General features: G+C 55.1%; 8 protein-coding genes across 13 annotated transcripts; 3 read left to right on the forward strand and 5 right to left on the reverse strand.

Annotated features, from left to right (window-relative positions):
• Positions 1–9,611: 9,611 nt before the first annotated feature.
• Positions 9,612–15,993, reverse strand: EIF4EBP1 (eukaryotic translation initiation factor 4E binding protein 1). 2 transcript variants are annotated; one of them, XM_059490820.1, is made up of 3 exons: positions 15,757–15,993; positions 11,666–11,836; positions 9,612–9,945 (listed from the first exon to the last, which is right to left on the reverse strand). In XM_059490820.1, exons 1-3 carry the CDS (start codon positions 15,902–15,904, stop codon positions 9,914–9,916), a joined length of 351 nt encoding a protein of 116 aa, XP_059346803.1. In that variant the 5' UTR covers positions 15,905–15,993; the 3' UTR covers positions 9,612–9,913. The 2 variants fall into 2 exon arrangements, with proteins under 2 accessions (XP_059346803.1, XP_059346802.1); XM_059490819.1 differs by having other exon boundaries at positions 9,612–9,948.
• Positions 15,994–27,423: 11,430 nt separating this feature from the next.
• On the forward strand, positions 27,424–30,972 carry ADRB3 (adrenoceptor beta 3). 4 transcript variants are annotated; one of them, XR_009420192.1, is made up of 4 exons: positions 27,424–28,706; positions 29,915–30,000; positions 30,043–30,162; positions 30,326–30,529. XR_009420192.1 is itself a non-coding variant. In XM_059490652.1 (3 exons), the coding sequence occupies exons 1-2, from the start codon at positions 27,487–27,489 to the stop codon at positions 29,952–29,954; spliced, it is 1,260 nt and encodes a 419-aa protein (XP_059346635.1). In that variant the 5' UTR covers positions 27,424–27,486; the 3' UTR covers positions 29,955–30,000; positions 30,043–30,303. The 4 variants fall into 4 exon arrangements, 3 of the variants coding, with proteins under 3 accessions (XP_059346635.1, XP_059346634.1, XP_059346636.1); XM_059490652.1 differs by lacking the exon at positions 30,326–30,529 and having other exon boundaries at positions 30,043–30,303; XM_059490651.1 differs by lacking the exons at positions 29,915–30,000; positions 30,043–30,162 and having other exon boundaries at positions 30,326–30,972.
• A 1,463-nt stretch (positions 30,973–32,435) lies between these two features.
• RAB11FIP1 (RAB11 family interacting protein 1) lies at positions 32,436–47,414 on the forward strand. 2 transcript variants are annotated; one of them, XR_009420193.1, is made up of 7 exons: positions 32,436–32,758; positions 36,375–36,820; positions 37,207–37,999; positions 39,302–41,482; positions 42,703–42,808; positions 44,134–45,266; positions 46,060–47,414. XR_009420193.1 is itself a non-coding variant. In XM_059490654.1 (6 exons), the coding sequence occupies exons 1-6, from the start codon at positions 32,436–32,438 to the stop codon at positions 44,350–44,352; spliced, it is 4,068 nt and encodes a 1,355-aa protein (XP_059346637.1). In that variant the 3' UTR covers positions 44,353–46,027. The 2 variants fall into 2 exon arrangements, 1 of the variants encoding a protein (XP_059346637.1); XM_059490654.1 differs by lacking the exon at positions 46,060–47,414 and having other exon boundaries at positions 44,134–46,027.
• An 833-nt stretch (positions 47,415–48,247) lies between these two features.
• BRF2 (BRF2 RNA polymerase III transcription initiation factor subunit) lies at positions 48,248–53,621 on the forward strand. Its single transcript, XM_059490657.1, has 4 exons — positions 48,248–48,403; positions 48,928–48,987; positions 49,972–50,293; positions 51,885–53,621. The coding sequence occupies exons 1-4, from the start codon at positions 48,250–48,252 to the stop codon at positions 53,317–53,319; spliced, it is 1,971 nt and encodes a 656-aa protein (XP_059346640.1). The 5' UTR covers positions 48,248–48,249; the 3' UTR covers positions 53,320–53,621.
• ADGRA2 (adhesion G protein-coupled receptor A2) lies at positions 53,603–80,070 on the reverse strand. Its single transcript, XM_059490656.1, has 19 exons — positions 79,850–80,070; positions 69,971–70,042; positions 64,249–64,320; positions 64,093–64,164; positions 63,877–63,948; positions 62,687–62,850; positions 62,406–62,619; positions 61,411–61,575; positions 60,330–60,531; positions 60,102–60,251; positions 59,810–59,971; positions 59,499–59,714; positions 58,510–58,711; positions 58,070–58,278; positions 57,825–57,952; positions 57,332–57,455; positions 57,097–57,242; positions 56,682–56,771; positions 53,603–56,354 (listed from the first exon to the last, which is right to left on the reverse strand). The coding sequence occupies exons 1-19, from the start codon at positions 80,068–80,070 to the stop codon at positions 55,172–55,174; spliced, it is 3,864 nt and encodes a 1,287-aa protein (XP_059346639.1). The 3' UTR covers positions 53,603–55,171.
• A 4,756-nt stretch (positions 80,071–84,826) lies between these two features.
• PLPBP (pyridoxal phosphate binding protein) lies at positions 84,827–91,216 on the reverse strand. Its single transcript, XM_059490932.1, has 8 exons — positions 91,112–91,216; positions 89,717–89,824; positions 88,769–88,804; positions 88,173–88,248; positions 87,743–87,877; positions 87,500–87,642; positions 86,575–86,673; positions 84,827–86,325 (listed from the first exon to the last, which is right to left on the reverse strand). Exons 1-8 carry the CDS (start codon positions 91,205–91,207, stop codon positions 86,188–86,190), a joined length of 831 nt encoding a protein of 276 aa, XP_059346915.1. The 5' UTR covers positions 91,208–91,216; the 3' UTR covers positions 84,827–86,187.
• An 856-nt stretch (positions 91,217–92,072) lies between these two features.
• On the reverse strand, positions 92,073–105,453 carry ERLIN2 (ER lipid raft associated 2). Its single transcript, XM_059490720.1, has 11 exons — positions 105,310–105,453; positions 105,114–105,195; positions 104,921–104,967; positions 104,100–104,161; positions 101,510–101,635; positions 99,132–99,205; positions 98,716–98,774; positions 97,877–97,968; positions 97,447–97,536; positions 95,986–96,065; positions 92,073–94,475 (listed from the first exon to the last, which is right to left on the reverse strand). Exons 1-11 carry the CDS (start codon positions 105,414–105,416, stop codon positions 94,266–94,268), a joined length of 1,029 nt encoding a protein of 342 aa, XP_059346703.1. The 5' UTR covers positions 105,417–105,453; the 3' UTR covers positions 92,073–94,265.
• A 13,084-nt stretch (positions 105,454–118,537) lies between these two features.
• Positions 118,538–121,404, reverse strand: ZNF703 (zinc finger protein 703). Its single transcript, XM_059490867.1, is given in 3 exon segments — positions 118,538–120,357; positions 120,359–120,649; positions 121,160–121,404. Coding segments are annotated over 3 exon segments (1,590 nt in total). The 5' UTR covers positions 121,373–121,404; the 3' UTR covers positions 118,538–119,271.
• Positions 121,405–137,715: the final 16,311 nt, after the last annotated feature.

A 137,715-nucleotide genomic window follows, 5' to 3' on the forward strand; every position in this document is an offset into this window, starting at 1 on the left:
GGGTTTGGCAGCCCCAAGGACGGGGGATCAGTCCGGGTTTGGCTGAACTGATCAGTCCGGGTTTGGCCGAATGGATCAGTCCGTATTTGACCGAATTGATCAGTCCGGGTTTGGCCGGGTTTGGCTACCTGGGGGAGGGGGGATCAGTCCAGGTTTGGCCAAACGGATCTGTTCAGGTTTGGCCCGGTTTGGCAGCCCTGGACAGCAGGGATCAGTCCGGGTTTGGCCTTGTTTGGCAGCCCCGGGAGCAGGGATTAATCCGGGTTTGGCTGAATGGATCAGTCTGGGTTTGGCAACCCCAGGGAGGGGGAATTAGTCCGGGTTTGGCCGGGTTTGGCCAGGTTTGGCAGCCCCAGGGAGAGAGGATCAGTCCGTGTTTGGCCGGATTGATCAGTCTGGGTTTGGCCGAACTGATCAGTCCGGGTTTGGCCCGGTGTGGCAGCCCTGGACAGCAGGGATCAGTCCGGGTTTGGCCGAATGGATCTGTCCGGGTTTGGCCCAGTTTGGCAGCCCCGGGGAGAGGGGATCAATCTGGGTTTGGCCAAATTCATCAGTCCAGGTTTGGCCGGGTTTGGCAGCCCCGGGAGGGGGGATTAATCCGGGTTTGGTTGAATGGATCAGTCCGGGTTTGGAAGCTCTGGGGAGAGGGGATCAGTCTGGGTTTGGCCGAATTGATCAGTCTGGGTTTGGCCGGGTTTGGCAGCCCCGAGGAGGGGGGATCAGTCCGGGTTTGGCAGCGCCGGGACCCCCAGGCTCACAGCTGGACAGGGACACAAATCACGCCTGGGGACCCCCGGACAGCAGAGGGGACGGGCGGGACTCCAAACCCTGCTGGCCCTGGTGTCCCTGGTGTCCCTGGTGGCCCTGGTGTCCCTGCTGGCCCTGGTGTCCCTGGTGTCCCTGGTGGCCCTGGTGGCCCTGGTGTCCCTGGTGTCCCTGGTGTCCCTGCTGGCCCTGCTGGCCCTGCTGGCCCTGCTGGCCCTGGTGGCCCTGGTGTCCCTGGTGTCCTTGGTGGCCCTGCTGGCCCTGGTGTCCCTGCTGGCCCTGGTGGCCCTGGTGGCCCTGGTGGTCCTGGTGGCCCTGCTGGCCCTGGTGGCCCTGCTGGCCCTGGGCCATCCCCAGCCCGCCCCTCCTGTGAGCAGCAGCCCCCATTCCACATCCCAGCCCGGGCTGATTATCCCCAATCCACATCCCGGGCGGCGGATAAACAAAGCGTGTCTGCAGCTCCCCCAGCTCAGCGAGCCCTCCCCGGGGCCGCTTCCATATTCCGGGAGCTTTCACACCGCCACCAGCCCGTCATTAGAGGGTCATTTGCAGGAGCTGTCAAAGGGTGGGCCGGGGGCGCGGGGCTGACCCCCGGCAGGAGGCAAAGCACAGCCTGGGGGATGCAAAATTGCGGCGTTTTGCCTTTTTCTTTCTGCGCGGTTTTGCTGCTCACAGAGGGTTCCAAAGCAGGAGGATTTACACCCTCAATGCCCCCCCGGGACCCCTGCCCTGTCAGGTTCTGTATCTCTGCCATCTCTGCCCCTCCGTCACGCCTGCCTGGAATCCAGCAGAGGGTTCAAAAAGTTGTGCCGGGCCAAGGGGGAGGCAGCAGCCGTTCCCTTGGGTGGAAAAATAAAGGCCGGGATTCCAGGGCTGTAAGGAAAACATCAAAGTGCGCGGCAATGACAATAAAGTCGGGTTCAGGCGAGGTTCTGCCTAAAGATGGGAGGGGGGATCTGATCTGAGCAGGGAGAGCTCTGGCCCTGCCCCTGCCCCAATCTACATCGGCTGGGGGACACAGGAACCCAGACATGAGGACAATAAACGGGGACACAGCCCCAGTCCTGCCCAGGAGCCTTCAATTATATTTTGGAATGGAAGGTAAAGTGTAATGCAGCTGGAGGAGGAGGGAATGCGATGGGCACAGGCACCTTGTGGTTATCATCCCTGCCAGAGGACAGCGAGGGAAAAATGCTCCGATTGTCTGCCTGGCCTTTCAGTCAGCACCCAGCAATGGAATTTCAGCCATGACACCTTCATCTGTCTGTGAAATACAAAGTTGTGTTCCGTGTCATGTACAAACAGGCGATGTGTGTAGTTGTGATTGCGAAATGTGTGGGCACCGACAATGGGAGAGCTGTGAATTCTAATAATAACCGAGGAGAATAAAGCATGGAAAAAGGCCTTTGAACCTATCTGTTGTTTGCAAATTAACCCTAGTTGATTTAGGAGCATTGGAATTAAAGTGTTAAGGATGTTGCTTTTTGCCTGCATTTAATCCATAAAGAGCTCTGCAATAATAACCTTTTGAAGTATAATTTTAGAATATTCCTTGCGTCCTTGAAACTATAGCTTTGGAATATATATAAAGGAAATATGCTTATCTCACGCCTTATTAAAGCAGAGAAAAACAGCTTGAGAAAGGAAGATGAACATCACCTCAAGGGTTTATGGTTTCAACCAAAGGGAAACTGGACATCGCTGTTATGAGATTTAGAGTCTCTGTAATTAAAAGGTGGACACACATCTGGGGAGCTGGACCCCACCAGATGGCATTCATCTTTCTTCTTTTGGAAACTGGACCATCACCATCTGGGGATACTCCTTTTGAGATACATCCTGAGAAATTAAAATCACAATAGTGTATAGAATCGTGATGCCATAATTTGGAATAAAAATTGCTGATGAGTAAAAAAAAATTGGAAATAGAAACTGCTGAAAAAGCTGATAAATACACTTATAAATACCTGTAACCCTCAACTATGGGTGTGCGGTTGGAGGGAAAACTTCCCCCACTGTACCCAGCGCTGTATTGCTCATACTTTTACCGTATTAAATAATAAATTGATTGCTGCTTGAATATTGGCCTAGTCAAGCTTCTTATTTATAACAATAATGTTATGAATTATTGAGATTTCAGGAACTGGCAGGTTCGTGCTCTGGGAAGGGCCGAGATGACTTTGGACACGTGAAAAGGAAAGAGTGAGAACAAACAGAGCCGGGGTGGTATTTGTACAAATGGTGCTTTAAAGCCTGGCCAGGCAGGTGGTGTTTGAGGGACACAGGACACAGGGACAGCGGGCTGAGACAAAAAGGGGCTGGGATGGGAAATGCAAGGACAAAGCCAACTTGTGCCTGGACCTCCCTGGAGCATCCCAGCTGTGCCTCAGCCACCCACGGCTGCCTCCATCCCTCCCACCGTGCTCAACGGGGCTCAGCCCGTGCCAAAAGCAGCTCCTGGAGCTGGGAGAGCAAGTGTGGGGTGAGGAACAGAGCCTGGGGAGCAGGGATGTGCCCTGGGATGCTGAGCTTGTTATGAATGAGAAGCTTGACTAGGCCAATATTCAAGCAGCGATCCATTTATTATTTAATGTGGTAAAGTGTGAGCAATACAGCGCTGGGTACAGTGGGGGAAGTTTTCCCTCCAACTGCACACCGATAATTGATGGTTACAGGTATTTATAGGGGCACTCATCAGTTTTTTTCAGCAGTTTCTATTTTCAATCTTTTACTCATCAGCAATTTTTATTCCAAATCATTACATCACAATTCTATACACTACTGTGATTTTAATTTCTCAGGATGTATCTCGAATGAGTATTCTCAGATGGTGACGGTCCAGTTTCCAAAAGAAGAAAGAGGAATCCCATCTGGTGGGGTCCAGCTCCCCAGATGTGTCCACCTTTTAATTGCAAAGCCTATAAATCTCATAACAGTGATGTCCAGTTTCCCTTTGGTCAAAACCATAAACCCTTGAGGTGATGTTCATCTTCCTTTCTCAAGCTGTTTTTCTCTGCTTTAATAAGGCGTGAGATAAGCATGTTTCCTTTATATATATTCCAAAGCTATAGTTTCAAGGACACAAGTAATATTCTAAAATTATCCTTCAAAAGGTTATTATTGCAGAGCTCTTTATGGATTAAATGCAAGCAAAAAGCAACATGTTTAACACCTTAATTCCAATGCTCCTAAATCAACTAGGGTTAATTTGCAAACAACAGATAGGTTCAAAGGCCTTTTTCCATGCTTTATTTTCCTCAGTTATTATTAGAATTCACAGCTCTCCCATTGTCGGGGTCTGCACATTTCGCAGTCACACTACCTGACACGAAACACAGCTTTGCATCTCACAAGCTGCTCCTGGAAGGGCTCTGAAGGTGAAAGCATGAGGGAGATGTGCCCAAAAACGTGTGGATGAAGGATGCAGCAGCTGGGGGTGTCAGGGGGAAGGGAGGGAGTGAAGGACCAGAGCAATGGGATGCTGACACCACTTGGTCCCACACCACGGGTGGAGAGGTTTAAGGGACGGGTTTGGGACAAATTGCAGCAGAGCAGATGTGCCCTGTGCAAAGTGGAACCGAATTGATGAGCTTTTTTGAGATCAGTAAGCAAAGATTTAATAAAAGAATCCCTAAAAATAAGGAAAAGTGTTGCTGTCGGGACAACTTCTAACAAAAAAATATCTCTGAGGGACATGACATATATTTATTTGAGTACTTTTTGGTTGCCATACTGTACACTTCCAGGCTTGAATAAATATGAATAAATATGAAGCATTTAATATCTCTTATTATCATGTCCTGATCTGAGTAATTTTTGGTTGCCATACTCTACAATTCCATGCTTGAATAAATACGAATAAACATGAATAAATATGAAGTATTTAACATCTCTTCTTATCATTTTGTGGTAACATCACCTCCTCACCTTGGGGTTTCGGTCAGGCTCTGTGTGCCCCCAAAACCATCCCAGAGCAGATGTGCTCATCCCTTCATGGCTTCAGGCTTTGGTCAGGCTCTGTGTGCCCCCAAAACCATCCCAGAGCAGATGTGCACATCCCTTCATGGCTTCAGGCTTTGGTCAGGCTCTGTGTGCCCCCACAACGATCCCAATGCACCCATGGCCCCAGGGCCTGCACCCAGCACCCAGCAGGGCCCCGGTGACACCTGGCCAGGTGTTTCACAGGGTTTCCTCCCTCCCTCTGGCACAGGCACCTGGTGCTTTGATGCTCCCCCATCTGCATAAGCTGCAGATACCGATGCAAAGCTGCCAAAGCTGCTGCCGGGACACAAAGCATTAACACCTCCAGCACGTGTTACCTCTCCTGCAGGTGGCAGGAATGGCATTTAAGGGCATTACCTGCAATACCTGACACCCCCAAACACCAGGCAGCCACTTCTGTACCAGCACGAAAGGCCAACTCCAACAGCCATGGCTGGCCGAGGCTGAAATCAGCTCATTTCTGCTCAAAATGCCTGGATGTGCAGGGATGGCATCTTGGGGGATCCCAAAACTGCCTGGATGTGCATCTTGGGGGATCCAAAACTGCCTGGATGTGGAGCTTGGGGGATCCAAAACTGCCTGGATGTGGAGCTTGGGGGATCCCAAAACTGCCTGGATGTGCATCTTGGGGGATCCCAAACTGCCTGGATGTGCATCTTGGGGGATCCCAACCTGCCTGGATGTGCATCTTGGGGGATCCCAAACTGCCTGGATGTGGAGCTTGGGGGATCCCAAAAGCTTAGGATGGCACTTCAGGGATCCCAAACCTGCCTAATGTGCAGCTTGGGATGGCACTTTGAGGGATTCCAAAATTGCCTGAATATGCAGCTTGGGACATCCCAAAACTGCCTGGATGTGCAGCCCTCAGCTTGGGGTGGTAGCTGAGGGGATCCCAAACCTGCCTGCATATGCAGCTTGGGGGATCCCAAACCTGTCTGAATGTGCAGCTTGGGGGATCTCAAAGCTGCCTGGATGTGCAGATTGGGATGACACCTCAGGGGATCCCAAAACTGTCTGGATGTGCAGCGATGGCACCTTGAGGGATCCCAAAAGTGCCTGGATGTGCAGCTTGGGGTGACATCTCAGGGGATCCCAAAATAGTCTGGATGTGCAGCTTGGGGGATCCCAAAACTGCCTGGATGTGCAGCTTGGGGGATCCCAAAATCTTAGGATGGCACTTCAGGGATCCCAAACCTGCCTAATGTGCAGCTTGGGATGGCGCTTTGAGGGATCCCAAAATGGCCTGGATGTGCGTCTTGGGGGACCCCAAAACTGCCTGGATGTGCAGCTTGAGGTGGAACCTTGAGGGATCCCAAAACTGCCTGGATGTGCAGTTTGGGGGACCCCAAACCTGCCTGGATGTGCAGCTTGGGAGACCCCAAAATTACCTGGAAGGGCAGCTTGGGATGGCACCTTGAGGGATCCCAAAATGGCCTGGATGTGTAGCCCTCAGTTTGGGGGATCCCAAAAGTGCCTGGATATGCAGGTTGGGATGACACCTCAGGGGATCCCAAGTCTGTCTGGATGTGCAGCTTGGGGGATCCCAAAACTGCCTGGATGTGCAGCTTGAGGTGGAACCTTGAGGGATCCCAAAAGTGCCTGGATGTGCAGCTTGGGGGACCCCAAAAGTGCCTGGATGTGCAGCTTGAGGTGGAACCTTGAGGGATCCCAAACCTGCCTGGATGTGCAGGTTGGGGGATCCCAAAACTGCCTGGATGTGCAGCTTGGGATGACACCTTGAGGGATCCCAAACCTGCCTGGATGTGCAGCTTGGGATGGCACCTTAAGGGATCCCAAAAGTGCCTGAACATGCACCTTAGGATGGCACCTTGGAACATCCTAAAAGTGCCTGGATGTGCAGCTTGGGGGATCCCAAAACTGCCTGGATGTGCAGCTTGAGGTGGCACCTTGAGGGATCCCAAACCTGCCTGGATATGCAGCTTGGGATGACACCTCAGGGGACCCCAAAACAGCACGGATGTGCAGCCCTCAGCACCTCGAGGAATCCCAAACCTTCCTGGCCATGCAGCCCTCAGCTTGGGATGGCACCTGGGGGATGCCAGGGTCACCAGAATTATGTGTGCCCCCCAAACCCACAGCCCTGGTGCCACAGGGACACTGCCCAGACACACAGCTCAGGGAGGTGACACCCAGACAAACCCACAGCAGAGTGGGAATTCCTCATTTTGGCTGGGCCAGCAGGAGAACCCCAGCACAAGCACAGGGATTTATCCCTGCAGAGCCTGCCCAGCCTGTCAGGGCTATTTCAGTCCTCCCTGCAGCGGGGGAACTTTGGGGAATTTACATCAACACGGGAATTTTCCTAAAACTAAAGCTGCAGCTGCACCGCAGCCCAGCAGTGCTATTTTAAACCAAAACCACCAATTTAAAATAGAAAAAAGTCAGTCCCAGCTGCAGCAGCTCCTCTCTAAACCATCCTCAGAACCCAGATAAAGTCACACCTGAGGGCAATAAAATTTGGATTTGTTCCCATTAAGGTTTCAGAGAAAGCCTTCAATCTTATCTTCGAGAAATGCAGGTTTATCTGCAGCAATTGCTTTGTTCTGTTACTCATTATGGAGGGTTTGCATATCATAATGTCACCACCGAGCATCATTAGCAGATATTTAAATGCTATCTGCCCAAGCTGGTGGGCACAGACACTCCCTGTGGTTTTTGGGAAGTCTGAAGTTCAGGATTCTCCTCCTCTGAGGTTCTTCCACCCCCCAGCAGCAACACAGCAACGTTTTACAGACTCTGTGAGGTTGATAAATGTCCTGACCACATTTATCAAACATTACAGAGGCTAAAAATGAAGATATTTGCTCTGGGGACCCAAACAGCACAATTAATTAAAATTATTTTAAATTTATTATTTTTTATTCATTACTTAAATTCATTGTTATTAATATAATAATATAATTATTTAATTATTAGAATTAAATTATATATTTAATTATATAATTCTAGAATTAATACTATATAAAAGTATAATTTTATATATTTAAAAAATTTATTATTATTTATAAATAATATAATTATTATTTAAATGTATTATTATTAATATAATATAATTATTATTTAATTATATTATTAGAAGTAAATTATATTTAATTATATACATTTATATATAATTATATATTTATTAATATATAAAATATATATTATTATAATTAATTATAACAAATATAATACTTATTTATCATTGTTAATAGAATATAATTATTATTTAATTATATTATTAGAATTAAATTATATATTTAATTATATACATTTATATGTAATTATATATTTAATAATATATTAAAATATATCATAATTAATTATAATGAATATAATTATTATTTAAATTTAATATTAATAATAGAATGTACTTATTATTTAATTATATTATAATTATAGTATATATTTAATTACATACATTTATATATCATTATATATATTTACTAATATAGAAATTATATTATTATAATTAATTATAACTAATATAATTATTATTTAAATTTATTATTATTAATAATAAAAATGTAATTATTTCTCTGATGAAAATTCCCCTCTCAAAACCAGACTGTTTTTGTTTCTAAACCTCTTCCCCAAAGCTCTTTTCCCTGCCCACCTCAGGATAAAAAAAGAGAAGCAAGGCTAAAGCAGCAGGGAAATTCCACCACGGAGCACAAACCCAGGCTGGCACATGTCAGAAAAATCAGAATTACAGGGGCAAAACTGGAGGGCAGCACAGCCAGGAGCCCTCCAAGAGCCTCCAGGTGAACTGTGCCCAAACATCCCCACCTGCAGCTCAGCCAGGCTGCAACACCAATTGTGGCAGAACCTTCTGGAAGCACTCAGGGTCTCGGGTTTTGGTTGATATTTGCTGCCCCAGGATGTGCAGGGTGTCTCTGCTTCAGCCCGTGCAACTGAAGAACGAGTCTGGACTCTTCACTTTTCGGTCTTGAGGTTGTTTATTAATTCTCATCTATAAAATTTTCTCTCTGCCCAGCCGAGATGTGCTCAGCAGGGCAGCCACAGGCACTCTGTGTTGTCCTTTTATACCACAAACTACGTGTAACATATTTACACTTAATTCCCAATACCCATCACCTGTGTTAGACAGTGCACTTCTACTCTAGACCAACCCCAAAGTGCCAACATCACTGCAGAAAATGGAGAACAACAAAAAGAAGAAGAAAGAAAGGCTGGACACACCCAGATTCCTCCATCTTGTCCCCATAAACCCCATACCAAAAATCCTAAAATCTACATTTTCACCCTGTGATCATTTTGTTATTCCATCATTCAAACCTGTGTGACTTTCACATCCTCATACAAAGCTGGCAACTTGCTCCAGGGGCCAAAATCAAATCCCCAGGTGCTCTGGGCTGTGTGCCAGGGTCTCTGAGCCTCCTGACGGGTCCTCAGCAACTCTGGACACCCAGAGGGATGCAATGAGTTCTGACATCAGGGCACAGTTTTTGTCTCTGTTCTGGGGCAGATTTGGCACAATAAAACACCCCCAGGGACCAGGGATGCTTGCAGCCCCAGGGAGCACCATTTAACCCCTCAGGTTGGCAGTTTCTTGCTGAAATAAGGCACAGAAATCACATTTATTGCATTCATCTCCACACCAGCACGTGATTTTTATTCCTCCCTTATATTGCATTTCTGTTACAGTATTTTGTGACAGAACCTTCTGGAAGGACTTGGGACAGTTTTTGTCTCTGTTCTGGGGCAGATTTGGCACAATAAAATTCCCCCAAAGACCAGGGATGCTTGCAGCCCCAGGGAGCACCATTTAACCCCTCAGGTTGGCAGTTTCTTGCTGAAATAAGGCACAGAAATCACATTCATTGCATTCATCTCCACACCAGGAGACTCCACGTGATTTTTATTTCTCCCTTCGATTGCATTTCCGTTACTGTTACAGTATTAAAATGATTAACAAAAAGCATAAAACTGGAACCAAAACCAAGGTGGGGCAGAGTTTCCCCTGCAGCACCCCTGGCCTGGCCCCTGGAACAGGACAAACCCTGCTCTCCTGAGGGAATAATCTGCCTTTCCCAGAGCAGGAAGGCACTCAAGGCATGGCTGCTGGTGAGAATCCTCCAGACAAGTCCTGCTGCTTCACTGGATCACTCCAGGGCAGGTGTGTTTAGATGTCCATGTCAAACTGCTCCTCCTCACCTGCTGGGAGGGACAAAAACCACAGGTGAGGCCCCGAAATTCCACATTAAACAGCAAAGATTGCGGTGGCTGGCAGCTGTGCTTCAGGAATGGGGTAGTCTGGGTTTAAAAGGTGCATTCAGGCAGCAGGGTTGGTGTGAAAATCAGCTTGTGAAGCTGTGCTAAAGGTGTCGCTGCCGGGGGGGGGATGGATCTTTAAATAATGCCCTTTAAATAATCAATTCTTCCCCCTGGATTTCCTTGTAACAACCACACTGAGGACAGAACCCAGCCAGGCACATTTCACAGCCCTTATCCCACAGCCTGACAGCCAGGAGCTGCTCCTGAGGACAGGGATTCTCTGGCCCAGCATTTCAGGGGTGTCCCTTGAGCCATTTCAGGTCACAGCACGGGGCAATCCTGACCCTGGAAAGGTTTTACTTGCAGCAATCACACAACGAGAGCTTTTAGATCTTTATTTTTAGAGAGAGGAGATAAATGCTTCCACTTGGTAGGTTCAGAAATAACCTCAAATAATTTTAAAAACAATTTTTCAAGGCAGCACTGGCTTGTGTTGCTGCAGCAGGGCCTCAGAGAAGTGTCCCTGTCACTAAATGGGGTCAGAAACAGGCAGGAGGAATTTCCCACTCAGGCTGATATTAAAAACCCAAGTAAATCCTGCTCTGAATTGTAACTTGAACCTCCAGCAGCTGCAGCACAGCCCAGCTCAGGGAGAGGCAGCAGCAGCTGCTCCTCTGCTCTGCACAGGGCTCCTGATCCAACAGCAGCTTCCCAAAGGCTGAATTAATGGGAATCCTATCAAATTACACCCCAAAACTGCAAAACTCACGTTGCTGGGGATCAAACAACTGCAAAACCCCGTGACACTGAGCCCACTGAGACTTTCCAAGAAGTTTCTGGAGAATTTCCTGGGAATCTCTTGGCTCCATTCCAGCAGAGCTTCCCAAATGCTGAATTAATGGGAATCCTATCAAATTACACCCCAAAACTGCAAAAGCCACATTGCTGAGGATCAAACAACTGCAAAACCCTGTGACACTGATCCATTGAGACTTTCCAAGAAGTTTCTGGAGAATTTCCTGGCTCCAATGCAGCTCTGGACCTTCTAGGAACCAGCAGAGCTTCCCAAATGCTGAATTAATGGGAATCATCTCAAATTGCACCCCAAAACTGCAAAACTCACGTTGCTGAGGATCAAACAACTGCAAAACCTTTGCTACCCTGTGACACTGAGCCTTTCCAAGAAGCTTCTGGAGAATTTCCTGGGAATCTCCTGGCTCCACTGCAGCTCTGGAACTTCTAGGAACCAGCAGAGCCTCCTAAAGGCGGAATTAATGGGAATCATATTAAATTACACCTAAAACTGCAAAAGCCACATTGCTGAGGATCAAACAACTCCAAAACCTTTGCTACCCTGTGACACTGAGCCTTTCCAAAAAGCTTCTGGAGAATTTCCTGGGAATCTCCTGGCTCCACTGCAGCTCTGGAACTTCTAGGAACCAGCAGAGCTTCCTAAAGGCTGAATTAATGGGAATCATATTAAATTACACCTAAAACTGCAAAAGCCACGTTGCTGAGGATCAAACAACTGCAAAACCCTGTGACACCGAGCCTTTCCAAGAAGTTTCTGGAGAATCTCCTGGCTCCAAAGCAGCTCTGGACCTTCTAGGAGCCAGCAGAGCCCCTCAGAGGCTGTCTGGGCCCTGCTGCCTGCACTCACCTGCACTCACTTTCTCCTCACAGCTCTGCACATGGTGATTTTCCACCTTCAGCTCCTCCACGCTGGGGCTGGTGACTCCTGGAATGTCGGGAAGGTCGGAGGGAGGGGTTTTGGCACCGGGGGAATTGCGGCATTCCATCAGAAACTTCCTGTCATAAATAATCCTGGTACCTGGGGGGACAGCGTTCCATCATTTTTAAATTCCCTTACAGCCCAAAACGCTCAGGGATTGGGTATTTAAGTGGTAAATGTGATGTAGCACTTCAGTTTCCAGAATTCTGGGTCCCTGGGCTCCAAAACCCCTAGAAGCAGCAGATCCAACCCTTCCCACCTTGCCCAAGGTCACAGCAGCCCACAGAGCAAATAGAAAACTGAATTTAATTCCCAGTCATGGCCAGAAATGGGGCTAAAAGCTGCAGGTGGACAGGTGGAATTCCTGCATGGGCACCTCTCTCAGCACAGCAGCACTTACACACACCTTGCTCAGGGTTTACACACGTGGTTAATGCTCCAAAGCTGAACCAGGAACCAGCCAGCTCCAGCCTGCAGGCATGGATTTCTAGGAACAGCACTGAACACCCTGTTCCTTATAAAGGAATTTATGGAAAGTGCTCAAAAACCACAGGCAGAGCAGGGATCCCTCCAAACAGCCCACACAGCCTTAAGCCAGTGTTTGCTTCCCCTTCTGGATCAGGTGTGTCCTGCTCTGCTCCCGTTCCAGCCACAGGGAAAGGGATTTGTCCTTGTGCCCTCCCCAAAAGTGTTAACTAAAGTACACAAGTGTGGGCAAACAGCTCCTGCCACCATCTGTCCTGGCACAAGCAACTCCCTTTGGTCTGAGCACTGTAAATATACAATAAATCCATAAAACAACACGTCCAGCAGCTGTGTTCCTGTGGAGCTCTGCCAGGGAGTTCTCAAAACACCAAAAAACTTCTCACTGGTGATTCTGAACTCCAGTTCTTTCAGGAGGAGGATCCATCCCTACATTTAGCTGGCTGGGAGAGGGGTGTGGAATTCCTGGGAGGAGAGGACAGGGATTGCTGGAAGTGCAGCTCTGTAGCAGCAATGGGAGCTTCCACCTTCCTCCAACAGAGCTCCTGAAAGGCAGGGGGATGTGGCCAGGAGGAGCAGGGCAGGACAGGACACTCAGATGGAGCAGGACAGGACACCAAGATGGAGCAGGACAGGACACCAAGATGGAGCAGGACAGGACACCAAGATGGAGCAGGACAGGACACTCTGATGGAGCAGGACAGGACACTCTGATGGAGAACAGGACACTCAGATGGAGCAGGAGAGGACACTCTGGGCAGGACAGGACACTCAGATGGAGAACAGGACACTCAGATAGAGCAGGACAGGATGCTCGGGGCAGGACAGGACACCCAGATGGAGCAGGAGAGGACACTCTGGGCAGGACAGGACACTCAGATGGAGAACAGGACACTCAGATGGAACATGACAGGAACACTCAGAGCAGGACACCCTGGGCAGGACAGGACACCCAGATGGAGCAGGACAGGACACCCAGGTGGGGCAGGACAGGACAGGACAGGACACTCAGAGCAGGACAGGACACCCAGATGGAGCAGGACAGGACAGGACAGGACACTCAGATGGAGCAGGATACAACACCCTGATAGAGCAGGACAGGACAGGACAGGACAGGACACCCAGATGGAGCAGGACAGGACACCCAGATGGAGCAGGACAGGACACCCAGCCCAGGCTGTCACCAAGAGGCTCCTGCACCCACCCAGACCCACATTCCCCACAGCTCTGGGTGCTGCCAGGGCATGTTTAGCAGCAAAACCCACACTCCACGGGATGCTGTGCCCCCTGAGAGCCCCACAGGACAGACACACAGCCCCGTGGCTCTGTCCCCCAGCAGCTCTGAGTCCCTTCTCCCTTCAGCACCACAGCAGGGCTGGGCAGCACGGTGTCCCCAACATGGTGTCCCCAACACGGTCAGCCCCGGGCACTGCCAGGTGGGCACACCCCGGCCAGCTTCTCCTCCTGCTCCAAACACGCAGGAGACAAAGGGCTGCCAGCCCTGGAGGGCTCATTACCGCACGCTGCTAATCGCCCATTTAATTTCTGCCGCGCTAATTGCTCATCTCATTTCTGCTGTGCTAATTGCTCATTTCATTTCATTTCATTTCATTTCATTTCATTTCATTTCATTTCATTTCATTTCTGCTGCATTACTCAGGGTTGGGGAAGGCTCCCACAGGTGCTGCTGGAGCCTTCAGCAATTCGCTGCTTCCAGAGGAGGGAAAACACGTCCAAAACAGCCCCAAACCCGGCCAAAACCACCCCAAACACGACCAGAACAACCCCAAACACGACCAGAACAACCCCAAACTCGACCAAAACCATCCCAAACCCGGCCAAAACCACCCCAAACCCGGCCAAAACAACCCCAAACACGACCAGAACAACCCCAAACCCGACCAGAACAACCCCAAACTCGACCAAAACCATCCCAAACCCGGCCAAAACCACCCCAAACCTGGCCAAAACAACCCCAAACACGACCAGAACAACCCCAAACCCGACCAGAACAACCCCAAACTCGGCCAAAACCACCCCAAACACGACCAACACCACCCCAAAAGCGACCAAAACCACCCCAAGCTCGGCCAAAACCACCCCAAACCCGGCCAACACCACCCCAAACCCGACCAGAACAACCCCAAACCCGACCAGAACAACCCCAAACCCGACCAGAACAACCCCAAACTCGACCAGAACAACCCCAAACTCGACCAAAACCATCCCAAACCCGGCCAAAACCACCCCAAACCCGGCCAACACCACCCCAAACACGACCAGAACAACCCCAAACCCGACCAAAACAACCCCAAACTCGGCCAAAACCACCCCAAACCCGGCCAACACCACCCCAAACGCGACCAGAACAACCCCAAACTCGGCCAAAACCACCCCAAACACGACCAACACCACCCCAAAAGCGACCAAAACCACCCCAAGCTCGGCCAAAACCACCCCAAACCCGGCCAACACCACCCCAAACACGACCAGAACAACCCCAAACCCGGCCAAACCCACCCCAAACCCGGCTGTTCTGCACACGTGAATCAGCAGTGTCACTTCCCCTTCTCCCCTTGCCATTTAACCCCTCAAATCCTGCGGGACAACAACCCCTCCATGCCCTCCCAAGGTTTGTTTTTCTGCCTTCACCATTCCTGGTGCTACACCCGCCTGGATAGGGAGGCAAAGGGGAGATTCTACAAGGTGTGGGGGAAAAAAAATCACCCCAAAATCACCCCAAAACCCGGCTTGGGGGCAGCAGAGACGGCTGGAATCCCCTACACTGACCTTGTGCCACCACCTGGAGCTGGGGCTGCTTCTCTGGGGGCCAAAATGGCAAAAATGGAGGGATGGGGACACAAAACTGGCAAGGAGGGATGGGGACACAAAACTGGCAAAAATGGAGGGATGGGGACGCAAAACTGGCAAAAATGGAGGGATGGGGACACAAAACTGGCAAGGAGGGATGGGGACACAAAACTGGCAAAAATGGAGGGATGGGGACACAAAACTGCCAAGGAAAGATGGGGACACACAAGTGCCAAGGAGAGATGGTGACACTGAACTTCTCTGATAGAGGAACCCTTGGCAAAATCAGTTTATTACTCTTGGGGACACAAAACCTCTCTGATAGAGGAACCCTTGGCATAATCAGTTTATTACTTTACTTAAGGACAAGTCCCTACAGGAGGTTCCTCTCCTGGCCGGCAAAAAGGGAAGGAGCCCATGGCGCGTTTGCAGCTCCAGAATTTGGAGCGGTGTGGGGTTAGAAATAAAGAAATAAAAAAATAAATAAAGAAAGAAAAAAAGCCCCCAGGCTTTGCTGGCTGCCAGGGAAAACAGCAAATATTGGAGATTACAATTAATCAGTAACCACGCGGAGGCCAAAGCTGCTCCCTGCGAGGTTCCCCCAAACCCGCACCGAGCCCCGGTACCGGGCGGGAGCTCCCGGTTCCTATCTCGGGACAGGACGGGAGCGCTCCCTGCCCCTTGCTGGAACCGAGCCCTCCCTCCCGCGCTGTCCCGGCGCTCACCGCCCGGCGTGGTCCCGAACACGGTGCCCCCCGGTGTGGTGCTGTAGTCGCCGGGCGGCAGCGGGGCCCCGTCGGGCAGGGCGAGGCATTTCCCGGGGCCCGGGATGTCACGGCTGGGCGTCTGCCCGTGGCAGCAGCGGCCCGACATGACCGGACCGGGACGGGACGGGACCGCGACAGGGACCGGGAGCGGCACCAGCGCCGCCGCCGCCCGCCCGCCGCTTCCGGCCCGGGCCACGCCCCTTCCGCCGCGGGAACGGGAACGGCACCGGGCGGGTCGCAGGGTGGGCGGGGCCTACACGGGAGTGGGCGCGGTTCAATGCAAAGGGGCGGAGTTATGCTAATGAAGTGTCCTGATACGGGGGCGGGGCTTAGCCCGGACAGGGGTGGGGCTTAGCGCTAAATGGGCGGGGTCTGGGCGGGACCCCCCTTTTCTCCCTTTTTCTCCCAATTTTTCCGTTTTTTTCCCTTTTTCTCCCCCTTTTTCCCCCCTCCCTCCCGTTTCTCCTCCTTTTCTCCCACTTTCTCCCTTTTCCTCCATTTTTTCCCTCCTTTTCCTACCTTTTCCTTCATTTTCCCCCCTTTTTCTCCCACTTTCTCCCCTTTTCTCCCGTTTCCTCCCGTTTCCTCCCATTTCCTCCCCTTTTCCTTGATTTATTATTTTATGATATTAATATTATATAATATTATATAATATTATATAATATTATATAATATTATATAATATTATATAATATTATATAATATTATATTATATTATATTATATTATATTATATTATATTATATTACGTTATATCACGTTATATCACATTATATCACATTATATCACATTATATTATATTATATTATATTATATTATATTATATTATATTATATTATATTATATTATAGTATATTATAGTACATTATAGTACATTATAGTACATTATATTTTATTTTATTGTACTATACTATACTATACTATACTATACTATACTATACTATACTATACTATACTATACTATACTATACTATACTATATTAATGGTAGACTAAAGCTATACTAAAGAATAGAGAAAGGATACATACAGAAGGCTACAAAAAATGACAATTAAATCTCATGCCTGCTTCCGGAGCCCCGACACAGCCTGACCGTGATTGCTCATTAAGCCAAAGCAATTCACATGAAACCAATCAGACCAGCGATCTCCAACCACATTCCAAAGCAGCAAAACACAGGAGAAGCAATCGGATAATGTTGTTTTCCTTTTTCTCCGAGGCTTCTCAGCTTCCCAGGAGGAGAAATCCCGGGGAAGGGATTTTTCAGGAATGATGCCTGTGACAGCACACAGCTCCAACAGATGGAGCTCGGCAGCCGCGCTCAGCTCCGGACCCAGCCTGGGGCCGAACTCCTCCCGCGGGGAGCTCTGAGCGTTTTTGGGGCAGCATTTGGGCGTGCAGGGCAGCGCTGCGCTGCCAGGGGATGGACAGGGCTGTTCCTGCCCCCCAACTCCCGTGGGACCCCCCGGCAGGCTGCGGTGACCCCAAGAACCCCCGGTGCCAGGCAGGCAGCCCTGTGCCAGCTGCTGGATGCATTAGCGGGCACTGGGGCAGGAAAACAACATTTCCTGCATGCAATGACATCAGCAGTGACCCCCAGCCCAGAGAGGCGGCCGCTGCCATTTCCTCCTCCTCCTCCTCCTCCAGAATGGACCCTGGTGGGGTCAGGGACTGGGGAAGGTCAGGGTGACACCCTGCCACTGTGTCACCCTCCCATGTCGGGATCTTTAGCTGCTCACAGCGACCCCGAGATATGTTACAGTCTCTTTTCCCAGCCCAGCAGTTGAAGATGGAATCAGAGCTCTTCATTTCTCTTCTCAAGGTTGTTTATTTTGTCTTATCTATAAAATTCTTTCTCCTGCCCTGCCCAGGTCCGTCCAGCAGGACAAGTTCCAGGCACTCTGCCTGCCCCAGGGCGGTGTTATTTTTTATACTAAAACCTACGTGTACAATATTTACAATTACTTCCCAATATTTACAATTTATTACTTTACAATATTTACAATTACTTTCCAATATTTACAATTTATTACTTCGCATTATTTACAATTACTTCCCAACACCTATCACCTGTGTTAGACAGTGAGCTTCTACTCTAAACCCATCTGTCAGTGCCACCATCACAGCAGAAGGTGGAGGCCAAGAAGAAGAAGGAGAAAGGCTGGACACGCTCAGATCTCTCCATCTTGCCTGAATCCCCATTCTAAAAACCCCAAAATCTACTTTTTCACCTTGTGATAAATTCACTATCATTCTCCTTAAATTGTCATGGCCTGCAGATCTTCATCTAAGGTTGGTAACTTGCTCCATGGGTCATAATCAAACCCACACGGGCATTCATTCTGGGCTCTGTGCCAGGGTCTCTGAGCCCCCTGGCAGGGGTCTTGGCAGTCCAGGACAGCCAGAGGGATTACAGGGGTTACAGGGTGTTCCTCTCCAGGGCATTTTATCTGCCCATTCTGCCGGGATTCCTTTGTCATCCTCATGTGATGCACAGTTATCACATTATTGCCTTCTAAATCGGGAGCAGAAGTGCTCTCCGAGGTGTCGGCTCTCCTCCAGCACTGCCTTTGCTCCTGACCTGGGCTGGATCCCTGTGAGCTGAGCAGGGCTGGGTTTGGGGCAGGGCTCGCTCCTCTGGCAGGTCCTGGGGGAGAAAATGTGTTTTATAAGCCATGAACTGCTCCTATCCCATGGTGTGGGAGCAATCCTGGGGGAGAAAATGTATTTTATAAATAATGAAATGCCCCTGCCTATGGCGTGAGAGTGGTTCTGGGGGAGAAAATGTTTTTTATAAGACACGAGATGCCCCTGTCCCTGGTGTGAGAGTGGTCCTGGGGGTTTATAAGCCATGAAATGCCCCTGTCAATGGTGTGAGAGCAATCCTGGGGAAGAAAATGTGTTTTATAAGGCATGAAATGCCCTTGTCCCTGGTGTGAGAGGGGTCCTGGGGTTGAAAATGTGTTTTATAAATCATGAAATGCCCCTGCCTATGGTGTGAGAGCAATCCTGGGGGAGAAAATGTGTTTTCTAAGCCATGAAATGCCCCTGCCTATGGTGTGAGAGTGGTTCTGGGGGAGAAAATGTGTTTTATAAGGCATGAAATGCCTCTGTCCCTGGTGTGAGAGTGATCCTGGGGGAGAAAATGTGTTTTCTAAGCCATGAACTGCTCCTATCCCATGGTCATGGGGGAGAAAATGTGTTTTATAACTCATGAAATGCCCCTGCCTATGGTGTGAGAGTGGTTCTGGGGGAGAAAAATGTGTTTTCTAAGCCATGAAATGCCTCTGTCCCTGGTGTGAGAGTGATCCTGGGGGAGAAAACGTTTTATAAGCCATGAAATGCCCCTGCCTATAGTATGAGAGTAGACTTGGGGGAGAAAATGTGTTTTCTAAGCCATGAAATGCCCCTGCCCCTGGTGTGAGAGCAATCCTGGCGGTTTCTAAGCCATGAAATGCCCCTGTCAATGGTGTGAGAGCAATCCTGGGGGTTTCTAAGCCATGAAATGCCCCTGTCAATGGTGTGAGAGCAATCCTGGGGCTTTCTAAGCCATGAAATGCCCCTGCCCCTGGTGCGAGAGCAATCCTGGGGCTTTCTAAGCCATGAAATGCCCCTGCCCCTGGTGCGAGAGCAATCCTGGCGGTTTCTAAGCCATGAAATGCCCCTGTCAATGGTGTGAGAGCAATCCTGGGGCTTTCTAAGCCATGAAATGCCCCAGCCCCTGGTGCGAGAGCAATCCTGGCGGTTTCTAAGCCATGAAATGCCCCTGCCCCTGGTGTGGAGCGGGAGGATGGTGGCACTGAGGATGTCCCGCTGTTTACATTCCCCTCCGATCGCGGCTGCCGATAAGGACAGTCATCCCCGAGGGCTGCTCGTCCAGATAAAGGCTGCCCCATAAACAAACCCATCCTGCCTTTGGGATGGGCATCTCCGCTGGCCCTGAGCAGGAAACCCTGCCTGGGATGGCTCTGGCGTTGCTGGGGGTGCTCAGCACCCCAAAACGCAGCACTGGGATGGAAACATCCTCTGTGGCACGGGATTCACCGTGGCACCCTGTAGGAGCAATGGGGGCAGGATGGTGGGGACGGAGGGAGATGAGAGATGTTTGAAGCCAGGTGGTGGAATTTGGGGTTTATTGCAAAGGGCCCTGCTGGGAGCTGCCAGGCACAGCTCAGAGCAGGGCTGAGAGAGAGAAAGAGAGGTAAAGAGAGGGGTAAAGAGGATGAGAGAGTGAGGTTCCCATTATAATACAAGAAATCTTCTTCTGGTCATGGAATTTGGGGTTTATTGCAAAGGGCCAAGTGCAGGGACCTGTTTGGAGCTGCAGCCACAGCTCAGAGCAGGCCCAAAGATGGAGAGAGAGGTAAAGAGAGAGAAGGAAAGAGCGTGGTAAAGGGGATGAGAGAGTAAAAGAGAGGATCAGAGGGCAAGGTTCCTGTTCCAATACAATAAATCTTCTGGTCATGGAATTTGGGGTTTATTGCAAAGGGCCAAGTGCAGGGCCCTGCTGGGAGCTGCCAGGCACAGCTCAGAGCAGGGCTGAGAGAGGAGAGGGGGAGAGAGGATGAGAGACTGAGGTTCCCATTCCAATACAATAAATCTTCTGTGCTGAATATTCTGATTCTCACTAACCAATCTAGTGCAAGATACAAATCCTACAGCATTTACATACAGCCCATAAGAACCATTACATTACCATCCTGTGTTACATTTTAAACCCTACAAACTCCTCTTTGGGCCCTTCTGCCAAGCTGTAGGGTCTGCTCTGAGCCTTGGAGCTGTCTGCAAGCAGAGGGTGTTGTTCCATCAAAAGGGGATCACCTTCAGCCAGCCACACCATTGTTTTCCAGTTGTTCAGTAACTGAGGGATCTCAAAGCTTGCTTTCATTTCCATCTCGCTTATAGTTTCCATATTCTCAAAATCTTTTGCCAGGCAATCATATTTATAAGGCTTTCCTGTTCCATCTTCCCCAACAGTACCCATGGCCAGAGCCACAAGGGGAGTATTTGACTCTTCCTCCTCCTCTTCCTCCTTCTCCTCCTTGTTTTTGCTGCTTTTCCTCCCTGCAGACATGGGGCTGGAAGCAAGCACAGCCTGGAGGGGGCAAGGGGAGATGTGCCACATGGATGCTCCTTTTTCCCTCAGAAAGCCTTCCCTGACAGCTCAGCTCTCTCTGAGGTCATTCCTTTTGTTGTTTTTTCTCGGTATTTCCCACACTTTTTGTGAAATCCGGGTCCATGTTATTGCAAACTTCTCCCTCCTTCCCTCCCCTCACCCCAGTTTGCTTTAGCAACAGCTGGAGGAAAACCAGAAACAAGGGGAAAAGGAGCTGTGCAAACATCTGTAAAGCCTTTGTGGTCCTCAAGGCAGCACGAGGACTCTCAGCAGCTGGAGGGACCTGTCAGAAATGGAACCTGCAAGCTTTGCTAAAAATGGCAGAAATTGGGAATAACAGCTACAGGCACTGCCCCGCTGCTTGTCACAGGAAAGCAATACAAGGAAAAAAACAGCTTTACTACGATTTATTTTTTTAATTTGGAACTTATTGCTCAGGGATCTGGGGGGCAGGAGCAGGAGCTGGGCTTGCCCTTGGCACTGGCTGGGTTTCAGGAGCTCGCTGCCCCTTTCCCTCATTCTCCCCGTGCTGCTGTGGCCCTGCTGGTGCCTCTTTCACCACCAGCAGGAGCTCCCAGGAGCTTCACTGGAAAACAGGATGTGCGTGCTGGAGACGTGGGAGCCCCTGGGGTGCCAGGCTGGGGTGGCACAGGGATCTTATGGAGGGGTTCGACAGCTGGTTTGCAAAGTTTCGTCCATGAAATAAATAATAATTGATGATTTTTGAGTGTATTTACAGCAAAGAAGCAAATAAAGTTGTTAGCATAGAAGCGGAGTAGAAAAGAAGTTGAATTCATAGAAGAAATAATAATTTTTTTGAGTGTATTTACAGCAAAGAAGAAAATATAGTTGTTAACACACAAACAGATTAGAAAAGAAGTCGAATTAATAGAAGAAATAATAATTAATGATTTTTGAGTATATTTACAGCAAAGAAGCAAATAAAGTTGTTAGCATAGAAGCAGAGCAGAAAAGAAGTTGAGTTAAAAGAAGAAATAATAATTATTTTTGAGTGTATTTACAGCAAAGAAGAAAATATAGTTGTTGACACATAAGCAGATTAGAAGTCGAATTAATAGAAGAAATAATAATTAATGATTTTTGAGTATATTTACAGCAAAGAAGCAAATAAAGTTGTTAGCATAGAAGCAGATTAGAAAAGAAGTTGAATTCATAGAAGAAATAATTTTTTGAGTGTATTTACAGCAAAGAAGAAAATAAACTTGTCAGCATAGAAGCAGATTAGAAAAGAAGTCAAATTAATAGAAGAAATAATTATTGACGATTTTTGAGTGTATTTACGGCAAAGAAGGAAATAAAGTTGTTAGCATAGAAGCAGATTAGAAAAGATACATGAAAACTTTTATAACCTGAATTACGGGCATAAGTAAATGTGTATAGATGCTTTATTAAATTTGTGTAAAATTTTTATTTATATTTTATTAACGCTAATCACTTTACACTAATAAATATAATATTATATATAATATTATAGAATTGATTATACATACTTGATTATTATATAATTGATAACTTAAGATTATGCTAGAATATAAGAATAATATAATTTGTTAAGAATATATAAGCTAAAAAACACAGAAAATAAAAACAGTTTTGATTCTTAAACCCTAATCATAATGACAGGATTGTCCCACTGGGTGATGGGGCAGGGGAGGTTCTGGATGTGCAGCAGGGTGTGAAGCACCCCAAAACCACAGCACAGCCCCTGCCTGAGCCCTGGAAATGTGGGATACAAACTGTCTGTGGGATATTTGCCTCGGGATATTGAGCATGCCTGTGAAACAGCACATTTTTATCATTTTTTTTTCTTCTGGCCCAGGGATTTTTTCCCTTCCGTGCCCGCCTTTGCCAGGGGAGGAGGGTTTGTGTGGGGCTCTGAGTTTATGTGGAGCTTCCTGCAGGGCTTCCTGGGACAGGCAGTACCCAGGGGTGAGAGCTCCATCACAGCCTGTTTATGTGCTGACAAGGAAATGTGGTGACAGAGAATCCCAAACAACTTCAAAGCGAGATTGGCGCAGCTGATACGGGAAGCATTCTGAAAATCCAGGGGAGTGTGCCGCTGCTGTGGGGACACGGCTGGGGCAGGGCCATTCCCAGAGCCCAGCCTGGCCCTGTGCCCACCCCAGCCAGCCCAGAGCTCCCTCCCCAGGCAGGGAATTTGGGTGAAGTCGTTCTCCTTTCTCCTTGGCATCTCCTCAGGCAGAGGAAGAGCATCCCACAGCCTTCATCCCTGTGCTGTGCTGTCCCCAGGTGTCCCCCCTTGGCATGGGCAGGTGAAACACCCTGAGGGTGACGCTTTGGTGCCATCACCTGCTGCGCTGGGCTGGCTGTGGAGCCTGTGCTGGGATGGGTATCACTGGCCAAGGGTCTCTGTACAAATCACAAACAGGACAGGACTGCTGGGAATGTGCCTTGAGCTGTTTGATTTTCCAGCATCACTCTCATTCCATGGTTATGACAATGGGAAGATGCCATCAGCTCACATCCCAGCCAGCAGACCAAGAACTTAATGTTACAACTCATTTTATAAGTTTTTTGACCAATCACACAAAGCAAAAGCACATTGACAGTAGTTCCATCCAACCACTATAAGCACAGGTACCTTTGGTTAAACAATGCTTGCTTATTTCAAATACAATCCCTGAGCTCCATTATTAAGCTTCAAACTTCCTAATATCTCACTAGATAAACTTTTCTGTAGCTTAGGGAGTTATTCTAGACAAACATTAATACTCAGATCATTGTTCTATTTGTCCTTGCTTTTCTACTTTTTAAATAATTTTTCTGCCAACAAATCCATGTACAAATCAAGGACAGGACAGGACTGCAGGGGAAGGTGTATTGAGGTGCTTTATTTTCCAGCATCACTCCCATTCCATGGTTATGACAGTGGGAAGATGCCAGCAGCTCACATCTCAGCCAGCAGACCAAGATTTTAATGTTACAACTCACTTTATAAGTTTTTTGACCAATCACACAAAGCAAAAGCACATTGACAGTATTTATATCTGTATAGTATATATTCTATATTGACAGTAGTTCCATCCAACCACTATAAGCACAGGTACCTTTGGTTAAACAATGCTTGCTTATTTCAAATATAATCCCTGCTTGTGAGCCTTAAAACACAATGCACAGAGCTCCATTATTAAGCTTAGAACTGCCTAATATCTCACTAGATAAACTTTTCTGCAGCTTAGAGAGTTATTCTAGACAAGCATTAATACACAGACCATTGTTCTATTTGTACTTGCTTTTCTACAGTTTAAATAATTTTTCTGCTGACCAATCTCATGGCTGCTGCTCAGCTCTGCTCACAGTTCTGCTGCCTCTGAGGCCTTTTGCAGCTTTCCCAAAACCCTCTGATTTATGGATTCCCACAATGGGAGGCTGAGGAAGATGAGGCAGAGGGGGCTCTGGTGGTGTCCCCACAGCTGGTGTGGCCAGGAGCAGTGGCAGCACAGTGACTCCAGCGTGTGATGGGTTTATCTCGTGCCCTGTACCAGCCACATGCCAGGGAGGCAGCGAGTTCTCAGCTATAAAAAGCTTTTGTTTTATCCATAGCTCTCACCCCTCACTCTGTGTGACCAAGCAGAGCCCGTGTGCCCTCAGATGTGTCTGGGATCAGCTCAGGCATCTGTTTCCTCTCTCCAAACACATCCCTGGGCACCAGGAACTCCATGTGCTGCCCAGCCAGGAGATGTTTGCTCCCTGCTCTCCCCAGGCAGGGATCTCCCCTAATTAATTCCAATTCTCTGTGTGTAAAACTTATTTTTAAATACCCATTGTTCATCCTCCAGCAACAGCCAAAGGAGCTGCTCTGATCCGTGGCGTAAACAGATTTTCCCAGAGTTTTCTAAACAACCCTTGACCCCTTGGCTTCCTGTGGCCTTTTGCCAGGCTGGCTCTGCCTCCCCCAGGTAGAGCCAGGCCAGAGGTCCTGGCAGGGATGGGAGAGGGGAGAGGATCCTTCTCCTGGATGGGAGAGGGGAGAGAATGCTTCTCCTGGATGGGAAAGGGGAGAGGATCCTTCTCCTGGATGGGAAAGGGGAGAGGATCCTTCTTCTGGATGGGAAAGGGGAGAGGATCCTTCTCCTGGATGGGAAAGGGGAGAGGATTCTTCTCCTGGATGGGAAAGGGGAGAGGATCCTTCTCCTGGATGGGAGAGGGAAGAAAGAGAATCCTTCTCCTGGTGTCTCCATTCCTTGGAGCAAAGCTCTGGAGCAGCAGGGATGGGGGTGAGGGCTGGGTGAGCTCTGTGCTTCAGCTTTTCCAGCTGGAAAAGTGGGACAAAGATCCAGAACCACGTTAATTCCCCAGGGCTGAGGAAACCCTGAGAATGTCCCTTCCCCTCCCCAGCCCTGCCTGATCCTCTGAGATGCAGAGAGAAGCGTCAGAATGAGGGGCTGGATGTCTGTCTGTCTGTCCTGGGCTGGGAAAGGGAAGAGGATGCTTCTCCTGGTGTCTCCATTCCTTGAATCAAAGCTCTGGAGCAGCAGGGATGGGGGTGAGAGCTGGTGAGACCCAGCACCTTTGTGCTTCAGCTTTTCCAGCTGGAAAAGTGGGACAAAGATCCAGAACCAAAGCCTGGGAATGCAGGGGGAGGAAGGTGCAATGCCAGAGGGGCTGTGTGCAGGAAAACAGGCTGGAAAATCAGGCTGGAAAATCCCTGGGGATGGGTCTGGCAGCTCCTTGGGGGTCTGGGGGCCAGCACAGAGCCTGGGACAGCTGGGGATGCCAGGGAAGGGGAGGCAGGGATGGAAAAGGAGGCGAGGATGGGAAGCCAGCAGCCCCTTTGGTGACTCCTCAGAGCCCTCATCACCCAAGGACATTCAAAAAAGGGACATTCAAAGCAGGACAGGCGCTCCTGCTTTGCTCTCAGACCCAAAAATGTGAGTGTGACCCGGAGCTGCATGTGCAAGGATGACACACGACAGCGTCTCTGCCCCTGTGTGTGTGCCAGGGGCACAAATTCAGCAATTCCCAGCTCATTCCCAGGCAGCAGAGAGCTGGGAGCTGAGTGAGATTGAATCAACCCTTTGGCTGAAGGCTCTGAAAATCCAAAACAGCCTTGTAAAGATGAAGCTTGTAAAAGCAGGGCTCTGCTTTCGTAGCTCATGAATGGGAAGGAATGCCAGCCAGATCGTTTTTACACATGTTTTTTCCGTCTTTGTCAACATTCCCCCATTTGGCTGGAACTTCAAACCGCCCCGTTTGGAGACTGCCTGTCTTAGAAGTTGCAGGATTTGGATAAATAAATAACTGATAGGGAATGATCCACTCTGGAGCCTGCCCAGGGGCCCTGGGAACTGGGATGGGGCTGTGGAGCCTCCCTGAGCTTTGGTTGCTCTCCAAAGTAGGACAGGAAATGTGGATGTAGGGTGGATGTGGGTGGGGGTCTCCAAACACCACCACACCCCCCAAATTCAGGAAGGGGAGCAGGGAAGGTCTCCTCCATCCACTGGGCAGGAGGCTCAGGCAATAACTATGGAGGTGAAGTGGTGGCTGTGGCCCTGGGTGTCACCTGGGTGTCACTGGCTGTCACCTTGCCAGCCCTGTGCTGATGTCGGGGTGTCACTGTCCCCACCAGGGGCAGTGTGTCCTGCCCGGAGAGAGTCTGAGCACGGCGAGGGGGGCACGGAGACGGCAGCACAGGGGGCTGAGGGCTCAGGGAGGGGATGGAGGGCACAGAGAGGGGATGGAGGGCACAGGAAGGGGATGGAGGGCACAGAGAGGGGATGGAGGGCACAGAGAGGGGATGGAGAGTAGGGAGAAGGGCGGGAGAGCACAGCGAGGTGTGCACGGAGAGGGGCACGGTGAGGGCAGCACAGAGGGCTGAGGGTTTGGGGAGGGGATGGAGAGCACGGCAGAGTGCAGAACAGGGACAGAGGTGTGAGAATGGGGACTCAAAGAGGAGCTGGAGGGCACAGGGACGGGCTGGAGGGCACAGGGAGGGGATGGAGGGCACAGGGACGGGCTGGAGGGCACAGGGAGGGGATGGAGGGCACAGGGACGGGCTGGAGGGCACAGGGAGGGGATGGAGGGCACAGAGAGGGGATGGAGGGCACAGAGAGGGGATGGAGGGCACAGGGAGGAGATGGAGAGCACGGAGAAGGGTGGGAGAGCATGGCCAGGGGGGCACGGAGAGGGGCACGGTGAGGGCAGTACAGAGGGCTGAGGGCACAGGGAGGAGATGGTGCGCACGGCAGGGTGCAGAACGGGGATAGACGAGTGGGAACGGGGACTCAGAGAGGGGCTGGAGGGCACAGAGAGGGGATGGAGAGCACGGACAAGAGCGGGAGAGCACGGCCAGCGGCTGAAGCGTCCGGCGGGGATGCCGGGGGAGCGGGGCGGGCCGGGGGGAGGAGGTGCCGCTCGCTGTCCGCTGCCCTTCCCTCGCCCTCCGGAGCAGCCCGGGGCCGCCCCGCTCCTTTAAAGGCTCCTCCTCCGGCTCGGAGGGGACCCGGCCCCGCCGGTCCGGCCCGAGGGCTGCGCCGGGAGCGCGGCGGGGAGCGCACGGCGGGGCCGGTGCCCCCAGCCCAGCCCGGCCGACATGAGCCCCCTCCCCACGGGCAACGGCAGCGCCTGGGGGGGCTCCGGGAACTGCAGCGGGGCTGCGCTGGGCCGGCAGTGGGTGCTGGGCACCGCCATCACCCTCACCGTGCTGGTCACCGTGGCCGGGAACCTGCTGGTGATCGTGGCCATCGCCAAAACGCCGCGGCTGCAGAGCATGACCAACGTGTTCATCACCTCGCTGGCGTGCGCCGACCTCATCATGGGCCTGCTGGTGGTGCCGCCGGGGGCCACCATGCTGCTGAGCGGCCACTGGCCCTACGGCACCACGGCGTGCGAGCTGTGGACCTCGCTGGACGTGCTGTGCGTGACGGCCAGCATCGAGACGCTGTGCGCCATCGCCGTGGATCGCTACCTGGCCGTCACCGCCCCGCTGCAGTACGAGGCGCTGGTGACCAAGGGCCGTGCCCGGGCCGTGGTGTGCTTGGTGTGGGCCATCTCTGCCTTCATCTCCTTCCTCCCCATCATGAACCACTGGTGGAGGGACGGAGGGGACGAGCGGGCGGCGCGCTGCTACGAGGACCCGCGGTGCTGCGACTTTGTCACCAACGTCACCTACGCCATTGTGTCGTCCACCATCTCCTTCTACGTGCCGCTGCTCGTCATGGTCTTCGTGTACGCGCGGGTTTTCGCCGTGGCCTCGCGGCACGTCCGGCTCATCGGCAAGGACAAGGTGAGGTTCGTGCGGGAGCCGCCGAGCCCCACGGGCCGGAGCAGCCGGCGCAGGAGGCCCTCACGCCTGTTGGCCATCAAGGAGCACAAGGCTCTCAAGACCTTGGGCATCATCATGGGCGTCTTCACGCTCTGCTGGCTGCCCTTCTTCGTGGCCAACATCATCAAGGTCTTCTGCCGCTCGCTGGTGCCGGATCAGCTCTTCCTCTTCCTCAACTGGCTGGGCTACATCAACTCGGCCTTCAACCCCATCATCTACTGCCGCAGCCCCGACTTCAGGAGCGCCTTCCGCAAGCTGCTGTGCTGCCCCCGCCGCGCTGACCGCCGGCTCCACGCCGTCTCACGGGACCTGCAGCGCTGCCCCTCTGCCTTCAGCCCTCGGGGGGGACCCGCAGGGGACAGCAAGGCGGCCCTCAGGGAGGATGGCGAGGGCAGAACGGAGGAGGCTCCTCTGCCCCACCGGCAGCACCCCCCGGGCGAGTCCCGGCTGCAGGGAGCGCAGAGCTCGCTGTGTTCCCAGCTGCATGAGTAGGTATTTGCTCGGGAGGGGCTTGGGGGGTTCGGTGCAGCCCTTTGGGGTCGGTGCTGGGGGAGCAGGCAGACCCCGGGGTACACAGGAGAGGCTCTGGGGTGTGGGACTGGGCACCATTGCCCTGCTCCCTGATGTTCCCCTAAAACCCCAAAAACTCTGGCCCCTCCCATGGACTGCAGAAATAGGGTCCCAACCAGTCCCACTCCAGCCCTTTGGGGTGTGACTGGGGGGGTGTCAGTGCATGGGAGAGGCTCTGGGATGTGGTAATGGGCACCATTGCCCTGCTCCCTGATGTTCCCCTAAAACTCTGGCCCCTCCGCTGGGCTGCAAAATTGGGGTCCCAACCAGTTCCACTCCAGCCCTTTGGGGGTCGGTGCTGGGGGAGCAGGCAGACCCTGGGGTACGTGGGAAAGGCTCTGGGATGTGGGACTGGGCATCATTGCCCTGCTCCCTGATGTTCCCCTTGAACTCTGGCCCCTCTGCTGGGCTGCAAAATTGGGGTCCCAACCAGTCCCCCTCCAGCCCGCCAGGACCTGCTCTGCTGTTCTGGCTAAAGGAAACACGGGTGGTGAACGGCGAAGCAAACCAGCTGAGTGTCCCCAAACCCGGCATTTTCCCCTTTTCCCGATCCCACTTTTTGCTGCTAAAGAAGGAAAACTCAGTGACCCCCTCGGCAGCGAGGCGCTCCGGCTGCCCTGACCACTCTGGGTTCTGCAGGTTGCTTTGCCCTCCAGCGGTGTAAATCTGGGAAGGGAATTCATTTCATCCCGCTGTGTTCCATGACGGGAAATGTGCTCCCGGAGCCGGCAGCCCGCTCAGAGCAGGGGGCAGGGGCTGGCAGGGGCTGGCAGGGATGGCAGGGGCTACTGGGGACTGGCAGGGGCTGGCAAGGGTTGGCAGGAGTGATGGGGACACCCATGCTGTGGTTCTGCCCTGCCAGCACCCCGACACGGATTTCCACCTCCAATTTCAGGGTGGGGTTTTTCCACGCTGAGTTTTTTTATTAGTATGACAAAATTGGAGTTCTGCTGGTTACTGTGGATTGTAACCGCGTTTCTCCTGAGGGCAGGAGAGGTTTCCTGACAGAAACGTGCGGGTAGAGGTGCTGGAGGTGTTCCCTGGGCAGGATTCACCCATGCTGGGCACACGGGGCGCTGGATGGTGGGAGGGTCTGGGCTCTCACCCCTGCGCTCCCCCATTTCAGGTTTGCTGGCGGAGAGACGCCCTCGGGTCCATCCGACTGACTCGGAGCAGCCGAGAGCCGGGAGGAGAGCGCTTTCCCCGGCCGGGTCATCATCATCATCATCATCATCATCATCATCATCATCATCATCATCATCATCATCATCATCATCATCATCATCATCATCGCCCCGGCCTCTCCTCTGCCCGCCTTGGCCGCCCTCCCCGGGGAGCAGAGCCAGCCCCGGGCTGCTGCCCGGCTCCGGGCATGTGAGTCCGGATCAGCCTGGCCAGAGCCGCTTTAACCCTCCCTGTGCTGGTGCCTGGCGCTCCCAAATCCCTTCTGTGCCCGCCGGGGTGGTGGCCGCGGGTCCCTGTCCCCAGCCGAGCCTGCTGGGTGGGCACTGTGTCACCCCCCACCCTCTCCTTGCAGGGCCGGGGTGGCAGAAGCAGCGCCAGGGGTGACGGTGCTGGCAGGACCCGGAGAGGAGGAGGAGGAGGAGGAGGAGGAGGAGGATCTCCCTGGGACAGCACCAGCTCCTTCGTGCCGTCGGTGCTGGAGACCTGGAGCTGGGGAGAAGCTCTGGAGCTGCTCAAAAAGGGGCAGCACAGCCTCAGGGATGTGTGGACAGGACAAACTCCCATTTGGGTGCTCCTGGCACGGCTGGCAGAGGGATGTGGAGACTGCCAGCTCTGCGTTCTTGAAGGACAAAGGACGCTGTTGTCCCAGGCTTGGCCAGTTTCGGACAGTGTGCCGAGAAGGACAGAGGAGCCTCCTGCAGGCTCAAGCCCTTCCCAGGATTTCCATCCCTGCCCAGGGCTGAGTGCAATCCCTTCAGCAAAGGGAAAGCTCAGGGGAATGCGCGGAGCACTTCCAAACGCAGGAACCGGGATGGTGTCGGCTCTCTCGGCAGTTTCCCCCTCTCGTTTGGGACAGACTGGGGGACAGGAGGTGGATTCTCATTCTCATCTCACACCGTGCAGACGTGCCCTGCCCCGCAGCACCTCTGGGCAAAGCTGCTGTCACAGGATGTTCAGTGACTGCACAGTTTGTGTCCCCTCTACAAGTGTGAAATAAACCTCTGGATCTCTGTGGTGCCTCCACATCTGTCCTGAGCAGCGGGTGCTGCTCCATGTGCAGTTCCCTGCTCCAGGTGCGGTTCCAGGTGCTGTTCTCTGCTCCAGGTGTTGTTCCCATGTGCAGTTCCCTGCTCCAGGTGCGGTTCCAGGTGCTGTTCTCTGCTCCAGGTGTTGTTCCCATGTGCAGTTCCCTGCTCCATGTGCTGTTCCAGGTGCTGTTCTCTGCTCCAGGTGTTGTTCCCATGTGCTGTTCTCTGCTCCAGGTGTTGTTCCCATGTGCTGTTCCCTGTTCCATGTGCTGTTCCAGGTGCTGTTCTCTGCTCCAGGTGTTGTTCCCATGTGCAGTTCCCTGCTCCATGTGCTGTTCCCAGAGGTTTGGGGGCTCCATCCCCTCCCGGGGCCGTGGCTGGCGGGGAGAAGCCGGGCTGGAGCTGCCGAGCTGCCCGGTGCCACCTCCTGTGCCAGGGAAATGCCAGCGCCTGCACAGGGACCCGACCTGGGATGCTGCGGGGTGTCCCTGAAGGGACCTGTACACACCTGTACACATACACCTGTACACACCTTTACACACTCACCTGTACACACCTGTACACACTCACCTGTATGCACCTGTACACATACACCTGTACACACTTTTACACACTCATCTGTACACACCTGCACACATACACCTGTACATACCTGTACACACTCACCTGTACACACCTGCACACATACACCTGTACACACCTGCACACACCCATGCATGGACACCTGTATGCACCCACCTATATATACCTGTACTCACCTGTACACATTCATCTGGACTCACCTGTACACACTCTCCTGTACACACCTGTACTCATCTGTACACACCTGTACACATACACCTGTACACACACCTGTACTCAGCTGTACACACCCATGCATGGACACCTGTATGCACTCACCTGTATACACCTGTACTCACCTGTACACATTCATCTGCACTCTCCTGTACACCTGCATAGACACCTGTACACACCCGTACTCATCTGTACACACCTGTACACACCCATGGATAGACACCTGTATAACCTGTACTCACCTGTACACACCTGTACACACTCACCTGTACATATCTTTACACACCTGCACAGACCTGTACACATCTGTACACACTTGTACCCACCTGTACTCACCTGCACACACCTGTACACACCTGTACCCACCGGTATCCACCTGTACACGCCTGTACACACCTGAACACACCTGCATTCACCTGCACACACCTGTACACACCTGCGTACACACCTGCACACACCTGTACTCACCTGTCCGCCCAGGCCCCGCCCCTCAGGCCCCGCCCTTTCCGCGCTCTCGCGAGAGGGGCGGGGCGGGGCGGTGCTCACCGCCCGCCGCCGCCGCCGCTCCCGTCCCGTCCCGTCCCGCCGCATTCTCGGCCCGTCCCCATCCCCGGTGCCGCCGCTCGCTCTCCCGCAGCCATGGCGGCGCCGGGCTGGGCGCCCACCCACGTGCGGGTGACGGTGCTGCGGGCGCGGGGGCTGCGCGCCAAGGCGGCGGCGGGCGGCAGCGACGCGTACGCGGTGATGGCGCTGGGCCGCGACAAGTTCCGCACGTCGGTGGCCGAGCGCTGCCGGGGCGAGCCGCTGTGGCGGGAGGAGGCCACGTTCGAGCTGCCCGCCAAGGCCGCCGCGCTGCGCCTCACCGTGCTGCACCGCGCCCTCACCGGCGCCGACAAGTTCCTGGGCCGCGCCGAGGTGGAGCTGGGCCCGCTCAGGGAGGACGGCGGCCGGCGGCACACCAGGTGCGACCGGGGGGCTCCGGGGGGCTCCGGGAGGGATGGGCACCCGCAGGGAGAGGGGTGTGAGGGCTGCGGTGTCCTGCGGCGGCTGGGGAGGAGGATGGAGAGGCCCCTCTGGGTCATGCGGAGGATGGGGAGGAGGTTTTGGGGGGTCTCTCAGGCGCACGGGGGTCATGGAGGGGTTTGGAGGGGATTTGTGTGCCCCACAGGAGCTGCGGAGAATGATGGAGAGGCCCCTCTGGGTCCTGCGGAGGTTCGGGAGGAGGTTTTGGGGGGGTCATGGAGAGGTTTGGAGTAGACCTGTGTGCCCCACAGAGGTCTGGGAGAGCCGTGAGGGGATTTCTGTGTCCCACGGGGGCTGGGGAGGGGGATGGAGAGGCCCCGCTGGGTCATGGAGAGGAGGTTTTGGGGGGGTTTCTCAGGCGCACGGGGGTCATGGAGGGGTTTGGAGGGGATTTGTGTGCCCCACAGGAGCTGCGGAGAAGAATGGAGAGGTTTTGGGGGGGGTCTCTCAGGCCCACGGGGGTCATGGAGAGATTTGGGGCGTCCCACTGAGGTCTGGGAGAGCCATGAGGGGATTTGTGTGTCCCACGGGGGCTGGGGAGAAGGATGGAGAGGCCCCTCCGCGTCATGGGGAGGCGGTTTTGGGGGCCCACGGGGGTCATGGAGGGGTTTGGAGGGGATCTATGCGTCCCACGAGGGCCATGGAGAGGTTTGGGAGGGAGCTGTGCACCCCACGGAGGGCTGGGAGAGGGATGAGGGGATTTGTGTGTCCCACAGGACCTGAGGAGAAGGATGGAGAGGCGCCTCTGGGTCCTGCAGAGGATGGAGAGGAGGTTTTGGGGGGCTCTCAGGCCCACGAGGGCCATGGAGAGGTTTGGGGGGGACCCTTGTGTTCCATGAAGGTCTGTGGAGGATGGTGAGGGGATTTCTGTGCCCCACAGGAGCTGGGGGGAAGGATGGAGAGGCCCCTCTGGGTCCCGCAGAGGATGGAGAGGAGGTTTGGGGGGGCTCTCAGGCTCATGGAGAGGTTTAGAAGGGACCTGTGCATCCCACCCCTATGAGCCCCCACAGCTGGGGAATGCCTTCCCCTGGAGGAAGCTGGGGGTCCCCGAGACAACTTTCCCATCCAGTCCTGCCTGGTCCTTGGGTTTGATTTTCAAACACCGACAGAAAAAACAGCCAGCCTGACCCCGAAACCTGATGTCCTCAGAGTGCTGCCTCCTTCCAGCACGGCCTGAGCACTAATTTATTTTTGCTAACAAACACTTGAAGCGTGTCAGGGTGGATAATTCCACCTTCCACGGGCCGCTCCTGCCCAGCTCCAGCTCTGTGTGTCACACACTCGCTGCTTTGAACACAAACACGGGCACGGTGAAACCCAGGGGTGGTGCCCGGGAGGGTTTTACTGGGAGTCAGCAGCCTTGTAATGTGCTGGTGAGTCACCTTCCTCCTCCTCTGCCTCACCTGAGCACCGCCGAGCCGTCCCGTTCATCAAGGCTTAATTAGGTTCATTAAGGCTGTGTCAGACTGGGCTGTGTTTACACTGCAGAGCCTCTTGGTCAGCAGAGCTCAGGGCCGGTGCCTCGGGGCTCCCAGGCGTTCCTTTGTGTCTGGGCAAAGGAGAATTGAGAGGGAGAATAAAAAAAAAAACCAAACAAAACACAGCTTTGGTGCTCCCGGGGAAATTTCTGGTGTTTTCAGTTGTTTGTAGGCCTCGGTTTCCTGTTTGAAGCCTGTTTTGTTCTTGCTGCCATGGTGATGTGTAGCCATAAAGGAGTAGTTTTATTTGGAAAATAGATAATGTTGATTGACAGGTGCTTGCTAACACCATAGATGCCACTAATGAGATTTTTTTTTTTTTTTTTTGTGGTTTGGGGGCTGTCAGTGGGTGATTTCCTTCCAGCCACCCCTAGGGGTGCTGCTTTCAGGCAGGGCTGAGCTGCCTTTGCTGAACACACGGGATCGATTGTGGCACGGGATGCTCCTAGAAATCACTTTGGAACAACAGTGCCCAGAGCTGGCTCGTGTTAAAGGCACAGGGGTTGTGATTCTGGGGCTGCTGCAGCTCCAGGGACTGGGCAAAGCCTTGGTCTCCTGATAAAAACCCTTCCGTGGGTGTCTTCTAAGCCCAGTTCGTTTAGAATCACAGAATCCCAGAATGGACCTCAAAGCCCATCTTGTTCCACCCCCTGCCCTGCCTAGGGACAGCTTCCACTAGAACATTGCTCCAAAACTGGCTTTGAACACTTTGAGGGACAGCCACAGTTTCTCCAGGACCACGCCCTCACCACCCTCAGAGGGAAAAATTTCTTCCACATTTCCCTCTGAAATGTCTGTAGCAGATTCCTGAATCCATCTCCTTCAGTTATCCCCATTAGTTTTGCATTTTCTCTGGAGCAAGTCACCTTTTCCTGTTCTCTTTTATTGCTTCCAGTGTACCTTTGGAGGTTGAAGTGCAAATTTGACGGCAGGGCACATTTGCATGCTCTGTTTGCTGCCTTTATTTGGAGGAAGAAACCCATCAGTTTCCAGGCAGCCTTTCCTATGGCTTCTGTGGGGTGGGAACGCTACTACAAACATAACCACACTGGCGTGCAGTGCTGCTCATCCTCTGTGCTGCCTCAGATGTGGTTTGAGTGTCACCCAGGGGTGCTTGAGGGCGTGTGGGTGGTGGGATCGTGGTTTGGGATGCCCTGGGCACTGTTGGGGAGCTGTGTGTGGGGAGGGAGAGGGCTCTGCCTGAGCAATGCCCTGACACGAGCCTGCAGAGGGGAGTGGAAGTGCCCGAGCTCTGGGAGCCTGGGGTTGGCTCTCTGCTCTTGATTAGGGGTTCCTTGGCTTAGCAGGCATTAAGGAGCTGGAATGAAAGGTATGAGGGTGTGGGACAGCGTGTGCAGCTCTGAGGCTGCTGCTCTGCTCCACTTCAAAGCTGTGGCCCCTGCCCGTGTCAGGAGGAGAGATGAAAGGGCAGAGGAGAGTGGCTGAGCTGAAATGCAGGAATTCCATGTTGTGCCTCTGTTTTTTCTCCCTTTTTTTTAACCCTTCCTTATCTGGTTTAAAACCAAATCTTATTAATCACTTTGGTATGATAAGGAATGTTTTCTTTGGCACCTGGGGCTGTGAAGGTGACGTCACCATAAGATTAAAGTCTTTCTTTTCCTGCACTGTGGGCTGATTTGATTTTTCAGCCATAAAGCACCTTCTGTGTTCTCAATTACTGGTGTGTGACTGTTCACAGGGGTCTGAGGATGAGGGAAGAGACGAGGATCTGACTCCATGTTTCAGAAGGCTTGATTGATTATTTTATGATATATATTATATTAAAATTATGCTAAAAGAATAGAAGAAAGGATTTCATCAGAAGGCTGGCTAAGAATAGAATAGGAAAGAATGATAACAAAGGTTTGTGGCTTGCTGTGATTGGCCATTAATTAGAAACAACCACATGAGACCAATCACAGATGCACCTGTTGCATTCCACAGCAGCAGATAACCATTGTTTACATTCTGTTCCTGAGGCCTCCCAGCTTCTCAAGAGGAAAAATCCTAAGGAAAGGATTTTTCATACAAGATGTCTGTGACACTGGTGGTTAAAGAAACCTCCTTGTTGCTGCAGGTGGTACAAGCTTCGCTCCAAACCTGGGAAGAAGGAAAAGGAGAGAGGGGAGATCGAGGTGGACATCCAGTTCATGAGGAGCAACATGACAGCCAGCATGTTTGATCTGTCCATGAAGGACAAGCCCCGCTCTCCCTTTGGGAAGCTCAAAGACAAACTCAAGGGCAAGAGGAGCAGTGGTCTCTCAGACACAGCGTCAGCCATCGTCCCCAGCACCTCCCACTCCCCTGCTGACAGCGAGGATGAGGCAGTGGAGAAGGAGAAGAAGAAATCCAAGTTCAAAGCGCTGTTCTCCAAGCCTGGCCTGCAGAAGACGTCGCTGTCCCAGTCCATGTCAGTGCTGCCCACCCAGCAGCCCCTCACCCCGAGGGTTCGGCTGCGGCCCGGCGACTTCCAGGCACAGTGGGATGAGGAGGAGGAGTCCCAGACCTCTCCTGCCTCAGAACGTGAGTGTTGGCACAAAACCTTCCCCCAGTGGGTTCTTTGCACTCTTCACAGCACTGGTTAAATTCTCCTTTCTGAACAAATCCACAGAAAGTCCCTGCTGGCACTGAGGCTGGCAGTAGTGTTGTAGAAAAGGGGATGAGGATGAGGAGGATGAGGGGAGTGGGATGAGGAGGAGTCCCAGACCTCTCCTGCCTGAGAACTGAGTGTTGGCACAAAACCTTCCCCCAAAGGGTTCTGTGCACTTCTCACAGCCCTGGTTAAATTCTCCTTTCTGACCAAATCCTCCCTGCTAGCACTGAGGCTGGCAGTAGTGTCAGAGAAAGGATTGTTCTTGCATCTTCAATTTCTCCCTGTTTTGTTTTTTTTTTTTTTTTTTTTTCCCCAGGATCCTTTGAAAGTGTGCCAGAACAGAAGCCAGCTCCTTCTCCTCTGTTCAAATCTCGTAAACCAGCCTTTTTGGACAGTAGGCAGCTAACCCAGGGAACCACCAACCACACCAAAAAGGATGGGCTCTCTTTGTTCAGTGGCCTTAAATCCAAAAACGATCCCGTGTCCAAGTCCAGTCTGTGCATCAATGGCAGTCACGTCTATATGGAAGAGACCACGACAAAGGACAAGACTCCAACCTCCTCCCCCTCTCCTCACAACCTCAGGAGGAAGCAGCTCTTTGCTTCAGAGGAGAACCTGTCCTCCAGGTCCACTAAACCACCTGAAGAGATGGGGAGAACCTCTCCTGGGCAGGCATTCTCTGGCTCCACATCCTTGGAGACCTTCAAATCCATGACTTTGCCATCATACAAACTGCTCAGCAGTGAGGAGCACCTGGACACCAGCGTTCCACCAAGCATTGAGCCTGTCAGAGAGACCAAAAAACCAGACCACAAAAAGTCTGCCTTGCTCTCCCTGGTCACTGGGAAGAAGGAAACGGTGAAGCCCAGCGATGCTGAGATTATTCCTGACAGGACCCTGCAGAGTGAGGAAAATACAATTCCAGAAGAGAAGAGTGAGGAGGAGACCAAATGCCCTGAAGCCCCAGCAGATGTGGGCAGAGGGAGCCCCTCAGGAGATGCTCACCATGCAGAGGAGGCCATCACAACCAAGCAGCAGCTCAGCCCTTGTGAGGAGGAACAGAAACCTGAGAAAGCTGCAGCAGCCAAGACCAAAGCTGTGAAACCCAGGTGAGCCCCAGCTGCTGGCAGGAGTGGCATGGGCACTGCTGGTGGCAGGTGGCAGCAGGCTGTGTCTGCCACACCTGGGCTCAGGTGCTGCTCTGTGGGTGCCTGTGGGTTTTACTCTGGTGTTGGGAGCTTTGATAGCAAAGAACAACTCCCATGTTCTTCCTCAGTGTGAATAAAAGATGGATGTGGGGGTGCTCCTTGAAATAGTGGTTCTCTAGCTCAGGAGGCACCTGTGCAGGTGCTGAAGGGGTGAATTTTCTTGCTGGATCTCTTGCACAAACTAACTCTGTCAGAGCTGTGTGGCTGCAGCCTCCCCAGGGTCTGAAATGCCCCTTCTAACATCTCTGCTTTCCTCTTCCCTACTTGGCTGTGCTCTCCCAAAGGGTGGCCTTGGAGCCCTTCTGCTTTTGGCATTGCTCACAGCAGCACAGAGGGGTTTGGTGTGGATTTGGTCACGAGGCTTTTTCAGAAATTCTGCTCCTTTATCTCTCATACAAATATATAAATTGTGTATGAGGTATATAATATATATATTTGTAGGTGTGCCCTACTAATAAGGCTGTGTTTTGTGTGTCCCCCTAACTCCTCATTTTCAGTGCTTCTCAAGTCTGAGTTTCTTGCCTGTGCAGTGTTTTACATACTAATAAACCTGCTTGGGGTGCAAAGAGAGGGTGCTTAAAGCAGCAAAACCAAGCTCTGCAGCAGGAGAGTGTGACTGTGTTCAGAGGGGTCTGAGGATGAGGGAAGAGAAGAGGATCTGACTCAATGTTTCAGAAGGCTTGATTTATTATTTTATGATATATATTACATTAAAACTATACTAAAAAATAGAAGAAAGGATTTCATCAGAAGGCTGGCTAAGAATACAAAAAGAAAGAATGATAACAAAAGCTTGAGGCTCAGACTCTCTGTCTGAGCCATCTGACTGTGATTGGCCATTAATTAAAAACAAGCACATGAGACCAATCACAGATGCACCTGTTGCATTCCACAGCAGCAGATAACCATTGTTTACATTTTGTTCCTGAGGCCTCCCAGCTTCTCAGGAGGAAAAATCTTAAAGAAAAGCTTTTTCATAAAAGATGTCTGTGACAGGAGAGTTCTGGCATAAGCCCAGTGCTTATAAAGGTGCAGTTAAGGATGCAAAGTCTCACAGACAAGGGGACACCTCTCTCTGAGGTCTCTGTAAGGTGTAGCTCATCTCCAGTGGCAGAGCTGATGGAGGCTGGTGCTAAAGCTTGTCTGTTCCTGCCTCGTGTTGCATCTGCAAGTGACATGCAAGTTTTTTGTCCCTTTTTGCAGACTGGGCCTGTCTCCAGAGGAGGAACCCAAAGCCACGCTTCCCACTCTTGCACCTGCCCCCCTCCCTGCTTTCCTGTCAGTGCACCCTATCAGCAGTGCCAATAATCCTTTTATTTCTGAAGTGGGGCAGACAGTCCAAGTGCCAGACTCTGAAAACATCACTCCTGCCTCTCTTACTTCTCCTGCTTTTGCTGCAGAGCTCTGGAATGACAAGAACCCTTTTAGTGCTGAGTGGGACAGGGCATCCAGAGCCCTGGATCCCAACAGCATCACCCATTTCCCTTCATCCCATCATCCTGCAGCCTGTGTTCCCACAGCGCCTCTTCCTGGGCAGGTCTCTGCCAGGGGCAATAATCCTTTTGCTGCTGACTGGGGGCAGGGTCCTGAGGGCTCTGAGGCTTCCCAGGGTCTCTCTGACACCCCTTCTGTCCCCTCTGGCTGTCCTTTCAATGACAGCAATCCCTTCGTGTCCAGGCGTGGGGCACAGGCAGTGCCAGCTGCCCAGGCTGGTTCTGCCCCTTCCTGCCTTCCTGCTGGGGAGGATTGTTCCTCTGCAGGACCCCCTGCTCGTGGTGCTTCAGGGGGCTCTGCACAGGTGGCTTTGACCAGCGATGTCACAGCTGTGCCACACCCTCTGGGCACCTTGTCTGGCCCCCCTGGGCTGGCTCCAGAGCCACGCTGGGATTCTGCACAGCTTCAGCCTGGGGGTTCTTTGGAAAGCAGCAAGCCAGGCCCTGGGAAATGTGTGTCCTTTGTCCTTGGGGGATGGCAGGGTGTTCCATCAGGTGATGCAGGTGGAGAGCAGCCCCTGGATCCCAGGGGGAGGTTACAGATGAGCTCAGGGGCAGCAGGAGAGCCAGCAGGGTTTGGGGGTGACCCATCAACAGAGCTCTCTGGGGACAGCACACATCCCACCTGGAGCAGTGATGGAGCAGCTGTGGAGGTCACTGGTGTGAGCAAAGGTTTTGTGTCTCTCTCCAAGTGCAGTGACAGCCTCGTGGCAGAGGCTGAGCAGGCACAATGCCCCAAGAGTGAGCTCAGGGAGGAGCAGGAGCCCTGTGGAAAGCAGTGGGCAGAACATGTGCCCATGTCAGAGCCCCAGGCACCTCCACCTGCTGGCAATCAGCCACTTCCTCCAGTCCAGCCCACACTGAGAGCCTGCAGGGTGTCCCCTAGGGAAGGGGGTGCAGGGAGGGCCGGCAGGGAGCTCCTTGTGCCCCCAAAGCCAGCCCCACGAGTGGCTGTGCTGCTGAGGAAACCCCCAGGGACCCCCCAGGCTGATGCTCCTGCTCCAGGGGATGCTGCAAATTCCACCCCAGGGCTCCCATTCCCTGAGGCCTCAGCTGCTCAGGGGGGCTCCCTGGGGACTGTCACCCCTGCAGTGGCACCCAGAGGTGTCAGTCCCCAAAGAGGACAGAGCAGGCCTGTAGAAAAGGAGGGTGGTGATGGTTTGTCTGTCTGTCTGACAAATGTCAGGTCTGCCCTTCCTGTTCCTGGGGACCGTGGCTCGGTGCTGCCCGTGATCCCTGAGGGAGGCTCTGATGAGGAGCTGCTGGGGGACTGCCAGGACAGCTGTGGGGCCACTGCAGGTGACAGAGGTGTTCTGGGGAGTGGAGGGCAGCCCAGAGGTGTGACAGCTTTGCATGGAGAGCAGAGACAGCTCTCTGATAATTCTGCTGCTGCTCCAGGAGGAGGAGGAGCAGGAGCCATGCCTGGTGCTTGTGAGCCAGGGAGTTTGGCTGAGCTGCCAGGGAGTTTGGCTGAGCTGCCAGGGAGTTTGGCTGAGCTGCCTGCTGCACTGGGGGCTCCCAGGGTCTATGTTCAAGGAGCTGACTCAGGTTTAGCTGTGACATCTCATTCCAAGGAGTGTGACACTCATTCTGAGAAACGACAGCTGGAGAGGAGTGCAGGTGCTGAGGAGCGTGCAGAGTGTGACCTCTCTGAGCCTTCTGCTTTCTCTTCCTCCCTGTCAAGTCCTTGCCAGCCCCACTTTTCCTCTCATTCCCTCCTCTCTGACACCCTGAGTTGTAGAGCAGAGTCTCCGAAAAAGCCGAGAGCCGAGGGCTTCGCAGATAAAGCGCGAAATTCGGGCAAGAAGAAACTTCTCCAGGCACGGGTCTCACCCTCTGAAACGTCCCCTAACCACCCCCCATGGGGTGAAACCGTGTCTCCCCAGCACAGGTGAGACATGTGGGGGTCACAGCAGTGAGCTCTGAGCTTTGCTTTGCCCTCTGGGTGCACATCTGTCCCTGAGGCTGCTGCACGAGGCCAGGACAGCCCTGATTTCATCTGGGGGCTGGGTTTGTCAGGGCTTGGCTGCCAAGGGGAGCACCCTGAGGAGAAAAATCTTCTCCAGGCATGGGTTTCACCCTCTGAAACATTCCCTAACCACGTGAAACCGCGTCTCCCCAGCACAGGTGAGACATGTGGGGGTCACAGCAGTGAGCTCTGAGCTTTGCTTTGCCCTCTGTCCCTGAGGCTGCTGCACGAGGCCAGGACAGCCCTGATTTCATCTGGGGGCTGGGTTTGTCAGGGCTTGGCTGCTGTGGGGCTGCTGCTGGCTGCAGGAGGGTCTGTGCAGCTCCTCAGGGGAGCAGCTGCTCCTCACAGCTCTTAGGGGAGCTTAGGGAAAGTGCAGGGGGAATGGAACCATTCCATCCCACTGGCAGAAGGGCCTGGGGCTGAGCTGTTTGTCAGACACCTGATAAATGAGGTGGTGCTTCATTTTCTGCCTGTGTGGGCTCCTCAGGGTTCACCTGCTCTGTGGAGTGGTGCCACTGTCCTGTCAGCCCTTGAGACTTCACCTGCAGATCTCTGCCTGGGCTCTAGGACACCTCAGGGCCAATGTTTGCTGGAATAAAAATAAATTTTTGTCCCTGTGTGCTGTAAGTCCTGTGTAGGCAAATAATGCCAGCACTTCCTTGCAGCTGGTGGTGTCAGTTCAGCTTGGCCAAGGCCTGACACTTGTCTCAGGCCAGCAGAAGTATTTGGTGTGTTGTAAGATCACAAATATGTTCTGATTAGGAAAGGCAGCCTGAAATACCAGTTTCTGAGGGATCACAGTAGCTGCCCTGTGTTCTGTCTCCTCGTGCAGCCTGACCTGGCTTTTCTTCCATGACACACACAGGATGTATTTCCCTTCCTGCTGCTGCTTTATCTCCAACACCTTAAGTCAGTAAAGATAGCAGAGAACTGGAAAATATTTAAAATACTTACAGAACCTCTGTGGCTTAGAAATACCTTGTCTTCCTGAAGCTGAATCTCTTTTCTTTCAGGAGATAGAGCAGGGAGGGAATCATCCCCAATTTCTTGCTGTATTTGTTCTCATTCTAAAGATCTTTGTCATGCTGCTGTTTCCTCTCCTGCCTGAACAACAGGACCCTTTCTTTTTCCTGTTGCAGACTCCATCCTGTGAAGCCAATGAATGCCATGGCAAACAAACCTCAGAGCAAGAACCTGAATGTCATCAGCACCATGAATGAAAAGCTGCTGGAAATGAGTGTGAAGGTATGGAGGGAAGTGGCAATTTCACTGCCCAAGCTTTGATTTATTTGAAGAGTTTCTGTATGAATGTCCTTTTGCCAGCCCCCAAGAGTGGGAGCAGTCTAAAAATTCTTATTTTTTTGCTGACTGACCTATAAATAGAGTTGGGGCTCATTTTTTTGTGGGGGAAATTCTCAGCCCAGCCACTTCTTGGAGCACAGTTGTTCAGTTGGGTCAGCAGTGGGATTGAGAGGAGCTTTCAGCTTAATCCTGGCCTCAAAAGAGACCTCCAGGCTTGAGGCACAGCTTCCCTGCAGGCTGAAATGAAAGGTTGGGAGCATCCCTGGCTCAGCAGGGAAAATCCCAGCTCCCCTTATGGTCTCTCAGGGATTTTTTTTTGGGAAATGGGGAATTTAGAACTGAAATAACAGCAGTGCCTCCTCCTGGTGAGAGGGGAGAGGACGGGATTTGAGAGATTCAGATTGAGAAAGGGTTCAAAACTTGCAACAAAGGGTTCAAAACTTGCAATGGGTGTTCTGATTGCACCTCAGTTGTGTGTGATGCCCCTCAGGAGCCTGTTGTGCTCACACTCCTTCCCTGGGCAGTGTTCTAGGAGTCAGCAGAAGCTGACTGGTTTTAAAATCTGGTTTTAAAATCTGCTTTTAACCCTCAAGCTGCCCACTACCTCTCATGCTGCTTGAGGTTTTAAGAATTGTGTATTCCAGATAGTTGGGACATGAATGCCCTTTTGGTCAGCCCCCAAGAGAGGGAGCAATCCTTAAATTCTTATTTTTTTGCAGAGTGACTATAAATAGAGCTGGGGTTTGTGTTTTGTGGGGGAAATTCTCAGCACAGCCACTTCTTTGAAGCACATGAACATCCTCAATTGTGTGATGCCCCTCTGGAGCCTGTTGTGCTCACACTCCTTCCCTGGGCAGTGTTCTGGGAGCTGCAGGAGTCAGCAGAAGCTGACTGGTTTTAAAATCTGGTTTTAAAATCTGGTTTTAAAATCTGCTTTTAACCCTCAAGCTGCCCAGTACCTCTCATGCTGCTTGAGGCTTAAAACCAGATTTTTCAAAGGAAAATTTTAAAATCTGGTTTTAACCCTCAAGCTGCCCAGTACCTCTCATGCCGCTTGAGGCTTAAAACCAGATTTTTTCAAAGCAATAAGAAGAACCAGCAAAGGCCTGGGTGGCTGTTTCTTGCTGTCTAACCTGAATTTGGCTTTCTAAGCAGCTGCTTGAAGGTTTTGCAGGTTTGTCTGGCAGCAGCTGTCACCGTGTGTTGTGTGTCTGGTCTGGAATGTGCTGTGCCTGCTCTGAGCCTGCCTTCCCTGCCTCCCTCTGCAGAAATATGATCCCTCAGACCCTGCCTATGCCTATGCTCAGCTGACACACGATGAGCTGATCCAGCTGGTGCTCAAACAGAAGGATACCATTACCAGGAAGGACCTGCAGGTGAGGGAGCTCGAGGATTACATCGACAACCTGCTGGTCAGAGTCATGGAGGAAACCCCAAACATCCTCAGAGTCTCCGTGTCTGGCAACAAAAAAGCTGGGAAGATGTGAAGGGTCTGGTGGGCAAGGACTGATCCCCCTCAGGGGAGGGTGAGGAGCTGCTGGTGCTGCTTGTGCTGCTCACAGAAAATGAGTTTTTCCTGTTCCTGCCTTGAGCAACCCTCAGATTGATTAATAGTTCCATCAGGTCACCTTGCTGTATTTATTTTCTTGGTTTCTTCCCATTATTTGGGAAGGTCAGGCATTAATGCCAAGGCTGTGATGGGAAGGAGGAGGGTTGTTGATGTGTTTTGCTTCCCAGCAAGGCACTGATGATCCTTTAGGAAGGTTTTTTAAAATTGTTTTGTTTTGTAGCAGCTTTTAGAGATCAGTTACTTTTCTTTCCACATCTGAAGTTGTAGTGCAATATAAATCCTTGGACAGTAGAGCTTGAGGATTTGATTGTTTTTAAAATGATAATAATTAACTACACTGGAGAAATCCAAAGATGGCCCAGCTTCAGAGCTGGGCTGTAATTTAAAAGGAATTAATGCCCTGACTGTAAGCTGACCAAAATCTCAGTTCATCTCATCAAGTGGACATTCCCAAGAGTCCTTCAAGGCAAAGTTTTCAGGTTTTTTGGAGTAGGAGACATTGAAGTTCATGGTATGTTTCTACCATAGGAATGGCATTAATTTAGCCCAAAGGTACATTTTAAACCAGAAATTGTTTTCTTAGTGTCTTAAATTTCTGTTTTGGAGGCTATTGAGAGCAGGCAGAGGCTGCCCTGGCTCTGCCCCTTGTGCCCTGTGGGAGCTCTCTGACCTCCTCCTTTTTGAGAAAGAAATCCTTTGGGGTTTGGAGCTGGGGCTCACCTTGAAGACCCTTCCAAAAGTACATTTTAAACCAGAAATTGTTCTCTCATGTCTTAAATTTCTGCTCTGGAGCTTGTTCAGAGCAGGCAGAAGCTGCCCTGGCTCTGCCCTGTGCTCTGCTCTCACCCCTTGTGCCCTGTGGGAGCTCTGTGACCTTTTCCCTTTTGAGGGACACAGAAATCCTTTGGGGTTTGGAGCTGGGCTCACCTTGAAGGCCCTTCCAAAGGTACATTTTAAATCAGAAATTTTTCTCTTGATGTCTTAAATTTCTGCTCTGGAGCTTGTTCAGAGCAGGCAGAGGCTCCCCTGGCTCTGCCCCTTGTGCCCTTGGGAGCTCTGTGACTTTTCCCTTTTGAGGGACACAGAAATCCTTTGGGGTTTGGAGCTGGGCTCACCTTGAAGGCCCTTCCAAAGGTACATTTTAAATCAGAAATTATTCTCTTAGTGTCTTAAATTTCTTCTCTGGAGCTTAAATTTAAGACACTTGGAGAGAGTAGAGTTCAGAGCAGGCAGAGGCTGTCCTGGCTCTGCCCCATGCTCTGCTCTCACCCCTTGTGACCTGTGGGAGCTCTGTGACTTTTCCCTTTTGAGGGAATCAGAAATGCTTTGATGTTTGGGCCTGGGCTCACCTTGAAGGCCCTTCCAAAGGTATATTTTAAATCAGAAATTATTCTCTTGATGTCTTAAATTTCTGCTCTGGAGCTTGTTCAGAGCAGGCAGAGGCTGCCCTGGCTCTGCCCCTTGTGCCCTGTGGGAGCTCTCTGACCTTCTCCTTTTTGAGAAAGAAATTCTTTGGGGTTTGGGGCTGGGGCTCACCTTGAAGGCCCTTCCAAAGGTACATTTAAATCAGAAATTTTTCTCTTGATGTCTTAAATTTCTGTTTTGGACCTTGTTCAGGCAGAAGCTGCCCTGGCTCTGCCCCTTGTGCCCTTGGGAGCTCTGTGACTTTTCCCTTTTGAGGGACACAGAAATTCTTTGGGGTTTGGGGCTGGGCTCACCTTGAAGGCCCTTCCAAAGGTACCTTCCAAAGGATGGTTTACCAGGGTAGGGAGAGTCCATGGAAGGCTCAGAGAGAAGCTGGGAAACCAACAGAGCCCTGCAAGGACCAAAGCTTCCTGAGGACCAAAGCTCAAACCTTTCCAGCCTTAATTCTATGGAAATAAACACTCCTGCCTTTGGAAATGGTTGGGTTATGGGGTCACTCCTGGCCCAGGGGTGAGTTTATAATTCCATTTTTCCACAGGAAAGCACTTTACTGGGGGACTGGAGCAGCTCTCACCCTGTGAGCAGTCTGCTTGCAATGTCACAAACCACTGGAGATCCCAAATGCTGGATTTTGTAGCGAGGAGCAGTTTGATAGATTTGCACAGAGATGTAAACATTTATTAGAAAAATCAAAGAAATGCTCTAAATTACATTTTTGTTCTTGTTACCAAAGTCTGGAGCTTTACTGAGCTCTGACCTCAAACAAGCCTTAAGAGCTGAGAGTCTTGCAAGACTTCAGATCTTTTAATCTCATTTTAGTGTTATTTGAGCAGTGAGGGTGTTCTGTCCTTCCTGCTGCCCCCTCTGCTCTGAGTGAGGCAGCCTTGGTGGTGGTTTCATTCTGAGTGCTGCTGCTGCTCCCTCCTGTGCCTTCTCGAGTGAGGAAGATGAAGGACTGATTTGTTTCCTCCTCTCTGCACACAGGATCCTGTACCTCACTGATCAATTTGTATTTTAGACTTTTTCTCCGCTGGGAAGAGTGACCTGCACAGAACCAAAGCAATAAATAATGCTATTACTCAGAAAATAATGGTATTATGCAGAAAATAATATTATTCTGCAGAAAATAATATTATTCTGCAGAAAATAATATTATTCTGCAGAAAATTAATAATATTCTGCTCTTAGCAGAGATGAAGCCTTAACACTTGGGCAGCCTTTCTGTGCCAGTTCCAGCCCTGGGTGTTGGGTGAAACCCAAGCTGAGCCCAGCTCTGCTGTCCTTGGGGGCACAGGGGGGGTCCCAGTCCTCGACCCCCTCAGCCCTCACACCTCATTTTTATTGACAACACTCATTAAATCCTTCTTTTAATGTGGGGGGACTGGCATTTTACATCCTCAAGGGCCTTAAGAATCAAATTTCTTGTTTGTTATTGAAGGATTTCGTGCATGTTCCCTGTTTGTACTCTCTGCTTTTAGCCCAGGTACTGTTTGTTTGGTTTTAAACACTTGTTGGTTTTATGGAACACTAAAATAAAGACAATTTAAACCCAGAGTTCTGAGCACCCTGTGTTTATTCTGAAGGGCTTTGTCCCCTCCTTGTGCCTCTCTGCTCATCCCCTGTGGCAGTTCCAGCTGTGGGTTTGTCTGGGTCTGGGTTGAAGGCACTTGAGACAGTAGCTCATGTTCAGACTCAAGTGTTGCATATTCATTCATACACCTCATCCATGATGCATAAATTCCATTCAAACACAGGATTCTGTCTGGTCATCATCAACTTCTTCCTCTGAATCCTGACAGCGCCTTCAAGGTGCAAGAAGTTCGTTTCTTCTGATAAGAGAGCAAAAAATTCTCTTTCTCTGAAAGATTCAGGTGTCCTGTGGCTGCTATTTCCCTGCAAGTCCTTTCTTTAAACAAAGTATCCTCCATAGCATCGTTTCTATTTTAACATTTTGCAATAACCTAAAACTATATTTAACACAGTACTTAAGAGAATTAACACTGCATCACTTTGTAACGCAACACATATAATATTCATTTTAATCATAAAATATGCATTTTTCACACTGGGGACACCTTTCGGACGGACTCGTCCGCACAGGCAGCCCCGGAGGTTCCTGTAAAGCAGCACCAGGGAGCGCGGAGGGACTCGGGGTCGTCCTGGCAGCGGTGATGGGAGGAGGAGGAGGCCATGAGGGCCCCGTTCCCGTTTGTGGCGGCCGCGTTGTGCCCCGGTCCCCGAGCATCCCCGGCGGAACTACCGGGGGGCGGAACGCAGCACGCAGAGGCGGCGGCGCGGCCGGGCTGGAATGGGGACGGACCGCGGGCCGCGCCGCTATTGGCTGTTGGCGGTGCACCCGCCCCGGTGCTCCCCCAGCGCGGCGGCGGCGATGGCGGCGCGGGGCCGGTGCCCCGAGTGCGGCTCGGGCTCGCTGGTGGAGGACGCGCACTACGCGCAGCAGCAGCTGGTGTGTGCCGCCTGCGGCTGCGTCCTGTCCGAGGGGCTCCTCACCACCACCTACACCGACGAGGAGCATCTGAGGGGTGCGCTACCGGAACCGGGGCGGGGGGGCAGGACCGAGCCGGCCCGAGCAGCGAAGCGCTCCGAGCTGTGTCTGTACCGGGCACTGTCGGGTCAGACCGGGCAGACCCCTCTCTCCATCCCCCCAAACACCAGCGGGGGTTTCCAGCCCACCCGCAGCAATTCCCGGCCAGGTTTGGCTTGGAGCCGGTGATGAGCTTTACATTTAATTAAATTGAAATTTTAAAATTTAAATTTAATGAATCTCTTATCGTTAAAAGGGATTATTAAAATCTCACTGGAATCTCTTAGAAAAGCTGGAAGTGCAGCAGAGCAGCCCTGAGGTTGTTGCTGGCTCTGTCTGGAGATCCACGATCTCACTTTTACCTGTTTTCAGGGCCCTCAAACAGCTCTGATTGCTGCAGTTCGGTTCTGTGGGCACCTGCTGGCCCCAAAACCAAATGTCTGCGTCCCTGCAGGACTGACAGACACTCTGTGTCCCTGCATTCCCTGCAGGACTGACAGATTTCCCCTCCCTGTTTTCCAGAGGTCGCCTATTCCCAGAGCACCGGGCAGAAGGAGCAGCTGAGCCGCTGCCTGCAGCGAGGTAAGAGAAACTCCCCGTCCTCCAGCTTGTTTCACCTCATTCTGACAGTGAAAAATGCCAAAAACCCCTGGAACTGATCCAGGGGAGTGCCCTTGGTGCCTGCCTTGAGGGACTGAGAGGGACTTCAGTGTGTGCAGGGCTGGGTGAGTGCTGCTTGTTTTTGTCATCGTTTTGTGTTGATTCAGTTGATCCTCCAGAGAAGCTTTAATAATAAAAGAAAAGCTTTAATATAAAAAAGCTTTAATATAAAAAAGCTTTAATATAAAAAAAAACTTTAATATAAAAAAGCTTTAGTATAAAAAAAGTTTTAATACGAAAAAGCCTTAATAATAAAAAAAGCCTTAATATAAAAGCAGGGAATTGTGGAGATCCTGTGGGGGCATTCCCTGGTTTTGGGAGACACAAGAAGCTTCCCTCAAAAAGCTGTTAGACCCCATTGGCTCCTTCCCCTGTTCCTACATCTGTTCCTATGTTTCTGAGCCACTCCTCCCCTATTCCCTGATGAGCCCTCACCTTTGTGAGAGCAGGGACAGCCCCCAGGGCCCTGTAGGGTGAAAGCTGCAGGGTGCTTTGTCTGTGTGGGGGTGCTTCCTCTGTGTGGATACTTTTTCTGTGTGTGTGTGGGTGCTTTTTCTGTGGTTTCTGTGTGTGTGTGTAGGTGCTATTTCTGTGTGTGTGGGTGCTTTTTCTGTGGTTTCTGTGTGTGTGTGGGTGCTTTCCCTGTGTGTGTGGTTGCTTTCTCTCTGTGTGGGTGCTTTCTCCGTGGGTGCTTTTTCTGTGCTTTCTCCGTGTGTGGTTGCTGGGACCTGAACATCTCACCTGAACATCTCACCGTGGGTATTATTTGCATAATATCCACTGATGAAACATCTGTGGATATTATGCAAAAATCCTTTTTGCCTCCTTACCCTGGACTATGCCAGCAGCAACTCACACTGCTCCAAACGGTTCTGAGCAGAAATTGAAATTCCTTTTCCCCCACAGGCATCCGGCGGGTGCAGGACCTCTGCAAGGTGCTCAAGCTGCCAGCAGCCTTTGAGGAAACGGCTGTGTCCTACTTCCAGAGGGCTCTGGAGCTGCCTGCCTTCCACCTGGTCAGCCTGGAGAAGAAGGAGCTGCTGGGGGGGTGCTGCGTGCTGGTGACGTGCCGGCAGCGCCGCTGGCCGCTGACCATGGGCACCGTGTGCTCCCTGCTCTACGCCAAGCAGGAGCTCTTTGCCAGCATCTTCCTGAGCCTGCAGAGGGAGCTGGGGCTCTCTGTGCCCGCCCTGAGCCTGGCAGACCTGGTGACAACACACCTGAGCAGGTGAGGGAGCAGCCTTTGGTGGGTGGAGGGGATGGGGTGTGACACAGCTTGGGCTGGGCTGGCGTTTGTCCCTCCCTTGTCACAGCTGGGCTGTTGTCGCAGACATCTTTTCATTAAAAATCTTTCCTTAAGATTTTTTCCTCCTGAGAAGCTGGGAGGCCTCAGGGACAGAATGCAAACATTGATTATCTGCTGCTGTGGGATGCAACAGGTGCATCTGGGATTGGTCTCATGGGGTTGTTTCTAATTAATGGCCAATCAGAGAGTCTGAGGCAGCTGCCTTTGTTATCATTCTTTACTCTTCTTTTCTATTCTTAGCTTAGCCAGCCTTATGAGATGAAACCTTTCCTTCTATTCTTTTTAGTATAGTTTTAGTATAATATATATCATAAAATAATAACTCAAGCCTTCTGAAACATGGAGTCGGATCCTCATCTCTTCCCTCATCCAAGAAGCCCTGTGACCACCGTCACAGGCTGTGATTCTCATCCTGCTCCATTCTCCTCACAGAGGTGCTCATGGAGGCACCATGGATCAGGGAATCCCAGATCTCTGAGGTTGGAAAAGATCTCTGAGGCCAACCTGTGCCCGATGCCCAAATTGCCACCCAGCCCTGAGCACTGAGTGCCACCTCCAGGGATGGGGACACCACCCCCTCCCTGGCAGCAATTCCAGTGCCTGGGAACCTTTTCCATAAAGAAACTCCTCCTGGTGTCCTCAAACAGCAGCCATGGCAGGAGCAGGGTGTGTCTTGGATTTTTGGGGTTCCCAGATGAAGTGAGGAATGATGAATCTGACTCCATGTTCTTAGAAGGCTGATTTATTATTCTATTCTATTCTATTCTATTCTATTCTATTCTATTCTATTCTATTCTATTCTATTCTGTTCTGTTCTGTTCTATTCTGCTATACTAAACTATACTAAAGAATACAGAAAGGATACAGACAGAAGGCTAAAAAGATAATAATGAAAACTCCTGACTCTCCTCAGAATCCAACACAGCTTGGCCGTCACTGACCAATAAGTAAAAACAATTCACATGAAACCAATGAAACAATCTCCAACCATATTCCAAAGCAGCAAAACACAGGAGAAAGAAATTAAATAATATTGTTTTCCTTTTTCTCTGAGGCTTCTCAGCTTCCCAGGAGAGAAATCCTGGCAAAGGGATTTGTCGTGGTATTTGCAGGGGTCCCAGGATGAGGGAAGAGATGAGAATCTTGACTCCATGTTTCAGAAGGCTGATTTATTCTTTTATGTTAAATATTATATTAAAAGAAAATGATATACTAAAAGGATAGAAGAAAAGATTTCATCAGAAGGCTTGAAAGGAAAGGAAAGAATGATAATAAAATCTTGTGACTCTCAGAGAGTCCGAGACAGCTGGACTGTGATGGGCCATTAATTAGAAACAACCAATCAAAGATGCACCTGTTGCATTCCACAGCAGCAGATAATTATTTTCTTTGAGGCTTTTCAGCTTCCCAGGACAGACTTTTCCAGCTTCCCAGGGATTTTTCCCTAAAATGTGACAATGACAGATGTGTTTGTCCCCGATGCTCCCCCTGACCGTGGCTCTTTCCCCTGCAGCTTCCGGCTGGTCCAGCCCAATGCCAACATCCCTGGGCCCTTCCTGGAGGACAAGGAGCAGCTGGTGGCCCGGACCATGGCCATTGTGGAGCTGGCCAGCGCCACGTGGCTGGTGACCGGGCGGCACCCGGTGCCCGTGGTCACGGCCGCGGCGTTCCTGGCCTGGCAGTCCCTGCGGCCCGGCCCGCGCCTCTCGTGCCCCCTGGCACGGTTCTGCCGCCTGGCAGGGGTGGAGCTGCCCCCTCCAGCCCAGCTGAGGCTGAAGGAGCTGCTGGAGATCCTGCTGGCGATGGCCTCCCGGCTCTCCTGGCTGCGCGGCTTCCGCCTGGACAAGAAGACGGTGGTGAAGCACATCGGGGACCTGCTGCAGCACCGGCTGCTCCTGCTGAAACGTGCCTTCAGCCAGCAGGACGGGCTGGAGCAGCAGGGCACGGGCCTGGGCATGGGCTCTGAGAGCCAGGAGTGCCAGGGCTCTGAGAGCCAGGGGTGCCAGAGCTCTGTGAGCCAGGGCTCTGAGAGCCAGGAGTGCCAGAGCTCTGTGAGCCAGGAGTGCCAGAGCTCTGTGAGCCAGGGCTCTGAGAGCCAGGAGTGCCAGAGCTCTGTGAGCCAGGGCTTTGAGAGCCAGGAGTGCCAGGGCTCTGAGAGCCAGGGCTCTGAGAGCCAGGAGTGCCAGGGCTCTGTGAACAAGGGCTCTGAGAGCCAGGGGTGCCAGGGCTCTGAGAGCCAGGGGTGCCAGGGCTCTGTGAACCAGGGCTCTGTGAGCCAGGGGTGCCAGGGCTCTGAGAGCCAGGAGTGCCAGGGCTCTGAGAGCCAGGAGTGCCAGGGCTCTGTGAGCCAGGGGTGCCAGGGCTCTGTGAACCAGGAGTGCCAGGGCTCTCTGAACCAGGGCTGTCAGGATAAGGACTCTGTGAATAAGGACTCCCCAGGCCAGGGCTCTGTGAGCCAGGGTTCTTTGAGCCAGCGGTGCCAGGATTCTGTGAGCCTGGGCTCCCTGAATAATGGCTCTCTGGATAATGGCTCCCTGGATAAGGACTCCCCCAGCCAGGGCTCTGTGAGCCAGGGCTCCCTGGAGAAGGACTCTGTGAATAAGAATTCCCCCAACCAGGGCTGCCCAGCCCAGGGCTCTGTGGGCCCAGGCTCCCTGGATAAGGACTCTGTGAGTAACAACTCCCCAGCCCAGGCTCCCCCCAGCTCTCCTGCAGTGCCACAGCAGCAGGGCAGTCCCTGGGCAGGGCAGCAGCAGCAGAGGGGCACCCTGAGGCCCCTGCTGCCCCCCTGCCTCCTCCACCCCAGGAAGAGGCTGCGGGCGGCGGCTCCGAGCGCTGCGGGCGCGGCCGTGACGGGCGATGAGCCCATCTCAGACAGCGAGATCGAGCAGTACCTGAGGAGCCCCGAGGAGATCAGAGCCTTCAGGAGGGCCAAGGCCTGGTCCTGAAGGTGTCCCTGGCCCAGAGGGACAATTTGGGGACCAGAAATGTGAAGTCCACCAGGGACAGAGCAATTGTGCTGCTGGGACAGTTGCCCAGGGAATGGGGCATTTTATGGAGTGACTGCTTCAGGTTATTTTACATTTCTGTTGTAAGTAAATAAAAGCACAAAAGGTGCCAGGTTTTCCAGGGCAGCCTCATCTTGGATTTCTCATTCTTCAGCAGAAAGTCTTTGTGAAGGTCAAACACTGCATTTGAACACAAAGTCTGAGAGAAATCACACAGTAGATCTTGGCAGATTGGCATATCTTTAATATATTAAACAAAACATATCTGCTAGAAACATTCTATTCATATAAAAATGCAAAAAAGACCCCTTTAAAGACATTTCTTTGGCATATTTCCCTCCCCTCCCCCCGGATATTGCAGGAAGCTCTGTTGATATGTCATTGGCTTGTAAACACACAAAGTGTAATTAAGAATACAAAGCTTTTTCTCTAATACTGTCACAATGCAGCAAGCAATAGAACCACGGGGCATCAGCCAGGCTGGGGAGAGGCTGCAGGAGCTGCAGGAAGGGTTTAAACTGTGTTAAATCCCAGGGACAATGAAATATTTAAACTTTTAACTGGGCAGAGAAGCCGAGGCAGGCAGGGAGTGGCAGGTTAGGCTCAGGGGTGCCCCAGCCCTGTGAGGTGAGTGGTTCCCAGGTGGGACCTATCCCCACTAAGTGCTTTTTTCCTCCCCTGGCTAGTGGCCCTGCCAGCCCCACGACCCCTCAGAGGTAGCTATGTCATTAAACTCATTTGCAGGTGGGGGAAACTGAGGCAGGGGAGGCTGGAAAGGGCAGGGGAGGCACCAGGCTCCCACCTTCCTCCTCTGCAGCCTGGCTGGTTTACCTGTGTGCTGGGAAAAAAGGGAAATTTGTTTTCCAATGGGAACAATAAGTGCTTCTCCAGGTTCCAGCCCTTTGACCGTCCGAGGAAGGTCCCCAGTTCCTTGGCATTGTTCTCTTGTGTTCCCAGGAATGCTCCCTGCTCCCCCAGAACGGCCCAGGAATGCTCCCTGCTCCCCAGAACGGCCTCTGCCTTCCTAAGAGCAAGCCTAGGTATTTTCTGAGCTTGAAGCCTGGATTAAGGACACAGAGCTGCTCTGGGCCTCTCCCACCTCTTGGTTCTTTGGTGCTTTGGCACAGAGGGTCAGTCCTGGCAGCAGCACAGGTCTGCCAGCCCACCCCACTGCATGGCTTGAGCCTCTGAGGACTTGGGAGCATTTTCTGGCTGTGGTTTTAGTGTCTGGAGCCTTTCCAGGCCCTTATTTTAGTGTCTGGCATTAAAGCAGTGCAGACAATCACCTCACCTTGGAGCTGAGGCTCCTCTTACCTTGTGCTTGGCTTTGCAATATGGCTTTGGCACGGCGCAGCCCCCAGGGCTGGCACAGCAGGAACGTTCCAGAGGCGGCAGCTGCTCTCCAGAAGCAGTGTGCTCATCCTGGGGCTGTGTGCCTGCACGTGAAGGGCACTTGGAGTGGTCCCTCGGCGGGAATATTGCAGTCGTGGCACCCGGGGCCGGGAGCGGGGCCCTGGCGTCACCTACGGCTCTGTCTATACATATATACATTCAATAATATAGCTTTGAAAAATAGACATTTCCTCTGTAGAATATAAAATAGCATTTTAGGATCAATCTCAAGTGACATGCAGGAGCGATTAAAGCACGGCTGCAATTCCTGCACCGCTGCTGGAAAAGCTCGGGGCGATGGGTGGGCCCGGGGTCGTGCTGTGCCCCCCGGCTGTGCCGCCCATCCCTGCTAGTGCACGAGGAAAACGGGAAAACGCCGTCCGTCCGTCCTTCCCCACCTTCACACGGTGGTTTCGCTCTTCCACAGGCCGGTCTTCATGCCGGCCACGCTGTCAGCGCTGGCCAGGTTGATGTCGTACTTGCTGCCCTTGAGGCCGCCGTTGTGGCTGCCCACGTTGAGGGGGTACGAGCGCCGCTTCGCCTCCCTCTCAGCTCCACCCGGCCGCAGGTTGTCCCGGCTGCCGCTCCTCCGGCGAGCCTCGCCGATGTCGGCCATCCTCCTCCCTCCATCGCTGCCCTCCGAGGGGCTGGGCAGCGCATCCCCGTCCTGCGGCATCCCCATCCTGGCCGGGCTGGTCCTGCCGCTGGGGTAGCTCTCGGAGTGGCTGTTGTGGAGGCTGCCGCTCTCGCTGGACGGGTGCTCCGAGGGGCCCCGCAGCATTTTCAAGCGGTGATGCTTCCCGTCGCGGCACGGCTTCGTCCTGCCCCGGTGGCTCCTGCGGCCGTGCACGTTGCTGCTGGGCCTGACGGGCTTCCCATCGGCAGTGTCCGGCTCCGGGCAGGGCGGCGGCCGCGATTCCGCCTGGCTCTGGGCTACCTGCAGGTTGGTGAGCTTGCAGCGGCCTCCAGCAGAGCCAGCGCTGCTGGGTGAGGAGGATGAGGAGGCTCCGGAGCGAGCGGCCTCCGGCTCGCAGCCGATGAAGACTTGCGAGCCATCCTCCGGCCCCAGCCCGGGGTGCACGTAGGCCTGCATGGGCAGCGCGTTGCGGTACGAGGGGCAGCACGAGAACCAGGAGCTGAGCACGTCCCGGCGGCGCAAGCAGTGATGGATGAAGATGAAGAGCCCCAGCGCCACGGCGGTGACGCTGTAGAGGCAGCTGAAGACGATGCTCAGGTACCAGCGCTGGGACACGGCCATGGCGCCGAACGTCCACAGGGCCACGTACAGGGCGTGGGTGGCCACCAGAGCCCAGAACTGCACCCGCAGGGAGTACACACCGTCCCCCTCAGGGCAGGGAGGCCCCGAGTTCAGCGTCACCGAGATGGAGCCAGAGTCTGTCAGGAGGTCACCGGCGGCTCCCAATCGCGGCGGGGGCTCCAGAGGCTCCGGGAGGTCCTTCTGGTGCGAGGGGCGGCACTGGAGGCTGAGCCCGGCACAGAGGAAATAAATCCAGGTGACGAGCAGGATGAATGCCACGGGGACGTAGAAGGCTCCCAGGCTGGGCCGCCACACCAGCCAGCAGCTGTGTGGGAGGAGAGGGGCTCTGAGCGGCCTGGAGCTGCTCAGAGGGCACCTCTGCCCTCATGGCAGGGCTCTCATAAGCTCACGAGCTATCCAGCCAAAGATGAGGTAAGTCGTAACAAGGTAAGTCGTAACAAGGCAAGTGTACTGCAAGGTGCACTTAGGCTACCAAGATGTAGCTTAAACAGAAGCATTCAGCTCACACCTGAAAGATGTCTGCTAATACCAGATGGTCTCGATGCCAGATTCCCAGTGCCACCAGTTCCCTGCCCCAGCGGAGGGAGGCCACCCACTTGGGAGGGAGGAAGGGTTGAGCAGGGACACTTACTAGGGGTTGTTGTCGTGGTAGTTTTGGATGTTGACAGCTGCTGTGATCCCACAGATGATGAGGGGGATCCCGCCGGCGATCAGGTAGAACCTGCAGGGACGGGAAATGTCACTGCACACCTGGAGAGCTTGGGATGGTCTCATCCAGGGCAGCAAATCCCACCCCAGCCCCTTGAGCCTCTGAGGGCCTGATGGGGACTTTATTGATAAACTTATTTTGAAGTTGATGATGAACTTTCATTCCCATAAGGAGGTGAGGCTTTCTGTTCTGGAGTGGATGTAATTTGTTATTGGGATTAGGCTGATTAAGAAGGAAGTTTTGATTGTGCTGGGGGTATTTTTGAGGTCGTTGGATAGAAGAGGGAATAGGATGGAGGTGGAGAGGGTTGCTGCAGGTGGGGGCAGGGAGTCCATACCGCAGCATGGGTCTGGGGGCTGCCTGGGACGCGTCCCTGTCCGGCTGCTGCGGCGCCTTCCAGCTCAGCTCCTTGTAGAGCACTCGCGCTTTCACCGCCATCCAGAGCAGCGTGGAGAGCGACGAGTAGTGCAAGATGATGCCGACCTGCGGGAGGAGGCGGCGGTTGGCGCGGGGATGCCGCAGCGCTCCGGTGCCCGGTGCCCACGCAGGGCTGGGCGCTACCCGGTACCCACGGCCTGGCACACGGCCCGGTAGCCGGTGAGGGTGATGCCTCCCGCGAAGACGGCGGCCGTCATGGCGATGTGGAAGCACAGGTTCAGCAGCATGTGCCAGCTCTTCCGCGGGATGAGGATGGTGCTGCAAGAGCGAGAGCACGGAGGGCACCTGTGAGATCCTACCTGTCCTGAGCGAGCCATAAATGCTGCACCTGGGGGAGGCACCAGCAGCCTGCAGGGGATGTACAGGTAGGTGCATGCACACAGGTAAAGGAGCAGGACCCAGGGCCACTTGCAGAGCAGCACATTCTCTGAAAATGTGCTCCCTCACTGTCCTGAGAACCCCTGTCCTAAAGGGCCATGTCACTGCATGGCCATGCCCACACACCTTCTCCTGGCTTGGGGAGAAGCACCTGGGGAGCTGGGGCACCTGGGGAGCTTCTCCTGCTGCCCACAGAGACCCCCAGCCCAGCGCCCAGAGCAGCAGCACAGGCACCAAACACTCTCTCACCCGTGGTGGACGATGTAGGTGATGATGGTGGTGAAGAGGCAGAGCAGCAGCACGGCCGTGCAGGTGTACATGGCCGGGTGCAGCACCTCCACAGCTCCTTGTGCCTCGCTGGGGAAGCCACTGAGCTCCTGCACAGCACAGCACAGCCCGTCAGACCCCACAGAGCAGCCCTGTGCCCCTGACACCCCCACACTCACACACACCCCCCACCTCCCTCCTCCCCCTGGTGCTGTCCCCACACCTACCATGAGCACGGCCACGTTGCTGAGGTGCCGGCAGTGCAGGGAGGTGACGTTGGGCTCACGGGCAGCCAGCTGGCACCCCTCAGCACTCCAGCCCCCCATGCCCCCCAGCACCTCGAAGTTCCAGTAGGCAGCCACGGGGTCCGTGCCCTCCCCGGGGTGTCGCAGGGACACGGCCACCGGCTCGGACAGGTTCCCCACTCCACAGCCATCTGCAGCCACAGAAAACCCGCTCAGCAGGACAAGTGACACCCCTCCACCTGCACCCCAGAGGGGCTGGGCACAGGGGACATCCCACACATTGCCACCTCCCCATGAGGACCCCAGGGACGGCTCAGCACCATCACAAAGCTCCAGGGAGCTCCACGGGGCACCCCAAGCACCAGCACAATGCCCCAGGAGCCCCACGGGGCACCCCAAGCCCCCCACCATGCCGCCCTTACAGGTCCCGGCGTAGATGACCGGCGTGGCCACGCTGCGGCGTTTGCCATCGTCGGCCAGGCGCGAGGAGTTGCCGGTGCTGCAGAAGAGTTTCCCGTTTCGGAACACCAGCAGCTGGAGCTTGCAGTCGGCCCCGGGTGTGGCTGGGGTGGGGCTGGAGAACAGGGTGGGCGGCAGCTGGATGGAGGCCAGGGCGATGCTGTTCTGTGGGTGCAGGCACTGGTGAGAACCCCGAGCCCCCCAACCCCAGTCCCTCGACCCCCCCGATTAAAAAGGAAGCTTTAACTGTGTTTATGATTGTGCTGGGGGTGTTTCTGAGGTTTAGGACTAGTGAGAGGTCCATTGCTTTCACTTGGATTTGCACCAAGATGAGTGGCTCCTAAGACCATTGGATTACTATTATCCTTTGACCATTGATTACTATTATCCTCCTCACTATCAGTGAGGAGACTGAGGTTTTATACTGAGATACAAGAGTTAGCAGTTCTCGCTGGTTTTACCTCTCCTCGGCAGGTAAGAAGGGTTTAACTTCTATTTTTAGAGTCAAGGTCGAATGTTTTGGTTAAAACTATACTTGCACATGGGGATGCCGGAGATTAGTTTGGGTTTAAGGATTAGAACTATCATGGGGATTATGTGGAGGGCTATGAGGAGATGTTCTCGTGTGGAGGAGTTTTGGATTGATGTGATGTGGGATGGGAGGGTACCTACAAGCACAGCCCCTGACCCCAAGCCCCCAAGCCCATCCCCTCGACCCCAGCCCCCAACCCCAGCCCCCCAAGCCCATTCCTTGATGTGGAAGCTGCTCAGGGACATGTCTGTTTGGGGGTGGTTATGGAGTGATGATGACAGTTGATTATTGTTTTTGATACTAAGAAATATAGAGGAAGGCTAATTGAAAGTGATTGATGACAAGTGATTTGGAAAATGTAGGGATATACGGTCTAATGATTTGAGAAAAAAAATTTTGTCAAAAATTTCGTTCCCGTACCTTGATGTGGAAGCTGCTCAGGGAGATGTTGGGGCGCCCCGTGGTGCAGCGCAGCCGGAGCTGCTGGTCAGGGGTGGGCTCTGCCCCCCGCTCGGCCTGGGGGGGCCGTCCTGGGGGGCTGGGGGTCCCATCCCACCGCTGGAAGGCCACGCAGCTCAGCCCCACGTAGCTCTCGGGCTTCACCACGTACGCCTCGAAGGCGATGTTGCGAGAGTTCTGCCAGCACCACGGAGAGATCATCAGCCCTGGCATGGGCACAGAGCCCCTGGCATGGCCAGAGACCCCACCCAGCCCCCTGTGCTCCCCCTCACCACTGCCATGTGCTGGGAGTTGCTGCCCAGCGTGTGCGCCGCGATCCTCTCCAGGGAGCGCACGATGCTGGTGCAGGCCTTCTCCTCCTTCTGGGACATCCACAGGATGTGGTCGTCCACCAGCATGATGTTGCTGGCCATCTCCACGATCACTTCTGTCAGCTGGGGACAGCAAGCAGCTCTGCAAAGAGCTACCGCCGTCCCCCGAGGAAACACCCCAATTCACGCTTTTCTGCCCCAAAACCACCAGGCTGCACTGGGGCAGGCAGGGGACACCCGCAGTGCTCCTTACCTGCTTGATTTGATCCACATAACCAATAAACTTCTCGATCATCTGGGCCACGTAGAGGACATCAACCATGTCTGAGAAGTTGGCTGCCTCGGCCGTGTAGACACGGAGCTGGTGAGCCAGGGTCAGGGCGTTGGAGGCGTTGATGGGCATCTGCAGGGTGGCACGGCCACGGTGTGTCACTGGGGGCTCACTGGGGCTCACAGCCGAGCCCCCGGGCCCCCCACTCACCAGCACGAAGGTGTAGAGCACGCGGGTGATGTCGTTGGTGTAGAGGCAGTGGGAGTAGTCGCCGTCCTCCCAGCGCCCGGTGCGATCGCAGCGCCGCCACGCCTGCTTCTCGCCCGCCGCGCCCGCGCCCGCCGGCCCCGCGGCGAACGGGTGCTGCAGGCAGGGCTGGAAGGCCGTGATCCCCGCCAGGGTGCGGGGCCACCTGCAGTGGGCACCACACGGTGACCCCGGGGCAGCCCTGCCCCGAGCCTGCTCCCCCCGTGCTGCCCCTGTGCACCAGTGTGATGTAATACCCTGTTTCAGTCATCCTGGTTCTTTGCCCAGGTGTGCCAATACCCTCTCCCTTCCCCTCCCTTGCTTAGAGCTGTCTGTCAATCCTGGCATTCCAGCAAGGGCGTCGAGTGATTGGCAAAGTTCAAAAGATACCTCTCAGCCCTGGGGACATTGGGCCATCTGGGTGTCATTTGTCCCCTGAGACTTCCCCCTACCTTACCTGGTTGGTGGGATCCCTATCCCTTCCCTCCCCTCTCCCTGGGGTTAAAACCCTTCCCTCTCCCTGGGGTTAAAAGACACAGCAACCACGCGGTTTTGTGCAAGGGAGAGGTTATTGGCACACCTGGGGAAAGAACCAGGATGACTGAAACAGGCCATTAACATCACACAGCAACACCACAGCACCCTCAGCGCTCCTGGGCTCTGGGGATGCTGATGTGGTGCTCCCCCAAACCCCCCCACCCTCTCCATCCCGGTATCTTGCTCGGCTCCGGCAGCACAGGGGAAGCAGCGGGCAGTGGGGGGCACTGCTAATTTAATCCACATTGCGTGTGCCAGTAATTTATATTCCATAAGGGCCCCGCCGGGGTTACGGCGGCCGCCCGGAGCCTTTCGTCTCGTGCCAGAGAAATTCCAACACCTCTGCTGCTGGAGCCAGGCTGCGCCGCCGGCACGGGAAGCCCTTCAAAAGCCGCCCCGTTAATCGCTACCAGACGCGCGGTCACCTGCGGCCAGCGGGGCCCCGCACGCACCACTCACTCTCCGTGTGTCCCCCCTGCCGCCACACCTGTGCCACCCAGGGCCTCACCTGAAGTCCCCGCGGTTGTTGGTGACCCTCTCGGCAGGGCAGTAGGATGCAGAGGTCTCCAGCACCACGATCTCCACCTTCTTGCTGACGTTGCCCTGCGAGGTGGACACGGCGCATTCCCACTCGCCGTTGGCGGAGACGTGGATGTTGGAGAGGATGAGCTCGCTGCGGGCACAGGAGAGGGGCTGGCACGGTGATCCCCCAGGCTTGGGGACAGGGGGACACAGGCCATGGAGCACCAAAGGTGCCCACCCTCTGCAGCCCACCCACAGCACTCTGTACCTGACCCCAGCTGGGGGCTCTGTGCAAATCACAAACAGGACAGGACTGCTGGGAACGTGCCTTGAGCTGTTTGATTTTCCAGCATCAGCCTCATTCCATGGTTATGACAATGGGAAGATGCCAGCAGCTCACATCCCAGGCAGCAGACCGAGAACTTAATGTTACAACTCACTTTATGAGTTTTTTGACCCATCACACAAAGCAAAAGCACATTGACAGTAGTTCTATCCAACCCCTATAAGCGCACATGATTAAAACAATGCTTGCTTATGTCAAATACAATACCTGCTTGTAAGCCTTAAAACACAAGGCACAGAGCTCCATTATTAAGCTTCAACCTTCCTAATATCTCGCTAGATAAACTTTTCTGTAGCTTAGAGAGTTATTCTAGATAAGGGTTAATATACAGATTACTGTTTTATTTGTCCTTGCTTTTCTACAGTAAATAATTATTATTTACTATAATTCTTTTAAATAATTTTTCTGCTGACCTGTCTGATGGCTGCTGCTTAGCTCTAATCATAGTTCTGCTGTGTCTGAGGCCTGCCTTCTGCAGCTTTCCCAAAACCCTCAGATTTTGTGGATTCCCACAGGTACCCACACACCCGTGACTCCTGTGGTCATCTCCATTCCCATACCATCGCTCTCTCAATCCCAATTCCATCTCCATCCCAAAGCAAGGGAACGGCGGCAATCCCGGCCCCAGCCCTGACCTGGTGATGAAGGTGCAATCATGGATGAGACTCTCCTCCACGATGACACCCGTCTGCTCATCCTCCCGCACGGGCTGCCGGTTGTGGAACCAGCGGATCTGCGTGCTGTTATCCAGGTAGGTGGCCGTGCACTGGAAGGGCAGCCGGTCGCCCTGGAACACCACCTGGCGCAGCGACGGGATCAGCTGGTGCGTGTGCAGCTCCGGGGCTCCCGCTGCGGGGGACACAGGTGAGCCCGCGCCCCCGCCGCCGCCGCCGCCCCCGCCCCGGCCCCGGCTCACCGCAGCGGAGCTGCCCGTCCCGCGCCCCTCGCAGCGCCACGCCGCGCAGCTGCCCGGGGAAGGCGCACGCCGTGCGCTCCGACAGCTGCGCCGGCCGCTCGCGGGCCCAGCGCAGCACCCAGCGCAGGTTGCAGTCGCACGTCAGGTACTCGGTGGCGAAGTCCCTGCAAGGGGATGGTGGCACTGAGAGCCTCGGCAGGGTGGCAAAGTCCATGCGAGGGATGGTGGCACCGCAGGGCTGGGGGACCCACCCACCCAGGATGGTGGCACTGCGGGGCCTGACACACTCGGCAGGGTGGCACCGTCCCTGCAAGGGGTGGTGTCACTGCAAGGCCTGAGACCCTCAGGAGGGTGGCAAAGCAAGGGGATGCTGTCATTGTAGGGCTGGGGCACCCATGGGCCCTGAGACCCTTGGCAAGGTGACAAAGTCCCTACAAGGCATGGTGTCACCGCAGGGCAGGGGCAATCACCAGCCCTGAGACCCTTGGCAAGGTGGCAAAGTCCCTGCAAGGGATGGTGGCACTGAGACCCTTGGCAGGGTGGCAAAGTCCCTGCAAGGGATGGTGGCACTGCAGGGTGGCAAAGCAAGGAGATGGTGTCACTGCAGGGCAGGTCAACCACTGGCACTGAGACCCCCGGCAAGGTGACAAAGTCCCTGCAAGGGATGGTGGCACTGCAGGGCTGGGGGACCCACCCACCCAGGATGGTGTCACTGCAGGGCCTGAGACCCTTGGCAGGGTGGCAAGCAAGGGGATGGTGTCACTGCAGGGCAGGGGTAACCATGGGACATCTGCCAGCCCTGAGACCCTTGGTAAGGTGGCAAAGCCCCTGCAAGGGATGGTGTCACTGAGACCCTCGGCAGGGTGGCACAGTTCCTGCAAGGGATGGTGGCACTGCAGGGCCTGAGACCCTCGGCAGGGTGAAGAGCAAGGGGATGGTGGCAAAGCAAGGGGATGCTGTCACTGCAGGGCTGGGGCACCCATGGGCCCTGAGAGCCTCGGCAGGGTGGCACAGTCCTTGCAAGGGATGGTGGCACTGCAGGGCCTGAGACCCTTGGCAAGGTGGCAAGCAAGGGGACGGTGGTGAAGCAAGGGGATGGTGGCACTGCAGGGTAGGGCAACCACTGGCTCTGAGACCCTCAGCAGGGACCCCCTCTCCCCAGGCACTGAAATCCCAGGGCACCAACTCACACAACTTTCAGCGACGGGAGCTCGTCAAAAACACCGGGCGGGAGGCTGGAGAAGATGTTTCCAGACATGTTCCTGTGAAATGGGAGAGAAAGATGGCATGGAGGTGGCCAGGGGGCTGCTGCTGGGAGAGGGGACACCTGTGGGGACACCAGGGACACCCCCTGGCTCTCAGGAGATGTGACAGGGCTGGCCAGGATGTCCCAAGGAGCCACTTACAGCCGGAGGAGGTTGTGGAGGCCCTGGAAGACGCTGGCACTGAGGCAGCCGATGCGGTTGTTGGAGAGGTCCCTGCCAGGAGAGCGGAGGGGCCATCAGGGCTGGGGATGCCCCACTGTCCCCGCTGTTGTCCCCAGGGCCAGCCCCAGCACTTACAGCCGCTTCAGCTCGGGGAGGCCGAGGAAGGCGCCTGGCTGCACCGTGCTGATCAGGTTGTTCTTCAGGTCCCTGGGGGAGACAGGCACAGTTCTGGGGGTGTTTTGGGGAGCCCCATCTCCAGGAGACACAGCTCTGAGAGCATGAGCACACCCGTGCCACCCCCACCCCATCCCCTCCATCGTTGGAGAAGATGAAACAGGAAAGCCTTATCAATATGATTGCCTGGCAAAAGATTTTGAGACTATGGAAACTATAAGTGAGATTGAAATGAAAGCAAGCTTTGAGATCCCTCAGTTACTGAACAACTGGAAAACAATGGTGTGGCTGGCTGAAGGTGATCCCCTTTGGATGGAACAACACCCTCTGCTTGCAGACAGCTCCAAGGCTCAGAGCAGACCCTACAGCTTGGCAGAAGGGCCTAAAGAGGAGTTTTTAGGGTTTAAAATGTAACACAGGATGGTAATGTAATGATTCTTATAGGCTGTATGGAAATGCTGTAGGATTTGTATCTTGTACTGCATTGGTTAGTGAGAATGAGAATATTCAACACAGAAGATTTATTGTATTGTAAGGGGGAAATTCACTCTCTTACCCTCTCACCCTCCCTACCCCTCTCCTCTCTCAGGCCTGCTCTGAGCTGTGCCTGGCAGCTCCCAGCAGGGCCCTGCACCCAGGCCCTTTGCAATGAACCCCAAATTCCACACTCTGGCTGCAGAGATCTCTCATCTCCACCCATCCCAACCATCCTACCCCCGATGCTCCTACACTCCGTGGTGCTGCCCACCCTCTGCGAGGCCTTTGAGCAGTTTTCCATCCCATTTCTCTCTCGTTACCTCTCCAAGAGATGCAGGGAAGGGGCATCCCGGGGGGATGCCAGCCCATGGGTGCCCTGTGGGTGTCCCCGCACGCTGGCACTGGCTGCTGGCACCAGCCCCACATTGCTTCCTCCCGCCGGCTTATCTCCCCTGTGCGCGATAAGAGCACAGCCCCTGACAGCTCCTTTGAGCAATTAGCCTGATTACAGGCGCACATCTAATCAGGGGTTCGCCTGGCAGCACTGGTGGCATCGGCTGCTCTGGGCACCCCCTGGGACCCGCGGCAGCTTCTGCTGAGCACCGGGGATGTCCGGGAGAGGAAATGGGATCCGTGTGGAGCCGTGTTGATTTATTGCTCCTCGCTGGGTCTCTGCAGCTCTGGGGACACCCCGTGAGCCACAGCCCCAAACCGGGATGGGGAGCCGGGGTGCGAGGGGCAGAGACACGAGAGGGGCCCCTCGGCCAGAGGAGACGCAGCCGGGTCACCCCGGCCCTCTCGGCTGAAGCCAGAGCCCTGCCCAGCACGGCGGCCGCTCCCGGACAGACAGACAGCCGCCCTGGGCAGGCAGGTGCGCACAGGTGAGCGCTGGTGCTGAAGGAACAGCTCCGCTCTCACCTGCGCCGCCACCTGCACCAGCAGGAGTGTCCTTGCCACAAACCCCGTCCTGCAAATCCCATCCTGCAATCCCCATCCTGCAAACCCCATCCTGCAAACCCCATCCTGCAAACCCCATCCTGCAAACCCCCAACTCACAAACCCCATCCTGCGAATCCCATCCTGCAATTCCCATCCTGCAAACCCCATCCTGCAATCCCCATCCTGCAAACCCCCAGCTCACAAACCCCCTTCCTGCAAATCCCCATCCTGCAAACCCCATCCTACAAACTCCATCCTGCAATTCCCATCCTGCAAACCCCCAGCTCACAAACCCCCTTCCTGCAAATCCCCATCCTGCAAACCCCATCCTGCAAACCCCATCCTGCAAATCCCATCCTGCAAACCCCCAACTCACAAACCCCGTCCTGCAAACTCCATCCTGCAAACCCCCATCCTGAAAACCCCCAACTCACAAACCCCCTTTCTGCAAATCCCCATCCTGCAAACTCCATCCTGCAAACCTCATCCTGCAAATCCCGTCCTGCAAACCCCCATCCTGCAAACCCCATCCTGCAAAATCCCCATCACACAAACCCCGTCCTGCAATTCCCATCCTGCAAACCCTGTCCCGCAAACCCCCATCCTGTAAATCCCAAATCCCCGTCCTACAAACCCCATCCTTCAAACCCCCACCCGCAAACCCCCATCCTGCAAACCCCGTCCCACAAACCCTGCCCTGCAAACTCCATCCTGCAAACCCCATCCTAGAAACCCCCGTCCTGCAAACCCCCTGGCCACCGTCCTGCTGGGTTTCCCAGGGATTCCCACCCCCAGAGCCCCCCCAGCACACCCTGCCAGCCAGAACACATCTCCAGTGACAAACCTGGCTCGGGTTTGGGGGGTCTGGGGGCTGCAGGACCCCCAGCCGGGGATGGGACACACAGGGCACCGTGCTGGGCCCCAGGGTTTGCAGCCAGGCTGGCCTTCCTCCCTTCCTCACCCCGGCACTTCCTCCCGCGGGCCGGGGCTGCTGCTGCTGATTTCCGATAAAGCTCCGCTTTTCCCTGCTCTGCGCGTTTGCTTTTGCATTTCCTGCGGTCCCGAGCCCCTTCCTCCCCCAGGCAGGGGCAGGAGAGCCAGCAGCAGCAGCTCAGTGTCACTTTTGCAAGGGGACCCCACACTTGCAAGGGGACCCCACCAATCACCACGAGGGCACAGAGACCCCGTCCCCAAGGATCCAAACCATCCGAAATCACTGCCTGGAGTGAGCCCACAACTCCCTGTGCGCCCACTGCAGCCCAGCACAGACGGACGGACGGACGGACGGAGCCCATCCTTGTCCCCGCTGTCACCCACCGAGCCCCCTGGCAGCTCCCGGGGCCGTTCCCGAGCGGGGCTCTCTCTGCTAATGAGCCGCCGCATACCGTCCCCGCTCAGACTCATTAATCTCATTACGCCGCCACAAATCACCGCGGATGCCAAGCCGGGGGGAGGCGGTGGGTGGGGGCACCCCTGACACGCAGGGAATGGGGTTCTCCCCGCTCTGCTGCGACCCCAAAGCCCCCACGGTGGGTGCCAGGGTGGGCAGAGACCTTGCCAGCTTTAGGATGGGGGGCGAGGGGCGCTGCAGCCCCCAACGCGGGCTCCCCACGGGGCACGGCCCCGAAGCGACCCCATGAGAGCAATTATGGCTCCTGTCGGGGGCAATCAGGCGCGGCGGGGCTGGGGGAGCGCTGCCCGCCCGGCCCGGGCCCCTCTGACCCCGCGTGGGCAGGGGGTGACCTGGGGCAGCTGCTCTGCCGGGACAGGGAGAGCTTTAGGGGCACCCTGGGCTCACGGGGGGTGCAGAGCCCTGCTCCTCCCTGGGGCACCTGAGACCCTCCAGGACATGGAGAGCTTTAGGGGCACCCCAGACTCATGGGGGTGCAGAGCCCTGCTCCTCCCTCTCCTCCCTGGGGCAGCTGAGACCCTCCAGGACATGGAGACCCTTAGGGGGACCCCACCCCTGTTCCTCCCCAGATGTCCCCCCCTGGCTGCTCCTTCCCATGTCCTATGAGGGTGCAGTGCCTGGGGCAGCTGAGACCTTCCAGGACATGGAGAACTTTAGGGGGACCCCAGACTCACAGGGGGTGCAGAGCCCTGCTCCTCCCTGGGGCAGCTGAGACCCTCCAGGACATGGAGACCCTTAGGGGGACCCCAACCCTGCTCCTCCCCAGGTATCCCCCCCCAGCTGCTCCTTCCCATGTCCTATGAGGGTGCAGTGCCTGGGGCTGCTGAGACCCTCCAGGATATGGAAACCTTTAGGGGGACCCCAGACTCACAGGGGGTGCAGAGCCCTGCTCATTCCTGGGGGTTTGTAGGATGGGAGTTTGTGGAAAGAGGACTCTTGTTGGTGCAGCTGAGACCCTCCAGGACATGGAGGCCTTAGGGGGACCCTGGGCTCATGGGGGTGCAGAGCCCTGCTCCTCCCTGGAGCAGCTGAGACCCCCCAGGACATGGAGAGACCCTTAGGGGGACCCCAGACTCATGGGGGTGCAGAGCAGCTGAGACCCTCCAGGACATGGAGAGTTTTAGGGGCACCCCAGACTCAGGAGAGTGCGGAGCCCTGCTCCTCCCTGGGGCAGCTGAGACCCTCCAGGACATGGAGACCCTTAGGGGCACCCCAGACTCATGGGGGTGCAGAGCCCTGCTCCTCCCTCTCCTCCCTGGAGCAGCCGAGACCCTCCAGGACATGGAGACCCTTAGGGGGACCCCAACCCTGCTCCTCCCCAGGTATCCCCCCCCAGCTGCTCCTTCCCATGTCCTATGAGGGTGCAGTGCCTGGGGCTGCTGAGACCCTCCAGGACATGGAGAGACCCTTAGGGGGACCCCAGACTCATGGGGGTGCAGAGCAGCTGAGACCCTCCAGGACATGGAGAGTTTTAGGGGCACCCCAGACTCAGGAGAGTGCAGAGCCCTGCTCCTCCCTGGGGCAGCTGAGACCCTCCAGGACATGGAGACCCTTAGGGGCACCCCAGACTCATGGGGGTGCAGAGCCCTGCTCCTCCCTCTCCTCCCTGGAGCAGCTGAGACCCTCCAGGACATGGAGACCCTTAGGGGGACCCCAACCCTGCTCCTCCCCAGGTATCCCCCCCCAGCTGCTCCTTCCCATGTCCTATGAGGGTGCAGTGCCTGGGGCTGCTGAGACCCTCCAGGACATGGAGAGACCCTTAGGGGGACCCCAGACTCATGGGGGTGCAGAGCAGCTGAGACCCTCCAGGACATGGAGAGTTTTAGGGGCACCCCAGACTCAGGAGAGTGCAGAGCCCTGCTCCTCCCTGGGGCAGCTGAGACCCTCCAGGACATGGAGACCCTTAGGGGCACCCCAGACTCATGGGGGTGCAGAGCCCTGCTCCTCCCTCTCCTCCCTGGAGCAGCTGAGACCCTCCAGGACATGGAGACCCTTAGGGGGACCCCAACCCTGCTCCTCCCCAGGTATCCCCCCCCAGCAGCTCCTTCCCATGTCCTATGAGGGTGCAGTGCCTGGGGCTGCTGAGACCCTCCAGGATATGGAGAGACCTTTAGGGGGACCCCAGACTCATGGGGGTGCAGAGCAGCTGAGACCCTCCAGGACATGGAGAGTTTTAGGGGCACCCCAGACTCAGGAGAGTGCAGAGCCCTGCTCCTCCCTGGGGCACCTGAGACCCTCCAGGACATGGAGAACTTTAGGGGGACCCCAGACTCACAGGGGGTGCAGAGCCCTGCTCCTCCCTGGGGCAGCTGAGACCCTCCAGGACATGGAGAGACCTTTAGGGGGACCCCAGATTCTCGGGGGTGCAGAGCCCTGCTCCTCTCTGGGGCAGCCGAGACCCCCCCAGGACACGGAGACCTTTAGGGGGGTGCAGAGCTCCGTGCATCTGCTCTGTGGGATGGTGTCCCCAAGGTGCTGCCTCTCCTGTGGGGGTTTCCACAGAGCCCACAGAGCTCAGGAATGTGTGAGACCCTCTCAGGGCCACGGCAGCGGGGAACAAAACGCCCTCAGTGCCGGTCCCTGCGCCTGCATACCTACAGATCAAACCCATCTGGGGGCCATAAATCTCCCCTCCTCGCAGCTCCCTCCATAGAGATGCCTTTCATGGAGAGATAAGAAAGTTGACTTTGTTCGGGGGGACAATGTCGCTTTTCATACCCCGCCACGCCCGGCGGTGCCAGGGGCAAATTCTGCACTGCAGGGCTGCTCCTGCTGTAGCACATCGGGGGCAGAATGTGAGTGAGGGCGCTCCCACCCACCCTGGAAGCCCCCCCGGTGCCCCCCAGCCCCACTCACAGCTTCTCCAGAGCCCGCAGGCCGAAGAAGGAGCCGTTCTCCAGCATCGTGATCTTGTTGTTGCCCAGCAGCCTGTGGGAAGAGCAGAGGGAGAGGGGCAGCGCTGTCACCTCACCTGCCACAGCCCCCAGCAGTGCCCAGGGGCTGGCAGGAGCGAGGACAGACAGACACCCATGGCTGTGCCACTGTGGTGGCCACGGAGGTGTCCCCTGCATGGCCAGGTGGGACCAGGGAATGCAGTGGGGATGCAGGAGCTGGGCTGGGATGCTCTGTGTGCTCCTCATGCCACGGACACACGGACTGACTGGCAAGGAGCAGACAGACAGACTGCCACGGACACACAGACAGACTGCCATGGACACACAGACTGCCATGGACACACGGACTGACTGCCATGGACACACAGACTGCCATGGACACACGGACTGACTGCCATGGACACACAGACTGCCATGGACACACAGACTGACTGCCATGGACACACAGACTGACTGCCATGGACACACAGACAGACTGCCATGGACACACAGACTGACTGCCATGGACACACAGACTGACTGCCATGGACACACGGACTGACTGCCATGGACACACAGACTGCCATGGACACACGGACTGACTGCCATGGACACACAGACTGACTGGCATGGACACACAGACTGACTGCCACGGACACACGGACTGACTGCCATGGACATGGACTGACTGCCACGGACACACGGACTGACTGCCATGGACACACAGACTGCCATGGACACACGGAATGACTGCCATGGACACACAGACTGCCATGGACACACGGACTGACTGCCATGGACACACAGACTGACTGCCATGGACACACAGACTGACTGCCATGGACACACAGACTGCCATGAACACACGGACTGACTGCCACGGACACACAGACTGACTGCCATGGACACACGGACTGCCATGGACACACGGACTGACTGCCATGGACACACGGACTGCCATGGACACACGGAATGACTGCCATGGACACACGGACTGACTGCCATGGGATCCCCCTGCTGCCTCTTGGGGCATCACCTTGGTGCCAGGAATTCCTGGGGCAGGAGGTGACCCCCACCCCAGCACCAAGGAGCCCCCCAGCTCCTGCTGCTCATTGTGGCTCGCCCAGGAGCCTCCCAGCATTGAGATTTCACCCCAAAACAAACAGCTTTGCCCTCCCGAGGGCCCCTTGCGGGGTGACGGGAATGGACGGAGGGCACCAGCCCGCGGAGATGCAGCCAGGAGCTCATTAAAGCTCATTAGCCCAATTAGCAGAGCCAGAGCCGGCGCTCGGGGACCAGCGGAACTCCGTGCGGGCACCGGCGGAGGGAGCGGGGGCCGGGAGGGCATCCTGGAGGCCTGGCCGGGGCAGCCGCTGCAGAAAGGGCTCATTGAGGGCGGCCCGGGGCTGTTCGCACACGGGCGGGCCCGGCTCAATGGGCGCTGTGTGCTCCGCCCGGGCCCTCCGGCCGCGCTGCCCGCGGGGCTCGGGCCGGGACCGGCACCGGCACCGGGAGGGAGGGGAGGGAAGGGCCGGGTCCGGCAGCGCTGCCCCCGCATCCCGCGCTCATTATGAGGAGCCGCCGCCGGGCACCGGCGCGTCCGCGGGGCCCCGCACCGGCCGGCGGGGAGCGGAAACGTCCGGCGGCCCCGGCGGCTGCAAATTGCTTCCACACGCCACGGCCAGAGCCGTGCCGGGCCCTTCCTCCCCGCCGGGACCGCTCTGGGCCGGGGCTCGGCTCGCCCCAGGGCAGGGGCAGCTGCCAGGGCTGTCCCATCGCTGCTGCGCGGCCCCTGCAGCCCCCGGCGCGCCCCAGCTCCCCACCACGGCATCGCTGCGGGATTTGCTCAAGGCCGAGCTGTCCCCGAGGGCTCCAAGGGGTTTTCATTCCAGGAGGTTTCACAACCGAGGGCACGGGCTGCGGCCGTGGGGGCAGAACCGGAACCCCGGGGAGGCTCGCTCAGACCCCCAGGACCATCTGCACCTCTGCCACAACACCACAACTCCCCCTGTAAAGATTTCCAGCAGGATTTGCAGCCCCTGGCATCTGCAGCCCGACACGGTGGCAGAACCGGAGCCCCGGACCCGCAGCCTTCAACAGAGCGTGGGGAGGCTTGCTCAGACCCTCAGGACCATCTGCACCTCTGTCATAACACCACAACTTCTGCTTTTAAAGATTTCCAGCAGTATTGGCTGCTCTTGGCATCTCCAGCCCGACCTGGGGCTGCATCCACGGCCATGGGGGCAGAACGGGAGCCCCGGACCCGCAGCCTCCAACTGAGCCCGGGGAGGCCCACTCAGACCCTCAGGACCATCTGCACCTCTGCCACAACACCACAACTCCTGCTTTTAAAGATTTCCAGCAGGATTTGCAGCCTCTGGTATCTGCAGCCCGACACGGTGGCAAAACCGGAGCTCCCGACCTGCCCCGGACCCGCAGCCTTCAACCGAGCCTGGGGAGGCTTGCTCAGACCCTCAGGACCATCTGCACCTCTGCCACAACACCACAACTCCCCCTTTAAAGATTTCCAGCAGGATTTGCAGCCCCTGGCATCTCCAGCCCGACCTGGGGCTGCATCCACGGCCATGGGGGCAGAACGGGAGCCCCGGACCCGCAGCCTTCAACCGAGCCCAGGGAGGCTCGCTCAGACCCTCAGGACCATCTGCACCTCTGCCACAACACCACAACTCCCCTTTTAAAGATTTCCAGCAGGATTTGCAGCCCCTGGTATCCCCAGCCCAACCTGAGGCTGCAAATCCACCCCTGGAGCCCCTCCAGAAAAAATCCCCCTGCCCAGCTCAGGGCACCCAGGAGCAGAAATCCTTGACTAAAAAAGGAGGCCTTGGCACAAAAATGCTCTGCTGACAGTGATGGTTTGCCCGAATTTTCCCCCTCACAGTAAAATTTTTCCTTTTTTCTTCCCTGTCCCACAGCAGCCATCTGGGTCGCACTCCCCAGTCACAAGCCACATCCTCCAGCACGGGTTTGTTTTGTTTTCTCCAGTTTCATGGAGATTATGTTCCAAATTGTTTTGTGTTTGGGTTTTTAAGGGATTTTTTGGTGTTGTTTTTTATTTTTTTTCCCCAGGAAGTTCTCATCAGGCTCCACAGCACTTTCCATTCCCACATGGCCACAGGCAGCAGAGCTGTGTGTGGGTCCTTGGCACTGTCCCCTTACAGGATATTAACTCAGAACCCCTAAAAATTAACTGAGAACCTCCAAAAATTAACTGAGAACCCCCAAATATTAACCGAGAACCCCTAAATATTAACTGAGAATCCCCAAAAATTAACTGAGAACTCCCAAAAATTAACTGAGCCCCCAAATATTAACTGAGAACACATAAATATTAACTGAGAACACACAAATATTAACTGAGAACACCCAAAAATTAACTGAGAACCCCCAAAATTAATTGAGAACCCCCAAATCTTAACAGAGAACCTCCAAATATTAACTGAGAACCTCCAAAAATTGACTGAGAACCTCCAAAAATTGACTGAGAACCCTCAAAAATTAACAGAGAACCTCCAAAATTATCTGAGAAATCTGAAATATTAACTGAGAACCCCCAAATACTAACTGAGAACCTCCAAATATTAACTGAGAACCCCCAAATATTAACTGAGAACTCCCAAAAATTAACTGTGAACACCCAAATATTAACTGAGAACCCTGAAAAATGAACTGAGAACCTCCAAATATTAACTGAGAACCCCCAAATGTTAACTGAGAACCTCCAAAAATCAACTGAGACCCCCCCAAAACACAATGGAGTCACTGTGCCCACAACCCCAGGAGCATCCTCCCACCGCGGGGATGCAGGCTTGGACACTCCTGAAACATCAATAAATGCAAAAGGCACAAACTCTTGAGGACATGGTTAATGGTGAGCATGGATTAATGGCTGGACTCGATGATTTTAGAGGTCTTTTCCAACCTAAGTGGTTCTACAATTCTAAACAAAAATGATCCTGACTTCCTGAGTTCTAACATGGCTCTGATGTTCCCCCATCCGGGGGAGCTTGGAGCCCTCGAGGCTGCCGGCAGAGAGATACAGATCCCTTCTCTTCTTTTTCTCCTCTTTTTTTTTCATCTCAAAAAGAGGAGCCAAAAACGAAAAAAAAAAAAAAATACCCCACCAAGATTGTTTTTTCAAGCGTGCTGGAATCCACTTGGATAAATAACAGCTCCAGAAACCGGGCTGCTGAAACAATAAACTTCCTCTGGACCCAACCAAAAAAGGACTCGGGGAGGCGGACGGACGGACGGACGGACAGACGGACGGGGGCTCCCAGGGCCGGGGGGCCGCTCTCCCAGCCCGGTAATTCAAAGCAGATGCCCGGAGCGGCAGACACGGAGCGGGCTGAGCCCCCAGCGCGGCTCCGCTGCTCCGCTCCGGGCTCTGGGGAGGGAACGGAGGGGCCCCGGGGCTGCCGAGAGCTGCGGGAGGCTCTGGCACGGAGGAAGGAGCTGGGGGAGGCAGAACCACGGGGGGGGGGGGGACAAGCAGCAACCTAAGGGGACCCCAGGGAATCCCAGGGGGGCTCTGCGGTGTCCCAGAGGGGGCCTCAACATCCCGGGGGAACCACACTGCAGCAAGGAGCCCACAGCACCCAGAGGGGACCCCGGAGCATCCCAGAGAGAGCTTTGCATCCCGGAGGGGACCCCAGAGCATCTCAGAGGGAACCTTGCATTCCAAAGGGGACCCCGCAGCATTCCAAAGGGAACCTTGCATCCCAGAGGGGGCCTCAGCATCTCAAAGGGAACCCACATCGCAGCAAGGAGCCCACAGCCCCCAGAGGGGACCCCAGAGCATCCCAGAGGGGGTCTCAACATCCAGGGGGAACCACAGTCCAGCAAGGAGTGCACAGCCCCCAGAGGGAACCTTGGATCCCACAGTGGACCCCAGAGCACCTCAGAGGGAACCTTGCACTCCAGAGGGGACCCCACAGCCCCCAAGAAGGAACCTTCCATCCCAAAGGGGACCCCAGAGCATCCCAGAGAGGATCCCACAGCCCCCAAGAAGGAGCCTTGCATCCCAGAGGGGACCTTGGATCCCAGAGGGGACCCCACAGCCCCCACAGCATCTCAGAGGGAACCTTGTATTCCAAAGGGGACCCCACAGCATTCCAAAGGGAACCTTGCATCCCAGAGGGGCCCTCAACATCCCGGGGGAACCCACATTGCAGCAAGGAGCCCACAGCATCCCAGAGGGGACCCCACAGCCCCCAAGAAGGAACCTTGCGTCTTAAAGTGGACCCCAGAGCATCCCAGAAGGAGCCTTGCATCCCAGAGGGGACCCCAGAGCATCCCAGAGGGGGCCCTGAACATCTCGGGGGGAAGCACATTCCAGCAAGGGCCCCGCAGCTCCCAAAGGGGACCCCACAGCCCCCGGAGGGGCCCTCAACATCTCAAAGGGAGCCCACATTCCAGCAAGGAGCCCACAGCACCCAGAAGGAGCCCACGGCATCCTCAGAGGAGACCCACACATCCCACAGGGGACCCCACAGAATCTCAGAGGGGACCCCAGAGCATCCCAGAGGGAGCCTTGCATCCCAGAGGGGACCCCAGAGAGGACCTTGCATCCCAAAAGGGACCCCAGAGCATCCCAGAGGGAACCTTGGATCCCAGAGGGGACCCCACAGGCCCCAGAGGGGACCCCACACCTTCCCACCCTCTGGGGCTGCAGAAGCCCAGCCCGGGGTGGTCCTGCCCTCCCTCCCTGCTCTGTTTGGGTGCTCGGGGTCTCTTCCCCTCCCCGCGCCGTGCCCGGGCGTTTCCTGCAGCCTCGCGTCACTCCGGGCTATTTCGGATGGTGACAATTATTGTTCCAAGCCTCGGCTTTTGTTAGCGCAGGAAAAAGGAGCCCCGGAGCGAGGGCAGAGCCTGCCGAGCCAGCACCGCGACCCGCAGCCCCTGCAAAACCCAAACCCGACGGAGCTGCAGGCCCAAGAAACAACAAATAAAAAGCTGAAGAAGCTTTGAGAAAGAAACCATGTGCAGGGCCCGGGATGGAGCAGCCTCGGAGCAGGGAGTTCAAGTAGAACTGGAAATTGGTCATAAGTCAAAGCCCTCTATTCCCTGCAGACAATCTGTAATTTCGGTGCAATCAAGCTGTGCACATAAATGAGGCCAGGGCTGGGATTCCACATCTGGAAGAGGTTTGGGCTCCCGCCCGTGCGACAGCGGGGCTGGCCCGGCCCTCCTTGGGGAGGTGGCGTTTTTTCCATGGGGCGATCAGCACGGGCTCATCGGGGGGGATTAAACCCCGTTAATCCCGGGCTGCAGCACCCCCGCACCTCCCAGGCACGGCCCAGAGGTGCCAAATCCCCCTGGGGCTGCCAACACAGCCGGGCGGCAAAGCAGCAAGGCTGGCACCCCTCCTTCCTCCCTGCGGGGAGCTGGGCACAACCTGGGGGTCAAATGGGTGTAAAATGGGGTGGGTGACGGAGAGCACACACAGAGAAACCTCTGCAGGGGATGTGTGAGCATCACCCCCTCCCCAGAGCCAGGGGAATCTTGTATCCCAGAGGGGACCCCAGAGCCCCAAAGGGAACCCCAGAGCCCCAAGGGAACCCCACAGCCCCCAGAGGGGACACCACAGCACCCCAGAAGGGACCCCACAGCATCCCAGAGGGAACCCCAGAGCCCCAAAGGGAACCCCACAGCCCCCAGAGGGGACACCACAGCACCCCAGAAGGAGCCTTGCACCCCAGAAGGGACCCCACAGCATCCCAGAGGGAACCCCAGAGCCCCAAAGGGAACCTTGCATCCCAGAGGGAGCCTTGCACCCCAGAGGGAACCCCACAGCATCACACAGGGGACCCCACAGCATCCCAGAAAGAACCTTGCACCCCAGAGGGACCCCACAGCATCCCAGAAAGAACCTTGCACCTCAGAGAGGACCCTATAGCATCCCAGAGGGGAATTTTGCACCCCAGAGGGGACCCCACAGCATCCCAGAGGGAACCTGGCATCCCACAGGGGACCCCACAGCCTTCCCTGCAGATCCCTATGAGGGGAGAGGAGCCACAGCTCGGCTCGCAGCCATCCCTGGTTCTCTGGGCCCATGCTGAGCCCAGGGCAGGCCCCTGGGGGCACAGGGATCCCCCACCCCCTGTCCCTGGTGCCCCAGCCCTGCCCTGCCCCTCCTCAATGGGGGTAAACGCGCAGCAGCTGCGGCACAGCCTGGTAATTAAAGATAAATAAAGAGAGAATGTGGGAAAAGCCAAATGGGAGGCAGGACCAGGGGAGCCACAGGGTGACAGACCTCCTGCAGCCACCCAGGCCTCTCTGGCTGTCTGTCTGTCTGTCCCCAGCACGGACAGCTGGACACGGGCAGGGCCAGCGTCCCTCCCTGCCCTGCAGGGAAGAGCCTCCCCCGTGCTGGGCGCTCCTGGCTGCGGGCTGGGCCGGATGGGAGCTGGAGCTCGGCTCTGCTTTGAAGTGACGCTGCCACAAACACATTTCCTGCAGGGGGGACAACAGCAGCGCTGAGAACCCTGGGGACAGAGGGGACAGAGGGGACCCTGGGGACAGACGGGGCCTGGAATCCTGGGGGACAGAAGGGGATCTGAGAACCCGGGGGACAGAAGGGGATCTGAGAATCTTGGGGGACAGAGGGGACAAAGGGGATCTGAGAACCCTGGGGACAGAGGGGACAAAGGGGATCTGAGAACCCTGGGGACAGAGGGGACAAAGGGGATCTGAGAACCCTGGGGGACAGAGGGGACCCTGAACCCTGGGGGCAGAGAGAACCTGGAGCCCTGGGGACAAAGGGGACCTGGAGCCCTGGGGACAGAGGGGATTTGGAGCCCTGGGGACAGAGGGGGACCTCAGCATCCTGGGACATAGAGAGGACCTGAGCACCCTGGGGGACAGAGGGGACCTGGAACTCTGGGGGATAGAGGGGACCTGGCACAGACAGGACCTGGAACTCTGGGGACAGAGGGGACAAAGGGGACCTGGGCATCCTGGGGGACAGAGGGGACCCTGAACCCTGGGGACAGAGGGGATCTGAGCACCCCGGGGACAGAGGGGACCTGACACAGACATGACCTCGCACCCTGGAGGACACGTAGGAGCCCTGTTCACAGCCAGCTCATCCCCAAAATTCAAGATTTGTGTCACTGCCACAAACACATTTCCTGAAGCAGGGACAACAGCACTGCTGAGCACCCTGGGGACAGAGGGGACCTGGAGCCCTGGGGACAGACAGGACCTGGCACCCTGGAGCACACGTAGGAGCCCTGCTCACGCCCAGCTCACCCTCAGAATTCAAGCTTTGCCCGTCCCCAGCAGGATGATCCCCAGGCACGTGCAGCCCCTGCCACATGCCTGGGCCCCTCCACTCCCTGCCCGCACCCCAGTGGCTCCAGGAGACGCTCCCAACGTCGGAGCCTCTGGTTTTGATTGTTGCATCTGGAAAGGGTTTGGAATAAATCATGTTTACTGCACGAGAGCAGAGCCAGGGTCACCGCATATTTGTAGGTTTGTGCCTACGCCTGTAGGTTTCATGTCACGTTTTAGTGGGATCGTGTAATGCCCTAATGCCTCTGCACGGTCATCCCAGCCCCTCCCAGGCAGCCAGCAGAGCTCAGCACAGCCCCCTGCACCGCTGGGAACAGCTGGGAGCAGGGATGTGGCAGGGGATGATTTCCCCAAACCAAACTGACAAAGGATCGAATGTCCCCCGTGAGTGTTTGTGAGGGGCTGGCACACAAGGAAAGGGCCCTAAGAGGAAAAACACAAAGGGCAAAGCTCACAAATGGGATGGAGAGCCCAGTGTCCCCCACCACGGGAAGACCAAGACACCCGCCAGCGCTGCTGTTCTGGGACAATTTCTGCTTTTGGCGTGGCTGCTGCGCTCAGGCCCTGCTCGTGGCACCATCTGTGGCTCTGGTGCCTTCACAGCCACACTCCAGTGGGGACAGTGGTGCCACCGGGGTCACTTTCAGTGCCACCATCACCCCAAAGCAGCGAGCAGCACCCAAAAAGCCACAGCAATGCCAACACAGCCCATGGGTTCGGGCATGTGAGGCACCCCCAGACCCAATTCTGTCCCAGCCCCAGGCAGGAGGGCAAGGCTGCAGCACAGCCCGGGGAAAAGCCACGCTCCCCCCAGCTGCAGAGCCGCCAGCCCAGCCTCCAATCCAGATTTTAATTCAAACATCTCCTCTGGAGTTATAAATAAACCCTGCAGCGAGCAGCACACGGCTGCCAGCTCCGGCCGAACCCCAGCCCCCGGCACGGGGAGAGAGGAGCCTTTGGGGATGGAGCGGCAAAGCCAGAGCCATTTACCGCTCCCGATGGCCTCGCAGGAAACATTTCCAGGGACTTTCAAACAAAAACATGTTCCCCAGCACGCAGAACGCTGCGGAGGGAGAAGGAGCGCGTTTCCTGCATTTCCAGCTCAGCAGCGCAGAGCCGCGACACCCTTTTATCGCGATTTAAACCGCGCAGCACGGAGCGACCCTTTATCGCGATTAAACCACGCCACGCAGCACCGAGCGACCCTTCCGCGGGTGCACCGAGAGGAAAAAGGAATTTTTGCCCGAGACCCCGCAGCATCCGCCGGGCACGGGGCGATGCCGGGCACGGAGAGGGCTCAGCGCCAGCCACGCGTGGGCTCTGCTCTTATCCCGCTCGGGGTGCCCCGGGGCAGCGGGAGATGCCCGGGGAGATGCCCGAGGAAGATACGCGGGAGAGATGCCCGGGGACAGAGGGGGATGCCCGGGAGAGACGCCCAGGGGAGATGCCGGGGATAGGGGGCATGCCCAAGGAGGTGCCCCGAGGGAGATGCCCAGGGAGGTGCCCGTGGCACAGGGGATGCCCGGCCGCTGCCGCTCGCGGTACTCACAGCGTGACGGTGCCCTCGGGCAGCAGTTGCGGCTCGGGCGGCGCGGGCAGCCCCGCTCCGCTGCAGACCACCCTCCTCCGGGGCGCTCCGGGGCCGCCGCCCGCCTTGGCCCGCTCGGCCGCGCACTTACAGCCCAGGCTGAGCGCGGGGCAGCTCCGAGCGCCGGCCCCGGGGCCGCTCAGCGCCGCCGCCAGCAGCACCAACGCCGCCGCCCTCCGCATGGCCCCGGCCCCGGGCCACGGCTCCGGGCTCCGGCTCCGCGCCCGCCGCCCCGATCCCCGGGGCGGCTCCGGCGGCGCCGCCTCCCCCGCTCGCTCTCCGCGCTCCGCCGCCGGCCCTGGCGCCTCCCCCGGCCCGCCCCGGCCCGCCCCGGCCCCGCCGACGGCAGCGAGCGGGAGCCCCGTGGGGTCCCGCAGGACCGGCAGTGGCGGTGCCCCGGTCCCAGCCCGGGCCGAGCTGAGCCCGGTGTGGGTCAGAGCCCGTGGGGTCCCGCAGGACCGGCAGTGGCGATGTCCCGGTCCCAGCCCGGGCCGAGCTGAGCCCGGTGTGGGTCAGAGCCCGTGGGGTCCCGCAGGACCGGCAGTGGCGATGCCCCGGTCCCACGGAGCGCTCCGGGTGCTCCCAGCCCGCGCCCAGCGTGGCTCAGAGCCCGCAGGGTCCCTGTGGCCACCTCGCTGCGACATCCCGGCTGTGACAAGCGCAGGGCGCAGGGTGGAGGGAACAGCTGGGCAGGCACCGGAGCAGGGATGTGGCATGGGATGATTTCCCCAAACACAAACTGACAAAAAACTGAAAGTCCCCACGAGTGTTTGACAGGGGCTGACACACAAGGAAGGGCCCTGAGAGCAAAGCTCACAAGTGGGATGGAGAGCCCGGTGTCACCTGCCTGAGGCCCTCCAGCGTTCCCCACCCAGGAGCTCTTTTTGTGAGTTTTTCGGGAGTTCTGTGCTGTCCCGCAGCTCTCACAGTTCACTCCGTGGTCACGCTGCCCTGTCCCCTCCCGGCTTCCTGTTTGCTTCGCTGCTTTTCTCACTAAGTTCAATATTTTTCTTGCCGTTCCCCCCTCCCACGTCCCCGCAGCCCTCCCGGCCGCCCCGGGGCTCGGCTTCTCCGAGGCCACGGCTCGCTGCAACGCCGAATCAAAAGGGATCAAAAGGCGGCAGTGAAGCCTGCGGGACCCCGTGCCAGGAGGGAGCGGAGGGAAAGGGTCATGGAAGGACGACGAGACGACGCTGGGAATGCGGTTTCTCTCCAGGACCAACAGTTCCTGGAGGGGAAAAGAAATTTACTCCTTTCTTTAAATAAATAGGACCCGGCGTGGCAGAATAGGACGCGGGGGAGCAGAAAACGGCTCAGCTCACACCAGAATTGCTCAGCTCACACCCAGAACTGCTCAGTTCACAGCCCAGGCTGCTCCCACATGTGCTCCTGCCCCAGGCACCCAGGCAGGGACAAGGATTGTGGCCTCAAGGGATCTTCCATGGCCAGTCCCACCCCTACAGACCTCCCACTTTGGCACCAGGGTTCAGCTGTGGAGCCCTGGAGAGCAGCATCATCATCCTGCTGCTGAGAGACAATGAGGTGTCCCACGTATTTCCGTTTTTTGTTGTTTTTTTTTTTTTTTTTTCTTCCCGTTTTTTTCCACTGAGCAGAATTTTCCCTGCCTGGGGAATGACGCTGCCCCAGGAGGGAGCCCTGGCACAGGACACCCCTGGCTCAAGGGGTCTCAGGGACAGGGTGGGATTGTCCTGAGGTTGTTCTGTGCAGCACCAACGATCCTGGTGGGTCTCCGTCCGAGCCAGCTGACTGTGATTGGCCATTAATTAGAAACAACCACACGAGACCAATCCCAGATGCACCTGTTGCATCCCACAGCAGCAGATAACCATTGTTTACATTTTGTTCCTGAGGCCTCCCAGCTTCTCAGGAGGAAAAAATCCTAAGGAAAAGATTTTTCATAAGATGTCTGTGACACTCCCAAAGCCCCCTTCCAGCACTGCCCAGAGCAGGAGTGGCCTGGGGGGGATGAGCTCCAGGCTGGAGCCTGCTGCTCCCCCTGGGCATTCCCGCAAGGGAGAGGAGTCTCTCACAACACACCCAACACATCACCACACAGGGACACCCCAAAACTCCTCAGGGTACCAGGCACAGCCACCTCCTTTCACTGCATAAACCCCAAAATGAAGAAATCTGAGTGTCCAGGAGCTCCAGCACTGGAATTGCATCCATGACACTCTGAAGCAATCACGCTGCTGTGCCTGCCCTTCAGAATTTCAGCCTCTAAACTCCCTCCAAGAACAGTGAGAACCTTGTCCAAGCTGCGACGTGTGGAATACCCTGCCCCAGCCCCGCTGGAGGAGAGCAGCTCAAGCAACACTTTCCACATGCTTTGAGCCTGAGACTTCAGGTTCTTTCAAGTGCTTCCAAGCCCCTCTCCCTGCTTTTCCAGCCCTGACCCCTCCTGATGCTTCCAGCCCAGGAGACAAGGCAGGGTTTGAAACTCCATCTCCACGGTGCTGCATGCCAAATCCCTGTGTCCCTCCCTCCCTCCCACTCGAAGGTAAAAAATCCCCCTTAACTGCAGGCATGGGGAAAGACAACAAGCACGAGACTCTCTCAGTTCCTTTCACCGGGATCCAATAAAAACCTTGGCAGTGGCCGTCCTTCCTGCCGGAAAGGCGATATCCCAGAAATAAACACGCTTCCCACTTTGAAGGGCTGCAGGGGGATCCAAACTGCTCTGGCTGTCCCAGCTCCCACCAGGAGCAGCAGGGAGCTGATCCCCAGTTCCCCATCTCTGCTGTTTGGGCCCTGGTGCTTCCCCAAGGGTGAGGAGAACTCATTTCCCAGGAGATGAAGAAGGAGCAGCAGCAAATCGCCCTGTCCAGCACCATCAATGGGTTTATTCTCCCTAGAATCAGGCAAATCTGAGCTGCTCTGGCTGTCCCAGCTCCCACCAGGAGCAGCAAGGAGCTGATCCCAGCTCCCCATCTCTGCTGTTTGGGCCCTGGTGCTTCCCCAAGGGTGAGGATGAATAATTTCCCTGGAGCAGCAGCAAATCGCCCTGTCCAGCACCATCAAGGGGTTTACTCTCCCTAGAATCAGCCAAATCTGCCCATGGGTGTGCTCCAAGCAGTTTTTCCCAGAAATAAACACGCTTCCCACTTTGAAGGGCTGCAGGGGGATCCGAGCTGCTCTGGCTGTCCCAGCTCCCACCAGGAGCAGCAGGGAGCTGATCCCCAGTTCCCCATCTCTGCTTTTTGGGCCCTGATACTTCCCCAAGGGTGAGGATAACTCATTTCCCAGGAGATGAAGAAGGAGCAGCAGCAAATCGCCCTGTCCAGCACCATCAATGGGTTTATTCTCCCTAGAATCAGGCAAATCTGAGCTGCTCTGGCTGTCCCAGCTCCCACCAGGAGCAGCAAGGAGCTGATCCCAGCTCCCCATCTCTGCTGTTTGGGCCCTGGTGCTTCCCCAAGGGTGAGGATGAATAATTTCCCAGGAGCAGCAGCAAATCCAGCACCATCAAGGGGTTTATTCTCCCTAGAATCATCCAACTCTGCCCATGGCCATGCTCCAAGGCCCCAGGAAGTTTTTCATCACAGAGCATGTGAAGTGCTGAGGTTCTAGGGGCATCAGCCTGGTCCACCCCCACCCAAGGGACATGTGGTGACCTCAGGGGACCTCTGGGGATCCTGGGGCCACCCAGCACCGCTGGCCACTGGAAATCATGAGGGTGGCAGAGTCCTGCAAGGCAGGGCCGGTTCGGGGAGCCCGAGCTGCCTCTGCCGGGGCTGGGCTGGACGCGAACCCAGCCGGGGGCGGGGGCCGAGGTTCATCCCGAGGCCGAGGATTCTTTCAGGATTCTTTCAGGGCTCTTTCAGGGCTTTTTCATCCGCTGGCTGCACTCCAGTGACCAGCAGCTCCCATCTGCCGGGTGAGCCCTGCAGAGGGGATGGGTGGTCTGAGCCCTGTGCCCCCCGACCGGTGCCCAGTGCCACCGATGCCGCATCCCCGCTCCCGCCCATCCCAGGAGGTGCCCCTGGGCAGCGCCCTCTGCTCCTCAGAGCCGTGGGGAGCAGGCAAACCTTCGGTGCACAGCGAGAAAAATCAGCTGGAAGCTGCACGGGTGGGAGAAGGAGCTGCGAGGAAGGAGCAGAAGCTGTCGCAGATCCGTGCTCCTGTCCAGAGCTTTGTCCCCAGGCTGTCACCTGTCACAGACATCTTTTCATTAAAAATCCTTTCCTTAGGATTTTTCCTCCTGAGAAGCTTCAAGAACAACATGTAAACATTGATTATCTGCTGCTGTAGAATGCAACAGGTGCATCTGTGATTGGTCTCATGGGGTTGTTTCTAATTAATGGCCAATCACAGTCAGCTGGCTCGGACTCTCTGTCCGAGCCACAAACCTTTGTTATCATTCTATTCTATTCTATTCTATTCTATTCTATTCTATTCTATTCTATTCTATTCTATTCTATTCTATTCTATTCTAGCCTTCTGATGAAATCCTTTCTTCTATTCTTTTAGTACAGTTTTAATGTAATATATATATAATGAAATAATTAATCAAGCCTTCTGAACCATGGAGTCAGATCCTCGTCTCTTCCCTCAACATGAGACCCCTGTGAACACGGTCACAGTCACCCAGGCTGTCCCTGATGGCCTCGTGGAGCAGCCCAGAGAGGTGTCCTGGGCAAAGCGCATCCCCGAGCGTCTCAGCACCTGAGCAAGGTGGGCACAGGGCGATTTTGGGGGCTCGGGCGGGCAGCGCCACCCAGGGGCTCCTGCGGGGACAGCTCGCGACACACGACAGCTTGTGACACACGACAGCGAGTTCTGAACCATCCTGATCCAAACCCGCCTCGCTTTCTCTGCCAGCTCCACCTCAGCTGCTTTTCACCCTCCTCTCCCCGCCCCAGGCTGGGGAAGCAGCTCCAAGGGCAGCTCAGGGCATTTATTCACCACGCTGGGACATAAAAATAACATCTTTAATAGCTTTTGAGCTGGCACAGATGGCATTGCACTGAGCACTGTTTATTACAGGACTATGAACCACACACGGTGCAGCCGAGGGGAGCGGCCCCGACCCCTCGGTGCTTCTAAACCACGGAGCTACGACAGGTTGGGGGTGGAGTTCTCTTCTCGTTTACATTCAGATTTTAGAGAGAGTGAAACCAACAGCGAGGTGGAACCACACGGAGCACACAGAGCAAAGCCTGGGGAGGATGGTCCTGCTGGCAGCCGAGCTCTCCTCCTCCTCCTCTCAGCAGACAAAAAAGCCCAAAAATCAGCTGGGACATGGGTTGTGAGACTGGCTGAACAACACAGGATGAGGCAGGAGCTTCTGCTCACACCTGAAGGGAACTTACTGCATTTCCCATTTCCCTCTTCCAAAAGCATGAGAAGATGTTAAGACACAGCCTAGAAGCTCTCTCAGCGGCCAAATGATTTTTTTTCAGGAATCCAGAATGCAGTGAGACAATAAAAGTTCCTTTTCTGAATTATTCTGCCCTGAGCCAAGCACTGTTACCCTCACACAGGTGTAAAGGGGATGGCACAGGCACCAAACCATGAGGGAATCACCTTGGAAAGCAGCAGCAAGCTGGCAGAAAACCCCCATTCTGACCAAAAAACAGCAGCAAAGATACCAGGCAGGATGAAAATAATTCCCAACAACAGAGGAGGGGAAGGGGGGAAAGCATTCCACATTTGGGCAGCCATGGGAAAAGTTAGTGTCAGCCTGAAAAGGATAAAATTGAGCTGAAAAGTCACTCCCACACTTGTGATGTGCAGCCAAAGCCTCACAGCATGAACTCACAGTGGCAGCTGAGCTCCTCAGTCCCCTGTGCCTGTCACTCACCCTTCCCCATGGCCTCTCCTGGGCCCCATCCCAGCTCCTGTGTGACCATCCACGGGCAAAACTTGTATTTGGGGGAACATTTACAGGTTTCTGGCAAGATCATCACGTGTTGAATGAAGTCCTCAGCAAAAACAACCACCAGCACTGCTGCAGTGCCACCCACCTTGCTCAGCTCAGCAGCAACTCCAGCCTGACAAACACCTTTGGGTGTGTGTTTGTGCAGCCCAGTTACCCCAAAGTCTCTGTCCTTGATGACCCTGAGGAACCAAGACACCACAGTCACTTCCAACCCTCAATCTCCTTGTTGGTTATGCAGATCTCCAGTTTTTAGGGGTACTCTAGAATCACAATGATCATGAGGCATTCTGGCCCCTGCTCTGAGGAATTCCCTCTCACCATCAGGGCGGGTGCCGACACGGAGGGAGGTAAAATGCATAGTGAGGTCTCTGCTCTGCTGAGGCCACTTGTGTCCCCTTTAGTGGCCCTGCACTGTCACAGCCTCTGTTTGGCCTCCACCCCCTGCAGGAGCCTTGCCTCCAGTGGTTTTGTTGGAATAATCCCTCTCTCCAAAAATGGTGCTCCCGATCCTGACGTTGGTGGATCCAACCTCTATCTGCAAGAGACAGAGAGGAGCAGCTCAGGGCAGGGCTGCCAGCACCCCACAGCTCTCACAGGATGGTTCCCCATGGACTCAGCACCCACAGCTACACCCAGGGGCTGATTTGATGCCAGGAATCTCCCCCAGGACCAGGAGAGCTGCACTGGGATCTTCACCCAAGGGGAAGCTTTAGAGGCCTGTCTGGGTGGCACCTGGGCTGGAATTTGGGGTGCAGGCCCAGGGAAGGGGCAGGAACACACTTACTGCGTGCTGGAAGTCTGTGGACATGCCCATGCTGAGCTCCACCTTGTCCAGGGGCAGGTTCAGCTTCTCACACACCTCCTGCCTGAGGGACAGCAGCACCTGCAGGGCACAGGGGACAGCAGAGGTGACACACCTGGACAGCCACACCAGCTCTGTTCCACTGATCCTGATTCCTGCCTGTCCCAGATGTCTCCTCCACACAGGACCTGCAGCTCCTACATTTCCCATGGAAGCACCATAACAGTGTCTGGAGGTTGCCCAGATTTACTGACAGCACACAGGAGGCTCAAACCTCACCTGGGGCTCCAAAATCCTGGCTGCAGCTTCAGAGCATGGCTGGGAGCAACACCCTGGGAGCAGAAAGAAGCCTCCCACCTGCACTGACACTGAGGGCTCTGCACAAGGTGTTCCTCCCACCTGCACTGACACTGAGGGCTCTGCACAAGGTGTTCCTCCCACCTGCACTGACACTGAGGGCTCTGCACAAGGTGTTCCTCCCACCTGCACTGACACTGGTACAGTATTGTTGCTATCTTAATCTATTTCATATTTCTCGAGTCCCATACTATTGTTATGTTATTCTTAAAGTCCATACCTTCTAGCTGGTTTTCTACCATGCAGCTCCTCTCTGCTGTGCAGTTCCTCATGGCTTCACAAGGGCTCCTCCTGGGCTCCCGACCCAACCCCTTTTATCCCAGTTATCTTTGCAAGCCACAGCTGCTGCCCAACTAAGGACTTCACAGCTGTGGCTCATTTGGAATAACTAGGACCCACTTATCCAATACACAGGACTCTCACTACAGTACTGAGGGCTCTGCACAAGGTGTTCCTCCCTCCTGACAGCCTCACTTACCCTGATTTGACTGGGACAGACAAACGGCCAGGAAACCAGCCCACAGTGACATTTCCTCTGAGAAAACCTTACCTGGAAGTCAGGATTTGGCCCCTTACTGAGGTCATGGCCGATGCTGCCAATGGTCATCAGCCCCACAAACTCCAGGCTGGGGCACTTGTTGATGACATGCTCCACAGCAGCCGTGGTGTCCCCAGGGGCAAGGCCATGCTTGCCTGCAAAAGCACAGGGGGATCAGGGCCCAGCTCTGCTCTCAGAGCCCAGCCTGTCCCAGTTCTCTGCCAAGCCAGGCATTTGTCACCAAGAGCCACTCACTGTCCTCCCCGCTGGTGTTAACTTGCACCATGACCTTCAGCCTCTGGGGTGAGCCTTTTTTCTGCCACGAGCTGTTCACTCTGTCTGCCAGCTTCACAGAATCCACTGTTTCCAGCATGAACAGGTTTGGGACAGCTGGGGAGAGAACAAAGCCTGAGGGAATTCTGCATGGGATTGTTTGGGAGCTCATGGGGATTGGTTCAGGGCTGGAAGGGATCCCCAGGGACGGCTGAGTCCAACTGTTCCTGCCCAAACACCCCAAAATCCCATCCTGGGGGATTATCCAAACCCTCCTGGAGCTCTGGCAGCCTCAGGGCTGTGCCCGTTTCAGCACCCTCTGGGGGAAGAGCCTTTCTGTGAAATCCTGGCCCTCCCTGACACACCTGAGCACTGGAGGATCACTGCCCACACCAAACCAAGCAGCACTCACCAATCAGCTTGTTGACATTGTTCTTCTGCAGGTGGCCAATGAAATGCCACTTGATGTCTGGGCAGGATGAGAGAATCTGAAAGCAGAGGGAATGCTCAGGTTGGAACAACAATTCCCTCTTCCCCACAAGCAGCATTTCAGTCTTAGTTTGCCCACAACCAAATACCAGACACCCAATTTCTCTGTTTGTTGATCCTGAAGGCTCAGCCTGTGGTTGTGCTGAGGTTGAGCCTGGACAGGGATGGGTTTGTGGCTGCAGGGATTGCTGTCTATGGGAACATCGTGCAACACTCATAAAATGATATTTTCCCCAAACTGAGTGCTAACATGTTTTTTCTTTTCAACAAGGACTGTGCTTCTCCTAAAGAGAGTACAAAAGGCAGAGCTCTGTGCAGACAAATCATGACTGAGGCAGATGGAGCCAGCAAGGCAGGAGGGGGAGCAGGACAGAGGCACTGAGCCAAGAATAACCCACCCCAGCATTTATCTGCACAGATAAGGATCCAACCAAATCCCTAACAAAGCCCAGGACTTTGAGCAGCTCCCAGGACACAGCTATACATGGTAAAAAAGCATGAAGGGAACCCTGTGCTTACCCTGGAGTCTGATGCCTTTTCCAGCAGCTCCTGAACCTGGGAGAGTGAAGGAGAATTAAATTCTGTTAAACCCACAGCAGGCAGAGGATTGGTGTCTTTGGGATGTTGATCTTGGGGCCAAGCTGAGCCTCACAAACACGAGGTCAGGGAATGATGTGTCACCACAGAGCCACCCAAACTGAGCTGGCCCAGGGCCTTCAGGAGGAATTTCTTCACAGAAAAGGTTGTTGAACACTGGAAAGGGCTGTCCAGGGAGGTGTGTTGGAGTCCCCATCCCTGGAGGTGCCCAAGGAAGGACTCAGGAGGTGGCTGGGTGACAAGGTGGGAATTGGGCACAGCTTGGATTTGATGTCCTTGGAGGGCTTGGAATGATTTTAGGATTCTGTGTCCTCTGCAGGGGCCCTGTCCCAGCCCTGCTGACCCCTCCCAGCCCTGACCTTTCCCAGCCCCCCAAACCCTTCCAGCTTGGCTGACCCTGTTCCAGCTCCTCAACCCTTTCAGCCCTGACCCTTTCCAGCCCCCCCAACCCTTCCCAGCCCCTCTGACCCTTCCAGCTCTGCTAACCCTGTCCCAGCCCTGCTGACTCTTCCCAGCCCTGACCCTTTTCAGCCCCCCAACCCTTCCCAGCCCTGACCCTTTCCAGCCCCCCAATCCTTCCCATCCCTGCTGACCCCATCCCAGCCCTGCTGACCCTTCCCAGCCCCCCAACCCTTCCCAGCCCTGACCCTCCCCAGCCCCCCAACCCTTCCAGCCCTGCTGACCCTGTCCCAGCCCTGCTGACCCTTTCCAGCCCCCCAGCCCTTCCCAGCCCTAACCCTTTCCAGCCCCCCAGTCCTTCCCATCCCTGTTGACCCCATCCCAGCCCTGCTGACTCTTTCCAGCCCCACAACCCTTTCCCAGCCCTGACCCTTCCCAGCCCCCCAAACCCTCCCCAGCCCCCCCACTCACGTAGTTCTCCCCGAAGCTGCGCTGCCCGTGGCTGTAGGCTTCCATCACCATCTCTGCTGGTTTGGTTTTGCTGACGGCCACGAGCCGCGGCTGCACGGCCGGGAGCCCCTGCGGGAGCACGGACGGTGAGCACGGGGAGCCCAGCCCAGCCCGGGGGAACCGCGGAGCCCGGCCCCGGCGGGGAGTGCCGGCGCGACAGGAGGGAGCGCTGTCGCGATAGCGGGGCCGGCTCCGCTGCTGGGGGTGTGCACGGCCACATCCCGGTGTGCTGGCCCTGGGCACTGCGGGTCTGTGCCCACGGTGAACAGCTGTGCCCACGGTGGGACCCGTTCTGGTGGCACTGCGGGTCTGTCCTCATGGTCACCAGTGACCTGTCCCCATGGTGGGATCCATCCTGGTGGCACTGCGGGTCTGTGCCCATGGTCACCAATGACCTGTCCCCATGGTGGGATCCATCCTGGTGGCACTGCGGGTCTGTGCCCATGGTCACCAATGACCTGTCCCCATGGTGGGACCCATCCTGGTGGCACTACGGGTCTGTGCCCATGGTGGGACCCATCCTGCTGCCGCTGCAGGTCTGTGCCCACGGTCACGGGTGACCTGTGCCCATGGTGGGACTCATCCTGGTGGCACTGCGGGTCTGTGGCCATGGTGGCACCAGTCCCAGTGGCACTGTGGGTTTGTCCCCATGGTCACCGGTGATCTCTCCCCATGGTAGGGACCATCCTGGTGGCACTGCGGGTCTGTGCCCATGGTGACCAGCAGCCTGCACCCATGGTGGGACCCATCCCGGTGGCACTGTGGGTCTGTGCCCACATTTGAACCCGTCCCCACGGCACTGCAGGCACTGTGGGTCTGTCCCCACGGTGACCAGCTGTGCCCACGGTGACCTGTGCCAGTGGCACTGCGGGTCTGTGCCCACGGTGGGACCCATCCTGGTGGCACAGCCAGTCTGTCTCCATGGTGACCAGCGGCTTGTACCCATGGTAGGACCAGTCCCGGCGGCACTGTGGGTCTGTGCCCATGGTGGGACCCATCCCAGTGACACTGCGGGTCTGTGCCCATGGTGGGATCAGTCCCGGTGGCACTGTGGGTCTGTGCCCATGGTGGGATGGGATCAATCCTGGTGGCACTGCGGGCCTGTCCCCATGGTCACCAGTGACCTGGCCCGGTGGCAATACAGGCCTGTCCCCACGGTCACCGGTGATCTGTTCCCATGGCGGGACCCATCCCGGTGGCACTGCGGGCCTGTCCCCACTGCGGGCCTGTCCCCACGGTCACCGCTGACCTGTGCCCACAGCGCGGGCCCGTCCCTATGTGATTGAGGTCTGTCGCAGCCGCAGCGACCCCGCCCCGCGTGTCCCGCCGGGTTGTCCCCCGTGTCCCCGGGCTCACCTGCGGCCGCCGCGCCGCCGCTTGCTGCACCTGCTCGGTGACGGCGCGGAGCGCCGGGCCCAGCCCGTCCCCGGCGGCCATGCCCGCTCTCCACATCCCCCCCGCCGCCACTTCCGCCACACACCTGCCCCGCCCCCGCTCTCCGCCAATCAGATCGCTCCGACGGCGCCGTCAGCCAATGGGAGCAGGGGGCGGGGCCAAGCCGCCATGTTGGGAAGGTCGCGGCCGCCATGGCGGCGCTGAGGGACAGTGGATCCCCGCTTGTTCCCTTCCCTTCCCAGGGTTTGGGGGACAAATCCAAATCATTCCGTGCCCGCAGGAACAGCAGCGAGCGCTGCCACCAGCCCACCCCACCGTCACGGTCCCACCCCCAAAGATGATGTTGCTATCCCTGCACGAGGAGCCGCCTCCAAGGGGCTCAGTTTCAATTTGTGAGGGGAAAAAGCGCCATGGAAGCGCAGCAGAGAACGGGAATTGTCCCTGAGGTGTGGGCAGCGCCTGGAGCGCGGCCAGAGCCGCACAGCAGCCGGAGGGGCCGGGACAAGGCCCGGCTTTATGGAGGAGCTCCCGGGAAAGCGCCGGCTGGAACACATTAACTCAAATATTTGCCTTAATGTGCAGAACTTCACCGGCCCTCTGCAGATCCAGTGTTGACACAGCCGGCTAAAAACACCCAGAAGGTTCCTGCCCTTTGTCTGGTAAAACACGACAAGGATTTTCTGCGAACTTCACCAAATCCGAGGTGTTTGCTGCTCCAATCTGGTGTTTTTGCTCATTCCGTAGCAAAGCAGGCGCTGACAGAAATGGGATTCCTTCTTCCACCTTCCTCCTCAGTGGAAAAGGAGAACCAGCCCTACCCCCAGCACCCCCCAATCCCCTTGACCTTCCCTCTGCAAAATCCTCCCCTGCAAACATCTCCTACTAAATTCCACCCACAAACCCTGATGGTAACAGTGGAAGATTCTAAAATCGAAGGCCATTTTATTGTCATAGCAAATACCAAAATAAAAAGGCTTTGAATTCAGTACATAAGAAGATCAAGGACTGCTCTGGCAGAGCACTTCCGTGCTCCCAGCTATCAGCAGTGCCACAAACCTCTGTTCCCTTTGCTATAGAGTGGGTTTAAAGTTCAGATCTTCATCTCAGGATTACATAAACAGGACAACTTGCCTGTTAAAAACAGAGGAATAAAGGTTTACATGGAGACTGATCCACTCTGGAACATTCAGAACATTTTAGAGTGAAGAAAACCTGAATGAAGACACAACAAAGGATTTTGGCTTATGAAAACTGACACACTCAACTTTGCTTTCGTTTTTTACTCTTAGAACAACTTAACTAAATTACACTAATACTTCAGCAGTCAGGGTTTTAATTAAAAAAAAATCATTAAGAGCTCTTTATCCCAAGCTATTATCTTGCTGTGAAATCACACATTAAAAAAAAAAAAAGCCTTTATAATACCACTTTGGCTTAGTAGGGTCCTTTCATTAGTGAAAAATACTTGTGTAAAAGGAGGTGTTAGTTGCTGATGGAAACCTCAAGCATGAACACAGAACAATCTCAATTGAGCTCATCCTCATGGTGAAATTTCTGCTATTCCCTGTTAGGATCTGGCTGCACAGACCTAATTATGAGTCAGGAATATCACAGCCTCCCTGGGGAGGGAATTGAGTCTGATGTAGGTTCATATTTTCTAAGAAATACAAAGAGGATGGGACTCTAATGCTTCATTTCTATTTTGCATTTTCAAGCATCAACAGGGAAGAGAAAACTGCTGTAAAAACCCTGGAGGCAGCAGCTGAGATTCACCTGAGCTCTCTCTCAGAGCAACACAGAGAGATGAAGGTTTGAACACTGAAAGGTGAGACCAGGCAGCAAAAATTTGGGGCAGGAGCACTGGCATCATCTCAGAAGAGCATCCTGGCCTCTAATTACATCAGCAATTAATCACCAGGCTCTGCTGCTGGATTGGGTAGGGAAAAAAATGTTCTCTCTAGGCCTGGACTTTTATCCTCCAATTTTGCACGTGTGGAAAAGAAATCTCTGTTCCATCCTTGCACCTGGGATGTGAGGAGCTGATCAGCTCTCTGGAGGGGAAGGTACATTCTGGAAAAGTGTTCTGAGACAAGAAGGGGAATCCATCTTTGGGTGGTTCAGGAAGAGCTGCTTGTCTCAGGATCACGGTTTGTCCTGAAATCTTCCTTCCACAAGGTCCAGTCAGCCCCAATCCCACAGGAGATCACTTCAGCTCACCTGAAGGTCCTTTTTCTAGTCAGACACTGTAAACACTGAGATCCAGCTGCTCCCACAGAGCAGATAACAAACTGAAAAACTCTCCAGCAGCTCCTCCCCAGCAAGGCCTTTTGTACAGTCAGGGTCCCTGAGACAAAAATTCTTTTCTTTCTGGTTTTTTGTGACAATTTCCATTGTTTCACTGAAAATCTCACCCAGGAAAATCTCTGCACTCCAGGATGCTGCAGCTGAACTGCTGGGACAACTCTCCTGTGCCCCACAACAACATGACAAATGGAAAACAAAGCAGTCAGGACACAGAAAATGAAGATTTTTGGGTCACTCTCAGTGTGATGTGGTCTAAGGCTTTGATCCCCCCATGGGTGGGACCTGCAGGGCTCCTCTGTCCCTCATGGGGTCACCTCATGTGGGCTCAGCAGCCGCTGGCCCCAGCCTGGAGCAGCCACTTGTATGTAATGTACAAAATCTAGCACCTTATTTTCAGAGGGGATTGAAATAAAGTACTTGGAATTTTTAGGAACAAAAAAACCCCAAAACAAGTTGTAGCAGCAATTCCCCTCCTTCCAAAACATCAACTTTTCTTTAGCTGCAACTGCTCTGAACTACTTCAATCCCAAATGAGGTTCCCACCCAGCTGATAGCCCTGACAGCATCTCCCAAATCCTTGGTCTGGGTGACCCAAGAGCTGGGGAGGTGCAGCTACAGAACATACCTGGAGCTTAGAAATTACCAGAAAACCCACCCCATAAATACCAAAGTCCTTGTGGTCTAATTGTCATATAAAAGATTGAAAGGATTAAATCTGATTCATCTCTTTCAGCACAGGAAAAGGGAGAAAACTAAAAGGAATTTCCCAGTTCGTGATTTTTTGATAGAAAATGAATAGAAATCTCTCTTTTCAGTTGATGTTATGAAGTAGTTTTGTGTCCTCACTGGTTCCTGCTCCATCCTCCTCTTGGATTCCTTCTGCCAGTCCCTCTGCAGATTTGCTCTGGCTCCCCGCAGAGTCCATGAACATGTTGGGAATATCTTTGCCAAAGTAGATCTTGCTGTTGGCTGCAATTGCCTTGTACTTCATCAGCTGCAAGTACTCAGGAGTTAACTTGAGCTGCACGGAGAGAAAACCAGTCACAACAGCTCAGCTTTGGGAAAAGGGAATTCCTACCTGAGCACATGAGGCTTTCCACGGGGCATGGCCAGCCCTCCCCAGGGAAAACAGTGCCCAGAGCCAGGATTTCCTCCAGCAGGGCTGAGAGCAGCTCCAGATGCCAGGGAATAAATGGCAGAATGGAAAGGGAAGGGAGCAGCTGGGGAAAGGCTCAGTCCAAGCATGGAGATGGCTCAAGGGCTCATCCCTTGCAGCCCCTGCAAGGAGAGTTCTGAGGGGGGAAACATCCCTGGCTCTGAGGGAAATATCCCTGGATGTGAGGGGGAAACATCCCTGGCTCTGAGGGAAATATCCCTGGATGTGAGGGGGAAACATCCCTGGCTCTGAGGGAAATATCCCTGGATGTGAGGGGGAAACATCCCTGGCTATGAGGGGGAAACATCCCTGGCTATGAGGGGGAAACATCCCTGGCTATGAGGGGGAAACATCCCTGGCTATGAGGGGGAAACATCCCTGGTTCAGTTCTGAGGAGGGAAACATCCCTGGATCTGAGGGGGGGAAACATCCCTGGTCCTGAGGAGGGAAACATCCCTGGTTCAGTTCTGAGGGGGGAAACATCCCTGGTTCAGTTCTGAGGGGGGAAACATCCCTGGTCCTGAGGGGGGAAATATCCCTGGATCTGAGGGGAACATCCCTGGTTCTGAGGAGGGAAACATCCCTGGCTCTGAGGAGAGAAACATCTCTGGTTCTGAGGAGGGAAACATCTCTGGTTCTGAGGAGGGAAACATCCCTGGATGTGAGGGGAAAACATCCCTGGTTCTGAGGGAAACATCCCTGGCTCTGAGGGGGAAAACATCCCTGGCTCTCTCCTGGGAGCAGATCCACCAATGACTCTGGGTGAATCTGGCTCATTCCTTCAGGATAATGACATTTTAAGAGAGGACAAACCCTGGGCACAAACACCCCAGTTCTCTGCTCCTTCTCCCTGACCACCACACAACTGAAATGTCCTGCTGGGATGTGCTGGGAACTTACTGTGGGCAGGAACACACCTGGCCATTCTATCCATGTTATTTTTCTGTTTGCACGTTGGATTTTTTGTTGTTTTTACTTCTGCAGTACTGAGGCTCTCCCAGGGTGTCTGAGATCAGTTCTTTCCCTTATTCTGCCCCTGCCTGTCACCCTGGAGATCTCCCTGCCAACTTGAGACTGGAATGAAAGCACATTTCTCATCACAACAGTGTGAAAGGGCAGCACTGAAAGTGATATTCCACAGAGAGCCCTGTGAGCCCCTGACAGAGCAGAGATTTCACACACCCTGACACTGATCCCTGCAGAGAACAAAATGAACTTGCAAATAAGGATCTAATTGTTGACTAATTGTTTCAGATGAAAGCTTTGCTGAGAGGACACGGCCTTGCTTTGCTTTTTGACTTAAACAAGGATCACTGCCTGCCCTGGTGCTGGTATTTCCCTACAGCCTGAGGCACCACAAAGGAGAGCACAGTACCTTGTTGGCCTCAGCCACCTTCATTGCAGTGTAACACTCAGCATCAGCTCTTGCCTTCTCTCGTGCAAGAAAAGCAGCATCTGGAAGCAAACACATGCTCTCAATCACATTTTTATTTCCCTTTGTACTGTTTGCAGCTGGTAACTCTTCAGAAGGTGGCCAGAGCCACCTCTGAACTACACAGGGAAGAGGGAACAAAATGGGAAACCCAGAAATGGGAGCTCAATTTACAGCTAAATGGCTGCAGGATGAGAGCACCAAGAAGCGAATTGCATCTGCAACTGCAGAGCTCCAAGAACTTGACAAACATCAGGGTTTGATTATCCCCATCACGTGGGCAGAGCTGAGCCTTTCTTCTGGAGCCAGGGCTGACTCTGGTGCTGAAATGCAGAACTGCAGACGTGGGATTTACCCACAGCCCCTGCCCAGGGCCAGCAGCAGCCTGGGCAGCCCAGCAGATTCTCTGGGCTGTGGATGGGATTCCCAGATGGGATTTGGGATGTGCAGATGAAGTTCTGGCAGGCAGAGCAGGGGATTTTAACCTCTACAGGCTCTGCCCCTTGCAGAGATCCTGGCCAGGATCTCTGAATCCTTTTCTCTGCTGTATCAACAATTGCTCCAAGGCTCTGACTCTGTGGATACTGAAATTCCTGACTCCTGGCACAGACACTTAAGGAACATTCCCCCTTTTCTGCACTCCTTTCCCCCTCTGCCTCTGCATCCATCCAGTGATAAATAATGATGGCTATCAGGCCAGCAGGGAAAAGATAAAATGAGTGGAATCCTGCCCATCCCCTGACGCATGGAGCCACACAATTTTTTTGCAATTGCAACATCTGAGAGCTGCACAGCTGGATAAACCATTTGTTTACTTCCCCTGGCAGGGAGGCCTGGGAGCTGCTGCACTTCAAGATCCTGTAAACAGCTGGATGGTCTGGCCCACAGCTTCCTCTCCTGGCTAAAAGCAGAGCTTGGGCCCAGTCAGACACCAGGAAAAAAAGGAGGAGGCAGGAATCCTCTGCCAGACTGAGGGCTGACACCTGCTGACACAGTTACAAGAAATAAATCCCATTGTATTTCTGCAAAGAGCTTCTTAATGAGAAGCTGCTGACCTGTAAAACTCTTAATTGGCTCCTCAATGGCTTCTGCAAAGCTTGTCAGGGCCTCTAATGAATGTAAGGGGAGAAAAGGCCTTGCCACTCGCAAGCTGGAATTGCAGAGCCCTCTCCACGCCCTGGAGTTTCTTTGACAAAGCAGTTTATCAGAACTTCTTAAATTCAAACTCCTGCAAAGATCACCTTGAGAAAGGGGGTTTCAAGAAGCACAGGCTGCGAAGAAATTCCTACTCCTGCTTGTGGTCAGGAACTTTACCCCTGAGAACGTCAGCCTGGACTGAAGAACAGTCAGCACACACTTCAAGAACTCCTTCAGGATTTACTTACAGGAAAGCTCACCCCTCACCTTCAATCTCTGAAATCCTCTTCTCTGTCTCCTTTTCCATCACTTTCTGCCCATAAGTTATTTCAGCGACTTGTGCAATCTTTTCTGCCTCTGCAATGCAAACAAGAACACGCCCACGCTGTCATCACACGTTTTCCTAACACCAGGAGCAGCCTCACCCTGGAAAATCCTCACTCATCACCCACTTCAGGTGCAAATAAACGGTGGGAACAATTTCCAGCCCGCAGAGAACAAAGCTGGAACCCACTTGAGAAACTCCTGAGTTTCTTTGGGGATGTTTCAGACCAGGGAAGGTCTCAGTGAAGCAGGTGCATCCATCCCTCCCTCCTTGGGGTCTCTGCTCTCTGTCCCCCCTTTCCCTGTCCCAACCCCTCCTTGGGGTCTCTGCTCTCTGTTCCCCCTTTCCCTGTCCCAACCCAGCCCCACAGACCTATCAGAGCTTTCTTCCTCTCTGTCTCTGCCTCCTTCTCCACCACCTTCTGCTTCTGGGCTGCTATCAGCAGCTTTGTCTTCTCACTCTCCCTGGGGAGCAGAAAAACCAGTTAAAACCAGGACCTCAATGCTGTGGGACTCCCCACAGCCCCAGAACGAGCTGCTGCCTCTCCCCTCCTTCCAGCATGTGGGATCAGCAATGTCTGCACAGAGCTTTTTGCTTGAATCAGAACATTCTTTCCTCCTCTCCACAGCAGGAAGATTTCCCTGTGACAATCCCTGCAGACTGCCCTGCTGCCTTTTCTATCTTTTTGGTTTTTACTTATATTCATGAGTTTTTTAAGTGAACATAAATAAAAACTCTGCTCCTGCTCCCAGTCAGGGAAGAGACCCTGGAACTGAGTCTCTCAACACATCCTGCTGTATTTATTACACAGGATTTACCAGGAGCAAGCCCAAAAGGTGACAGGCAGTGCTGGGGAAGCAGAGTGGATGAGAGGGATCCAATCCTGGCAGCTGGCTCAGGGCACTGCAGAGGGATCAGCACTGTCAAGTGCTGTCAAAGAGAGTTATTTCAAAGCTTTGCAAGTCTTCAGCTTGTTGAATCAACAGTTTCTCCATCCCAGTCAAACAAGAGGATTAGTGGTGAAATCCATCCCTCTGCCACTCAGGCTCAGCAGGGGAAGGAGCCCCAGGGCAAACCCTGCCTGTGCTCAAGGGCTGAAGTGCTCAGAGCTGCTCCTCCTCAGCCCCATCCTGAGGGGAAGAAGGCTGAGGGCACCACAATGCCCCAACCCTGAGTTTTTGTGCCCTTCTGGATCCTTTTTGGGCACTTACATGAGCTCGTAGTTCCTCCGGATGGTTTCAGGGATGTTTGGCTTTGTCACTCGAACTGCCTGCAGGGAGAGACACACCAGAGAACCTGGGCCACAGATTGCGACCAGGCCCAAACCCCACAGAGAAACAGCACTGAAAGGTCTTCTGAAATGACAGGAGAGTGTAACCTGGGCAAAGAGCACCCAGGAGAAACTCAACACACCAAAACTGGGAGGGGACAGGAAGGGCACTGCTCCTACTCCCCAGGTTAAATGAAATTTGTGTTGTAAAGCAATTTCCTAAAGAAATCTCAGTTTCTTGTTTCCTTTTAGCCCTTTCCCCTCTTCACAATCTTATTGCTTGACTCCCCAACTTCTGAAGAGCCTCTAGTGCCACAACAATCTGCCCCATCAATATCTCAATCAAACCCTGATTACCTGTATAATTAATCCAGGGGCCATCGTGGTTAGGTCTTGCTGCAAAGCCAGTTTGAGGTTTTCATCAATTTGATCTGATTGGGGGGAAAAGAGAAGGGAATGAAAGATCCCCCAAAGCAGTTTCCTGGGATGTGAGCTGGGATGGCTCACATTTCTTATTCCTGGAAAGCACAAATGGGAGTTGGATGAAGAAGTGCTGGGCTGACCCCAGGCAGGCTCCCAGCTATGGGACACACCACAGGAATGTGGCAGGCATGAAAGGAAACCCTGAAGTTTCCCTTAACCTGCAGCCTGGAATCTTCCTGAGCCACATACAGCATCTTCACAACCAGCAATCTGTGCTCTAACCCCTTCCCCACTGAAATTCCCCACTAAATCCTGGAGTGATGAGGTAAATCCTGACTGATTGTGACCTGTGCCAGCAAATGGAAAGGCAGGAATGGGAAATGGCAGCATCAGTTACTTTAACAGGCTGCAAAAATCATCAGCAATGTCTCTTTGGCTCAAGGAGACCCAGAACTCCAGCACAGCTGAGGATTTCAAAAGGAAACATAACCTAAACCCTGCTCTGATGAAAGCTCCAAGGAGGGCAGAGCTTCCAGCTGGGGCCTGCTGGGAAGTGCAGAGGGAAAAATCAAACAGTAACAGCCTTGAGAGGGATCACATCACACTCCTGGACTGTTTGCTTTGGTCCCAGTTTCCTCTCTGGAACTCCTGATGAAGGCCAGCCAGGAGTTTGGGAAGCAGCTGTTATCAGTTCCCTGCACCTGCTGGCAGATGTGGGGGCACAGGGTGATGTGGGGCTGCTCAGAGGGGCTGTGCCCCACTGCAGAGCCCCAGGGCTTGCAGGGAGTTTGCACAAGCTCAGGAGCTTTCAGCCCATTTCAAGCAGCAGCTGCCAACATCTGGAGCCTCCACGAGCCAGGAACTCATCCAGCCACCAGCAGGAGCTGGGAACTGGGGGGAGCTGAGCCCCAGTGTGGGAAGGCTCCATGGAAAGCCAGGCTGAAGAGCCAACAGGAGCCTGCAAACACCCTGAGCTCACCCAGACACAAAACCTGTCCTGCTGGGCCCCCAACAGCCCAAAGCCTGCGAGGATTTCCTGTGAGCCCAGAGCCAGAAACAAAACACTCAGCACTGCAGGAAACCACAGCATTCCCTCATTCTCTGCTGCCCTGTGCCTGCTGGGCAGGGCAGCTCCTGCCAGCCCTGTGGGCACAGCTACAGCCCAAAGCTGTGGCCAGGGGAGTGTGCTGAGTTTCTGTGAGAGCAGAAAGGCACAGCCAGGCTGTTCCATGTGGATTAGACAGTCCTGTGACCAATTCAATCCATGCCAGCTGCTGCACATGCACAGAGAATGGCACAGAATTGCTGCTCCCTTCCCTAAAGGGAGGCTGCTGGCAGGGCTGGCTGTGCAGTTTGTTGTTACAACAGAACTGAGGCACTCAGCTCCAAAAGATAACAGGGATAAACCACGGCAGCTGGCTAAGAACCCTGCTGCAAGCAGAGCCAGCTTGGGATTTATGATACAACATGGATAAAACATGGATAAAAAACCCCAAACATTTGGGATGCATGGATAAAACCCCCCAACACTTGGGATTCGTGATAAAACATGGATAAAAGATGGATAAAAAAACCCAAACACTTGGGATGCATGGATAAAACCCCCCAACACTTGGGATTTGTGATAAAACATGGATAAAAGATGGATAAAAAAACCCAAACACTTGGGATGCATGGATAAAACTCCCCAACACCTGGGCTTCATGGATAAAACATGGATAAATCCCCCAACACTTGGGATTCATGGATAAAACACAAATAAAACCCCCCAACATTTGGGATTCATGGATAAAACCCCCCAGAACTTGGGATTCATGGATAAAACATGGATAAAACACAAATAAAACGTGAATAAACATGGATAAAACCCCCAACAGTTGGGATTCGTGATAAAACATGGATAAAACCCCCAACACTTGGGATTCATGGACAAAACATGGACAAAAGATGGATAAAACACAGATAAAACCCCCCAACACTTGGGATTCATGGATAAAACCCCCCAGAACTTGGAATTCATGGATAAAACACGGATCAAACACAAATAAAACCTGAATAAACATGGATAAAACCCCCCAACACTTGGGATTCATGGATAAAACATGGATAAACTCCCCCAACACTTGGGATTCATGGACAAAACATGGATAAAACATGGATAAAACTCCCCAGCACTTGGGATTCATGGATAAAACATGGATAAACTCCCCCAAAACTTGGGATTCATGGATAGAACATGGATAAAACCCCCCAACAGTTGGGGGTTCTGCACTGACAGCCCACAGGGAGAACCCCCAGAGGCAGCAGCTCACCAAAGAGCTCGATGTACACCTCCTGCAGAGTGTGCACGCTGCAGAACTGGTTCAGCTCGTGGTGGATCTTGTTGAAGATGAGAGCCTTGTCATAGTCAGCCGTGTAGTTCTTGACAATGTCGTACACTGGGAGAGAAGAGGAACCACAGAATCAGAAAATCACAGAATGATGAGGTTGGAAGAGATTTCTTGAGTCCAACCTGTGCCCTAACACCTCACCCAGACCATAGCACCCAGTGCCATGTCCAGGCTTTTTATAAACACACCCAGAGATGGTGATTCTACCCTGAGAAGAACATTCCAGTACTTTATTATTCTATTCTATTCTATTCTATTCTATTCTATTCTATTCTATTCTATTCTATTCTATTCTATTCTATTCTATTCTATTCCATTCTATTCTTCTATTATATTATTCTATTCCATTCCATTCCATTCCATTCCATTCCATTCCATTCCATTCCATTCCATTCCGTTCCATTCCTACTCTATTTCTATTTCTATTTCTATTTCTATTTCTATTTCTATTTCTATTTCTATTTCTATTTCTATTTCTATTCCTATTATTTTTCCGAATATCCACCCTACACCTTCCCTGACATATCCTGAGGGATCAGGGGGGATGGAGCAGGGAGAGCAGGCTCAGCACTCTCAGGGAAAGCCCTGCAGCTCAATCTCAGTGCAGAATGAAATGAGGCACTCCCTGCTCTCAAACCCTCTGCTCAGGGCAGGTTTATTCACTGCTGCTATTTTGTGGCATCAATATCTGTTTTGCTCACCAATATCTGTCCCCTGCCCTGTCTGAAGCCCCCCCAGGCAGTGCTGGGGCTGCACACACACACAGCTCCCTGCTGCATTCCCATGCTCAGACCCAAAGGATTTGGGAAAAGCCTGCCCAGGTGGATCTCCAGGAGCTTTTGCTCACAGCCCCTGAACCCCCTGGGACTCCAACCTGCTGCACAAAGCTCAGGGGGGCTGGGATAGAAACAATCAACAGCAAAAATTCCATGGGGAGGGGGCAGAGGTGACCGGCAGAGCTCAGGGCACACCTGTGGGACAGCCTGGCACCCTCCAAACCCAGCCCAGCCCCTCCTGAGGGACAGCCTGGCACCCTCCAAACCCAACCCTGCTGTGGGACAGCCTGGCACCCTCCAAACCCAACCCCTGCTGTGGGACAGCCTGGCACCCTCCAAACCCAGCCCAGCACCTCCTGAGGGACAGCCTGGCACCCTCCAAACCCAGCCCAGCACCTCCTGTGGGACAGCCTGGCACCCTCCTGGCTCATCCAGGTCTTCTTGGGGACAGCCTGGCTCCCACCAAACCCAGCCCAGCCCTTGCTGAGGGACAGCCTGGCACCCTCCAAACCCAGCCCAGCCCCTCCTGGGGACAGCCTGGCACCCTCCTGGCTCATCCAGCTCTTCTTGGGGACAGCCTGGCACCCTCCAAACCCAGCCCAGCCCCTCCTGTGGGACAGCCTGGCACCCTCCAAACCCAGCCCAGCCCCTCCTGTGGGACAGCCTGGCACCCTCCAGGATTCCTGGCTCCCTCCTGGCTCATGCAGCCCCTCCTGTGGGACAGCCTGGCTCCATCCAGACAAACCCAACCCCTCCTGGGCACAGCCTGGCTCCCTCCAGGTAATTCCAACCCCTCCGGTAGGACAGCCTGGCATCCTCCAAACCCAGCCCAGCACCCCCTGTGGGACAGCCTGGCTCCCTCCAGGATTCCTGGCTCCCTCCAGGTAATTCCAGCCCTTCTTGGGGACAGCCTGGCTCCATCCAGACAAACCCAACCCCTCCTGTGGGACAGCCTGGCTCTCACCAAACCCAGCCCAGCCCCTCCTGAGGGACAGCCTGGCTCTCTCCATGCAAATCCAGCCCCTCCTGGGGACAGCCTGGCTCCCTCCAGGATTCCTGGCTCCCTCCTGGCAATTCCAACTCCTCCTGTGGGACAGCCTGGCTCTCACCAAACCCTGCCCCAGCCCCACCTTTGGGACAGCCTGGCTCCCTCTGGGATTCCTGACTTCTTCCAGGTAATTCCAGCCCTTCTTGGGGACAGCCTGGCTCCCTCCAAATCCAGCCCAGCCCCACCTTTGGGACAGCCTGGCTCCCTCCTGGCAATTCCAACCCCTCCTGTGGGACAGCCTGGCTCTCACCAAACCCTGCCCCAGCACCCCATGTGGGACAGCCTGGCCCCTTCCAGGTAATTCCAGCCCCTCCTGAGGGACAGCCTGGCTTCCTCCAGGCAAATCCAGCCCAGCAGCCCCTCCTGTGGAACAGCCTGGCTCCCTCCAAACCCAGCCCAGCACCCTCTGTGGGACAGCCTGGCTTCCTCCAATCAATTCCAAACTCATCACCCCCTACAGGAGAGCCTGGCTCCCTCCAGACAACTTCAGCTCCTCCTTGGGACAGCCTGGCTCCCTCCAGGTAATTCCAAACTCATCACCCCCTGTAGGACAGGCTGACTCCCACCAAACCCAGCCCAGCCCCTCCTGTGGGACAGCCTGGCTCCCTCCAGGCAATTCCAGCCCCTCCTGGCTCCCTCCATGCAAATCCAGCCCAGCCCAGCCCCAGGGCAGAGCTCTGTGACTCACCCGCGCTCTGGATGAGGAAATTCACCACCTCGATCCTGTCGAAGTAAATCATCACTCCCCCGCTGCAGAAAACCGGAGAAAACACAAAATGAGCTTTGCAGGAGGCTGAGGGGCTCCAAGAGGGACTGTGGGACCAGCCCAGCACACTAGGGCTCCCAGTGAGCCCAGTTTGGGGCTGGGAAGAGCTGGGTTTTGCCAGTGAGCCCAGCTTGGAGCTTGAGAGGAGCTCGGTTTTACCAGTGTCCCCAGTTTGGGGCTGGAGAGGAGCTTGGTTTTGCCAATTTCCCCTGTTTGGAGACGGGAAAGAGCTCACTTTTGCCATTTTCCTCAGTTTGGGCCTGGAGAGGAGCTCGGTTTTGCCAGTTTGGGGCTGGGGGGAGCTCAGTTTTACCAGTGAGCCCAGTTTGGAGCTGGAGAGGAGCTCGGTTCTGCCAGTGTCCCAAATCTGGGGCTGGGGACAGCTCGGTTTTGTCACTGTCCCCAGTTTAGAGCTGGGCAGGAGTTCAGTTTTGCCATTATCCCCAGTTTGGGCTCGGCAGGAGCTCGGTTTTGCCGGTGTCCCCAGTTTGGAGATTGAAAAGAACTCAATGTTGCCATTATCCCCACTTTGGGCTCGGCAGGAGCTCAGTTTTGTCACTGCCCCCAGTTTGGGCTCGGCAGGAGCTCAGTTTTGTCACTGTCCCCAGTTTGGGCTCGGCAGGAGCTCAGTTTTGTCACTGTCCCCGGTTTGGGCTCGGGAGCAGCTCGCTTTTGCCGGTGTCCCCGGTTTAAGCTCGGTTCCGAGCAGCTCCCAGCCGGTTCGCAATCACCGAGCATCTCACCTGGTGCCACACGGGACATTCTTCACCTCGTCCGTCTGCAGCGTGGTCTGCAAGGATTGAAGAAAAGAGGCTTAGGAGAGGGATCTCCCCGGGATTTTTAACCGAGAGCCGCCTGTCCGCGGTACCGGGCACGGCCACAGCAGCCCCGGTGCCCCCCGGTGCCCGCCCCGCCCGGGCCCGCGCCCAGCAGCACCTGCACTGACTTGTAGGACGTGATGAAGGGCAGCATGAGGTGGAAGCCGGGCCCGCTGGTGGAGGTCAGCAACGCTCCGCCGCTGTGAGGGAACGGGAGAGAGACAGAGAGAGAGAGGGAGGGAACCGTGAGCGGCGGCGGCGGCTGGCCGGTACGCGGCTCTCTCCCCGCAGGGAGCCCCGCCGGGCTGCCTCACCGGTAGTAGACACCGATGTGCCCCTCATCGATCTTGTGCACGGCCGAGAGCAGCGCGGCGGCCGCCACGCCGAGGGCGAGGGCGGCGATGGCGCCGAGCTGGGCCATGCCCGGCACCGGCGGCGGCGGCACCGGCGGCGCGCCACTGACGTCATCACCGCGCGACGCCCCCCCGCGCCGCCGCCGCCAGGGGGCGATGGAGGAGCGGGGAATGAGGAGCCGGAGGCCGCGGGTTCGAGACCCGCCCGCGCCCGCCCGAGGGGTTGGGGTGCGGAGACCCCCGAGACCCCCGGGCAGGGGGACAGAGAGAGGCGGAGGAGTCGAGACTCATCCCATTGAGGCCCCTGCCACGGGCCGGGACACTTCTATTTCCCACTTTTCCCCATTTCCACTTTCCCACTTTTCCACATTTCCCACAGAAGACCCTCACAGGCCGGGACATTTCCCACTTTTCCACTTTTCTACATTTCCACTTTTCCACATTCCCACATTTCCCATTTTCCACATTTCCACTTTTCCACATTTCCACATTCCTACTTTTCCCCTTTTACACTTTTCCACATATCTACATTTCCACATTCCCACTTTTCCACGTTTCCACACTTCCACATTTCCACTTTTCCACATTTCTATTTCCCATTTCCCCCCTTTTCCACATTTCCACTTTTCCACATCCCCACATTTCCACGTTCCCACACTCCCAGTTTTCCACATTTCTGCATTTCCACATTTCCACATTTCCATTTCCCACTTTTCCACATTCCCACACTTCCACATTTCCCACATTCCCCACATTCCCACTTCACCACTCTTCCACATTTCCACATTCCTACTTTTCCACATTTCCACTTTTCCATGTTCCCACTTTTCCATGTTCCCACATTTCCACGTTCCCACTTTTCCATACTTCCACTTTTCCACTTTCCCCCTTTTCCACATTTCCACATTTCCACATTCCTACTTTTCCACTTTTCCACATTCCCACTTTTCCATACTTCCACTTTTCCACATTTCCCACTTTTCCACTTTCCCCCTTTTCCCATTTTCCACATTCCCACATTTCCACATTCCTACTTTTCCACTTTTCCACATTCCCACTTTTCCACATTCCCACCACTTTTCTACTCTCCCACTTTTCCACTTATTTCCACGTTTCCCACAGAAGACCCTCAGCTGGAAAGGGCCCATGGGGTCATCCAGTCCAACTCCTGGCCCTGCACGGCCACCCCAACAATCCCACCTTGTCCAAATGCTCCTGGAGATCTGACTCTAATATCTAACCCAAATCCCCCCTCTGTCAATTATTGTTCTCAGCCACAACATTTATATTTCTCAGCCACAACATTTTTTATTTCATCTCTGACCTCTCCCTGCATTGCCCCCCACACAGACCCCCCTGCTCGTTTGGGCAATCACAGGAAATGGGACGGGCCAGCAACCAGAATCATCCAGCTCTGAAATCCTGGAAAGAGCCTTAAAAACCACGTAAAAAAACGTCACTAAAGCAGAATGATTTGATCTTTCCTCGTGATGGATCTCTGAGGTTATATATAACAACCCTGTCAGGAGGGTTCAGTGCCATTTAGGAATAAGGAATGAAATATCCACGATATTTGTCAATCCAAATTTTACAGCTCTTAAAGAAGCCCAAAAGGGCGCCAGAGATGAAAAACACCCTGCAGTTGGTGTTTTTTTAAAGGCGGTTGCCCAGATTTAAGGCCTTGATAAAATGTATTAAATCTTTAAAGGTTTTAATGAATCTAGTATGTGTTTCATAAATCACAAGGCTCTGCTCAGCCCCTCTCAGTTTAATAAGGGTAAACTAGGAAATTGCTCTGAGCTGGAGCAAAATGCATCCATGGAATATTGAAAAGTAATAGGTTTTTAAATGTGGGGTGTTCTGGCTCGCAGCAGAGGTTTTGCTTCATAACACCAGCACTATATCACTGCCCTGAGCGGGAAACCAGCTGTGGCCACGTGTTTAACAGCATCAAGATGTGAACCAGCACAAAGGTAAATATTATTTGTAATAATCCTAAAAAAAAAAGCCAAAAAAAAATCATTACCGCTGGACTGGAGGCCAGGAACATTCAGTGGTGTCTGTGCCACGGTGCTTGGGGTTTTAACAGGGCTGTTTGGAGGGATAAATGGTTTGGAGGGATAAATGGGTTATTGCACCCAGTTCTCTCCAGCTCCTTCATCTCTACCTCATCCCGCTGCCCTTGTGAAAATATCCTGGGGGGTTTTCTGTGCAGTTGAGTGAGAAAATTTGGGGGGCTTTGGGTGTTTGTGGGTCCGGACTCGTGGGGATGGAGCTGGGATGGGACCCAGGCAGGCCCTGGGTGGGATGAGGGCAGAGCTGAGATAGCTGTGGGCACAGCTGGGATGGCCATGGGTAGAGATGGGATGGCCATGGGCACAGCTGGGTTATCCATAGGCACAGCTGGCATGGCCATGCAGAGCTGGAATAGCCATGGGCATAGCTGGGATGGCCATGGCAGAGCTGGCATGGCTGTGGGCACAGCTGGGATGGCTGTGGGTGTAGTTGGGGTAGCCATGGCACAGCTGGGATGGGCATGGACACAGCTGGGATAGCCATGGGCACAGCTGGGTTACCTGTGGGCACACCTGAGATGGCCATGGCACAGCTAGGGTGGCTGTGGGCAGAGATGGGATAGCCATGGGCACAGCTGGAATAGCCATGGACACAGCTGGGATGGCCATGGGCAGAGATGGGATGGCCTTGGGCACAGCTAGAATAGCCATGGGCACAGCTGGATTATCCATGGGCACAGCTGGGTTCCCCATGGGCACACCTGGATTAGCCATGGGCACAGCTGGGCTCCCTGTGGGCACAGCTGGGATCCCCATGGGCACAGCTGGGTTGGCCCTGGGCATAGCTGAGTCCCCTGTGGGCATAGCTGAGTCCCCTGTGGGCACAGCTGGGTTCCTCATGGGCACACCTGGATTAGCCATGGGCACAGCTGGGTTCCTCATGGGCACACCTAGATTAGCCATGGGCATAGCTGGGTTCCCCATGGGCACACCTGGATTAGCCATGGGCACAGCTGGGTTCCCCGGGGGCAGCCCCGGGCGGGATGGGCCCGGCTTGGTCCCGGCTCGGTCCCAGCTCGGTCTCGGCTCGGTCCCGGCTCGGTCTCGGCTCGGTCCCGGCTCTGTCTCGGCTCGATCCCGGCTCGGTCCCGGCTCATTCCCGGCGGGGCGGGGCAAGGCGCGCTGTAAAGCCTGTCTGCCCTCGTTAGCTGTCACTGTAACAATGCCGCGCTGGCAATAAAGGCAATTCCGAGGCTGTTGGCCATTAATCACCTCCTGACAGCTGCGAACAGGGCTGGAAAAACTCCGTCCCCGCGCTCCTGCTCTGGCGTTTAAGGTTACCTGTGCAGCTGCAGCGGGGGGTGCAGAGCTCTGCTCCAAAGCCAGTCCTGCCCCAACCCCACTCCTGCCTCCATCTCCATTTCCATCCTGTCCCCGAGCCCATCTCAAATTCTGCCTCCATCTTCAGTTTCATCCCATCCCACCCCATCCCATGGATCCCATCGCATCCCATGGATCCAATCCCACCCCATCCCATCCCATAGATCCCATCCCATGGATCCCATCCCATCCCATTTCATGGATCTCATCCCATCCCATCCCATCCCATGGACCCCATCCCATGGATCCCATCCTGCCCCATCCCATGGATCCCATGGATCCCATCCCATCCCACCCCATCCCATGGATCCCATCCTACCCCATCCCATGGATCCCATCCCATCCCATGGATCCCATCCCATGGATCCCATCCCATGGATCCCATGGATCCCATCCCACCCCATCCCATGGATCCCATCCCATTATCCCATCCCATTATCCCATTATTCCATCCCATCCCATCCCATCCCAGCTGTCCCCTAGCTGACACCTGAAGGAGCAGTGGATCCCAGGAAGGGAAATCCCTGGCAGGAGCTGGGAGCTGCAGCCTGCTTGGCTGGGCCCTTTCCTGCTCTGGGAGGGGGAACACTCCCCCAGCTGCCTCCATGGAAGGTTATTTGCCGATTATGGGGCAGAGCTGTGTTCCAGAGTGTCGGGGCTCGTTCCGTGTCAGCTCTAACAATGCAGCCCTTGGCAGCTCGGTGGCGTTGGCCATTAATCATCCCCTGACAGCCCAGAGCTCACACGTGGTCACTGTGCCCCCTCCCCACGGCCAGCAGGGCAGGAGGGGCTCCCTTCCTTCCAAAACCATGAGCTGAGGACCCACAAGAGGGGCGTGTGGGGTGGGCAGAGAGCAGGGAGACAACCGAGCTCGCAGTGAGCAACCCCTGGGAGGAGGCTCTGGGGAAAGCCCTACAGAACTGGCACTCCCAGCCTTTCCTCCCGTCCTTCCCCAGCCCCTGGGCAGGAGCTGGGCTCTGTCCTGGGGTCGCTGATCCCACTGGGAGCCAGTTCCCAGCACAGGAGGGGAGTTCTCCCCGAGGCTGCTCTCCACGTCCCGCAGGCGCCAGCCCCGTGGCCGGGTGCCAGCGTGCCAGGTCATCCCCCAGCAAAGAAAGGAGCAATGTGTTTCCAGCCCCCCAATGCTGTTTTCTAAAGGGAAATGATTAATGGTGCTTGGAAACCACAATTCAGGCCGGCAAAGAAAGTAGATTTACCCGAAACATGCGTGAGAATTAGTGCTGGGATGGGCTCCTGGGGCAGAGGGGGGGGGAGCTAATGGCAAACAGAGCCCGTCTGTGTGCAGGGGGAGGGAGCAGCCCGCCAAAAACATGGGCTGGAGGAGCTGGGATGGAGCTCCAGGAGGAGGAGAGTGGCTGGCACAGCCAGGTCCCCTCCCCAGCTGGGATCCTGTCACTCCTTCCCTGAGCCGCAGTGAGATGGAGAAGGGAATTCTCCTCTCACGTGTGTCCAAACAGCACAAGAAAGGATGGATGGTTGCTGATGGCACCAACACCATTCCCAGAAGTCCAGGAGATACCTGGGAGAAGCAGGAGAACCCAGGAAACTCCAGCCTGTAAATGCCAAATGCTTCCAAAATGTCTCAGGGAAGGATCTCACCTTGCTCCTGCTGGGAGGATCCACTGGGATGGGTTGGAGCCTTCCAGGTGCTTCATCCCTGGGCAGCAGGAAACCTCAGAGAAGGGGAAAACACAGTTTTCCTCTGTGAAGTTGGGAGGGAGGTGGCTGTGGCAGCCCCTGGAGTGTGGGAGCTGCAGCATCATCCTGCTGAGTTTCCAAGTTCATGGCAAGGGTTTGCAGGCACAAATCCTGACCTGGTTCTAAGCTGCTTCCATGCTCTTCTCTGCCCAGGAGAACAGCAAGGGAGGGGAAGCAGGAACAGATGATGTGAATTTATCACCTGAATCCAGAGATAACCCCAAGATCCTGCCTTTGCCTCAGCTCTGGATCAAGGCAGCAGCTGGCCCCACACAGGTCCCATCCCATCAGCAGCGTGGAGGAGCTCAGACAGGGCTCTAGGAGAGAGATTTATTTATCTGTGGGATTCCAGGAAGGGCTGGGGAAACCTCTGTGAGGTGCTGAAGCCCAGGTCAGGAGCCATCCCTGGCTCGGTGATATATTTAGAGTGGGATAATGTAAGTGACAGGAGGGAAAAAAAAGAAAAAAAAAAAAATCTGTGGAGGAGGTGCAGATCTGTCCCCTTGGCTGGGAGTTAGTGGATGATCCGAGCCAGGGAACAGATAGTTGGATTTCCCTTATTTCTTCCTTCAAATAAATCACAGCTCCAGAGGCCTTTAAACTCTGCAACATGATCTGTTCCAATAAGGAAGGGAATGAAAGGCTGCGTCTCTCTGGAAGCCTTCAGAGCCATAAATCTCCTATGTACAAACACAGACCAGATTTCCAAGTGCATTTATTTTATTGTATTGTTTTAACAGAAAAATCAAACTGCAATAAACTCCGTCCCTCATTAGCTGTCTCCATATCCAGGCCAAATGTTGCTAACGAATAAAATCAGACCAAAGGAATGTGGATGTGGGTCCAAGGCCTGGCCGGGCCCTGACCCCCTGAAAAGCATTTCCCTCTGAGCCTCCCAGAGGTGTGGGATGAGGGGAGCCAAGGGGGTGGATCCTGCACTGCCCATTGCTGTGGGTCTGCTGGGGGTTGTCACCCTAAATCCAAATCCAGCATCCCCTGACATGGACCTGGTACCCCTTACATGGACCTGGTACCCCCACCATGGACCTGGCACCCCTGCCGTGGATCTGGTACCCCTGGCATGGACTTGGCACCCCTGCCATCGATCTGGTACCCCTGACATGGACCTGGTACCTCCACCATGGACCTGGCACCCATGCCATGGACCTGGCACCCCCGCCATGGGCCTGACACCCTCACCATGGACCTGGTACCCTCACCGTGGACCTGGTACCCCTGCCATGGGCCTGGCACCCATGCCAGGCCCCCAGCAAAACAGCTGGAGTTTAATTTAGGGGTTTCCTGCTTCAGTTTGTTGTGATGCACCCCAAAAGCAGCAGGAACAGGGGGCAGCTTGGATGGGTGCCCCCAAGCTGCCCCGCATGAAGGGGCTGCAGAATTAGGGCTGAACTCGTGAAGCACCAGGTCAAATCCCAAACTTGTTCTGGAGGTTGGTCATAAATCATCTGCTGACAGTCCTGAAGGGCCTGGCTGCTCCCAGAGCAGCTCTGGGGGGACAGAGAACCCAGGGAAAGGGATGTGCCTGGCACTGGTGGTGGCATGGCCTCCAGTGCCCTCATGGGTTTTCCCAATCCTCCAAACCCATGGAGAGAGCAGGGCTGCTCCCAAACACAGTTTGGGATCTCCAGTGACTTGGTGAGCTGCAGGAAAAAGGCAGAAATCAACCCCAAGCAGGCCGGGGAGGAGCGAGGAGCCTGCCTGCAGGATTTATGGCACGGAGCAGCCGAGCCCAGAGCAGAGCGGGTCCCGCCTCAGCCCACGGAGAAATTCCTGACTTATTGAATCACATTTGTCATCCCTAAATACATATGCAGGGCCGTGTTTCTGAATCCATAAACATCTTTTAACTAACTCGGCTCGGCGAGGCCTCTTTCAGCAGTAATTTATATTTAACTTTTTCCATATGCAGGGCCTGTCGCCTCGGTGTCATTTCCGGGAAGGCCAGGGGGGCCGGGGGCTCTCGGCGTGTCTTGGCCCGCTGGAGCAGCCCAGCTGCTGGCACGGCTCGAGAAATCCACCCGCCAGAGCCAGTGCTCATTAATCATCTGAACTACTAAACTGCCAGCTCCTTTCAAGATCTTTCAAGAAGTGTTTTCACCCAAAATAGAGTTGAAAACGCGCCGGGCCCTACTTTCAGAGTCTCATCCATCTGGCCATTATGGGGAGTGTCAGGCGGCTCTGACAGACAAGGCTGCTCTGTTCGAGGGGCCCTGGCCCCACAGCCTGTCATATCACGGGGCTGATGGCATCTGACAGCTCCATTTGTACCTCCCCCGGAGATGAAAGGGCCGCTGCTGGTGGCAGGAGAAGGGCAGGGCCAGAGGGATGAGCAGGGGCAGCATCCCTGGCACAGCACCCAGAGATCAGTCCCCCCAAGCCCATTACTGCCCTGGGGCTTGTGGCCATCTGGGGTGTGATTAAAGGTGGGGGGCAGTGCCCACTGCCCACCCCTGGTTGTGGTGCTGAGCTCTCTCTGTGCCCTGCTGGAGCTGGCAGCCCTGCCCTGGACTCACCTGCAGTGTGTGGGTGCTGTGCCCACTGCCCACCCCCTGGCTGTGGTGTTGAGCTCTCTCTGTGCCCTGAAATGGAGGCACGGAGCACCCTGGAGCTGCCAGCCCTGCCCTGGTCCCCATCACCTGCAGTGTGTGGGTGCTGTGCAAACCCCAGCGCTCAGAGCCAGTCCCCAAACCCAGCAGGACAGTCCCGGTGCCCCCCACAGCCAGGATTGCTCAAGGTCTGCCCCACACCAGGATATCCCAAAATCACGAGAGCTGCCAGATTCTGGTGCTCCCCTTGGGCTCTTCCCTAGGTAGGACCCCCCTGAGCTGCCCCAGTGCTCAGAGCCAGTCCCCAAACCCAGCAGGACATTCCCAATGCCCTGAGGGCTTCCCCCATGGCCAGGAGGGCTCAGGATCTGCCCCACACCAGGACATCCCAAAATCATGAGAGCTGCTGGATCCTGGTGCTCCCCTTGTGAGGAACCCCCCGAGCTGCCCCAGTGCTGCAGGATTTCTGTGCCAGCACAGCAACTGGGAAAAGCTTGGGAATTACTGAGGAGCAGCAGCAAAGGGGACAGAGCACATCCCTGCAGCCAGAGGAGCAGGCACCCAGCCAGCCCCATCCGTCCCAGCTGTTCCCAAAACGAACCCCAAGCAGAGTCCCAGAGACTGTGGGAAGCAAGGAAAGGCTTTAGGCTCCATTTCCATTCTGCCCAGAACTGGGCTCTTCTCACCTCTGAGGGGCACTGTCCTTCTCCAGCCTGTTGGATGTTCCTGGGATTGTGCAGGGAATGGGAACAAAACCAAACCCCACAAAGGCAACGCTGCTCCAGCAGAAACCAGGAGTCCCTTTGGTAGGAGCTGTGCCCAGGGGAGCAGAGCCTGGACGCCATCCTGGGTGATGAGCAGCCCCATCCTTCTCATCCAGCCCCATCCTTCTCATCCAGAGAGGAAAACAGCAAATCTTTTGGGTGCAGAGAAGACGGTGAGAGCTCAGCAAGAAAGATCTTTAACAGTCCCCATTTCTGTCCTGTCCTCTCTCAGAGTCCCCCCAGCCACCCCTCCTGCAGGAGCTGCTCATGGGGTGGCACCAGCACCTGAGGCTCTCACTGCTCCCCATCTTCTTTGATGCAGCAGCATCTCCCTCTCCCAGGGATGTACCTGGAGATGCAGGGGTGCTGTGGTGGGCACCTTGCAGCTGTGGGGGACACAAAAAAGGCCATTTTGGTTCTCTGCTCCACTGAGGTGTCTGCAGGAAGGGTCTGTCAGAAGCCACCAGACGCCCAGGATGCTGCATCCTTCATCTCCTTCCCAATTTTGCCAGGTCAGGATGGGTGATCCATGAATTTTGGGACCACAAGGTGTTAAAGAGGTCACGTTGCACCATGCACAGTGTCGGGTGTCCTGTCCAGCTCTGCTCAGCCTGCTGGGGCCAGCTCTGATAGCGCAGGGTCAGCATTCCACCATCACCTTTGGCAAAGGCACCTCCCCTGTGGGTCACATCCTCCTGTCCTGTCTCCCTGCACCACATTGGAAGGTGGGATGAAGTCATGGCAAAGCTGCTGCTGGAGGTTTCCATGAACAGCTTCAGAAAACACAGGGGTCTGTGTAAATCTGTGTAAATCATCTGTGTAAATCTGTGTTATTGGGACTCGAGCTCCAGGACCCTGCTCTGTGCACAGAGCTGTCAGCTGAGCACCCTCCCCTGCTCTCCAGGGAGCTTCAGCTGAAGTGTTGGTGTGTGAGGATCAGCACTCCTCAGTTTGTCACCACAATAAACACAGGGTGACTGTGACCCAGCATTGCTGCCACACTCCTGTGTCAACCTGTGTGAGGAAACAGCCGTGGTCCCAGGGCTTTGTCACCTGCCAGGGCCCTGTGCTGGACTGTCACACTGCACAAGAGGGAAACCATGGCTGTGGTCACACTGGGGACCTCCCGTGGGTCACTGGTGACCAGCCAAGGCCGGGTGTCCTGGTGTGGTGAGGAACACGTCAGTGCATCGTTGTGAAAGCTGGAATCAGAGCTGCCGGAGGGTTTGCAGCACACACCAATCCATGGCCAGGGCAGAGGCAGCAGCAGCTCTTCAGCCGTTATCCAGAGCCAGAGGAAAGTCCACTCCAACTTGTGGCATTCCTCGCCACTGCAGTGCCCTGGGTGCTTGCCCACACTCTTCTGGCTTTGGCACCTTGAGGTCTTTGTCCTTCTCCACTCACCTCATCCAGCCTCTTGTCACTTGTGCTGTCCCACTGCTTGGAGCGGCTGGAGGTGGCCCCACAGCAGGGCAGTGTGGGGCTCTGGTGGGCACACACAGCTCCACACCGTGGTGCTGCCCTGGCTGCTCCGTGTCACCGTTGTGTCACCGCTGTGTCACCACTCAGCTGCTCCTCCTGCAGGGTTCCAGCTCCCAGCCTGGCACAGGACCTCCACTGCCACCTCCAAGCATGGCTCTGTCCCTCCAGGTCTGCTCTCAGCTCATCCAGCACCAAGTGTGCCCCAAAGCAAACCCTGACGCCAGGCTGGGCACGGGGATGCTGGTCAGGGGACAGGAGGTGTCCGCGCCACTCTGGCTTGGAGGACAAACAGAGCCCATGTTCTCCGTGGCTTCCACCAGTGCTCACGTGGAAAGAAAAGCTGCTTTATGCAGCTGAGGAACTTCTCATCCACCCACCATGGCTCTGCATCCCGACCTGACCCCTGGGCAGGCTCCAGCCCTCGAGGACGCCGCGCTCCGCTCCGCGCTCTGAAACGCCTTGTACGTCTGCGGGCAGCCACCTCTGCATCACCTAAAAGACATCGGGGATTTTTGTGCAGGAGAGGAAAGGAAAAACAACAAGAAAAAATAGGGCCTGGCTCTTTCATTCACGTATTTATTGGGCGGACAGCGTGGCTGTGGTCAGCTGGGCTTCGGCCTTCACAGACGGGGATATTTATAAGGCACGCGGAGCGGCTCGGCGTGTGCGTCCAAGTCATTCCTTCCCCGGCACAGGGGATAATGTTGCCTTTGTTCAGCTGCCTCGGGCACAGCAGAGCGTGCCGTGCTGCTCGGCCGGGCCCCTCGCCGTGCCCCGGCGCAGCCCCGCTCCTTCCACACACACCGCGGCCCCGGCAACTGCCACCATAAATCAATAGGAAAGGAGAGGCTGCCAGTTAGACTAAACAAGTGCATTTGCAAGGATTGCTAACCCTCATTAATCACTCTGACAGTCCTAAAAAACACATTTCCCCTTTAATGACTGTATTTGGATAATCAGAGCTTTTTCCTCGCGAGTGATGGTGGGCGCGACTTCGGCGGCACCGGGGTCAGCGGCGAGTCAAGCGCTGCAGGTCCCCGGCAGCTTGGGGTGACATGGAGAAGGTGCTGCTGTGCCACGGGGAAAAGAGCCACCAGCACAGCCCCAAAACTGCTGTCTCCACGTCCGACACCCACCGGTGTCCTCCCAGCCCCAGCTGGATTTGAAAAGGTCTTTTTCTGTCTCTCCGTGTTCCCTTTAGGTGACTTTTGCCTCCTGGAGAGGTTTGAAACCTGGCACATTTTTCTGTATAAATGATGCAACACATTAATGCACAGCACATTATGAAAATGGTAATTCAAACCCATACAACTCTAAATTAAGCCATACATTATCCGACCCACTCAGCCATATATTTTGCAGAAAGACAGGATTGAATCAAATCAAACTGAAACTGTGGAGTGCAGGTTGTTAGACAGAATGATTAATAAAGTGCATCCCAGTGCTCTTATTATAAAATGAATTCCGCAATAACCTGGGCATACATTACACAGGGAATTATTTAATATATCGGCAACGCGACTGTTCCCCAGCAGCTCAGCCCGAGTGCCGCCGCTATCAGATGATACTCGCGGTGTTTACACGGTCTGGCCCCACTGCTGCAGTCCTTAGGGAGGGGAAAAAAATTCCTCAGGGAACCTCCTGCACAGCAGGACTCATCCAGGCAGCACCCAGCCCTGCCGTGGGTGAAGGGAAGGCGCGTGGGCTCGTTTTGGAGCAGGGACCATCCTGGTGCGAGGAGGTTTGGGGGAAAGAGGGGATGGAGCTTTGCCGTGAGGAGGGATCCCCCAGCAGCTCTGGCAGGATGAGGCTGTGCAGCCTCTCCTTGCTCTGTGCCCTGGCTGCTCCGTGGTTGGGGTCTGGCACGGCCCCCAAAACCCGGAGTGGCCGTGCCAGGCGCGCTGATTTTGGCACTGGGCTACTGCGCCTTGAGGGTCTGCGGCATCATCCTCCCACCCCGTGGCACGAGGTGCCCAGCCACAGCCAGGGATGGGCACAGTGGGACAAAATTCCAGCGCAGGAAGCTGAGACAGGCCCCAGCACGAAGCCACAGCCAGGATTTACGATGGGCACTGGCAGTGCCCGAGTGAGGCCGACACCGAGCGGCATCACTGCGGGGAGCAGGAGCCACATCCAGGGAGAAGCGATGCTCCCGAGGGCCAGGGGGTCTGGGTACCTCCTGTGCCAGCAGAGGGAACACTCTGGGGCTGCTGTGCCCACTGCCCGTGCCACCCAGCTCCACGGCCAGCATCAGCTGCCACAGGGCTCAGCACCCAGCACGGACACCGGAGGGGCTGCACCAGCCTGGGCTGGGCACCCCATTCCTGCTGTGCCCATAGGACAGAGCAAACACGCACAGCAAAGCCCCCTGTGCCAGCCCCAGCCCTGCAAACATCTCTGTGCAAACCCCAGCTCTCATCCAGCAAACATCCCACCTGGAAGGAGCAACACCACCACGGGCACAACCGGAGCCCAGCCACGTCCGCACATCCCCAAGCCACAGACCCCCAAAATCAGCCTTGGGGAGCTCAGCATGGAGCCAAACTGGTCCCTAGACCACCAAATTTCTCCCACTGCCACAGGAAACCCAAGCTGGGCCCTCCCAGCGGCTGCACGCTCAGGCACAGGGAAATCAAAATCCCTTTGGCAAAAGTAGTCCCTGTTCTCAGCGCGTTATTTTTCATCTCAAAGGACACAAAGGAATTTAAACACAGGGCATAAAGCAATATTGAGAAGGCAATTAACAGGGATTAATTGCGTGACTCACTGAAATGCAACAGGAACGAGGCAGACAAAAAAAGTAAGTGATGTGGGGCAATGGGGCATGCAGGGGGAGCTTGAAAAGGGGTCCCAGAGCTGGAGTGGAAGCGCTTTCCTTGGGGCATGGAGCAGGCAGAGCCCCCAGCACGGTGGGGATGGAGCCAGACCACGGCAGAGCCATCCATCACCCTCCTCCGACACAAACATCGAACGGGAGCAAGGTGTGGGATCCCCCCACACCGATATCCAGAACACAACTGCACCCCAAATCTGCACCCCGGGAGGGGGTGCCCACCCGCGGGCACCGCTCCGATCCCGCCAAACGCCTTCTGGAACCTTCCCTCCGCCGCCACGCCTGGGGACACGAACACGCGGGGATGGGGACACCGGGGACGCGGAGCCAGGAGCGCACCCGGGGCTCCTCCGGTACCGCCGCCGCCACCGCTAGATGGTGCTGGGACCCCGCCGGACCCCCGGGCAGGGACGAGACGACACCAGAGCGTGGGTTACAACCAAGAGGCGTTTATTAACAAAATCAGACTTACCGGGGCTCGTCCGCCCGCCCGGGGCCGCCGGTCCTGCCGCTCCTCCGGTCCCCCCACCGACACAGCGGGGACACGCGGGGTCCTGCAGCCCCCGGCGGGGCACGGCCTGGGGTGAGCATCACCCAACCGGTGTAGCCCACCCGGCCCCGGACACAGCGCAAAAATTAAAAAAAAAAAAAAAAAAAATCAAAAAGAAGGAGTAAAATTAAAAAAAAAAAAAATAAACCACAAAAATTTTAAAAGGAAAAAAAAAATTTGAAAACCCCAAAGGTTAAAAATAAGGAAAAAAGTCCAAAAAAAAATTACATCTGCAAGTTACAAATGCAGAGAACAGAATCCCAGAGCGATAAACGCAGAGGGGAAGGAGGAAAATGCCTTTTTTTTTGTTTTTTTTTGCTTTTCCATGTCATGCAAGAATTTCTTGGGGGAAATTAAGAAGGGGAAGGAAAAAAAAATTCAAAAGAAACAGAAGGGGAAAATCAAAGCCCCACACCTGCAAAGTAAAGAAGGGAAAATTTTTTTTTTCTTTTTTTCGGGTTAATTTTTTTTTTTTTTGGAACACAGACTTTTTTTTTTTTTTGCATACCATTGATTCATTGGTGTATAATGCACTTATATTCCCAGCTTTAAGCTAACATACAGTAATAAATACAGAGTCCAAGGAGGGCGCGAGGGGCTGGGGCTGAGCCGGTTACTGATATCCCAAAGCCGAGGCTGACGTGAGTCTTTGGCCGTAGAGAGCGTACGGGGAGTAGTAAGGTCCGGCAGCTGGCAAGGAGGGCACGGGCAGGGCGCCGGCCGTGGGCAAGTGGCTCTTGCCATAGGGGTGGTACCTGTTTAGTCCCAAAGTGTGTGGGCTCCTCAAGGAGAGCGAGGCCGGTAAGGTGTTGGGGCTCCCGGGGGCGGCGGGCGGGAGGTGCAGGTGGCAGGAGGCCGCGGAGCCCAGCCCGGAGGTAGGGTAACCCGCCAAGAGTTTCTCGGCCCCCGGCAGGGCCGTGTGGGTCCGTAGGTGGGTGAGCAGCTCCTCCGAGGTGGCAAACCTCTTGTCGCAGGGTCCGCTGGCAGACACCCAGTTGCATATGTGGGGCAGGGGGTCGTTCTGCAGCATGAAGCCGTAGGTGTACAGGGGGTGGCCGGGCAGGCTGGGGGTGCCGCTGGAGGAGAGCGTGGTGTGCACCGAGTGCAGGGGGTGCGTGGGGTACACCAAGGGGTATCCGCTCTTGAGGCTGCCGGGGTCGTGCACGCAGCTGGAGCAGTTGCTGGAGCCCAGGTGCGAGGCGCTGTGGTAGCTCAGGCAGTACGGGTCCCGGCATAATCCCTGCATGAAGGAGGGCGGCGAGGCCCCGGTGAGCGGGCTGGAGCTGGGCGGTTTGCCCGGCAGCCCCAGCGCCCCCGGCAGCTGGCTGCCCACCAGCCCCGGCTTGGTGGGGTCCAGCCCGGGCACGAACTGGGACGGGTAGCCGGCGTAGGCGCCCACGATGGAGCCGTGGTAGCCGATGCTGGAGGGCGGCAGGGGGAACACGGAGTGGCCCGGCTTGTAGGGCGACACGGGGGCCACATGGCCGGCGGGCGGCAGCGCGGGGGGCTCCGACTTGCGGCCCGAGGGGGGCTCGCCGTGCGCCCCGGCCTCCACCACCCCGCGCCCCAGCGCCCCGCCCGTCCCCTCGGGGCTGGGCTTGCCGCCTTCGGGCTCCTTCTTCTCCTCGGCGCCCTTGGGCTCGGGGTGCTGCGGCGAAGCCCCGCGGGAACCGCCGGGCGAGGAGGCGGCGTGAGGGGGGGAACGGCGGGCACGCTGCGCTGGGCACCCGAAAGCCGGCCTTGTCCGCGCCGCCCTCCTTGCGGGGCTCCCCGCCGCCTTTCGAGTAGGGCTTGAAGCTCGACTTGTCCTCGGCGGGCGCGTCCCCGCTGCCCGGCGGCTTCAGCGCGGCGGGCCGGGCCGAGGGCTCCTTGTCGGCGGCGGGCGCGGCGGCCGCCACGGCGTTCAGCTTGGAGGAGGGCGGCGGGTCGGGCTTGCCGATCTGCGAGCAGGTCTGGGCCAGCAGCGCCAGCGGGCTCTTCTTGGCGTCCAGCTGCGGGCGGAGCGGAGCCGGTCAGGGGGGACCCCGACGGCGCCCCCGCACCGGCCTCCCCCCACCGGCGAAACCCCGGGGCCGGGCCCGGCACCGAGCCAGGGCGCGGGGATGGGGGGACGGGGCGGGGGGACGCGCCCGGCCGGGAAGAACAGGGACCGGGTGGGGTGAGGGGGAGCGGGGCTGCGGCGGAGGCGGGGGAGGGAAAGAACGGGGTGGGGGGAGCCGGGCAGGGCAGAGCCCGGCCAGGAGAACCGGGAGCGGCGGCCGAGAAAAGCCGGGAGAACCAGGAAGAGCCCGGCCCGGAGAACCGAGAGCGCCGAGCTGGGAAAAGCCGGGAGAGCCAGGCTGAGAAGCAGCCGGCCGGGAGAAGCGGGAGCGCCGGCCAGGAATGCCGGGAGCACCGGGAAGAGCCCGGCCGGGAGCACCGGGCTGGGAAGAGCCCGGCCGGGGGGACCGGGAGCGCGGCTCCGGGGCTGCGAGGCGCGGTCGGGGGCGGCGGGCACTGACCTCGATGGGGCTGACGGGCGTGGAGGAGAGCGGCTGGAGGTACTCGGGGTGCAGGAGGTGGCCGCCGTGGGCGCTGAGCATCTTCAGGACGCGGATGGGCAGCCGGCTGGCCTGGCGCAGCGGGTCGGCGGGGGGCGGCCGGGGCGACGGGGCGGCCGCGGCTCCGCGGCTCGGCGGGGTCCTCGGCCGGGGCCCGCCGGGAGCGCCGCTCATTTGGGGCGGGGGAAAGGGGGGAGTGCCCGGGCTCCGCGGGGCCGGGCCGGGCCGGGCGGGCGGCGGAGCGGCGGCGGCGGCGGCCCCGGCGAGACGAAGCCCTTCCCCGGCCCCACCGACACGTCAAATAGCCCCGATGGCGGCCGCGCTCCGAGGGGGCCGGCGCCGCGCACCAATCCGCGCCCGGCCGGGCCCCCGGGGCGGGGAGAGCCGCCGGTGGGGGGGGCGAGCCGCCGCCGCTCCGCCGCCACCGCCCCGCGCCGCCGCGCGGGGGAGAACCGCGGCACCGGCCCGGGCGGCAGAGGCAGCGCTGGCGCGGCTCGGCATGGCGCGGCTCGGCATGGCACGGCTCGGCATGGCACGGCGTGGTGTGATGCCGCTGGCACGGCTCGGCATGGCACGGCTCGGCATGGCACGGCGTGGTGTGATGCCGCTGGCACGGCTCGGCATGGCACGGCTCGGCATGGCACGGCGCGGCGTGGTGCCGCTGGCACGGCATGGCATGGCACGGCTCGGCATGGCACAGCATGGCATGGCATGGCACTGCTGGCACGGCGTGGCATGGCACTGCTGGCACAGTTTACCATGGCATGGCACAGCTCAGCATGGCACAGCACTGCCAGCACAGTGTGGCCTGGCATGGCACTGATGGCACAGTTTACCACGGCATGGCTTGGATGACATGACATGGCATAGGATGACTCTGCTGGCACAGTTTACCATGGCATGGCATGGAACACCTGGGCATGGCATGGCTTGGATGGCATGGCATGGCACTGCTGGCACACCTGGGTGTAGCTTGGCTGGATCACCTTAGCAGGGCACTGCTAACACACCTTGGCGTGGCTGACACGCCATGGCACAGCTTGGAATGGCACAGCTCGGCTCGGCTGGCATGGCATGCCCAGCGTGGCTGATCATGGCATGGCATGGCTCAGCTGGCACACCACAGCATGGCACTGCTGCCATGGCATGGCTTAGATAAGCTCAGCCTGGCACAGCTCAGCACCCAAAGCTGCACCCAGCGGCTGGACCCTGCCACCAGCCAACACCTGTGCCCGTCCTGGTGCCACCCAAGGCGAGGGGCCTGACCTCACAAAGGTCTCTCACAAAGTGACAATTCCCTTATGAACCCACAACTCCTTATTCCCAGTAATTTTCTCCTTTCTTTGGTTTGCTGAGTCTTAAAAATCTTCGGGTGCCAGCGCAGGCTGCTGTATAACTAATTAACTTCCAACAATTAACTTCCTATTTCTAGTTACCTTTTCCAGACATCCTTGAATTAATTCCTCAAACCCCTGGGGCTTCAGATTTGCAGGGGGGTGAAAAACAGCCGAGCTCAGCCAGAATTTGTCCAGAGGAGCCACGGATAAATCGTGGAGCTCTGTCCAAGTGATGTCCTGCATGTGAGGTGGGGTGAGAGCTCCTTTCCTGGATTTCAGGTGGGAGAATGGGGGCTGGAGGGGAGATGTGCAATGGGATGGGGGTGTGGATAAAATCCTGGGGGCCAGGATGGGATGAGAATTGAGGAACTGAGCACCTTTGGACTAAAGAAAGGCGATGTGGGGCCAGGTGCCCATCCAGCCCCACCTCTGCCCTCCAGGGGTTTGTGTTTCAGGTCCCTCCTGCCTACGCAGTAAGGGAGAGGGGGGGAAGGGGGAGAGACAGACACCTCTAATTAATCATATTAACTCCTGACAGATGCTTTATGTTCCAACAATGTTGCTATTATTAAGTTCATGTGCCCACCCCTCTCCGAGCCCGTTGCTCTGGGTTCTGGGAAAAAAGGCTTTGCTGCATTTCCCCAGCGAGTGCTGGCATGGCCCAGCTCAGTCCCGCTCCTCCAACCCCTATCAATCACACCCAGGGTCAGACCTGTCAATTCCCCCTCTTTGTGAGCCTTTTTTCTTCTTTTTTTTTTTTTTCTTTTTTTCCCTCCCTCCCGAAGCTGACCGCAAGATTGATTCAATCCGGACAGCGGGATGTGAGCGGAGAGGCGCTGCCGCTCAAAGGAGCCATTCAGGGAGGGAGGAAACTGAAAAAAAGCCTTTCCTCAAAGTCACTCGGGTTGTTGGCCAACAACAACAACAACACGGCTCTCACCGAGTAACCCAAGATCAGGTGGGATGAGTGAGTAAGGGCAGCATCGCTGGGGTGAGCGAGGGCAGGAGCAGCGCGGTCCCCAGGGCTGTTTGTCCTTTCCTGCGACGTCCCCGGGGCTGTTTGTCCTTCCCCTGATGCCCAAAGCCTGCTCCTGGCACACAGAGAGCATTCTGGATCAGTTTGTGTTTGCTGGAGTGAAGCAAACAGCCCTTCCTTCATCAGAGGGTAGTGATGGATCCACGTCCTGGTGCAAGTTGGATCCTTTGCACCAAAACCCATGAGGGTCCTGTTTTTATTAAGAACAGTAACCAGAGGGGAGAAACTTAAACTTCCCTGTTCCTGTGATACCCCTGGGGCTGTTTGTCCTTTCCTGTGGTGCCCCCGGGGCTGTTTGTCCTTCTCCTGATGCCCAAGGCCTGATCCTGGCACACAGACACCATTCTGGATCAGCTTGTGTTTGCTGGAGTGAAGCAAACAGCCCTTCCTTCATCAGAGGGGTGTTGTGGGTAGTGATGGATCCACGCTGGTGCCAGTCCTGGTCCAGGTTGAATCCTTTGTTCTAAAACCCATGAGGGTCCTGTTTTTATTAAGAACAGAGGGGAGAAAGTTAAATTTCCCTGTTCCTGTGATGCCCCTGGGGCTGTTTGTCCTTCCCCTGATGCCCAAGGTCTGATCCTGGCACACAGAGACCATTCTGGATGACTTTGTGTTTGCTGGAGTGAAGCAAACAGCCCTTCCTTCATCAGAGGGTAGTGATGGATCCACGTCCTGCTGCAGGTTGGATCCTTTTTCTCTAAAGCCCCACGTTTCCATTAAGAACAGTAACCAGAGGGGAGAAAGTTAAATTTCCCTGTTCCACGTCCAATTCTGCTCCATGACAAGCCCCTCTCTGCTCAGAGCTTGCACAAGTTCAAATGAAAGCAGGGAGACCCCTGCCCAACAAAAATAACACCAGCACCAAAGGAAAAGCAAAATATTTGGAATAGAAGCAAAGCCAAAGGAGCCCAGAAGCCTCGGGGAGCACTTTCACCAATGACTGATGATGTTTACATCCCCAAGCAGGACTTGCCCTGGTTTGATTTTGCCAAGGACGAGTTCCCATGCAGAGCCCTAATGAAGCCCAGGGACTCTGATGTCTTTGTGACCTGTGAAGCGAGGCTGGGGAAGGGGGAATTGGGTTTTTGTTGAACTTCAGGATGTTCCAGTAACTTGGGATGGGTCTGACCAGGGAGTTTTGTGTCCTATCCTGAGTGCCAGGGGGTGCAGAGCAGGCAGGGTAGAGGAGCTGCAGCTTGCACAGAGAATTTGGTGGGATATGATAAGATAAGATATGAATTTAAATCACTGGACCTCTCCTGTGCTGGGCTTGGGCTCTGGAATAAACCTCTCCTGTCTCATTGCTGCTGGACACAGGTTAAGGGGAGCTGGACGTGTGAGGGGTGTGGGGGCCAGGCTGGGATGGGTCCCACCGAGGTTCCTGTCACTGTGGGGGGAGCTGGGGGTGGCTCCAGCCCCTGCTGCAGGAGGATGTGAGGCACATCCTAAATCCCAGCCTCTATCTGCCCCTCAGTGCCTTTGTACTCCTGCTGTTCCCCAGGTAAATCCTCCCTCATCCCCCCTATATTCGAGCCTCTATCTGCCCCGTTGTACTCCTGCTGTTCCCAGGTAAATCCTCCCTTGCTCGTCCTCAAATCTGCCCCTCAGTGCCTTTGTACTCCTGCTATTCCCCAGGTAAATCCTCCCTCAATCTGAGCCTCTCTCTGCCCCTTTGTACTCCTGCTGTTCCTCAGGTAAATCCTCCCTTGCTCCCCCACTAAATCTGCCCCTCAGTGCCTGTTGTATTCCTGCTTTTCCCAGGTAAATCCTCCCTCATCCCCCCTAAAAGTGAGCCTCTCTCTGCCCCTCAGTGCCTGTTTTACTCTTGCTGTTCCCCAGGTAAATCCTCCCTCATCCCCCCTAAAACTGAGCCTTTTTCTGCCCCTTCAGTACCTGTTTTACTCCTGCTTTTCCCAGGTAAATCCTCCCTAAATCTGAGCCTCTCTCTGCCCCTTTCTACTCCTGCTTTTCCCAGGTAAACCCTCCCTAAATCTGAGCCCTTTTCTGCCCCTCACTGCCTGTTTTCCTCCTGCTTTTCCCAGATAAATCCTCCCTAAATCTGAGCCCTTTTCTGCCCCTCAGTGCCTGTTTTACTCCTGCTTTTCCCAGGTAAATCCTCCCTAAGTCTGAGCCTCTTTCTGCCCCATTGTACTCCTGCTGTTCCCCAGGTAAATCCTCCCTTTCTCTCCCCTAAATCTGAGCTTCTTTCTGCCCCTCACTGCCTGTTTTACTCCTGCTTTTCCCAGATAAATCCTCCCTAAATCTGAGCCTCTTTCTGCCCCTCAGTGCCTCTTTTACTCCTGCTTTTCCCAGGTAAATCCCCCGTTAATTTGAGCCTTTTTCTGCCCCTCACTGCCTGTTTTCCACCTGCTTTTCCCAGGTGAATCCTCCCTAAATCTGAGCCTCTCTCTGCCCCTTTCTACTCCTGCTTTTCCCAGGTAAATCCCCCCTAAAATCTGATCCTTTTTCTGCCCCTCACTGCCTGTTTTCCACCTGCTTTTCCCAGGTGAATCCTCCCTAAATCTGATCCTTTTTCTGCCCCTCACTGCCTGTTTTCCACCTGCTTTTCCCAGGTGAATCCTCCCTAAATCTGAGCCTTTTTCTGCCCCTCACTGCCTGTTTTCCACCTGCTTTTCCCAGGTAAACCCTCCCTCACCCCCCTGCATCCCCTCCTGCAGCTCCATGGCACCAAATCCTCCCGACTCAGCGTTTTTTCCCCTGCCCTGCTCCATCCCAGCCCCTCCACTCCCCACGCAGCACCAGGCCTCGCTTTTAGCTGCAGAACAAGTGCATAAAAATGATCTTATTTATTACAGGAGACATGTTTTAAAACAACTGACAAAATTGCAAGATGTAAAACGACAAGCAAGTGCTTTTTCTTTTTTAAGCCCGTATAGACTCCTGGCAATGATAAAAATAGTGTTTTCTTTTTTAAAGTTGGAATTAATCTTTCCTTTCCAAAGCAATCATGTAGCAGGAAAAGCAGGAAGACACTTGGATATTAACTGATCCTCGCTGGTGATGGTTAGTTATGGAATGGCCAGGACTGTTTCCCTCCACAGAGCCATTAATGCTGCAAACATTAAAGCACAAAAAAGGTGAAGGTTTTTTTTTTTTTATTTCCCCCTCCCTTGATGTGTGACTAACAGCTGCTTTTTTCCGTGTGTGACAAATCAGTGGGGTCTTCCTGTTGTTGGTGTAATGAAGCTGTTTCCTGGTGGGGAATTCTGAGGGGATAAATTGCACAAAGGGGAGGGAGGAGAATATCCCACATTCTCCAAGGAGCTTTGCAGGGAGGGAGCTTGGGGTCAGAGTCACTTCAATGGGCCTTTTTTGGGGGTTTTGCCTGTTTATTTCCAGGTTTCGGGGTGTTTTGCCTGTTTATTTCCAGGTTTTGGGGTGTTTTGCCTGTTTATTTCCAGGTTTCAGGGTGTTTTGCCTGTTTATTTCCAGGTTTTGGGGGGTTTTGCCTGTTTATTTCCAGGTTTCAGGGTGTTTTGCCTGTTTATTTCCAGGTTTTGGGGGGTTTTGCCTGTTTATTTCCAGGTTTTTGGCCATGCTCCTGTGCCTCAGTTTCCCTTATCTCTAAAGGTGAGGTCATGGTGATCCCTCAATCTCCATCACTGTCAGCACTGGCACCCCCCAAAAATCGCTGTGGGGATCCCCAAAATCACTGTGGGGATCCCAAAATCGCTGTGGGAATCCCCAAAATCGCTGTGGAAACCCCAAAAATTGCTATGGGGATCCCCAAAATCGCTATGGGGACCCCCAAATCGCTGTGGGATCCCCAAAATCGCTGTGGGGACCCCAAAAATCACTGTGGGGACCCCAAAATCGGTGCGGACCTCCCAAAATCGCTATGAGGATCCCCAAAATCACTATGAGAACCCCCAAAATCGCTATGGGGACCCCCAAAATCTCTGTGGGGACACCCAAAATCGCTGTGGGGACCCTGAAAATCACTATGGGAATCCCCAAATCCTTCTGGGGACCCCCAAAATCACTGTGGGAACCCCAAAATCGCTGTGAGGACTCCCCAGAATCGCTGTTGGAATCCCAAAATTGCTGTGGGAACCCCAAAATCATTCTGGGGACCCACCAAAATCGCTGTGGAAACCCCCAAAATCACTGTGGAGATCCCCAAAATCACTATGGGAACCACAAAATCGCTATGGGGATCTCCAAAATACCTATGGGGACCCCCAAAATCGGTGAGGACCCCCCCCAAAATCGCTATGGGGATCCCCAAAATCGCAGTGGGGCCCCCCCAAAATCACTATGGGAACCCCAGCGTGTCCCTGTGCTGGCACTTTGGGGGATCAGCCTCGTTGGTTTCATTCACCCACCAAAAAAATTCACCTTCACCCCTGGTTTCCTTTTTTTCTTTGCCAGTATTAGTTAATTAAACTATGCAAATGAAAGCAACTTAATTTGTGTAATACCAGGGCCAGAGCCTCAAACCACTCAGTGCAGCTCATCTGGCACGAACGTCACAGAAAATGTTTGGAGCAACTCTAATAAAAATGAAAAATGCTGTAAATCAAGTTTAATTTATTCATTTTCTGTATGGTATGAAAGCATGCCAAAATCAGATTATTTATGAGCCCTTCATAACAATAGGCATTTTTATTGGTTGCAAATGACAAAAAGGGTTCTCAGAGGGATTTTTTTCTTCTTTTAAATTTTTTGAATGCCTCTTCAGAAACATTTATTTTTTTGGACTCTATGATCTCAAAGGAAAAAAAAATATTTAATCATTGATACAGTAAAAATAATTTATATTTTGATAGCGAAAAACACATCAGTCTTTAAAACATAAATAAGACAGAGCTAATCCAGCCCAAAGGCTCAGGGAAATGCTACCCTACAGGTTAGAGGAAAAGGCTGTGATTTATTCCCATAAATTTCCTATTAAGAGCATAATCCCCTATAAGTCTTTCACAAAATATCTGAGCCACTTGGGTTTGGTTTTGGTGGGCTGGGGGGTGCACACCTGCTCTGTACACACCAGGGTCACTCTCAGAATTTGGGTGTGTGACACCAAAAACCAACCTTGGGCTGGTTCTGCCTCTGCTCTCCTGCTCATTTCCACCATCCTTTGTCATTTTGGTGGCACAGATGTGTGCCAGGTGATGGGCATGGGCTGCACAGGAGCTCAGTGCCCACCTGGGCTGCTCCTGTTGGGGTCAGTGCCTCCCTCTGGGCACAGAAAAAGGAGCTGGGTGTGCAGCCAGCTACCACAGGTTAAAGGCTGTGATTTGTTCCCATAAATTTCCCATTAAGAGCATAATCCCATATAAATCTTTCACAAAATGTCTGAGCCATTTGGGTTTGGTTTTGCAGCTCCTTTGGGGTGCACACCTGCTCTGTACACACCTCACGCTCACTTTGAGGTGACTTTGTGTGCCCAGCCAGGGTCACTCACACAATCTGGGTGAACCCAAAACCACCCACAAACCAATCGTGGGCTGGTTCTGCCTCTCCTCTCCTGCTCATTTCCACCATCCTTTGTCATTTTGGTGGCACAGCTGGAGCCAGATGTGTGCCTGGTGATGGGCATGGGCTGCACACCTGGGGCAGGAGCTCATGGACCACCTGGGCTGCTCCTGAGGGGTCAGTGAGGCACTGACCTGTGTGACAAGCAGAGGGCCACATCCCTCCTCTCCTTTGGGAGGGGAATTATTACCCAGAGCAACCCCAAAGGCTCAGCAGCCAAGAAAAGGGGTGAAGAAGGGCACTCCAGGAATGAGGTGGGTGCCAGGGAAACCCCTGTGACACCCTGGGCATCTCCACCTGGCAGCAGGAGGAGGGAAGGCACCCCAAAACTCTGATGGAGACAAACAAAATCCTGGTTTGTGGGAGTGGAGGGCTCTGCTGCAGAACAGGAACTTTCTCAGCACGGCCCGGCCCGGCCTGAGAGTAAAACATGAGAAAAGAGGGAACCCCCTCCCCGGGAGAATTAGCATCCAGGATCTGTCAGTCACCGGCAGCTTTTGGTAAAAGGGGCCCCTTGTCAACCTCTGCCTTTGATGTGACTGGGACGGAGGTGCTCAATTAAAAGCCTATCAGTCTGTAAGTAAATCAACGCCTATCAGGCTTGTCACATCAAACAAACGATTATTGCACGAACCCGCCCACCCCATTAATCTGGCTGTTCCTTCTTGACAGCTCAGGGTCAGGGCACTGTAAATCCTGCACTGGATTGCAGCCACCTGGAGCAGGATGAAAGCAGCCCCGCAGCTTTGCTGCTGCACCCAATTACTCCCTGGCAGCGGGAGAGGCTGCGGGGCGCAGGGCTGGGGTCCCCAATACAGCCTGGCCTGGCAGGGTCACCCCGGTGTGGGGCTGGGGTCCCCAGCACAGCCTGGCCTGGCAGGGTCACCCCGGTGTGGGGCTGGGGTCCCCAATATAGCCTGGCCTGGCAGGGTCACCCCGGTGCAAGGCTGGGGTCCCCAATATAGCCTGGCCTGGCAGGGTCACAGCCAGTGCCACCACGGGTCACCCCAGTGTGGGGCTGGGGTCCCCAGCACAGCCTGGCCAAGCAAGGTCACAGCCAGTGCCACCACGGGTCACCCCAGTGTGAGTCTGGGGTCCCCAATCCAGTCTGGCCTGGCAGGGTCACCCCAATGTGGGGCTGGGGTCCCCAACACAGCCAGTGCTACTGAGGGTCACCCCATTGTGGGTCTGGGGTCCCCTGCACAGCCCAGCCTGGCAGGGTCACCCCAATGTGGAGCTGGGGTCTCCAGGGTCACAGCCAGTGCCACCATGGGTCACCCCAATGTGGGGCTGGGGTCCACAACATAGCCTGGCCTGGCAGGGTCACCCCAATGTGGGGCTGGGGTCTCAAGGGTCTCAGGGTCACAGCCAGTGCCACCGTGGGTCACCCCAGAGTGGGGCTGGGGTCCCTAACACAGCCCAGCCTGGCAGGGTCACCCCAATGCCACCATGGGTCACCCTCGTGCAGGGCTGGGGTCCCCAACACAGCCAGTGCCACTGAGGGTCACCCCGGTGTGGGGCTGGGGTCTCCAGGGTCACAGGGTCACCCCAGTGTCACCGTGGGTCACCCCAGAGTGGGGCTGGGGTCCCCAACACAGCCCAGGCTCACAGAGTTCACCCCAGAGTGGGACTGGGGTCTCCAGGGTCTCAGGGTCACAGCCAGTGTCACCATGGGTCACCCCAGAGTGGGGCTGGGGTCCCCTGCACAGCCTGGACTGGCAGAGTGACCCTGATGCAGGGTTGGGGTCCCCAACACATCCTGGCCTGGCAGGGTCACCCCAGAGTGGGGCTGGGGTCCCCAGGGTCACAGGGTCACAGCCAGTGTCACCATGGGTCACCCCAGAGTGGGGCTGGGGTCTCCAGGGTCACAGGGTCACAGCCAGTGCCCCCATGGGTCACCCCAGAGTGGGGCTGGGGTCCCCAGCACAGCCCGGCCTGGCAGGGTCACCCCAGTGCCACTGAGGGTCTCTGGTGTTACAGATGGATAATGAGATGATTTTGCTCCTGGGAAGCTCTCAAAGGGAAAGGAACCCACAGGTCGAGGTTCCAGGTGCTCCTCGGCTCTGGACCAGCAGCAGCAGCCTGGGGACATTGGGTTTGCCCATCGAGGTGAGGAGAGCTGGGGGTCTCCAGCCCTCACCATGGAGGTGCCCAGCCTGTCCTGGCAGGGCACAGAGATGGGTGGGAGGCCCTGGAGCCCTCCTGAGGGAACAAACGCTGCTCTTCAAGGGGAGGCAGGAGCCAAAGTGCCCTGAAAAGCCTCAGAGCAGCCTCGGGGCAGGCAGAGCTTGTGATTCCGGAGCACAGGCAGGGGATTTCAGTGAGGAGAAGCCAAGCCCTGGATCACATGAGGGCTGTGGGAGTGGGGCAGGCTCCAGGCTGGCTCTGGGCAAGGGTTGGGTGCTCGTGTCCCTCCCAGGGCTCTGCTGTCCCCCTGTGCTGGCTGTGCCCCAGGGGAGAGGGGCTCTGTCCTCACAGGGTGCTTGTTGGGGAAGATGGAACAGGAAAGCCTTATCAATATGATTGCCTGGCAAAAGATTTTGATAATATGGAAACTATAAGTGAGATTGAAATGAAAGCAAGCTTTGAGATCCCTCAGTTACTGAACAACTGGAAAACAATGGTGTGGCTGGCTGAAGGTGATCCCCTTTTGATGGAACAACACCCTCTGCTTGCAGACAGCTCCAAGGCTCAGAGCAGACCCTACAGCTTGGCAGAAGGGGCCCAAAGAGGAGTTTTAGGGTTTAAAATGTAACACAGGATGGTAATGTAATGATTCTTATAGGCTGTATGGAAATGCTGTAGGATTTGTATCTTGTACTGCATTGGTTGGTGAGAATCAGAATATTCAACACAGAAGAAGATTTATTGTATTGGAATGGGAACCTCACTCTCATCCTCTTTACCACTCTCTTGCCTTCTCTCTCTTTACCACTCTCTTAATTCTTTTGGGGCCTGCTCTGAGCTGTGCCTGGCAGCTCCCAGCAGGGCCCTGCACCCAGGCCCTTTGCAATAAACCCCAAATTCCTGACCTGGCAGCAGAGATCTCTCATCTCCATCCATCCCTACCGTCCTACCCCCATTGCTCCCACAGGTGGTCCCAGAGCAGGAGCATCCCTGGGTTCCTGGTGCCCAGAGGCTGCAGGAGGGAGGGACAATGCCCCCCTTCTCCCCAGGACTATCATTACTATTATTGGCATTTTCCCTCTCCTGCCAAGCCTGGTGCCGGGTAATGCAGCTCTGGCTGCCTCTCAGGAGCCCTCCTGTGCCAGGCACTGGTGCCTGGCAGCTCTGGGAGCTCACCCACAGCCATGGGCTGAGTTTTTGGGGTGCCACCAGGGCTGCATCCCCATTTCAGGGTCAGGGGTGTCTCTGAGTGGGTGCCGTCTTGGAGCAGCTCTGGAGAGGGACAGGGGCTTTACAGAGCTCAGCAGAGAAACTGAGGCTGCTGTGGGGAGGGGACAGCTGGGACAACACAGGTGACACCACACAGAGACATTGTCACTGTGTCATGTCTGATACCAAATCTTTGCTGATAACAGTGTCACCTGGCAGGGAGACCCGTCACCCCTCAGCTCCCCCAGCATGCCAGGCAATGCCTTCTGTCCCTGGAATGGACCCCTCTGTGTCCCCCCTGTGTCCCCTGTGCTCCTGCTGGCTCTGCTGGCCCCAGCCCTGCGTTTGGAGATGCTGGAGCTGGTGGGGATGGAAGAAAGGAAATTCCCCCTCTGTCCCCCACTCTGTCCCATCCCAGCCCGGGGATCTGGCCCTGAGGAGTTTATCTCCCACGCATGATCAATGCAGAGTTTGAGTAAGGTTTATTGGGATCTGTAATTTAACATGACATATTTCTAACACGAATTACTCTGAGATCATCGTGTGCATAAAATATGACAGGAATCTTTTAAGCGCAAGCATAGTCCTCAGTTAATTTAATAACTGGGATGGAAAATGGAATAGCATTAAATTTAATATTTTACATAATGCTCCTACACTTCCTTCACTTGCTGCTGGCATCATTTGTTTTCCCTGCTTCATCATTTACAGCCCACTCAGCTCGAATTGTCCTGGAGCCTGGCCAGGGAGGGAAGTGCTGACCCCTGGAAGGGCCAGAATGAGCAGCCAGAGTGGAAAGGTGTTGGGCTGCTCTGTGTGTCCCCTTCCCCAGACTGGAGATGCTCTTTGGGGCCTTGGCACATCCTGGAGCTACAGACTCGAAGCCCCCAGGACATCTTTGTCATGTTCCACACCAGGTTTTGTGCTGGCTGTGGGATTTGGGAGCCCGTGGAGGGAGATGCTGACCCCTGGAAGGGCCAAAATGAGCAGCCAGAGTCTGCGTGCCCCCTTCCAGCTCTGGAAAGGAAAGAAAGCAGCCAGCTCTGTACCCCCTTTCCCCAGACTCTGGGTGCTCTCTGGGCTCTTGGAACCCAGACCTGAAGCCCCCAGGACATTCTTGCTGTGTTCCACACCAGGTTTTTTGCTGGCTGTGGGATTTGGGAGCCCGTGGATGGAGGTGCTGACTCCTGGGATGAGCAGTCAGAGTCTCCCCATGCTGTGGAAAGATGCTGGGCTGCTTTGTGTGCCCCCTTCCCCCAGACTGGAGATGGTCTCTGGGCTCTTGGAACCCAGACCCGAAGCCCCCAGGACATTCCTGACATGTTCCACACCGGGTTTTGTGCTGGCTGTGGGATTTGGGAGCCAGCAGAAGGGATCGATGGCGCTCTCAGCCCTGTCCCTTCCCATTGAGCCTCGCTGCTGATTTAAGCCGTGGGACAAGGTGTTAACAGCGATCCGCGGGGCTGGGGCTGCCAGGGAATGCAGGACCCGGCCCTCCAGCCTTGCCTGGTCCAGCTCAGATGGTCCCCAAGGTGAGGATGAGGAGGGATGAGCTGGGGAGGAGCTGCCGGTGCCTTATCAGAGAGCCTGACAGCGCCGTAACTCTCTCCTCCTGAGGAGATGAGCTTGCAATAAACCACGGAGCACATTAGAGGTAAACGAGACAAAATGGCAGGGTTTGGAAAGCAATAATCCAGGCTGGAACAGAGAGAGCACTCAGCTCACCTCTCTGCTCCTGGAAACGCTGCCAGAACAGTTCTTTACTGTGCCTTGGAAAGCCTTGGCCGCGGGTTTCAACACCTCGCGCTCACACCACATCATGCAAAAGTTAATTCCACTTTCAGGCTGATGTCAACATTCCCCTTTACTGCCACGGCGAAATGTGAGGACTACATTAATTTGCATTTGCTGCGTGCGGAGTAACGTGTTCCAGATAATCACAGTAACTCCTCTAAGGTATAGACGAGAATTTCCTGGATAACGTGCAGGATGGAAAAAGCCGATGGGGTCCAGGAGAAGGAAAGGCCATTGTGTGTTTTCATAAGTGCACCTGGAAGCAGCAGAGCCAGAAATGCAGGCTGCAGCCCTTGGCTGGCTCCCCTGGCTGTGCACAGGGTGTTTTGGGGGCCTGGGCTGGGCATTGGCGCCCACTTGATGTGGCAGCATCTCCCAGGGCTTTCTGGGGTGTCACTATAGGACACAAAACCCACAAGAATACACTACTGTTCTCAAGGTGAAGAAAAAATGGAAGTTTATTTTCTGACCCCAGCATTTATAGATTTCCAAAAGTGACAGTGGGTTGGAGGGTGACAGTGCCACCTCTCCAATGACACTGGTCAACCTAACAGTCCATCAACTTTCTCCTCCTCCAGAAAAGAATGCAAAACAATGAGTTGTTTACAGAAAATGTGTGAGAAAGTTCACTACAAGAATGTGAGCATCAGAAGGCTTAGAAAATCTTAAAAACCAGGGTGACAGTGGGGTGTGAGGAGTGACCAGGGAATGCCACAGGAAGGGAGATTCTGCTCCCAGACAGCCTCCAACGCCTGGCAGCCACTTCTCCACATAACAAACAGCCCAGTGCCAGCTGGAGGCCAAAGGAAAATATTGCTTTGAGTGATGTGCTGGAAATGTGGATGCTCCTGTCTGGGGTGGTAACGACCCTCTGTGCATGGAGCTGGGAAATAAATGAAATAAATGGAGCCCTGGGTGCCCCCTCAGGAGCTGCCTCTGCCCACAGTAAATAACTGGCCCCAGCTCAGAGGAGCTGGGATTCAGCAGCCTGGGAATGGATTTTCCATCTCCCCTGAGGAACGGCGTGCCCCAGCCCATGGCAATGATCACACATCACAGCCAGAGGCTTCCAAAGGCTCTGCAAACCCCGAAACTCATCCCAAAGGTGCTGCAAGGAGAGCAGGGCCTTGGCCAGCCTGGCTGGGGCTGTGGAAGGGGACAGGGGACCCTTCCAGGGCCATCACCCCATGTCCCATCCCCATGGCTGGCACTAAACCGTGAGCTGGGATGGCGCGTGGGAGCGCTGAATTCATTTCCATTTATGATCTGTTATGATGATACCCCTGAAGGATAAAAGTCTATACATAATAATCTCCCTCTTCAGCTTTGTTAACAACTTCAATTAACAGGGAGCTGTGTAATGCTTCATCAGCCGCTCGGATTACAGATGAAATTAAGCCATCATATTTATGAACTGCGCCGCGAGTTCGAGGAGGACTCCACATATTTTACATTTAATAACTCGCCCTCTCATTTTATTTATAACGTTAATAATGATTTGGTGGCTGCTTTGGGGGGGGAAACAGCAATGACAGAGCGAGGTGGCCGGGCGGGAGGGAGGCTCTGCTGGGCTCTCCAGAGCCTGGCCATGCCCCTCCTGCCTTTGATTTTCCATTAAATCCCCTCTGAACACAGCGACTTCTCCATGGAATTGCTTTCCACTCAGCACTTTTAAGGCTGGGATGAGGATTAATGATTGAATCCTGCACACACCACTAGCCAGAGCATCAGCAGCTGGCACACAGGGTGTCACCAGCTTTGGGGGCATTCCTGAGGATCTGTGCCCAAAGGTGGATGGATGTCCAATGCTTCACATGAAAGGACAGAGCTTTGCCATGGGAAAAACCAGAATTATCCCTCCTTGAAGGTGCTGCAAGAGGGTTTCTCCTGCACACCCTGCTCCTTCCCAAGCTGCTGCTTGGGGTAGGTTTGGGGTGGTTCCCTGCCCAGGGATCCCCAGTATCACCCCCCTGTCTCCCTGGGAACCCAGCACATCCTCCCCAGCCCTGGCACAGCCAGGTTAATTAATCTGAGCACAGACTGAAGCCCCAAAGATGGGGAGCAGCACGCTGAACGACGATGGCTGGCAAAAATCATTAGGAGCATCTTTCAACAATCCATACACCGTTATCGATCCTGTTATAGATCATGTTCCTTTCCCCTTTTTTGCAGGATCTTCTGGATCAATACAGCAAGTGCATTGAGACTGTAGCAACACATTTAAAACCTTATAAAAGGTTATTTAGTTGCTAACAGTGCAGCAGTTTCTGCAAAGCCTGCCAAAAGGTTACAGCTTTTTGGGCATCATAAATTACAGACGACAGGGAAAAAAAGTAAGTGCGGTTTTCTTTATTGTCTGGGTGATGGATGGGCTCCTGAACAAGACACAAAATACATCATATCACCTTTAATGGGACCACATTTCTGTAGCCATAACTCACAATTTTAAAATAGAAAATGGTGAAATATGGCATTGTATATTCCACTCCTGACATATTTATGAGTCCTTCCCTTCTTATAAATACAGTGATTGCTATTTCAAAGCAGCACGTCAGGTATGAGCAGAGCACAAACAGCTGGAGCGAGTGAAAAATTATGGCCAGAGTTGGACATTTTCAAAAACTCTCTCTAGCAGCAGTAAATTTACAATGTTTGCACTAACTGTTATTAAAACCAAATCCATATCTTGGCAACAGGGCTCCGGCTGGAGTGACGGTGCCGCTGACAGCCCGGGGGCTGCTCCTGGCGAGGCGTTAAAGGGTTAAAGAGCACCGGGAGGAATGTGGGGCTCTGGGGCAGCCCCGGGGCCACCCCGGTACCGGCAGAGCCCGGGGAAAAACATGGGAGGGGTCCTGGAGCTCAGCCCTGCCCTGGAACCGAGCGGAACCGAGGGGCGGGGAAAGGAGGATGGAGGTGGGATGGAGCTGGGATGGAGACGGGATGGAGATGGGATGAAGGTGAAGATGAAGGTGAAGATAGAGCTGGGATGAAGGTGAGATAGAGATGGGATGGATCTGGGATGGAGATGGGGTGGAGGTGAGATGGAGCTGGGATGGAGCTGAGGATAGAGCAAAGATGGAGGTAGGATGGAGCTGAGATGGAGATGGGATGGAGCTGGGATGGAGTTGAGGATGAAGGTGAAGATGAAGGTGAGGATGAAGGTGAGGAAGGAGCTGGGATGGAGCTGGGATGGAGTTGAGGATGAAGGTGAAGATGAAGGCAAGGATGGAGCTGAGATGGAGCTGAGATGAAGGTGAGGATGGAGCTGAGATGGAGCTGAGGATGAGAGTGAGGATAAAGGCAAGGATGGAGCTGAGATGGAGCTGGGGATGAAGGTGAAGATGAAGGCAAGGATGGAGCTGAGGATGAAGGTGAAGATGAAGGCAAGGATGGAGCTGGCATGAAGATGAAGGCAAGGATGGAGCTGGAATGGAGCTGGGAATGAAGCTGAAATGAAGGAAGGATGGAGCTGGGGATGAAGGCAAGGCTGGAGCTGCAGATGGAGCTGGGATGAAGGT

Source organism: Ammospiza nelsoni, chromosome 30, assembly GCF_027579445.1.
Source record: "Ammospiza nelsoni isolate bAmmNel1 chromosome 30, bAmmNel1.pri, whole genome shotgun sequence".
NCBI lineage: Eukaryota > Metazoa > Chordata > Aves > Passeriformes > Passerellidae > Ammospiza > Ammospiza nelsoni.

Excerpts from the sequence above, each read along its gene's own strand:
- PLPBP (XM_059490932.1), bottom strand. The coding sequence starts at position 91,207 with ATGTGGAGAGCGGGCATGGCCGCCGGGGACGGGCTGGGCCCGGCGCTC. Across the intron at positions 87,643-87,742 it reads TAACACCAGCGGGGAGGACA|GCAAGCATGGCCTTGCCCCT; the intron begins GTGAGTGGCTCT and ends GTGCTTTTGCAG. Across the intron at positions 86,326-86,574 it reads CCACAGACTTCCAGCACGCA|ATAGAGGTTGGATCCACCAA; the intron begins GTAAGTGTGTTC and ends TGTCTCTTGCAG.
- ADRB3 (XM_059490651.1), top strand. The coding sequence starts at position 27,487 with ATGAGCCCCCTCCCCACGGGCAACGGCAGCGCCTGGGGGGGCTCCGGG. Across the intron at positions 28,707-30,325 it reads CTGTGTTCCCAGCTGCATGA|GGCCGGGGTGGCAGAAGCAG; the intron begins GTAGGTATTTGC and ends CTCTCCTTGCAG.
- RAB11FIP1 (XM_059490654.1), top strand. The coding sequence starts at position 32,436 with ATGGCGGCGCCGGGCTGGGCGCCCACCCACGTGCGGGTGACGGTGCTG. Across the intron at positions 36,821-37,206 it reads GACCTCTCCTGCCTCAGAAC|GATCCTTTGAAAGTGTGCCA; the intron begins GTGAGTGTTGGC and ends TTTTTTCCCCAG. Across the intron at positions 42,809-44,133 it reads TGCTGGAAATGAGTGTGAAG|AAATATGATCCCTCAGACCC; the intron begins GTATGGAGGGAA and ends CTCCCTCTGCAG.
- BRF2 (XM_059490657.1), top strand. The coding sequence starts at position 48,250 with ATGGCGGCGCGGGGCCGGTGCCCCGAGTGCGGCTCGGGCTCGCTGGTG. Across the intron at positions 48,404-48,927 it reads CGACGAGGAGCATCTGAGGG|AGGTCGCCTATTCCCAGAGC; the intron begins GTGCGCTACCGG and ends CCTGTTTTCCAG. Across the intron at positions 50,294-51,884 it reads GTGACAACACACCTGAGCAG|CTTCCGGCTGGTCCAGCCCA; the intron begins GTGAGGGAGCAG and ends TTTCCCCTGCAG.
- EIF4EBP1 (XM_059490819.1), bottom strand. The coding sequence starts at position 15,904 with ATGTCGGGCCGCTGCTGCCACGGGCAGACGCCCAGCCGTGACATCCCG. Across the intron at positions 11,837-15,756 it reads GTTCGGGACCACGCCGGGCG|GTACCAGGATTATTTATGAC; the intron begins GTGAGCGCCGGG and ends CTGTCCCCCCAG. Across the intron at positions 9,949-11,665 it reads TGAGGAGAAAGTGAGTGCAG|CAGGTGAGGAGGAGCAGTTT; the intron begins GTGAGTGCAGGC and ends TGTCCCTCCCAG.
- ADGRA2 (XM_059490656.1), bottom strand. The coding sequence starts at position 80,070 with ATGCGGAGGGCGGCGGCGTTGGTGCTGCTGGCGGCGGCGCTGAGCGGC. Across the intron at positions 60,252-60,329 it reads TGCTCTACACCTTCGTGCTG|ATGCCCATCAACGCCTCCAA; the intron begins GTGAGTGGGGGG and ends GCCACCCTGCAG. Across the intron at positions 57,953-58,069 it reads GCAACGTGGCCGTGCTCATG|GAGCTCAGTGGCTTCCCCAG; the intron begins GTAGGTGTGGGG and ends TGTGCTGTGCAG.
- ERLIN2 (XM_059490720.1), bottom strand. The coding sequence starts at position 105,416 with ATGGCCCAGCTCGGCGCCATCGCCGCCCTCGCCCTCGGCGTGGCGGCC. Across the intron at positions 104,162-104,920 it reads AATGTCCCGTGTGGCACCAG|CGGGGGAGTGATGATTTACT; the intron begins GTGAGATGCTCG and ends GGTTTTCTGCAG. Across the intron at positions 96,066-97,446 it reads GAGGATTTCAGAGATTGAAG|ATGCTGCTTTTCTTGCACGA; the intron begins GTGAGGGGTGAG and ends GTTTGCTTCCAG.